General features: G+C 35.3%; 3 protein-coding genes across 20 annotated transcripts; 2 read left to right on the top strand and 1 right to left on the bottom strand.

The window, feature by feature from the left end:
- Positions 1-31,928: 31,928 nt before the first annotated feature.
- Positions 31,929-131,998, bottom strand: Pms1 (PMS1 homolog 1, mismatch repair system component). Of its 10 annotated transcripts, none has more exons than XM_069995647.1 (15): positions 117,685-117,751; positions 116,890-117,025; positions 104,216-104,372; positions 98,058-98,240; positions 87,070-87,172; positions 77,476-77,639; positions 59,943-60,059; positions 53,703-53,825; positions 52,796-52,939; positions 51,774-52,633; positions 40,503-40,988; positions 38,230-38,360; positions 35,038-35,198; positions 33,702-33,808; positions 31,929-33,098 (listed from the first exon to the last, which is right to left on the bottom strand). In XM_069995647.1, exons 3-15 carry the CDS (start codon positions 104,345-104,347, stop codon positions 33,068-33,070), a joined length of 2,742 nt encoding a protein of 913 aa, XP_069851748.1. In that variant the 5' UTR covers positions 104,348-104,372; positions 116,890-117,025; positions 117,685-117,751; the 3' UTR covers positions 31,929-33,067. The 10 variants fall into 10 exon arrangements, with proteins under 10 accessions (XP_069851748.1, XP_069851744.1, XP_069851742.1 ...); XM_069995648.1 differs by lacking the exons at positions 31,929-33,098; positions 33,702-33,808 and adding exons at positions 36,479-36,564; positions 37,929-37,995 and having other exon boundaries at positions 35,111-35,198; XM_069995643.1 differs by lacking the exons at positions 116,890-117,025; positions 117,685-117,751 and adding exons at positions 131,089-131,199; positions 131,979-131,993 and having other exon boundaries at positions 31,929-33,808.
- Positions 117,930-129,918, top strand: Ormdl1 (ORMDL sphingolipid biosynthesis regulator 1). The gene is made up of 4 exons (XM_069995651.1): positions 117,930-118,028; positions 119,819-119,999; positions 124,809-124,960; positions 128,379-129,918. Exons 2-4 carry the CDS (start codon positions 119,826-119,828, stop codon positions 128,512-128,514), a joined length of 462 nt encoding a protein of 153 aa, XP_069851752.1. The 5' UTR covers positions 117,930-118,028; positions 119,819-119,825; the 3' UTR covers positions 128,515-129,918.
- A 239-nt stretch (positions 131,999-132,237) lies between the features above and the next one.
- On the top strand, positions 132,238-142,964 carry Osgepl1 (O-sialoglycoprotein endopeptidase like 1). Of its 9 annotated transcripts, none has more exons than XM_069995634.1 (9): positions 132,245-132,423; positions 134,530-134,773; positions 135,875-136,262; positions 136,921-137,125; positions 137,262-137,410; positions 138,375-138,505; positions 138,625-138,696; positions 140,187-140,292; positions 141,503-142,964. In XM_069995634.1, the coding sequence occupies exons 1-8, from the start codon at positions 132,342-132,344 to the stop codon at positions 140,263-140,265; spliced, it is 1,350 nt and encodes a 449-aa protein (XP_069851735.1). In that variant the 5' UTR covers positions 132,245-132,341; the 3' UTR covers positions 140,266-140,292; positions 141,503-142,964. The 9 variants fall into 9 exon arrangements, with proteins under 9 accessions (XP_069851741.1, XP_069851736.1, XP_069851735.1 ...); XM_069995633.1 differs by having other exon boundaries at positions 141,484-142,964; XM_069995639.1 differs by adding an exon at positions 132,786-132,899 and having other exon boundaries at positions 132,253-132,309; positions 140,187-142,964.
- Positions 142,965-144,179: the final 1,215 nt, after the last annotated feature.

Here is a 144,179-nt window from a genome sequence, read left to right as displayed (position 1 = left end):
AAAAACCTCAAAATAAAAAAATTAAATGAAAAAGAAAATAGAGTTGTTATAAACCTTGTGTTCCCTGACCTGCAGCAGAAATAATATGGTAGATATTTGGATATGAATTTTATTTTCCAAATGACTCAGTAAAAATTATTTTAATAAATCATTTTAATAACTCATTCATGATACCATTTGATAATCCATGTTGAAGTTAAGAGGGTCATAAATGCTAAATATTTCATAATTCAGACCTCCCTCATCCAAGTCAAGCTGGCATAACTCAGCAACAGTAATTTTATAAAATTCTTAGCAAGAGTTTCAGAACTTGTTTTTTCAAATTTTTATATTCATATGCTATTTTCAATAACAAGTAATATTATTGTTAGTCAAACATCAACAAAGTATGGAAAGTGACTTCTTTTCACGCAAGTTTTAAAACTTTGGATGTCATATAAGATATCATCAAGAGGTAGCTAAATTAAGAGCATAGGTGGTTAAATCTATAAATGTCAATTAATGATGACAATAGTGACTCATAGCAAATATTTTTCAATGCTTGTATGTTCCAGATATCATTCTAAATAGTAAATTATCATCATCCTTTCTAACTGTTAAGGAAATTTAGGCTTTATGATTGCACAAATATTCCAAGATCATATGCCTAATATTAGAATGTAAATCTGTCTGTCAACAGGGTACCATATTGTCTCTTCGCTAAATATCTTAATAAATTTTGCTACTAAGTAATGTTATACTAGGTACAAATGACTTAAGAATTGGTAAACTAGACTAAAATTGTATACTTTAAAAATGTTTGGCCAGGCGCCAATGGCTCATGCCTATAATCCTAGGCACTCAGGTGGCTGGGATCTGAGGATTGCGGTTCAAAGCCAATCTTAGTAGGAAAGTCCATGGGACTCTTCTAACTACCAGAAAGCCAGAAGTGAAACTGTGGCTCAGAGTGGTAGAGTGGTAGCCTTGAGCGATAAAGCTCAGGGATAGCATCCAAGACCTGAATTCAAACCCCATACCAACCACCCCCCCAAAAAAAGTTTGACTAATAATCCATCTTTGAAAACCATCTAGAGCCAATACTGTGCAAAAACACAGAAATTAGTCATATATCAAGCCAAATTAATAGGCTACCCCTGTTCTATCAGATGAAGATGGGAAAGAATGGGATTTAGGAAAAAAAATGATTTTTATAGAGTTCCTAGTCCTTTATATGCGTTTAAACACAAACGTAGCTCAAATGACAATGCAAAGTTCATTTGTTATGAACTTATTCAGGAATGAATTTATTAAGGAATGGCTTAGTTGTTGATTCTATTAGCCTTCTTTAAAGTGCTTGTTGAACTCAGAGCCTTGCACTTACTTCATTTTTAAAATATTTTTATATCTGTAAGTTAGTTGTTCAAAGGAGTCGCCATATACAAAGCAGTTTATGAATACAATGTGTCACTCCTTTCAACATTCCCACCCATCCTCTGAACCTACTCCTTCCCTCACTTTCTTTAACTTTTTAAGATATATATTGAATTATTTTTGCTATTTAACAAAGCAGTTTTATGTATATAATGCAGCTTGATTGATATCATTCCTTCAACATTTTACCTGTCTTTGACCCACTACTCCTTCCTTATTTTTCTTAATTTTGTGATATATACAATGAATTCTTGACTGCATTCTTCCTTTTTCCCTCTTCATTCACCTACCCATCTCCCCTTGAGCCACCTCCCTTTTGCAAATACAATATCCATGTTACTTATTTTATGGGCCAAAGGGGAGGTCTATTACATGGTTGGTAGGAATGTAATCTTGTTCAAACAGTCTGGAAAGCAGTATAGAGGGTCCTCAAAAAACTAAACATAGAACTACCCTATGATCCAGCAATTCCATTCCTGGGCATTTATTCAATAGAATGCAAACAAGAATGCAATAAAGTCACCAGCATAACCATGTTGATGACAACATGCCCCTCAATGAATGAATGGATCAAGAAAATGTGATAGATACACACACACACACACACACACACACACACACACACACACACACACACACACACACACACACACAAACAATGCAATTCTACTCATCCGTCAGAAAGAATGATGTACCATTCATAAGGAAATGGAAAAACTTGGAAAAAATTATATTAAGTGAAGAAAGCCAGACACAGAGAAACAGAAATTGCATGCTTTCCCTCATTTGTGGCAGCTAGCATGTGTTTATAAATCTATAAAAGTAAACACAACAGGTGGTAAGCAAGCAGTTATAAATAAATTAACTGAAGCTTAATAGACTCAATGGATACCTTAAATAATATAATTCTTTAGAAAGATTGAGCCAAAGCCCAACAAAATAAGTACCTTGCACTTTCTAAAGGAAGCACTCTACCTCTGAGCTAATCTATCATCCACGATCTAAAGTATTCAAAGTTTAACTGAGACTGGGGATTTGCTTCTAAGAACTGTACTCCCTAGCTTTTAACAGAAGATGTTGTTTCATACTGGCTTTTGACAACAGTTCCCAAGTTCCTAGCCACACCAACTGTTCTGTAGGGATGCCAGCCTCCCCAAACTCAGTACATTAAAAAACAACAAACCATGAAAACCTACATAGCCATTATTAATAAATAAGATACAGAACATCCCCAGCTTACATAGTTTCCCTTCAGGTACTTTTGTCATTACTCTTAGTCCCAGGTAAATACAATCAGCTTTTTGGTATTATTGATGAATTTGCATTTTCTAGAACTTCATATAATTGTAATCACATAGTATATGGCTTTTCTTTTTCATTTCTTTTTTTTTTTTTTTTTTTTTTTGGTCGGTCTTGGGACTTGAATTCTGGGCCTGGACGCTGTCCCTCAGCTCTTCAGCTCAAGGCTAGTGCTCTACCACTTGAGCCACAGTGCCATTTCTGGTTTTCTGGTGGTTTATTGGAGATAAGAGTCTCACAGACTTTCCTGCCTGGACTGGCTTTGAACGATGATCCTTAGATCTCATCCTCCTGAGTAGCTAGGATTACAGGCATGAGCCTATTGTATATGTTATTTGGTCCTTTTGTGGCTAAGTAGTACTTTTTCCTGAATTGATGAACTACAAAAAATGATTTTTAACTGAGCTTCATAAATAAAAAATTTTGGATATTTGTTTTTTTAACCTTGTTAGATAAGTACACAAATCCGCAATTTTTATTCTTAGCTTGCAAAACTAAAATAATATTATGTGACCCTGTATAAAAAACATTTTCTAATCATTATATTCATGAGCGTAGAGTTTGATACAATTGCAGGCTCTCAGACTTATTGACTCAGAATTAGGATTTTTATCAAACTGCAACACAATTGTGTTCAAAGCACAACCTGAAAAACAAGCACTGGCTGACAAGTCTAACACGAAGGTAGCATAAACCATATATAGAAAAGTGTGTAGTATATGTATCATGTGTCTGTGTGTCTACTGACAAGCCTAACAGTCATTTATGTCTAAGACTTTCAAAAAAGTATCATTGGAATAATATGGAAGCATATATATGCTAGAAATTCTAATTTTTATTTTCTCCCTCCTCTTTAAATATAAAATATTTGAAATGTTTTAAATTTTTCTTGTTATCTTTCTTTCTTTTTTCCTTTCTTTCTCTCTCTTCCTTCCTTCCTATCTTCCTTCCATCCCAGCTTCCTTCTTTCCTTCCTTTTTTCTTTTTTGTGGGCCATAGGGCTTGGATTTCTTGATTCATTGTTTATACACACACTAAGTTCTAAATTTATATCCAAAGTCTAAATGACTTCTGTTCATATGAATAATCTAAAACTAGCTATTAAATCTTCCTTACAACAAGAAACAATGGGCTAAACTTTTTGCTCTATATTTTGGTACTTTAAAGAAAAAAACACTTTGAAAGAAATAATTTGAAAAAATCTTTCATTATTATTATATTCTCCATATATAATATAATTAAACAACACTTAGAAATTATCATAGGAGTTGATCAGGGGTCAGAATTTTTCAGGTTTATATCTGAGTTAGTCCTACTTAGTTATGAGAAAGTTAAATGTATTAGAAAATCTTATGGGAAGAAAATAAGTAATATGAAAATATGTCTTTTATTAGTTTGGTATCCCATCACTATTAAGAATTTTAAAGACAGACTTGAATTTGTGAAATTGTATTATATGTTATAATTTTAAAACAAATACTATTTTTTAAATAGAAAAAATAACAAAGAAGAGATGCTACATTTAAAAATCTATGTACTTCTCTGGGAAATATACATGAAAATTATATAGGAATATAAAAACACTTTTAAAATTCTAGGTTCAAATAGAGGTAAATGGTACACAATATACATCATGATGTAGTAAGTTCTGATTTCACAAAGTTCAATCAACAAATGTTTCTCTGAAAGAACTCTTAAAATTTTTAAAGAAAAACTGGAAAAAACTAGAAGACATTAATGATTCATGAGCCAGAAAACTAGACTACAAGCCAATTACAATTATGGAGTCTGCATCTGTTCATTACAACTCTGTCAGTTTTCCAGAATATGAGCCTAGGAAGTTTTTACAAATGACGTAAATGGAAATGTGTTTAGAAACGGCTAAGCAATGTGTACAACATGCAAAAAATTTGATATTACAAGCTAAAAAGGAATTTCCTCTTCTTCTCATTACTATTTATATAGATTCCTTTTGGTTCTATTTCTATGGATATTTTTCTTACTCTGTATAATTTTGTCATTAAGAGACTGACTCAACATTCTTCGCATGTTTGAAATTTCTACTGTTTTTTTGTGTGAAATATCTCCTACCAAGGTGTACAGAAGGGCTTGCAAAGAATTTAAATGTTTTAGAAAAACAGTACTAAATTTGCCTGCTAAATGTGTGACAAATGTTTAGATGAGTATTCTCTCTAAGGCTATTTCTAATTCATGGGCTCAGATTTGTGAGAAACCAATGAACTTCCTGGAACATGTCATATTTAGCTGGGATTGAAGCTGACTACATTAGTAAGAAAGAAAATTCATTTTGAGTGAATCAAATAGACAACAAAAGAAAGAAAGAAGAATAAAGGAAGTGAGGGAGGAACGAAGGAAAAAAAGAAATCAGCTTAAAGAAATATACCCTTTCTTAAAGTATCTACCAAAGTGTGTTCTATGATATAATTCTTAGAAACAGAAAAAAGCTATCACCAAATCCAGTTTTAAAATACTAGGTATTCTCCCATCTCCAAGAGATTCATAGTATACAGTAACACATTAAAGAATTTACAAACAAAGCACCTGAAATAATCCAACCTTATTTACTTACTTTTTGTGCATGTACTGGGGCTTAAACTAGGACCAAGGTCCTGTCCCTAAGCTTATTTGCTCCAGGTTAGTACTCTACCACTTGAGCCATAGCTATACTTCTGGAATTAAGAGTCTCACAGACTCTTCTGTCTGAGCTAGCCTCAGTGATCATCAGGTCTCAGCTTCCTAAGTAGCTAGGATTACAGGCATGAGCCACCAGGGCCCAGGTCAACGTTATTTTTATACATAAAATTTTGATCAAAATTTTGATCATTTCAACCCATATATTTTACCACGGATGACAATTTAGAAATGATTGGATAAATATTCAGGTAGTGAAATGTTAAAGGTAAAAATATTCCAGAGTAAATGAAAGATATCTAAAAGAACTGAATATAAAAGAAATTTAATTTTGTTATTTTGCCTTTTATTTTTGTTTTGATCTTTTTGATCCCCCCTTTTGTTGCTGTTTTTGATTTCCATACATTTTATCTTATATGTAACTTTATCTGTTATGGGGAGGGTAACGGGAAGCACAGAAATGGTGAGACAAAGGGTAAACAAATGCAACAGTGATACTCGACACTATGTTGAAAATGAACTGTACAACTTGTGAAGTAGAGAGGTTAGGAGGGAAAAACTGGGAGAAAATGAGGGAAAAGGTGACCATTACCTGACTTATGTAACTGTAGATCCTGTGTAGATCATCTTTACTATATATATTTTTAAAATAATAACCAGTGCAAAAAACAAAATCAAGTAAGTAAATAGAACACTAAAAAGTGAATATGGAAGTGACATTTTCCTTGACTATTATTTATTAATTCAACAGATAATTTCTACATATTAACCATGACAAGCAGGATTCTAGGCAATGAATAAATAATTTTGTTTTTTGAGTTTTGTTTTTGTGCCAGTTCTGGGGTTTGAAATCAGGGCCTGGGAAATGTCCCTGAGCTTTTGTTCTCAAGGCTAGCACTTTTATCACTTTGAGCCACCGCTCCACTTCAGCTCTTTGGTAGAGATAGGAGGTTAATGGACTTTACTGCTTGGGCTGGCTTCAAGCTATGATCCTCAGATCTCAGACTCATGAGTAGCTAGGATTACAGGTGTGAGCCACCAGTGCCTGGTTAATTTTTATTTTTTTAAGAAATTTTTCTTACCTTTTCTAAGAACCATAAGTTCTTTTTCGTTTAAGATTGAAATATTGGAGTCTTTATTATAGTTAGCAGGCTGCATGCAGTTGGTTGTTACAAAGGCCTGCAGCCCTCAAATACATATAACACAGCTAGGAAACATGCTAGAGAGAAAAGAAAGAACAAAAACAATACCAACAAGATAATTCAGCTCCGAGGGAGAGCTGAATTGGGATGCCATGATGACCAGAGATAAGCCAAGAGACAGGACACAGGAAAGGATCAAGGACACATGTGGCCTAAATAGAGTCAGCACAGGAAATTCCCAGTCCCAGGCACTGAACTTCGAGCTCGCCCATCACCTGGGAGGCAGGTGATGGGAAGGGATGGTTCCTTCCCCCAGCATGAAGACAAGATACCAGACCTCTACCATCCACCATGTGGCCATATGGCACCAGCCAGACCTGACCTCCTTACTTCATTCTCCCTTTTTTTCTTCTATACATGAAATGAAATCATTGATTTCACTGTAGGAGAACTAAATGTTTGCCTGGGATGTTAACTCCTGTAACTTAAGGAGTCTCCAGCAGTTAAAGTTGGCTCCATATGGTTGGTACCTAAATAGTCAGAGGACTTTGAACTTTCTTTCCCAGGTCAGGCAGGGTATGATTTACAAATCTATGTCCCACAGAAAGAATGTCCTGCAATCAAAGTCTTACGTTGGCAGATTCAGAGCAGTCTTTCATCAGGAATCAGCTGCAGGTGATGGAGTCAGGCAAGAGTTCAGCCCATTTTACCAGGGTGGAGGTGGTGCAGATGAAGATGTAGTCTCCTCCAGGTGATATCAGGCTGTTCTATGAACAGCAATACTCATAAGGTACTATGTTGGCAATGAACTTTACAACTTCAGGGGAGGAGAGTCTGCGGGGAGGGAAAGTGGGAGAAAATGAGAGGGGTAACACTGTTCAACAAGAAATGTACTCATCACCTTCTTTATGTAACTGTAACCCCTCTGTACAGCACCTTTGCAATTAAAGTAAATTAAATTTAAAAATTAAAAAGAATAATCACTCTGAAAAAAGTATATACTAAATTATTCTAAACTTTCAGTTAGCAGAGAAAGAAAAACTGGTAGAACTAAGTAGGGTCTGAGTACTGAATATTAAAAATGCAGCACAAGTATTTAAAAGTTGAAGTCTTGAAGTAAACAAAAACATTTCATATCTCACCTTTTTTCTGGAGACACAAGTTCTCATTCCCACTGAAGTCCCTATAAAAATGAGATTTAGTGGTTCATCTTAGGAAACCAATCAAAGAAAAATTCATATATCCTGCTTATATACGATTAGTTTTAAATGTCAATGATAAATAATGTAAAAGCTTGATGAAAAATTTGGTAAACAAGTGGGAGAAGCAGCTTAATGGTTTTCAAATCTGATTTCCATTAATCTACTTATTACTTAATCCAGTATTATCAGATTCATGCCATAACTCCATGAAACTATGCCCAGAAAGAGCTAAAATTGTGTTTTTCACTAAATCTAATTGACATTTTTAGTTCCTAGTTTCTTGATAATGTTTGATAACACAGATAATATCTTTCTTCTTCCAATGTTCTTTTCTCCTAGCTTTAACAATGACTACTTTTCTGACTTCCACATCCATACTCTGCTTTGAGTATCTTTTTCACGACACTTCCCAACACTGCTCTAAATCACTATTTGTTCATTTCACACATTATTCTTCAGTGATTGCATCCAACTATCCTTGTTTAAACAGCCTATGTGGAATAAATGCAAAGATCATTCTATCCTAAGCTATTCCGGAGATCCATACTCACAAATGGAACTATGTTTATGTCCAACTGAATGTCTTTCAGGTATCTCTACCTCAACATGTTAAAAAACTAAACAAATTATCTCTGAACTCTATGGCTATTGCCTCTCGCAAACCGTTCTTCTTTTCCTCTTTATAAGTAACATCATAATTTGCTCAAGAAATCATGAAATTATCATTTTTGTCTTTGTACTTATAATTTAATTAAAACTATTTTTGATGAACTCACCAATAACTTCATGTTATCAAATTCAATGGTCTCTTGTCTGTCGTTGTCTTATTTGACCTGTACACAGCTGATCCCTCTTCAAAAAATAAATTCTAATGTTTTTTTTGCTTGTTTGTTTTTGGGTCCAGTCATGGGGCCTGAACTCTGGGCCTGGGCGCTGTCCCTCAGCTCTTCAGCTCAAGGCTAGTGCTCTACCACTTGAGCCACAGCGCCACTTCTGGCTTTTTTTTCTTTTTATTTATGTGGTGCTAAGGAATTGAACCCAGGGCCTGGAGCATGCAAGGCAAGTGCTCTACCACTGAGCCATCTTCCCAGCCCTCTAATGTTTTTTTAAATGACACTACATTCTTCTCAGTTTTCTTTTCTTGTCAACTATTTAACTATTTGTCACTCTTCTCTGCTTAGTTTCCTCTAATTACCTCTGAAAGACAAAGTCCCAAGGGTAACCTTACCAACAGAAAGTCTGAGGTAGTAAAAACGTTCCACACAAAGTATAAATATGAAGCTTTCAGTTAAACATGTGCCTTTTCTCTTCTCTCAGAAACTCTACCAGAGAGATAAGAGACAATAAAAATATAAATCCTCAAAAAACAATGTGGTGATAAAAGAGATATGAGTAGAAAAGATGTTTCAAATCAAGAAAGATAACTCCAGGTGAGTTTTTGTCCTCTGAGAGAGTCTCACACTGGAACTAATAAAATTTCAGTCATTGAATTGGAACCACTGGAATGAGGGGGTATGGATGACCAATTAACAGTCCTGCAAGGATTGATTGAGAAGCCTGAGCTAGGATCATTTATTAAAAAGGGGTGACATTGTCCAAAAAGAAATGTACTCTTAACCTGACTTATGTAACTGTAACCCTCTGCACATCATCTTTACAATAACAATAAAAAAATTTAAAAGATGTTTCAAATTTCCAGACAATATAAAGTAGATGGGAGGTATAGCAACTGACTGAACAGAACATAGGAAACCAAAATTTAAGACCTAGTGATATGATTTTGATGAGATTTTGTACTCTGAAAATCCAAGAAGTTTCCAAGTCATGTGGTATCAAGTGCAGAAAAGCAGCGATGACCTGGTAAGTTGTGCAGGGGCTATATGTGTCCACAGTCATCCTCTTCCCACCCCATCTGCAGTCCTTCATACATAACATTTTTCTTTTCTTTTCTTTCTAATGTAGTACGTTAGAAATTTACTCTCTGGAAGACTTGCACCACAAAAGTTGCAAACATGGGTGTAAGGGAAGGAAAGGGAGGTAGGGACAGAGGAAGGAAGAAAGAAGGGTAGCAAGAAAGCAGGGAAGAAAAGAAAGAAGAAAGAGAGGGAGGTACATAGGAAGGGAATGAGATAGAGAGGGTGGGAAGAAGGTAAGAAAGGAGGAAGTAAGGAACCAACTATGAGGACCAGCAGAAAACAACATAGTATGTTCAAGCACTACAAGGAGGAAACTGTCAGCCAAGAATCCTATATTCAGTGAAGATTTTCTTCAAGAAATACATGTAAATGAAGAAATTCTCAAATAATGGAAAAATCTAGGAAAGTTTTTTTTTTTTAACTAGCACACTCACCATCTAAGCATAGCTGAAAGAAGTCCTCTGAAGAACTCCTGAAATATTGGAAAGAAATAGGGTAAAAAATGGGTAAATACAATATATTCTTTTTCCTTGAATTTCCGAAATTATGTTTTATTTTGAAGCAAAAATTATTTAATGGGTTTCTAAGTGTATGTATTGAAAACATGTATGAGAATTATAAATGCTAGTGGGCAAAAAAGAACATAGAAGTAAGGTTTGTAGATTTCACTTAAACTGATAAAATGGCAACACTGGTAGATAATAGTTATGCATACTTAATGTAATGCAGCAATGTGTAAAAATGCCATACAACAACTATTCAAAAACCCTACTATAAAATAAAAATGGAACTATGAAAAAATGTTCAAGGTATATAGAGAAAAAATAAAATAGAAAAATTAAGCATAAAAATACTGGAAAAATTGAGATGAAGATTTAAGCTAAATATAATAACAATCACATCAAAAATAAATGTTCTAACTGTATTGACTAAAAGATATTAAAAGATAAGATTTTTTAAGTACAGAAATTGAAGAGAGATTCCCCCAAATAAATCCATACATCTGATAATGGGCTAATATACAGAATATGTGAGGGATTCAAATGACTCAAATGTAAAAGAATAATCTTCATACACCTGTCATCCTAGCAACAAAGGCAAGTACAAATAAGAGGCAGAAACTGAGGAATCGCAGTGGAGGCCAGCCATGTCATAAGCAGGATTCTACTTTGAAAATAATCAAAAGTAAAATAGGAACTGGCAGAGAGGCTCAAGAATTAGAACACTTACTTAGCAAGGCTAGGGTTCAAACCCCACTACCACTGGGAAAAATTATATTTCTGCATACTAGCAATGAACATTTACATTCTGATATGTTAAAAAATACAGTTTAATCTTAATAGAGACCCAGAAACACAACAAATCAAAGTAAGGTTGGACAAATGGGATTGCATGAAGTTGCAGAGCTTCTGCATGGCAAAGGACATAGCTAGCAAGATTAATAGAAAGTCCACGGATTGCGAGAAGATCTTCATTAGCCATACAACGGACAAGGGTCTCATATCTAAAATATACTTGGAACTCAAAAAATTAAATCCCCCACAACAAATCCTCAAAGAAGCAACTGCCCAATAAATAAGTGGGCTAAAGACTTAAAGAGAAAATTCTCTGAAGAAGAAAGAAGGATGGCCAATAGACACATGAAGAAATGCTCAACCTCCCTAGCCATAAAAGAAATGCAAATCAAAACATTGAGATACCACCTCACCCCAGTTAGAATGACAAAAATCAAGAACTCTAATAACAACAGATGCTGGAGGGGATGTGGACAGAAGGGAAACTTACTGCATTGTTCGTGGGAGTGTAAACTTGTTCAACCACTTTGGAAAGTAGTATGGAGGTTCCTCAAAAGACTCCACATAGAGATCCCCTATTGACCCAGCAATCCCACTTTTGGGCATTCACCCAAATGTTTACAAACAAGACCATACTAAAGCTGCCAGCACAACTATGTTTATTGCAGCATTATTTACTATAGCTAAGATATGGAACCAACCCAGATGCCCCTCAGTAGATTAATGAATCAAGAAAATGTGTATAACACAATGGAATTCTATGCTTCCATCAGAAAGAATGACATTGCCCCATTTGTTAGGAAATGGAAAGACTTGGAAAAAATTATATTAAGTGAAGTAAGCCAGGCCCAAAGAAACATAGTTCCCATGGTTTCCCTTATTTGCAATAACTAGTATATGTCTGAGACAAGCAGAAAAAGTCAGATAAGTTGATGTTAGGTGAAATGAATCCTAAGATATGTATTCAAATGTTTTTTTTTCTTTCATGCATTTGTTTCTAGCGCATTTATAAGATTATTTCTTCGTTGCTTTGTATGTCCCTCCCCCACAGTATAACCCCTGCTTTCACTGTATTTGATGTCGGTATAATTTGTGGAGGGGAAGGGGAAAAACAGGTCATTTAAATAAGGATACAGGTGGACCCATTGCAACAATGAGAAGTACAAGTTTTCATGTTGAAAACGAACTTTACAACTTTGGTGGGGGGGGGAGGATTGGGTGGGGGGAGGATGGGAAGGGATGGGAAGGGGAAACAAAGGAGGAGGCTACAATGTTTGTTAAGAAATGTACTCATTATCTTGCCCATGTAATTGTAACCCCTCTGAACAGTATTTTCACAATAAAAAATAAATAAAAATTTAAAAATACAGTTTAAAATGGTTAAAGAAAATCCAAATATTCAAATATTTAAGTATAAATTGAACAAAATTAATGATATGCTGAAAATTACAACATAATGATGAATGAAATCAAAGTTATAAATAAATGGAGAAACACTGTGTGCAGACTGAAAGATTAAACATAACAAATATTTTAGTTCTTCACATGTTGGTACACAAAATATGTCAAATTCTTATCAAAACCTTAGCATAAAAATTTGCAAGGCTGGGAAGATGGCTTGGTGGTAGAGTGCTTGCCTTGCGTTCATGAGGCCCTGGGTTCAATTCCTCAGCACCACACAAGCAGAAAAATCCAGGAGTGGCACTGTGGCTCAAGTGCTAGAGTGAGAGCCTTGAGCTGGAGAGCTGAGGGACAGCGCCCAGGCCCAGAGTTCGGGCCCCACAACTGACCAAAAATAAATGCAGATGAGATTTTTCTAAAATTTACATGAAATATAGAGATGCTAGACTACCTAAAATAATTTTGGGAAAACAAACTTAAGAGAAATCATTTTATCCAATTTCAAGACACTGTGTAGCTATAATCTAGATTTTGTAATACTGCCAGAAACACACATACACATACACACACACACACACACACACACACACACACACACGGTAGAGAACTGAAAAAATTGACCTTTGTATATAAACACAACTAATTTTTTTTACTAAGGTGTAAAAACAATTTAACAGGAAAGATAATCTTTCCAACAAATGGTACTAGACACCAGCCATAGACAAAGTAACAAAGCAGTAAAGGAAGAGACAAAGCGAATGAGGGAGTGGGCGAAACTTCAAAAGGAAATGTACTCATTATCTGACTTATGTAACTGTAACCAATGCACATTTTCAATAAATATGCAAAAATATTCAAAAAAGAGAGAGAGAAAAAGGGAGAAGGGACACAAGGGAAGGATAAGGGTAAGAATCAGTGGCAGGGGAGGGGAGGGCCGGGTAGGAAAGGGGAAGGGAAGGCAGTGTAGGGATATAAAAATTGGGTCTAAGTTGCACATCCTAATATTAACTCAAAACTGGTCACAGACCAAAGATTAAAATGTAAAACTATAAGTCTTTAGTACTACAACTTTTGCTAAATGATGGTATACTATACCCTGAATATTATTCAAGAATAAAAAGGAATGAATTTCAGATATATGTAATAAAATGGGTGACTGTTCAAAGAATTACAGAGTAAAAAACAGTGAATCCCAAAAGTTTACATACTGTTTGACTCCATTTGTATAGCATTCTTGTCATGACAAAATTAAAAAAATAAGGTAAGGGTACGTGATAGTTATATGAATATAATACATGAAGGACTCTTAAAGGGATGAAATTAATATCACCATATTAATATCAATGTTCTGACTGGGATAATTTACTATTTTGTAGCATATAACTGTTGGATATTATTTATACTTTCATATAAATCTATATGGTCTCAAAATAAAAAGCTCACTCTTAAGTGAAAAAAAAACAAAAGCCAAATTATTATATTTGCCTAGAAGAGCTTTGCACTGCAAACTACATAATAATAATTTAATCATTTATTTTAAATTCTTCTTATATCAGTTAAGTAACTGATTTGATGGAGACATTGATAGAAAATAAATTGAATACAATAGCAAAGCTGGGTAACTATGGGATTGCTGATTAAATTTAACTAAACTATGTAAATGTTTTCACTTTAAAATGTGAAAATATAAAAATGGTAGTTCATATTACTGCATGCAGAAAAGGTTCTATTCTATTCTTATGGTACTTCAGTTTGTATGTTTGCATTTGTTTGCATTTTGCCTCTTAGGAAATACCTTAAATGGACTTAAACTACTATATTAAATTTCCTTCAGGAATACCTCATCACATTGCTGATCCTAGTTAATCTTTTAAGCATTCTCATCAATGTCAAGGGAAACTACATTGAAATAACCATCTGTTAGAGACTGAAATCTTAAAGCCCTTTACAAAAACAATTAGCTAGTCACTTTCAGATTTTTAGGCTTTTTTTTTCTTTTTAGGAGGAGGATCAAACGCATACAAACATCATTTTTCTAGGTGTGATTATGGCTAATTTATTTAATATACTTCTGAGTTTCAGTTTTTCTCATGTATAAAATGTAAGTCATTTGAAAAAATGATTAAATAAGAATATAGAATCAGAATATAGTAAAAAATACCTAATAGTCATTTAATAAAAAATAAATTTCAGTAGCTGATATGTTAAAATGAAGGAATAAAATAACCATTTACTACAACCTCATCTTACTCTTTAAATTTCTCAAAGCAAAGAAAGGTAATTTTGAGGAAGAGAACCTATTGTGGAAATTATTTCCATAAAATAGAGCAATTATTATAGCAAGATAAAAAAGAAGAGTTTGGAAATCATTTCTAGGGAAGACTGAATCACAATACCTGTGATATGTGGCAACTGCAGATGGTGCTGAAGCACACTGGTGCAATCGTTCTGAGATGAGAGATCCCAAACTGCAGCTCTTTTATCTTTTCAGCCATGTTTTAATTATGCTTTTTCCTTTTTTAAGGCAACTTTGCTGAGCTGATAGATAATCACACTGGGGTAAACAAAGTTGACTGAAAGTAAGACCGTCACAACATTTACTTTAGGCACAATTTTGCCTCAGCATAATGTTTATATTAGATACTAACCCAGGCAAAATGCAAAGTTAGGGTAAAAATGCTTGGGCCTAAGTCTAGTCACAAAGTTAGAGGTGAAAATGCCTGGGCCTAAGTCTAGGCTTGATTACTTCCTAGTGTAATTTGTTGGTCAATTTATTTCATGTCTCTGTGCTTGAAATGAGTCAATAAAGTACAATAAAAATGAGGTGCTCTACACAGTTTTCATATATTGGAAGTACAGCAAATGTTAGATATTAGTAACTTTCGTTAATACAATTGCTCCTTAAGCATATGTACAAACATGAAAAGTAACAAAGTAACATTTTAAATATCTTCTCTGACAAGGCAAAATCCTACCTGTGCAAACAAACTGCAAGGCATCTATTGTAACTTAATAAGCTGCAGAATGTTATGTCTGAATACAAGTATTCTAAGAAAATGTGTGCTTTGGTTCACAAATATTTGATGAATGTCATAATCTCCTATTAACATATTGGTGGCACCTTTAAAGTATAAAATTAAACAAAGTCGTAATTTTTATTACTCATCTTAATATTCATGAAGAAGCCAAGAAACAAAACACTTAAAAATTGGCTAGCCAATTTATAGAAATATTTAATAAGAATTTTACATATACGTAACTTATCTTCAGGAATCAACTTGTCATAGATAAACTTCACTAAGAAACACTTAGAGATTAGACATGAGATCTTCACATATTAAAACATTTGAGCCAGAGAAGGAGAAATTAAGTAAGAAATTCTATAATTGTAAGTAACAGCTGCACAGTCAATATTTAATCACTATATTATGAGACAGTTCAGTAGTGGAAGACAGGATTAACATATTGCTTTAAAACATTCCATTACTTTCTGCATCTGTTTACTGATAATAAAAGACACAGCTGTTCTAAGCGATACACACTAACAGGTGTAAAGTGCCAATTTGGCATTTTACATAAAAGTTACTCCTCACTTCCTTTTGGCATGCTCTAAAATTACTGTCTAAGCCACAGCTTTCAACAACATAAATGTTCTTTTCCATAATAATTTGGATTACTATAGTCATTAAGGGAAAGATGCTTCTTTCTCCACTAATTCCAGAATTTTAAAAACAAACAATACACATCCTGAACTAATTATAATTACTCCAGATGTTTTCCATAAAAATGGTCACATATTTGAAAAGGGTTTCTTTAGCAACTGTTCTATATCAAATTTACTGCAAAGGGCACCAAAATTATGAAGCAACCCTGTATCAGATTCACTATGCTTAAACCATAAATGATGATGAAATTTTAGCTTACAATTTATTTTGACAAGTACTTTGGTTAATCTGTTCCTATTTGTATTTACAGCCAGAGGGCCATGAGAAAATTCATTACCTTTATTAAATATTCTCAATAATCACTTCCTTAAAGCTTAAAGAGTAACATGTAATTTATATAGATTTGGCCTTCTGTATTTTCTTCTTTTTCACATATATAATATTAAAATAATGTTTTTTAAAAAACCTCCTGGGCAAAAGAACATACTCAATTCTAATAATTTAGCAAACATGTTTTTGGTTTATAATTTATAGCAGTGACATAATAATGTCAAAACAATGTCAATGAAAATAATAAGGAATTAATGATAAGATAGAAGATTGAAAATATTTCACCTTGAAGTGGAATTTGCTCATCTATTAGAAAGAATAAGATTATGTCATTTGCAAGGAAATGGATGGTTCTAGAACAAATAATGCTAAGTGAGGTAAGCCACGCTCAGAGAGACAAATGGCACATGTTTTCTCTCATATGTAGAAGCTAGATCTAAAATATAACTGGCCATGATAAGCTATACAGAACTCTAAGCATTTACATATAGTCAGACTAAAGGAGGATACCCTTATGGGAGGAACGCAATAGTGTAACTTCTCTGAACAGTTAAAATGATACTTACTGAAACAAACTCCAGGAAATGGAAATATTTTAGTTGTTGTTGGTATTGGTGGTGGTGATATTTGGTTTTGATTTGAGGTTTTTTTTTCTTCTGGGGGCAATAAGGAGTGAAGCAGAAAGGGAGAGAGGAAGGGTGAACAAATGCAATTATGCTATTCAGTATACATTATGAGGAAAATTACCTTTGTAGCTTATGGGCAGGGATGGAAGGGGTAAATTAAGGTTAAGTAAAGGAAGGGTGACATTGTCCAAAAAAAGAAATGCACTCATCACCTGACTTAGGAGCTGGTAGCCCCTCTGTACAACACCTTAATAATGATAAAAATTATTTTTAAAGAAGAAATTTACTTTGGAAACTATATTTTTAACATTTAAAACTGGAAAAGTTAGGGGTAAATCAATATCAAGAATCTAAAATGTTTCACTCACTTTATTTTTCTAAAATAAAAAAATCTGTATTGTTAGCTTTAGAAAAGGAGGTCAATATGGACATTTAAAGAATTCTTTGGGAGGGGAAAAATTCTGTATAGCTTTTGCGTATTCAATATTACACAATGCATTCGTATTTTTTAATGAGGTTTTTGTGAAAATACTGTACAAAGGGGTTACAGTTAGATGAGCAAGGTAATGAGTACATTTCTTATCAAGCATTGTTGCCTCCTTTGTTTTTCCCCTACCATCCTTTCCCTCCCACCTCCTCAACTACACTCCCACCCACACATCCCCACCCCCATCTAAATTGTAAAGTTCATTTTTTGACATAGTGTCTTGTACATCTCATTGTTGCAATGTGTCAACTTGTATCCCTATTTAAACAATTTGTTTTTTCCCTTCCCCTCCCCAAATTATCAGCGCTTTCTCCTCTTTAGTTTAGTTACAAATAATCTTAAATTCCAATAAACACAAATTTTGCAGTAAAATGGAGTCTTCATCCCTATCAACACTGAATAATAGGGGCTGGGAACATGGCTAATGGTAGAGTGCTCCCATAGCATGCACAAAGCCCCAGGTTTGATTCCTTAGTTCCACATAAACAGAAAAAGCCAGAAATGGAGCCATGGTCTAAGTGGTAGAACGCTAGCCTTGAGCAAAGGAAGCTCAGGGCCAGTGCCCGGGTCCTGAATTTAAGACTCAAGACTGGTACTTTAGATTATGTTTCTGGTACTTTAGATTATGATCAATGAAAATTTATTACTTTGTTGCTTAAGGAAGGTTTCTTTAGGGCATGGGAATGTTGAACCCAAGGTCTTATGTATGCTATGTATACATAGCTACACACTCAGCCTTTAATGTTTACATTTTATACGACAGAAACAGCAATTTTTTTACATTAAAAATAAAAACACCAGTTTTGTTGTGGTTTAATTGTTTAAAATGTAATAAAGAAATACATGTTTACCTTTGAAATATGACATAAATTATGGAATTGTCTGATTCATAAATTAGCTAAACATGTATAATAATATAAAATTATACAAAAAACTGAGTTTGAGAGACTTCATAAGTCCTTTGGCCTTTATGAACTTAATTATCATATGTAAAGATTTATACAACCTCCTTAGTTTTTATCTTACTCAATTATAACTACAAAAGAAAATGTTTATCAAGATAAAAATGTATTGCTTATAATAAGGGATATGCTGTAATATGTCAATTTATACAAAGTATAGTGTATATTTCAAAATATTTTAAAGAATTTTTTCCAGGTAAGATTACATTTTCCAATTGATGCCACACTATAGATATTATATTAATTACATATTTGTATTTTAATATGTTCATAAGGAATACCATCAGATGTGTATTATTTTAAAAAACAGTTGAGGTATATATAAAAGAAAAAATTGGAATTAAAAGAATAAAGGGGCTTCTTTAGAACACTAAAATCTTTAAGCAGTACTTGTTAAAGCAATTAGTCACTAAATTAATTCAGGGAAATTAAAGCAATATGATAACGAAGAAAGCAAAAGAACTACCAGTTCTTTCAAGACAGACTAAAATTTTAATTTAAAGTATTTAAACTTTTAGTTTAAAAATGGCCATCTCTAATAACCAAAAGTTTCTGGATTAATTGTATATGTAGTCAGTTGTCTATATTAAACTAATGACTAATTTTCTACTATACACAAATATGCCAGAATTGTTAGATATTGAAATAGTATTTTTACACTGAATACCTACTCACCTACTAATCAAATATAGACCTGTAACTGTGGCTTGAACATTTTAGAAAGGTAAAAGATTAACAAATCTTCTAAATCTGATTCAGAATATAATCATCTTGATTCATGTATTTCTTTAATCTTAGTTGATGTATTTCTTCCAAAATATTAACAAAGCATCATCATCATCATCATCATCATCATATTTTCAGATAAGTTTTAATTAACTATTATGATATGAGCAGTAAAGCATAGCCTATAAAATTTGAACAATCCCAAGGTATTATTTGCAATTCTTACAACAAAGATGCAGTTAATCATTCTGCAAAGTCTGATGATATAAGACATTCCTTTTCTCTAAACTTTTTATGACTTTTTTTTCAGATAGGCAGAACTGATCAGGTATATTCCAAAGATTAAATAACTTTTTGCATCAGTAAACTTGTAGTATAATAATACTTAAGAAACCCCTTTTGAAAAGGTTTACTTTTTCTTTAAAGCAAACAATGCTTTAAAAATATTGAGGTAAAACTTATGACAAGTAATGTCTAATCACTAGTGCAAACAGTAAAAAGAGTCTATATACTGTTATAAAGTTACCTCTCTATACCACATATTGTTTTACATTCTAAAATTGTCTTGTGTTCATTGAGAAATTAAGTGCTCTTTTATTGCTATCACATTGGAAATTTACTTTTATTGCAACTAATAATAGAAATCAAAAAATATAAATCTTGTAATTAGGGAAGGAGGGACAGAGCAGGGGAGGAGAGGAAGGTAAGGAGGAGAGTCAGAAAGAAACAGAGAGAATAGACCTTTTATCTATATAAAAAATAGATCTGCATTTCTTTTATGGCTAGGGATGTTGAACATTTCTTCATGTGCCCACTTTTGGGCATTTACCCAAATGTTTACAAACAAGACCACACTAAAGCTACCAGCACAACTATGTTTATTGCAGCATTATTTACCATAGCTAAGATATGGAACCAACCCAGATGCCCCTCAGTAGATGAATGGATCAAGAAAATGTGGTATATATACACAATGGAATTCTATGCCTCCATCAGAAAGAATGACATTGCCCCATTTGTTAGGAAATGGAAAAACTTGGAAAAAATTATATTAAGTGAAGTAAGCCAGGCCCAAAGAAACATGGATCCCATGGTTTCCCTTATTTGTAATATCTAGTATATGTATGAGTCAAGCGGAAAAGGTCAGATAATGTGATGTCAGGAAAATGAACCCTTAGATTTGTATTTTAATGTTTTTTTCTTTCATGCATGTGTTTCTAACGCATTTATAAGATTATCTCCTTGTTGCTTTGTATGTCCCTCCCCCACAGTATAACCCCTGCTTTCACTATATTTGATGTCAGTATAACTTGTGGAGGAGATGGGGAAAAACCAGTTGTTTAAGGATACAGGTGGACCTGTTGCAACAATGAGAAGTACAAGTTGTCATGTCCAAAACGAGCTTTACAACTTTGGTGTGGGGGGGGGGGGTGGGAAAAGGGTGGGAAGGAGAAGGATTGGGATTGGGATTGGGGGGGAGGGGGGAGGCTGGGAAGGGACGTGAAGGGTAAACAAAGGAGGAGGCTGCAATGCTTGGTAAGAAATGTACGCATTATCCTGCCCATGTAATTGTAACTCCTCTGTACAGTATGTTCACAAATAAAATAAAATAAAATTTAAAAAAGAAAAGAAGAAAAAAAAATAGATCTGTTCAAATCCAAATCCTTAAGATAGCGTTGGAAACATCCAACTCCCTGGTGTCAGAAATGAATAGACACAAGTGCTATAAGATATTCCTCAAGGCTTTTGACTTCTGTACTGAAGGATGGTCTGCCAGATCTAGGCAAGCAGAGTGGTTTGCTTCATTTTTATCCTAACCCAAGGGTGACATTGCTTCTCCTTATTGCTAAGGAATCAGAATCACATTTTTTTTACTATTGGTTATCGGGGTGATGAGGTAATACAAGGAAGTTAAAAAGCACTCTGTAAATGAAAGGTTCCCCCTGGGAGGTGGTTTATCCTTTTGGAGGTTAGGGCACATAGTCTTCTCATCATGGCTAGTTGGGAACAAGGCTGGGAACAGTTAGAGTTGGAAGAGTTTGATAAAGTCAGTGGAAAATTCCCACCCACAAAAGGGAGGTCTATTCTTTAACTCCAAAACAACACAGTTGATAGTTACAACTGAAGCCAAGAAACAAATAATTCCAGAAAATATCAGTAAAAAGAAATATCAGTATACAATGGCGACTGGTTACAAGATGGAGACATTTTAGTTTGACAGAAAAGATTGCTTCTTCTTGCAGTAGTATAATTGATTAGGAAAGTATAATTCAGCATTGAAGGTGTCTATATTTATTCAGATCAGCCCAACTAGGCCTGCTCTCAGCAAAGTATTCAGGTAAATGCAACATTTTTGTCTGTGAATTAAGACTTTTGTTTTATTATGAACTCAAACAAATTAAAACACAACAAAGAAATACTTAATTACTAAGCTAGTTTTAAAAACATGCTTTGTGTTCTCCGGGATTTTAAAAATAAAAAACATGTTATAAAGTTGTATTTGCATACTAATTTAGTTAGCTTTTCTTTGTATATAGTACTGTGGATTAAAACCAAGGCACTCTACCACTTCAGCCACCCCACAGTCCTTTTGTGTTTATATATATTTTTTTGGGGGGGGTCCAGTCGTGGGGCCTGAACTCTGGGCCTGGGCGCTGTCCCTCAGCTCTTCAGCTCAAGGCTAGCAACTCTAGCACTTGAGCCACAGCACCACTTCCGGCTTTTTTTTTTCTGCTTATGTGGTGCTGAGGAATCGAACCCAGGGCCTCATGCATGCAGGGCAAGCACTCTATCACTGAGCCACCTTCCCAGCCCTATATTTTTTTCTTTTAAGAAAGGGTATTAATAACTTTACCAAGTTGTCATTGAACTGATCCGCCCACATCCACTTTTTCAACAGGGATTATTGGTATGCTCTACCATGCTCAATTTTATTTAGCAATTTTTAATACACAGGTAACTATCTACTTCATCAATTTAAAGTAACAAATCACGGAAATAACAAAATTTAGGTAATAAAGCTAGGTTTAGAGCATGTCCAATTATATTTTATATTCAGAAATCTAACCCATGTATATAAAACCAAACCAAACATAGATCGTTGACCTATTTAGAAAACAATTTTGGAGGATTATATATTTTATTGTGCTTAGTATATATTAATATGATACTTTTAAAAGAAATAATCCTTGTTAACAGAAATTTTTATACTTGAAGAAGATACTCGACACAATTCTATTAAGGAACTAGTGGCTTAAGCTCTCAGGAGGCAGAGAGCTCAGGATCTGGATTCAAAGTCAGCTCAGGCAGACAAATCCAAGTGACTCTTAGCTTCAATTAACTAGCAAAATGCGGGAAGTGAAGGCACGGCTCAACTGGAAGAATGCCAGCCTTGAGTGAAAAAGTCAAGCAAGAACAGAAGACCCTGAATTCAAGCTACTTATATACACCCATACAAACACACACACACACACACACACACACACACACACACACACACACACACACACACAGATAAAGCTGAAGTATAAATTTAGTATCTTTATTAAAAACAGAAGCTGTTCATCACAGAGGTTGAAATATATAGAAAAGATAATTATTTTTTCCAAATTTTTATTGTGATTAAGTGGTTACATAATTCCCCAAATTTCATAGTATTGTGGGATAGTGATGCTTAGTTAAAGTCATAAACACATTCTAACTTTCATGGGGCAAATTGTCTATCATGGTCTACAACATTTATGAGTTCTGTGAGCTTTGCAATCCAGTTATTTCTTCCACATTGAGTGATATGTACATTTCTTTTGATTTGCATAGCATCAGCTGTTCCCTCTTTCCCACTTGTTCCCTCCCTCCCATGGCTGCCATTGACTTGCTTAGTTCATTTTGGTCAATGTCCAGTGCAGCTGATGGATCCCGCTGGTGTGTTTTTCTTATTCCCTCTAGTTCTGTGTTGTCCTCCTGGAGAAAAGATAATTATTTAAAAATCAAATAAAAACTTTGTTTTTTTCATTTTTAAAATACTGTACAGAGGGGTTACAGTAACATGAGTAAGGTAATAAGTACATTTCCTATCAAGCATTGTTACCCCCTCCTTTGTTTATCCCCTACTATTGCTTCCCTCCCCCCAAAGTTGCAAAGTTCTTTTTCAACATACATCTCATTGTTAGAATGGGTCAACCTGAATCCTTATTTCAGCATTTTGTTATTTCCCTTCCCCTCTCCAAATTAGAAAAATGTACAAGATGCAGGGCACCAACAAAAATACAGTGGAAAAAGCGATTATAACATGGGGGAAGAACATACAAAAGAAAAATCACATAGTACATTTTAAATATGTTAAAAACAATAGCAAAAAAGAAAAAGAAAAACAGTTGTGTCCCTATCTAGGGTTCATTTCACTTATCATCTTATATGGTCATATGTACATAGCTTTTGACCTTTTCTGTTTGTCCTAGACTTATACTAGCTATTGCAAATAAGGGGAACTATGTATCTTTGGGCCTGGCTTACTTAATATTTTTTTCCAAGTCTATTTCCTAACAAATTGGGCGATGTCATTGTTTCTGATGGAGGCATAGAATTCCATATATATCACATATATATCACATTTTCTTGATCCATTCATCTACTGAGGGGCATCTGGGTTGGTTCCATATCTTAGCTATCGTAAATAATACTGCAATAAACATGGTTGTGCTGGTAACTTTGATATGACCTTGTTTGCGATCCTTTGGGTAAATGCCCCAAAGTGGGATTGTTGGGTCATAAGGGAGTTCTATGTGGAGTCTTTTAAGGAACCTCCACACTGCTTTCCAGAGTGGTTGAACAAGTTTACACTCCCACCAACAATGCAGTAGGGTTCCCTTTTGGCCACATCCCCTCCAGCATCTGTTGTTATTAGATTTCTTGATTATAGCCATTCTAGCTGGGGTGAGGTGGAATCTCAGCATTGTCTTGATTTGCATTTCATTTATGGCTAGAGAGGTTGAGCATTTCTTCATGTGTGTATTGGCCATTCTTATTTCCTCTTCAGAGAAGTCTCTCTTTAAGTCTTTAGCCCATTTGTTAATCGGGCAGTTGTTTCTTTGAGGATTTGTTGTTGGGGGATTTCGTTTTTTGAGTTGTAAGTATATTTTAGATATGAGACCTTTATCCATTGTATGGCTAGTGAAGATCTTCTCCCAATCCGTGGGCTTTGTATTGATCTTGCTAGCTATTTCCTTGCTATGCAGAAACTCTGCAGTTCTATGCAATCCCGTTTGTCCAACCTTTCTTTGATTTGTTGTGTTTCTGGGTCTTTATTAAGAAAATTTTGACCTGTGCCAAGGCATCCTGGAGTTTCTCCTATTCCATCCTGTAATGTTTTCAGGGTGTCTGCTTTGACTCCAAGGTCTTTGATCCATTTGGAGTTGATTCTGGTGCAGGGTGATATATAAGGATCTAGCTTTAGTTGTCTACAGGTGTTTAACAAATTTTGCCAGCACCATTTACTGAAGAGGCTGTCTTTCTTCCATTCTATTTTTTTTTTTTAGCTTCCTGATCAAAGATTAGGTGGCTATAGGTCTATGGGTTCATTTCTGGGTCTTCTGTTTTATTCCATTGGTCCTCAGGTCTTCATTGGTAAAAAGCAAAGTGATAAATGTATCACTGATAACCAGAAGAAGATAAAGAGAAAAGAAAGTATGTCATTACAAAAAAAATAAATCAAAAAAGGAAGACAGCAAAGAGAAAGGAACAAAGAATCTTCAAAACACCCAGGAAACAAGATGGAATAAATAAGTCTTTACCTCTACTAATATAATTTAATCCAGTGCAAATGGGTTAAATTCTCCCCTCTTCCCCCCCCAAAAAAAGTGAACAACTAGGCATCAGTGGCTCACACCTGTACTGCTAGTTACTTAAGAGGCTGAGATCTGAGGATTGCAGTTCAAAGTCATCCCAGGCAGGAAAGTCCATGAGATTCTTATGTCCAATTAACATCAAAAAGTCAAAAATGATGCTGAGCCTCAAAGTGGTAGAGAAGTAGCCTTGAACACAAAAGCTTACAGACAGTACCCAATCCCTGAATTCAAGCCTCAGGATTGGCACAAACTGTTGCTGCTGCTGCTGCTGCTACTACTACTACTACTACTACTACTACTACTACTACTACTACTACTACTACTACTACTACTATTCCTAACAACAACAACAAACAGCAGCGGCAACAATGATGTAACTATCTATACAAAAACAAAAAAAAACCACCCAAATTCAACAATATGTTGTCTACATGTCTACAAGACATTTACCTTAGCTTTGAGGACATAAATTGTATGTGACAGTAACCAAAAGAAAGCAAGGATGGTTATTCTTGCATCAGCCAAATTAGACAGTAAGCCACAAATTGTGAAAAGATTAGTCAGTTCATTGTGTAATGGTAAAGAGGTTAATTCACCAAGTGAATATGCTTGTAAACGTGTGAATCCACCATTTGCACAATTAAATATCCAAAAACATCAATAGATTTGAAAATAGACATACAATAAAGTAGAAGGCTTTGGTACCCCACTTTAAACAATGAAAAGATTATACAGACATTTTAAGGAAGTAAACATTGAATTTAAACTGTACTCTAAATCTATGGGACAGAGAACAAATGGACCTACGCAGAACAATTATGTCATAGCAACAGAATGCACATTCTTCACAAATGCACATAGAACTTACTTTAGAATAGATCATATTTTAGGATACAATATTAGTGTTATAAAATCTATACTTTTAAATTTATGTACCTATTATATAATGTAAACAATTTTTCTAGGTCATCCATTTTCCTGCAAATGATATATTATTCTAATCAATGAGTAAAATTCTGCTAGTTTTGAGCAAGAAAGCTCAGGTAGAGTGCCTAGGCCCTGAGTTCAATCCTTAGTACCTGCACCCAAAAAATAAAGTAACAGCAGAGAATGAGGAAAAAAGTGTAGCTCAATGGTAGGGTTCTTACCCAGTTATGTGTACAACCCTCATTTTGATCCCTACAAATAAAATAAAACTACATTCAATTCCACTGTGGCTAGGGAGGCCTTATTAGCCCTAAATTTAAGAAAATACATTTTTATGTATAATATAATATTATGTTTATGGTATATAATAGCTATATAAATTTAAATTTATTAGTTTTATACATACTTATATATACTTAATTAGATAATAATTATGATTCTATAGATATTATATAAACATATCATTTTATATATTGAATATAAGTATTATACCATAATATTCATACATATATATGAATAATAAAGACACCAAGTTCTGTTGACTCTATCTCTGTAAGTCTTTTTTCTTTCAACTTGTGGACCAATACCCTTAACCCATGCATTAGAGTACTAAGTACTAAGCTGAAAAGCTTTCTATCTGGACTTGAGTTTTTTCATCTAAGAAATGTTATTCTTGGCTGCCTTCCTGAAGCCCAGTTCTACTTTCTCTATTCTCTGGTTACTTATATCTAGAAAAATCAGCTATAACTTCTAAGTAAAAACAAAGCAGAAACTTTTTCACACTTCACTGCCCGTTTTAAAGTTTTGTTGTTGTTTTCCAGAAAATTTCTCATGCTCTGTGGATGGTTTTGCTTTTGTTTTCTTTAATGATGAAAATTGAACCTAAAGCCTAGCACATGCACTCTAATACTGAGAAACACCCCAGGTCCTGCCCTTGTTTTGAGTGCTTTGTATTCATTCTGATCTCCTGGGCACTTTTATTTCTCACATTTGGCATTAGATTGAAAATTATTTCTGTTTCTTTTTCTCTTAAACAGACTAAAATCTTCTTGATGGCAGATATATTTTATTTAATTTTCAATCCGTGTCTCAAATCTGTGCTGCTATGTTTTTAAATGACACCAAAATGATTATGAAAGAAATAATTCTCAAGGGATGTCTTAAGAAACTATCATTTCTGCCATGCAATTGTGGCTCATGCCTATAAACCTAGCTACTTAGGAGGTGGAGATCTGAGCATCGCGGTTCATAGCCAACCCGGGCAGGAAAGTCCCTGAGACTCTTACCTCCAATTAACCATCAGAAAACCACAAGTGGCACTGTGGCTCAAAGGAGTGGAGTGTCAGCCTTGAGCAAAAAGACTCAGGGAAACTGCCCTTGCATTGCGCTCAATCCCCACAACTTTCAAAAAGAAGAAGAAAGAAACTATCATCTCTTAGGCATTAATTATCCTTTATCAGAATCTAGACAATCATGAGTCTTTTAAAAAGGATTGTACTTAGTAAAGATATTAATGACTCTTATTTCTAGTTTGAGCACATAGGTAAAAAAAGAAAAATGAGAAATTCTAGTTATTGTATGGCAGATCTATAAATCAAATCAATAAGACTTAAATGTACTATTGTTTTCAATCCAATCTCATAAACATAATTCAAATATAATTATCCACACACCAGTGCTTCATGCCTGTAGTCTTAGCTACTCAGGAAGATGAAACCTTGGAACTGTGATTCAAAGCCAGCCCAGGCAGAAAAGTCTAAGAGATCCCATCTCCAATTAAGCAGCAAAGTCCAGATTGAAGGTGTGACTCAAGTAGTAGAGTACCAGAGGTGAATATACAAGCCAAGTGAGTATGAGGGAGGCTGAGTTAGAGCCATAGTATCAACACAGAAAGCAATATAATTACTTTAAGTTAATAATTTTATAACTCTATAAAATTATTTTATGATTTAAAATTTTACATACTTCTAAATTATTTCATAAGTTTATAAATTATATATAATTATTTATAAAATGTCATATTTCATGAGTAATTTGTATTATAAAAACAAATCCATAATTTGCAACACCATATCTATCATTTTCTGGAAGATTAAAGACATTTCAGTAATAAAACTCCTTACTTTAGCTTTATGTAAGTGTTCTGTCCACCTATCCCTGTATAACAAACGATTCCAAAACTTAGTAGTTTAACAATTCCTCTTTCACAGTTCAGTGGGTTGAAAATTTCAGCTGGGCAGGTTTTCCTTGGGCAATCTTCTATGGTTGCAATCAGATAGTAGTAGATTGTGGAATGATCTGAAGGTGTCTTTACTCAAGGTCTGGCACTTGTACTGGGATAGCTAGAACCAGAAACTAGCCAAGCACCTGTCTTCACACATTTTTTTTAAACCAGGCTAGCTTATTCTTTCTCATACAATGAAGATTCCTGAGCAACAATTCATGATAGAGGGAAAGCTACAAGGTTTCACTAGTTTCATTATGATTTAATGAGTAGTCACATAGTATCCAAAGATTCAAAGGAGGACAGGAACAGATCCTACCCTCTTGAAGAAAATGGCTTGTGTTTACAAAATAATAATTGACAGTAGAGTTACTGCTTTTGTAACATCTATTTTTTGGAGAATATATAAATCCAACTTAATGAAGAGTGATATCACATCAACCTGACTTCCCACAGAAAATGGAGAGCCTGAACAGATTCACAAATCTATTTGATGTATTTTATTTCAAGAACCAAGTATTCAGCCAAGGGATTATGTGCACTCTTGTTGACACAAGCGTTATAGCTTCATTTGGGAACTTGTAGGAATGCAGAATATCAGACTCTATCCCAGACTTATTGAATGAGAACATGCCTAGATACTCATATGCACATTAAAGTTGGAGAGGAACTTAGGCTATAAACTGCTGTATACAAAATACTTTGAAAACTGTAGAAACAGAAATGATACACTCCTTTTTTCAAGTTTGGAGGCAGATGGATATTAAATTTTTTTAAGCCAGTATTGGCTTGAACTCCAGGCCTGGGCACTGTCCCTTGGCTTTTTTGCCCAAATGTGGCAATCTGCCACTTGAGCCACACCTTCAGTTCTACCTTTTATGTGGTTAATTGGAGATAAGAGTCTTACAGATTTTCCTGTCCCAGCTGGCTTCAAACAAAGATTTCAGATCTCAGCTTCCTACATAATTCAGAATGTGGGCCATGAACGCCCAACTCTTCACCCTGTTTTTGAGGATAAAAGTCAGGAGAGAACAGTCAATATGCGATTGCTGCAATAAAATCTTTGATGATTTAAAATTGCATGTGTAGGTTAGATCTTGTGGCACATTCTCACAATTCCAGCATTTGGGATGGTGAGGCAGGAAGATCATAGGGTTCAAGGCCAGTTTGCTCTCTGTTGTGTAATGAGAGAGAAAGAGAAAGTGGTGATGGGGACATTCAGAGAGAAGACAAGGAGTGTGCAAGGAAGAGGAAGAAGGAGAAGAAAGGAGGGGGAGGAATGAAGAAGAAAAGAAGGGAAATAAAGAATGGGAAAGTGGCTCAGTGGTAGAGCGCTTGCCTTGCATGTCTGAGGCCCTGGTTCGATTCCTCAGCACCACATAAGCAAAAAAAAAAGAGAAAAAAAAAGCTGTAAGTGGCGCTGTGGCTCAAGTGGTAGAGCGCTAGCCTTGAGCTGAAGAGCTGAGGGACAGTGCCCAGGCCCAGAGTTCAGGCCCCACGACTGGACCTCCCCCCCCCCCAAAAGAAGGGAAATAAAGAGGAAAAGCTGCACATATGGAAGGACAGCTTTTCTTCTGGAATAAAAGATCATCACTAGCTGTGTGGGAAAATGTTTATTATATATTTATGTAAATGGCCAAGAAAATTAAGTAAAATAACTTCAAATTAGGTAATAAGTACCTTGATATATACTTAATGATTTCCATGGTAAAAAGTCACTCCTGATGTACTTATGGCAGTACAGCATCATGGTTTTTCAAGTACCATTGTCTCAAGATAAAATGAGAACAAATTTAAAACAAAAATGTTCATTAAAGAAAAATTAGTTTTTTTAAAAAAGAATAGATTCATTTGTGAAAATATACGTTTCTTCCAAAAATATGTTCAATTCAGTCATAATTTTTGTTAATTTCATTTTGTCATTCATTTCTATGTTACATGTTAACCTACAATTAAAATGCCTAGAGGAACATTCTTAAAAATACAAAAAAAAAAAAACTGTTACATTAAGTAAACACTAAAAACTAAGTTTGCTTCCTCCAAGGCCCCTGATTTTGAAAATGCATGTTGTTTGGCTCTTTTGTTCAGAACTGAGTAGAAAACCTAGCCTCCATTCTAATAACCACTATCACCACAAATTCAGTCTTTTCTACTTTTATTGTAGGCTCATTCCATAGGATCTAATCTGAAAGCCCTGAAAAGTGATGAAGGCTTCAACAGCTAGCTTCAAGCTTTGTTTCTTTTGGTTTGGATCACTCAAACCACCAATTTTTGTCACCTGATGATTTAAGTCTCCACATATTTTGAACTTTACTTTTATTGTGGAATTCTAAAATCCCTTAAAGACCTATGAGGTCCTTTTTGATCAAGGTATTATCATTGGAATCCAATCTCCATTTACTCTATTCCTGGAACTCAGAATGCACTAGTACAAGCCATTCCTTCTACTCAAAACCCCTTTTAAAACATTTCTTCTGTAATCATCTCCACTGGTTTCTTCCATAGGTTTCCTCCCGACCCCCAATAATCCAAATGGGTCTCCCTCTCTGGGTCTACAGTACACACTACATAACCATTTCATAACATTTACATTGCAATCATTTTGGTCCCTAAAGAGGCAAGTAGTGTTTCCATTTAACTGTAATTCTCAATAAACACCACTGCATAAAGAAATATATAACTTGAGATGGGGAAATCTCTAGTGATTTTAGATACTGTTTGAGAAATCCGTAACTCCTGACCCCAACTAATTTAATTCATGAAAGTGATCTAGTGTGGAGTGATTTAAATATGGGTAATATTAAGGTAGGCTTAGAGGTTGTTGGAAATCCTTTTGATGAGAATTATATAAAATTAGATAATAAAAATATAGAAATGATTGTGTACTTGGAGCTCAGGTTCAGCATTTTAACTTCTAAGATGAAGAAATAGGCATCTAGAAACCTAGTCAGGGTAAAGACTAAATCCTACTTTCATTATTACTAAGATGATTTAGTTAAGTCAATAATAATATCAGCTAAAAGAAATGAATTGGGATTGTTAGAAGAAAATTGAGATATACAGAGGGAACTCTCATCTAAAGAATGGTTCTTTTGGTGTTAGTCTCACCTTTGGTTCTATCCCAGACCCACAAAATAAGGAACTTTGGGCACAGTGCCTAGCAATCTTTTTAAATAAGTTCCAGGGAATTCTGATGCAACCTCAATTTTGATAACTACTAAGATAGGATTTTAGAGAAAAAAAAAAGTATTATACTTACATGTAGTCTCTAAGGAAGAATAAAAATTGTGATCCAAAATCCACTAAATAGAAGAAACAAACTCAAGGCAGCAATGATGACAATCCATTGGCATGTTGCTAGTATTGGTGGAAACATTAAAGTAGGCTTTGAAGTTTAAAAAATTAGGTAAAATTATCTAATTTTTTCAGTTTTAATTTGGTTTTGCCATTTTGTTTAATGACACTATCAACTTTTGAAAGGAAAATGTGTTTACTCCAATAAATCATCTAGACTTCTAGTTTCTTTAAAACTGTTGTTAGTCACTATATCTATGGACACTGGTTTATGTAAAATGGACCAAGTCTAAGAATAAGTCTAGTTCATGTTAAGTATTTTGATCAGTACTGGCACTTTAATTTTCCTGTCAACTCTGGTTGTATTTGTGATGTTACCTTATTTTGAAAGTGTAGACCCTAATCTAAACTTATTTAATGGTTCTTCCCTACCCTTCCATTTTATGAAACTGAAGGAATTTTGCAAAGATATAATGAAAATTAGAGGCCAGTCAGTATTTGGAGAAGGAAATAACATTTTTATTTAAGAAACATAGGCTGTGATGGGAAGGATTTCAAATTCTACAAGTTGAGTCCAACAACTGAATAGAATGAAAACAAAAATAAGTCCATCTAAACTCAGGCCTAACATTTTTTAGTAGGTTAACTATCTAAAACCTCAGACATGGCTTAGTTACTATCCTGACAAAACATTAGTCCAATAGGAGTCTACAGGCCTCATCTCCCCTGTGCTTCGGCATCATCACTGTCTTCACTGTGGATGTTGCCCAGGATAAGATTCCATTATGAGGATTTTAATACCCTTGGCTACCTCCATCCTCAGGGCCAGGGCTTGACTGTCATCATTTACTCTAGTCATTTATCGTATGTGTTGGGACTGCTGCCAGCTTTTGGGGAAGGGGAGGAGAGAGAATGGGGTGAGATAGAGGGGAGAGAATGGGGCAGTTGTAGGTTATGTCAACATGAAGTCCAGGAGCTTGGACCTATGTGGGCTCAAAAAGCCTTCACTTCAACTAGGCCCCTGTTCCAGAAAAAGTGGCCAATTCACTTGCTTGAGCTGTTTCAGACTCCCACCAGAAAGCCCGTATAGCCCGAAGGTGATTTGAACAAGCCTTTATTAAAAAGTAGTGTCAAGGAGTATTATATTCACCTCCCCAGTCCCCAAATACTTTTATTCAGTGCATCCAAATGATTCTTTAGGTCCTACGTCTCATGCTAGGCAGTAGCATAAGAACACTATAAATGCTTAATGTATCTAACTAATAAGTAACAAACTGTTGTCATTACTACCAAACTGATTTGGTAGATTTCAGGACTAGATAGAAAAATATGGGCTTTTCCATTTAAGAGACTTTCAAAGAACAAATACTGACTTTTAATAGTTAAATAGACCTCATTTTGATTACAGTTGGTGCAAATATGTAATACAACTTTTCTTACTCTCTTCTTGATGAGCTGTTGTTTTCTCCATTTAACCAGTTGAAAAGGATTACATCAAGAAAGGTGTCCCATATTTATAAAGATAGTCATAGAAGAAAAAAGAAAATGCAAAATTTGGTTCATGGGAAATAGAAACTTTGGCAAAAGAAAAGGCTGGGCAAAGGAAGAATTCTGAGTATTACATTTTGTACCTTGTTTGGAGACACTGGGTCCACTATAATGCATCTTACACAACAAGTGCATGGTGATGTCCTTTTCTGAAAGGATGCATGTAAAAAAAAAAGTGATGTTACCCCTAATTTTGTTAAAACCTTGTCTTTCCATGTTCCCAACAAAATTCTGACCTCAAAGACCAAACAATGTAAGAAAGATCAACATCTAAACTATTACTCCCAAGATGGTAGGATTTTAGAAGTTATATTCTTTCTTTTCTAAATTTCACCTTACTATTTTCTCCCACTTCCTGTCTCTTTATCTTATTTTAGACAAGATAGACGAGTTCTATTAAGTTCACCAGTTGAGACTGTGTGATGGGAAAGTTCTGAGAACCATCCAAGACAACTACCCAAAGTGCATACTGTTTGTGAGGATAAAATATAAATAGTATATATTGATTTATTGAATTTGTTACAACTTTTGGAGCATTTGCAACATACAAATAAGCCATATACAGAGACATAGGCCAGAGAATAATAATACAAATAAGCCATAATCATTTAACACATGATAATAAAAAGGGTATAAAAACTGACTTATTCTTTCATGTTCTCATTGTTTTAAACATATTCTTAAACATATTTAATTAAGAAGTTTCTGGAAGGTATGTTAAATGATGAAAAAATGGACGACCATGAACACACCCTTTAATTTCATTTGCAAACTGATGCTTCATTCTATAGATTGTATTTTTGATGTCCTCTTTTGGTAAGTACATAGGTAGTTGTCTAGATAGACGTACTGCTTCTCCCTGTCAAAGAAAAGTAATACATTTTATCATAATATCCCCAAAGCAAGAAACATAACAACCTAGGAAGAACTAAGAAAACTAATTATTTTTATATTGTTCACTCAATGAAAATGAAGCACCCGGTTTTTTTTTTGGTGATATAAAATTAACTTGAAAACAAGATGCTTGCTCCTATGAAAATTGTATTCTAGTGGAAAGGAACAGAAAACATGATAAGAAAAAAAATTATAGTGATTAAATTAGGCAACTTGATAAAGTAATTTGTGGTAGGAAAAGCTTACATTAAGATACAGCATTTTAAAGCTATTTAAATTTACTGTTGTGCAAAGACCATGGACAAAATAAAAGCATTTCAGGCTGAGAGAAAAGAAGTTCTGAATGAGTATAGAAGAATTACTAAAGGAAAGAAATGAGCAAGATGAGGAGTCAGGAAAGGGGCACATTACCCTCTAGGACAGTGAACTACTGTCCTCACTTCTAATTTTCAGTGGATGTTGTTTAGAAAAGTATTTACTCAATAGTTTATATCTTTCCCTTTGTCTCCCTTCTGCTATTAAAGAGATTAAGGCTTAGAAGTGTATTACAATTAATTTTAGACAAGGATATGGTATTATAAGTTGAACAACTGGGATCAATTCTAAGAGGCCTACCTACAGAAATTAACTGCAAAAAAAAAAAAAACAAACTCATCCATGAGTTTCACAACATGTGCCCAAGAAATAATGTTATGGCAAGAAACCATTACAAAATTTACCACCCTAAGTTTATGATGGAGGAAAAAAAGGTTTTTGTTTTGTTTTCTACCATTACTGGGGGTTGAACTCAGGGTCTCCAGCTTCTTTGGCTGGCACTCACTTTACCACTCAAGACATGACTCTAATGACTCTAGCCAGTATTTTGCTGGTTACTTTGGAGATGGACTCTCTTAAGACTGGCTATTGGCTAAGATCCTCCAGATCTTAGCCTTCTGAATAACTACAATGACTGACATGAGACAACAGTGTCTGGCTGATATAAAATAATAAACAACTAAACCTTTTTAGAATATATTTTTATTATTTTAAGCCATTTATTAAGGTGAAAGCTGAGACACTATTTGAAAAACAAAGCAAAAAAGGGTTGGGGGTACATATATATAGCCCAGTTGGTACAAGTGAAGCTCTGAGTTCAAAACCTGTAGGGACAAAAATCAAAATAAAACCTGGCTTGCATACTCTAATGATGTGTACCTCTAAATAACTTATCACTTTCCGAGGTCTACATTCATAAATTTCCTTTGCATTTTTGTTTAGTATAGCATTGAGAATTTCTTTTAAATCCGTTACTCCATAGAATGGGAGACAATTAGCCATTCCTTCTATTTCCAAGTGGCTTTCAGTAATGGAAACTCCTAAAAGCAAAAAACACACACAGACATAGTTTAGTTAAAATTATATTCCAGAACATGACCATTAAGAACAAAATCACTGTTAGAACATTCAGTGAACCTTCATGAGGATTTAATAGTCAACACAAAGTTTTGTTTCTTAGTTGGACAACAAAGAATTTCCCATAGGATTTCACATTAAGTCATAAGTGCTCATTGACACCACATGTCCTTTATATAATTTAATTTAATCTCCGTTACAGCTGGTCTGCTCCTTATATTTGCTTACAACATTTCGTACTTTGGAGAGAAAATGAAGTCCCATGATATTTATTAAAATAAAAATGATTTAAGTAGTTTAGCAAACTGCTGCTAAACTATTCTATTATCTATTTTAAAGTCCTAGATATTTTTCTGTATTTTAGCTTAAAATTAATAAAAGTAAAAACATAATTTATTAATATGAATTAAATTGAAGGAAGGAAATATTGATATTTTAACAAATTTTCTAGGACAAGCTAAGTGCTAGTGGCTTACAATTACAGTACTAGTTACTTGGAGGCTAAAATGGGAATTATCACAGTTTTTCAACACAGGCAGAAAAATTTATCTCAACCCATAACTAGGTATAAGTGGCATCCTAAACTACATGGCGTGAGGGGTTATTGGAGGATTTTTATGCCAGGCCATCCCAGACAGAAAATTCAGATTCTTCTTCCATGAAAAAAAAGTTGGACACATAGTGGCAAATGCCTGCAATCTGAGCATGATGGGTAGCATAATCAGATGGATTTAGCCTCAAGTGGGTTACTGGTCAAGAAAAGAGACACCATTCTAAAAGTAGTAGGTGGAAAACAGGGCTGGAGGTGTGGCTCAACAGTATCCCACCTACCTAGCTACACAAGGTCATAGGCCCAAATCTTCAGTACTACCAGAAAACTCTGCTATGATGATGTTTAAAAATGAAATATTACCTAAACTATTTTAGATAATTGTCATTAAAATTAATGCTAACTACATGATTAATTAGGTAGGTAATCTATATAGCACATAATGGAAAGCAATAAATTTGGCTGGAAGATAGCAGAAGTTTGCTTTATTTGTCTGTATTTGGTAATAGCAAGTGTAATACTGAAATCCATATACTATTAACTATAAGGAAAAGGAGTTAAATTTTAGATTAGTATCTATTAATGCATTAGAAAAATAAGAGGTGTGATGTAACTTTGAGAGATTCCGATCCTAAGGCTTCAATGATCCTAAGACTTCAATGATCCTAAGACTTCAAAGATCTAATCTCTCACCTGTTCTTAGTTACAACTAGTTTCTTGATCTGAATGGCAGATGCAATGGTGGCAGAGTATACAGTCCAGGTATTCTAATGTTTTTCCTCAGGAAACAATTGGAAAATAGGTAAGATTATATATCATAGTATTAAAAGGCAAGATAGAGTCAATAAAGAGAGACTAAATAGTTTGAGCAGCAAGAATAGTTCAAATAGGACTTGAACAGTACATAGATAGGCAAATGGTAAGCTGAAGAGTATTGTAGTTCACATCTCATTTACATATTTATATAGATATAAAAATATCCAAGCTGAGAGTGATGGTACAAGACCATAATACTAGCACATGGGAGGCAGAGCCAGGAGTTTAAGGCCAGCCAGAGTTTACAATTCAAGATCAGCCTGGGCTATATAATGAGACTCTGACTCAAAACAAACAAGCAAACAACAAAAGTAGAAGAATAAAAAAGAAATAACAAAATCTTAAACTCTGCATCTAAACATTTTTCATTTTTGCATGAATATAGTATTAATTGACTGGATATATTCTGATAATTATACATATTTCACAGATTTACTTGTTTTTAAGTTCTATGCTTATACAACCACAAATGGAGAAATTAATTTGGAACTATGTAGCATTCAACTTTCTATACATTTCCATAAAATTATGTAAAACACTTGTCAGTATTCAGGAAGAATACATGGTTTAACAAGTTTTCAATTTCCAGAAATATAAAATTATTATTAAAGCAGTATTGGAAGTTATTTTTGTCAATAAGCAAAGCTTTCAGGGTCATACTAAGACTTAAAACCAGATATATTCTTTTTTCAGATATTTTTATCCTCATCTAAAGATACTTTGTTACAACTGAAAAACTGCTGATTCAAGCTTAATATACTACTGGAAAATTCTCACTAAATTAGAAAGAAAATAGTTGCTAAAGAAACAATAAAAATGGGAGTAAAAGATGAATAAAATGAAGAAAATATGAATGTCTCTTAACCTGTTACTGAATAATTTAGTTGGAATTTGGATATACAACTTACATATCAAGTCTAAATAGCTATAACAGAGGTAAGACTTTAAAAGATTAGGCTAGATATCTTTCAAAATGCAAAAATCAATAAATTAAGTTGGAATATCAAAACATATCCTTTATACCTAACTCTTTGCTTTTGTACATTGTCTTTACATATTTTAGTTTTGTGTCTCAGTAAAACATTCCCTTAACAACCTTTTTTTCTATACTTTGGATATAACAAATTTGCCACTGTAATCATTCTTCACAATGCCTATACTCCTTGATACAGATGAAAAGAGAGGTCAGATGGCAGTTTAAGTATGGAATTTATAAAAGAGCAATTGGGGCCAGCAAAGAAAAGTCAATTATCCTAGAGAGCTATGTTTTCTTGTGGATTTCCATATTAAACAAAAGGCCTTCTAGCAAAGTCATGGAATATCATACCATACTCTCTTGAACAGCAGGACTGCTGATAATCCCATGTTTAGTAAGCCAAGCAAGTAAATACTTTCTGAAAAAGGAGTAAACATTTTTATTAAGTCATTCCAGTACCCTATACCTCTGTTTATTACATCATCTAAAGAAGATGTTTTTTTTCAAGCTCAGAGGCAATCTTACTACCTGTTTACAAACAGGTGATGACTTCTAATGAAACAAAGTCACTGATTTCTGAAAATCTGAAAAACAACTCTTAGAACAAGACTTACTTTTTCAAGCCAGAAAATATTAAATCACATGATCATACCTGGTATCAACTTTATCTTAAAACCATTCGCTGTAAGACGAGGATCAGAGAGGTAAGTCGATCCGCTGCATCTTTGGTTATTTGATGCCATTTTACATAAAATCTCTAAATAATGAGATCCGTTGAAAAGACTGAAAAAGAAATTATGGTACCTGAAGTTATTCAATATAATCAATTGAAATAAAGAAAATTTAAAGAAAAAAAAATCTCTCTAGGCTTTTTGAAAGTTTTCTTTTCTCAGTAACCAAATTCAAAGATGTAAGTAGTCCTATGAGAAGTGGTTTAAATTCCTGTTAATAATTTACAGAAGACAAACTACCTACAGTGAACATATAGAAAGGAGAAACAGACAAAAACCCCGATTTCTGCCTTCTAGGAGTGTTAAATGCTCTGTGAAATTTAAAAAATAGTCCCCTAAACATAACACAAAACTACTAACAAATATCCTCTTATGATCTTAATCAGACAGAGATATATTTTTAAAAGATAAAATAATGTCAAGTTACTATAGTGGTATATTTTGTCAAATTTTAAATTGCTTCTCAAGGTTTCTTCAACGTAAAAAATAGTAAACATACAACTTTTTCTCCTCAAAACTTGTATCTTTGGGAGTTGACCATTTCCCCATTCTTTAAATGAATATCTATCTACCATATGGAACATATACAGTGGTACATAAGCACTGGTTTATGTTCATTTTAACACTTTACCTTTTTAAAAAAAGCTAATGGCAAATTATACAGCTTTCTTAATTGATTGCTTTCATTGCATTTTATCTGTAGTTGCAAAAAAAAAAAACCCTTTAGTCATTAGCTAGTTTACATCTGTGATTCTTATCTGATCACTGTATTTAACACAGTGACTATGACAGGATGAAAAGTAATGATTACGTTTTTTAACAACTTGTGTAAAAAAAGAAGAAAATGCAATTATGTCTTTGCTCATCAATTTTGTATGACTTCAAACTCCACTGAATGTGAGGAGTCACATATAAACTGTCACAAAGAGGAAATCTTTAACTATATATTAGATAAACTATGCCTCATCTATCCACATTCTGATAATCAGTCTGAGAGCTGGGAGTAATGAGAAGTAGGTATACACACACACATACACACACATATAAAATTTAAAAGCCTGTGTTTCAGTTTCCTCATCTATGAAATGTAGATGATAAAACCTGACTCACAAAATTGCTGGGGCCTGTAAAAGGTCATTGCAAAGTATCACACTGATGCTCAATAAGCATTAGTTACTACTGTATTTCTAAGCATTTATTTTGTATTTTACTAAGAAGTAAGCTACATAACTAACATTAGAATTCTAGTGAACAGTCTGTACCCTTACTTACTTTGCTAGAATGATGAGATAATCAAAGAAGACTCAGTTTTGAAAAACTTGAAGCAGTAATTTTGAAAGAGGATGCCACATTTCAGGAGGAGAAAACAATTATGTGTTTAAATTATGTTTGTTATATGCATGCTCAATTAAAAGAAAAGTTTACTTTTAGGACAGTAGGGGTCTAAAATGTATTTCTTTTTGAGTAACAAATCTAACAGAAAAAAATTTAAGGTATAATTTGGACATGTACTTGAAAATCTAAATAAAAAATTATAAACACTATTCAGAAAAACAGTGGAGTGTAAAAATTCACATGTGCTTGTTTTTGAGAATACAAAGTAGTACTATTAGGTCAGAAGTATACTGAAAAATATAAAAGAATTGTTATCAAAGACATTAGAAAGAAAAATACATGTGTGTGTGTGAGAAAGAAGGGATAAAGAAAATGTGGCAAAACCTTAATAACTGCTGATAAAAGCATTGTCTGTATAATTTTACTTTAGTGTATGTTTAAAATGTTAAAGCATTACAAAATCAAAGAGGATCATTATAATCTAACTTCAAAATTGCTCCAGTGAAGTCACTAACATAAGGAGATACATATTTGACATTTACTGAATGTAGAAGTGTATTCTGAACTTGGATACTAGATAGTATTCTTGTGTACTAGCAAAAGCAGTCTAAAATTCTTTATAAGTAATTAATTCCAGATATTAATCAATATGCAATAATAAGTTGCCCTGTGGGATTTAAACCCCTTCATACAACTACTTAAAATAAAAAAAAAGAATTTAGCTAAAAAAACATTTAAAAAGATTTCCTTAAATATCACTTGTTCTGAGTGAAAAACAGTTTTTAACTTTTACCTCCAATTTCTAATCTAGTATGCATAAACGTTCTTAAAGTTGGAAAACTATATTCCTTCATCATACCTTTCTGTAAGTATAATTGGCTGGTCCAGTGGCTCTGCAGGAAGTTTATGATTCTCAAGAAGTCTTTTAAATAGCAGGGCTTCTTCTACCCTGTATGGATTCAGTAACATTACCTCTGTTTTGGATGCAACTAGCCATGCATCAGGAAACCTAAGATTGTGGATTAAGCAAAGTTCATCCTTCTCTTCTGAGTCAAACTCCTTTTGTTTCTCAAAGTTTATTTTTAAGTTTTCCATTGAAAAAGGTATCTCTATTATTTTAATATTTTTACTCCGTTTTTTTTCATTTTGGGACTGAAAGAGCTCATCAAGTTTTGGCTGATTAGACAAAGAAGTTTTCAACTTGTGTTTCTGTGCCAAACTCCAGGTGCTGGTGGGTTTTATCTTTTTTCTGTTATCTTTTAATGATATTTGTGACTCTCGTTCCATGGCTTTCTTCATTTGAGTATTGTATCGTTCCAAATCTTTAGTTGCCTTTTCTTCATATCTAAAAATAGAAAAACTGATGTCATATTCTAATATACATTTATCAGATGGATATGAGTTGCTCACTCCTTTAATCCTAACTACTTATGAAGCTGAGATCTGAGAACTGCAGTTCAAAGAGAGCCCAGGCAGGAAAAGTCCATGAGATTCTTTTCTCCAATTAATCGCCAATAAGCCAGGAGTGGAGCTGTGGCTCAAATGGTAGAGTGGTAACCTTCTGTGAAAAAGCTAAGGACAGGGCCCAAACACAGTTCAAGCCCTAGTACTGGCTCAAAAAAAAAATCATCTAAAGAAAATTTTGTAAAAAACAAAGAACTGACAAAGAACTGATACTCAAGGTTGAATAATGACAATGAAATGTCCATGGGGTTACCCCTCCTGTGTATAATTACATAAAATCTGAACAAAATATAAAAGCAAACTATTTAAAACTGGTACAGAAGAACAGTCAAAACCAGACAAATAGATTTATATTTGTATGTTTATCCAACTTGTAACCAGAGGACCAGCCCTAGAGTAAGGAGATAAGGAATGCCAAGAACTAAGTAAAAAAGCTGTTGAGTACTAGACTGAGTCATCAGAACACACAGCTACTTGCTTCTAGAACAACATGAAATTGAGAGAAAATCCCAGAGAATCCCTTGTGTGGGAGCCTAGAGGAAACCAACATTTACAAGGCTAAATGAGCAGACCAGAGATTTCAACCACTGCTCAGTACAGGGAAAATAAGAGTTTGAAATTTGAGTTATACATTGTGTTGTGGATTCACAAATGTTATGAGCTTCTAATTAAAATAGGAATAGTGCCACATTTTAGTTAAAATCTTGTCCTATGGAAGTGGTACTGGTGCTCAAGTGGTAGAGCTGACCTTGAGCAAAAGAGCTCAAGGACAGCCCCCAGGCCCAGAGTTCAAGACCCAAGATTGAAGGAAACAAACAAACAAACAAACAAAAAATCCTGTCCTAGAACTAAGAAAAATAAGACCCAGAACAAAATGCTTAGTCTTCCCAATAAAATGTAAAATAAAGCCCACAGCTTAAAGTGACCTATAACTTAAAAGTATGGAAGAACAAAAGTTAACACTTTTCAGAAAAAATAAACAACTTTGAGTTTTAAGTATAATATATACAATGTCCATTATATATGTAAAAGTTACCACTCATGCAATAATACAGAAAAAGTAACTAGTAGAATTCAATGTCTTTAAAAGACTTATTACAAGTAAGTGCTTAAGAGTTTAAGATGACCCTTACAGAAGAGTTAAAGAGAATGGGGAAATCTCAACAGAGAAGTATTTTAAAAAAGAAAGATGGAAATTCGTGAACAAACACAGTATCTGAAATGTGTTCATTAGGTAGCTTTAGAAGCAGATCAGAGATGGTAAACAATACAACAACAAAATACCTCAAAACAAAAATACCAAAACAAATCAGGGGATGAGGGAAGAAGAAAAGACAAATGAATATCATTAGGAACAATTCAATTATTCAAATATTTCAATTTAAGTATTTGAATTTCAACTCAAATATTTAATGTAGCAAAAAAATAAAAAAATCAACATATACAGAAAAAATATCCTTCAAAAAGATTAGGTATTTTCAGATAAAAGATATTTTTTGTCAGCATATCTAGCCAGGCATTCGTGGCTCAGGCCTGTAATCCTGTAATCAGGAAGCTAAGATCTAAGGATCAGGGTTCGAAGCCAGCCTGTGAGAATCTTATCTCCAATAAACTAGTCAGAAAAAGCCAGAGGTGGTGCTGTGGTTCAAGTGGTAGACTACTGGCCTTGAGTCAAAGAAGCTCAGGGACAGGACCAAGGCCTTGAGTTCAAGCAAAGAAAGAAAGAAAGAAAAAGAAAGAGAGAGAGAGAGAGTGAAGGAAGGAAGGAAGGAAGGAAGGAAGGAAGGAAGGAAGGAAGGAAGGAAGGAAGGAAAGAAGGTTGGTTGGAAGGAAGGAAAGAAAGAAGAGAAAGAGAAAGAAAGAAGGAAGGAAGTATGGAAGAAAGGGAGGGAGGGAGGGAGGGAAGAATGGAAGAAAGGAAAGAGGGAGGAAGAGAGAAAGAGAAAGGAAGAGAGAAGGAGAAAGAGAGGGAAAAAGGGAGAAAGAGACAGACAGGAGGAGAGCAAGAAAGAGAGAGACCAGGAGAGAAAAAGAGAGTATCAAACGTAAGTAGAAATATACTTACTAGGTTTCTACATTTTATGTGAGATGGCACATTACTAACACTAAGTAGACTATGATAAATGTATTTATTAGTGAAGAAAAATAATTTAAAATTAATAGAACAATTAAAATTAGACGCTAAAATATATTCACTGGATCCCTCCCCTCTTTCTCTCAAAAAAGAAAAAACAGAACAAAACATATGGAATAAACATAAAACTAACAGGAAAATGCTACACTTAAATCAATGATAACAATGTTTAGGGTTACATAAATATTCCAATTAAAACAGATTTAGTTAAAAGCCAACTTTTATGTGTCTACAATAGTTACACTTTTATAAGACAAAGTGTAAAAGAATAAATAAAAATACAGAGGCTAGGCTTGGTAGCTCCTACCTATAATCTCAGTTACTAGGGAGGTAGGGATAGGAAGAATAAAGAGGCCAATCGGGGCAAAAAATTAGGAAGACTCCATTTCAAAAACTGAGACTTCATCTCAACCAATCGGTAAGCCAGGTGTGGTGGACACAGGCCACAGGGACACAGGCTTGTGTCCCTGAACCCACCCACTTGGGAGGCTGTAGGTAGATGACTCCTGGCTGTGGTGAAGTCCCTAGGTGATATTCTAGATGCTTGAGTTAGCCCCGTAAGTCAGGTTGCCCTGATCTGGCCCAACCACAATTGTCAATTACCCCTCACAACAGTCTTCAACCTCCTCATTCTTTCGTATTTTCTCATCCTGATGTCTGGATGGAAGCAGCCTATCAGTCTTTCCTGACATTAAACTTTTCCTTCCTTGGACATGTGTGGTATGCTTTATTTGACTGCAGTCTGAGTCCCACTGTAAGCAAAAACACAACCCTATACCTGAAAAATAGTTACTGGGAACAGGGCTGAAGAGGTAGCACATCTACCTAGCAAGCACAAGGCTCTGTGAATTTAAACCCCAGAATACCTCCCCTCCCCGAAACAAAAAGGAAAGAAAAAACAGAAACATATGTTTACTATTAGGGAGGTATGATGACAAAAGGGATTACTAAAATCACAAATGTGTATGTACCTAATATACACAGCTTCAAATGATATTGAACAAAACCTCTAAGATTTAAAGGTAGAAAATTCCAGAATAAGAGTTGGCAATATTAATACTCTCTTCCCTCAGTGATTGAACTAGACCCCCAAAAGCTGTCACTGAATTTACAGATTCTAACAACACTTCAACCATTTCAACTTAATTAAATACTATTTTAGAATACTATTGTGTAGCCATTATGACATTACTGGTTCTCGGCCCACCCTGCCCCCACCCATACTGGGGGTTGAACTGCTTGTTTAGGTAGGCGCTCAAACAAGCCACACGCCAGTCCCTTTTTAACACTGCTTTTTGCCTAGCTGGCCTAGACTATGCCCCTCCTATTTGTGTCCTTGGAAAGGACAGGCCTGTCCTGCTGAGACCATCATTGTGCTTTTCCACAGCTGGGATAGCAGGTATGTGACACCATGCCCAGTTATTTGTTGAAATAGAGTGTTGTGAATGTTTTTGCCTGGGCTGGCTTCAAACATAAGATTCCCAATCTCTGCCTCCCAAGTAGTTAGGATTATAGGCTTGAACCATGTACACTGAAGTGTACATGGAACATCCAATAAATTTCTCTGTTGATGTTAAACTGGAAATCAGAAATTTATTTAGAAAAGCCCTAAATATTTAGTTTGTAAAAAAATAGAATTTTACTAATAGTAGTCACAAACTGAAAATTCAAAGACCCATGAATTGGAAAGTGATTGAAAAAATTTTGGAATGCTTACAAAACTGAATATTCCTCCCTGGTTTAAAAATTAATGATTAATCACAAAATATTTTGTTGAGAAGTCAAATACATAATTATTTATACATGAATTTTAACTACTGGTAAAACGAAGTAGTATAACAGAAAGCAAAACTATAGTTGTAAGCTGGGTGCTGGTGGCTCATGTCAGTAATCCTAGCTCCAACTACGAGGCTGAGATATTAGGATCAGAGTTCAAAGCTGCTTGAGCAGGAAAGTCTGTGAGACTCTTTTTTTTTTTTTTTTTTGGTCGGCCGTGGGGCTTGAACTCTGGGCTTGGGCGCTGTCCCTCAGCTCTTCAGCTCAAGGTGAGGGCTCTACCACTTGAGCTACAGCGCCACTTCCGGTTTTCTGGTGGTTTATTGGAGATAGGAGTCTCACGGTCTCTCCTGCCCGGGCTGGCTTTGAACCGCGATCCTCAGATCTCAGCCTCCTGAGTAGCTAGGATTACAGGTGTGAGCCACCAGCGCCCGGCCTCTGTGAGACTCTTAACTCCAGTTAACCACCAAAAAGCCATAAGCAGAGCTGTGGCTCAGGTGGTAGAGTTCTATCCTTGAGCAAAAAAGAAGCCCATGCATAGTGCCAGGTCCCTGAGATCAAGCCCAGGACTGCAGCAGCAGCAGCAGCAGCAGCAGCAGCAACAACAACAACAACAACAAACTGTGATTATCTGTGGAACCTACCTGAGATGTACCAGGAGAGGCCTTTTTTTTTTAGGAGAGGTTTTTATAGAGTGATGATCTATACCTTATTAGAGATTTTTTTTGAATAAGTTTATATATTTATGTCGGGGAGCAGGCATTCAAAAAGAAAAATATGTAACACTAATATGGAATACATACTACCAAAGGCAAATTTACATAGATTAATACTGTAGTTAGTACATACTAATAAAAATTTCATGGGCTGGGAAGGTGGCTCAGTGGTAGAGCGCTTGCCTTGCATGCATGAGGCCCTGGGTTCTATTCCTCAGCACCACATAAGCAAAAAGAAAAGAGCCGGAAGTGGCGCTGTGGCTCAAGTGGTAGAGCGCTAGCCTTGAGCTGAAGAGCTGAGGGACAGTGCCCAGGCCCAGAGTTCAGGCCCCACGACTGGACCAAAAAAAAAAAAAAAAATTTCAAGCCACTAAACTAGCGCACAGAATAAAAAATTACTATGATTTAATAGCCAAATGTTGATTTTTCCATGATAATTCTCATTTTAGACATTTATGAAAAAATAAACTCTAATAAGCTGAACATAATTAAACCATCTAATTTCATTCAATTTCAAAAGGGATGTTTCAAAATTACAGTAGGGAAATTGTTACAAATTCTTTTCTTTCTTTTCAGTAACAAAAAGAACAAAACAAAACCTCAAGAGCCAAAAAGCCTAGAATGGCAGTTAGATCATTCTTTGTAAAAAATTGAGATACCTGGGCACCAGTCTTAGGCCTAGATTGAGGTTAGGTGGCTATGTTTAAAAATCGGAATTGGAACTATTGATGAATTCAGCTAAGTATAATAATAGTTCGAAACACAAATCTTGGAGAGAGCTTCTCTTACTCTTAAAATATCAACTGGATTTTATTGTAGGTAATATGCACATAGCATTAAAGGAAAACCTTGTATATGTTATGGAAATAAAAGTGATGTATAGGCACCAGAGTTGCCATACTGGTTACAAAATCTAGAAATGTTTGCTTAGGAAATGACTAGTTGTTGAGATGTTTAAGAAAAATGTCAAGATATAGGCCAAAAGAATATTACTCTAGGATTCCCTTCTAGCCACATCCCCTCCAGCATATTAGTTCTTGATTATAGCCATTCTAACTGGGGTGAGGTAGAATCTCAATGTTGTTTTAATTTGCATTTCTTTTATGGCTAGAGAGGTTGAGCATTTCTTCTTCTATTGGACATTCTTATTAGCTCCAGAGAGGTTTCTCTTTAAGTCTTTAGCCCACTTATTTATTGGGCAGATGTTTCTTTGAGGATTTGTTGTGGGGGTACTTAATTTTTTTTGAGTTCCAAGTATATTTTAGATATGAGACCCTTGTCCGTTGTATGGCTAGTGAAGATCTTCTCCCAATCCATGGGATTTCTATTGATCTTGCTAGCTATGTCCTTTGCTATGCAGAAACTCTTCAGTTTCATGCAATCTCATTTGTCCAACCTTTCTTTGAGTTGTTGTGTTTCTGGGTCTCTATTAAGCAAAGTTCAGCCTGTGCCAAGGAGACCTAGGGTTTCTCCTATTCCTTCCTATAATATTTTCAGGGTGTCTGCTTTGACTCCGAGGTTTACCATCCGTTTGGAGTTGATTCTGGTGCAGGGTGTTATGTAAGGACCCAGCTTTAGTTTTCTACAGTGATTAACCAGTTTTGCCAGCACCATTTATTAAAGAAGTTGTCTTTCTTCCATTCTATTATTTTTAGCTCCTTTATTGAGGTTAGGTGGCTATTGGTTTTGGATTCATTTCTGGGTTTTCAGCATTGTTGGTGGGAGTATAAACTTGTTCAACCACTTTGGAAAGCAGTATGGAGTCAAAAGTCTCCACATAGACCTCCCCTATGACCCAGCAATCCCGCTTTTGGGCATTTACCCAAACGATCACAAATAAGGCCATACTAAGGCTACCAGCACAACTATGTTTATTGCAACATTATTTACCATAGCTAAGATATGGAACTATGGAACCAACCCAGATGCCCTCAATGGATGAATGGATCAAGAAAATTTGTTTTATATATATATATATATATATATATATATATATATATATATATATATATAATGGAATTCTATGCCTCCATCAGAAAGAGTGAGATTACCCCATTTGTTAAGAAATGCAGACTTGGAAAAAATTATATTAAGTGAAGTAAGCCAAGCCTGAAGAAACACAGGTCACATGGTTTCCCTTATTTGCAATAACTAGTACAGTGTAGGACAAGGAGAAACGGCCAAAACCTATGTACATATAAGATGATGTTAAGCAAAATGAACCCCAAGATAGGCGCACAAATATTTAACTTTCTTGCTATTGTTTCTAACGTATTTATAATGTACCATGTGATTTTTTTTGTTGCTTTGTAAGTTCCTCCCCCACAGTATAACCCCTGTTTTCACTGTATTTGATGTCGGTGCCCTGCATCTTGTATATACACTTCTCTAATTCGGGGAGGGGAAGGGAAAAAACAAAATACTTAAATAAGGATACAGGCTGACCCATCGTAAGGAGATGTACAAAACACTATGTTGAAAACAAACTTTACAACTTCTGGGGGGTGGGGGTGGTGGTAGTTGTGGAGGTGGAAGGGAAGGGATGGACGGTAGGGGGAAAACAATGGAGGAGGCAACAATGCTCAATAGGAAATGTACTCATTACCTTGCTCATGTAACTGTAACTTCTCTGTACAGCATTTTTACAATAAAAAATGTACAAAAAAAGAATATTGCCCTATTCTCTCAGTTCATAATTCATGAAGATAGTGTTTCAAATTTTAAACAACATTCTTGAAAGAACTGTAATTAATGCTGACAGTGAGACTAAGAGAAACCATAATATAGCAGGTAGTTTGTACTCAGCACATGTTTGTTGAATAAATAAATATTATCTGATTAAGAATGTGAAAGAAACAGTAAAGACCTTGTGGGCATGATCATGCCTACCTAATTCTAGTTACTTGAGGGGCAGAGATTAGGAGAACTATGGTTCAAAGCCAGCCTAAACTTTATCAACATCTGATCCAACATGCTGCATGATGGAGCATGCCTGTAATCCTAGCTATGTGAGAAATATAGGCAGAAGCACTGAAGTCCAAGCTAACCTAGGGAAAACTTTGAGCCCCTACCCAAAAAGCCCTAAATCAAAAGAACCATCCAGAAGCTAAAGGACTGTGGCTCAAAAGTGTGTTGTCTGCTTGCCCAGTAAGCACAAAGATTTAAGTTCAAGCCTCAAAGCCAAACCCATTACTACCCCCACTATCCCTCTCAAAGACTTTATCTCATTGTAAATTATTATTTAATATAATGTATCATGTATAACAAAAATTATTTTGGTTAATTACCATGACACACACCAGTTATACTTAGCATATGAAGTTCTGGATTAGCCATACAAAACACATGATTTTCAAGGATACTTTCAACAGGTACTAGAAATAAGTATTTTTAGCTCTTGACATTCGAAAGTCAAGATTTTTCCAATGTGGTGAAAAATGAGTTCGAGATAAAGGTCACCATTTGTAATTAATTATAATGTGCAAATTTTCACATATGGTATTAATCTTTTGATTTTTTAAAAAGTCAAACTTAATTAGTTCCTTGGGAAATGTAAAAAGTTATGTCCAAAGGAATATTAGGTAAATGTTAAGTAAAAACAGCTGCTACCTTTGTATTTTATGTTAAGAGATCTAAAAACTTGAAAGGAAAATTTGATCAGCAGTCAATTCTAATGTTTTTTGAGATTAAAGATTACATTTAATTATAAAGTTAATTTACCATTTTTAGTTACACTCCCATTGAAGAATTACCCTTGGTTATTTTTAAGTAGGGATACATTTCATAGCTACTGCAAATTAACACAAATTGACAGAGACCACCCCTCACAAAGGCAGGTCACATGGAGAAACACGGTTTCCAGTCCACTAAAAGGAAAGGAGAGAAAGATAAAAGAGCAAAACAAACCCAGAAAAGAACTTAAAAAATGGCTCCTTTTTCTTTACCAGAGTCCCTTATATCCTCTTCCTGTCAGAGCGGAGACATTTCTGTTTCTCTAAACATCCTATTCCTTCTAGGCTCTAAAATCTTTCTGGTTTGTTTCCACACAGGGAAGCAACTTCCTGTCCCATATATGAGATTAAGCCAAACTACTATGTGTTTCCATAACTCACTATATTTTATCTTGAAATTTATTATTGTTTGTGTGCTTTTTCTTTTTCTGTTTTTTAGGGGGCCAAAGAGGGTGCAGGAAAGAAGGAAGAATGAACAAATGCAATCATAGTATTCAGTATACACCATATGAAAAATGAACTATATAAGACATAGAAGGGGAAACCTGGGGAAACCTGGGGAAAAGCGAAGGAGGGGGAGACATTGTCCAAAAGAAAAATGTATATATTACCTAAATTGTGAAATGGTAACACCTTAGTACACTATCTTAATAATAAAAGTTATATTTTTAAAAACTCATCGTATTTTATATTACTGCATGTTTAACTGACTCTTTACCAGAGTGTTCCATTTATAAATAAGGAAAGTGTGTTTTGTTTGTAACTGGTAGTGAGTAGCTGGAAAACATAGGGTCTACAAATACAGATTTTTCAGTAAGTATTTCCTAACTGAAGGAATAGAATGGAAAGGAGAACGGGAGGGAAGGAAAAATAGAAGGGAATTAGGAAAAGGCAAAGGGGGAAGAAAAGGAGAGAAGGATTGAAGACCTACAGGAGGAGTCCACTATTATATTCTTCACTATTCCTTGCAGAATTGGTGATCATGGTAAGAATTTCAAGATAAAGAATGAATGGAAGTGCTCTACCTTTTCACTAATCATGATTTGGGACTCAGCTGATCATGGTCCTATATTTTTTGTTTTCTATCTCTACAATTCAAATTAAAATATTTTGACTCAGATCAAGTGAAAATTGTCATTCACAACAGAGAAATATCCTTTCACAGAACAACTGTCTCTACTTCTACAAGAACTGAAAACATCTATTTGGTTTTCTCTTTCCAGATAACTATCAATTGATGAGATTTCTTAGAAAATGGATTTATTGTACCTAAAAATCTATTATCTTTTTTATTTTTAACTGGTACTATATATATATATATACTATATATATATACTATATATATATATATATATACTACACATACATATATATGTATATATACATATATATACTACACACACATATATATACTACACATATATACTACACATATATATACATATATATATATACTACACACATATATATATGTGTGTGTAGAGAGAGAGGAGGAATATGTGATATTTCTATAAATTCCATTTATCTTTAGACTTGATAATTCTTTAGATAAAATTAAAGACAATTATAGTTATGTGCATGATTCAAAATAAACTTCTCAAGATTTGTTATTTATAAAATTAGAATCTCAAAACATCAAATATTTAATGTATCAAGAACTTTATGCCTTTAAAAAAGTTGTGACAAATTATTTTATGGTGATGATTTCTTTATATTTTAAATACTGAAATATACATGGAATAGGTGATAGTGTGTGTGAAATTTGCTTCAGGTAATAAAAGGAGAGAAGGTAGGGAGAGGTATGCAGGAAGCAGGGCTGATCATGTTATATACAGTGGCCAGTGAAATGAGGTCATGGATTCAACACCCACTATAGTTTGTAAGTTGTTACAAGGAAATTTCAGAAGTTGTGAGTTATACCGAGTAGGGACAGTATTAACACCACTAAATTGATCCTGTAGCAATGGCACAATTCTTTTACTGTGTTACATATTCTGGCAACCAATTTTTAAAATGGGATAGTCAAGGTATTAAAAACATCATTACTTCAAATCGGTGAAGGTTTGTACCAAACAAGCAAGGAAAAGAGTAAGCCTTTCCAAAATAAAACAAAAAAGCACCTCAAACTCTCCAAATAAAAACATCTGAGAAAAAAAGTGACACCAAAAAACACTCTACCTAAGCCAAGAGGAATTTTTCCATTCTGCTTTTCCTTAAACATGAAGTTAAAAAACTTGCTTTCAACCAGTGAGTCATATAGAATGGGAACAGCCGAGCATTTGGGTCACATGCAAGCTCTGGAAACTTACTTCAACTTTTCCTCTTTAGTCAATGTCTTCCACAGTTCTTCAATTTGTACTGCTGCATCCTCCAAACTGGTCTTAGGATTTTCTGTGAGAAACTGAGCACGATGATCTTGAATAAAAATGGCACTTGCTGACATGGGTTTCTTGATCACGTGATTACTAATTAAGTCATAAGCTGTAAGCTGTCCTGACTTGTTATCTATTACATTTGATTTTTTACTATAGGAACCATCACTGAGACTCTTTTGTTCAAGGCCTTGATCATTATCACTTATTCTGCAGGCTAAACTGTTTTGAGGCACTAAAATTTTCACAGGTTCAATATTCTCTCCAACTGAATTAAGTAAATTTCCCTTGCTCCAGTCCTCTGCACAAATATCTAAAGACTTTTCAGGAGACAATGCTTCTTTATGCTTCCCACTATCATCTATATGGCTTTTACTGCTATTTTCTAATTGTATATGCTTAATAGAACCTTTGAAACAAGCTTCACTACCTTCACTTTGGATATCCTCCCAGGATAAGTTATTCCTTATGTTTTTTTCAACTATATTTCTAGTGTTCTTACTGATGTCAGAATTTTCACTATTAAAATGAGCATCACTACTATTTATTTGGTGATTTAAACAATGCTCAGTGGTTTTTTGAGATTCATCATTATGTACACCTTTTTGGGAAGCTATAGTTTCAATATCACCATTTGGACATTTATTTCCAGATGTTTCTATTTTATTAAAAAGCACATCTGCTTCTACTGTTTCAGCTGAGGAAACATCTGTTTTATCATTTTCATGAGAATTTGTACTAGGTACTGGTCCGTAAAAAGTCATCATCAGATTTTCAAGAGCAATTAAAACAGATTCCTAAAAATAGAAATTAACAAATATTAGGGGAATATAATGGAAAGATGCATAAAATTTAAAGGAAAAAATATTAACAATAAGTCTCTTTTACACAAGATAATTAAGAGTACATAAGTATATAAATAGTGTAAATTCATACAGTAATTAACTGAAAATTGTTACCTTATTCTGTAATAATACTTGACTTTTATCTGGTGTTAAATTTACATCCACATCAGCTGTAGGAACATCTATTTTCAGAAAGAAAATTGGATACAAACGAGTGGATTCCTTTAGGCATTTAAGACTGTAATAACGTCGGACTAACTGGAAATACATGCAATGAATAAAAGACAAAAACATCATGTAAACAAAGACAGTATTGCCAACTTTATAATACCAACAAAAGGGGCTGGGAAGGTGGCTCAGTGGTAGAGTGCTTGACTTGTATGCATGAGGCCCTGAGTTCGATTCCTCAGCACCACATAAACATAAAAAGCCAGAAGTGGTACTGTGGCTCAAGTGGTAGAGTGCTAGCCTTGAGCTGAAGAGTTGAGGGACAGAACCCAGGTTCAGAGTTCAGGCTCCATGACCGACAAAAACAAAACAAAACAAAAAACACCAAAAGGAGTCACTTTCATTGGAAATCTGAGCACATAAAACTGTGTATCTAGGAAAGTAATATCTAAGTAGTAGTAACACTCATTTGGAGACCTCAAACCTATATGAATCACAAGTTTTCATAAGAAGTACAAATATCAGGGCAATTGGTCCTATGGGTAGAAACCATAAATGTTTTGAAGACTTGGGGTTCAAATCAAAACTCTGTGACTTTCTGGTCACATTCCTTAAAATAAACATTTAGCATTGCTTCCTCTGTAAATACAGATAACAAGGCATCACTGGCTTGTGGCGAAGAATAAATGAGACAATATATATAAGTACCTCCCATGATACATGAAACTATTTATCATCTTCTTTTACTTATTTTAGAGCTAATTCTTAGAAGTCGCGCTTTGTAACAATCTGACAAATGACAGAGATGTTTTAAAATTTCTGATCCAAGTACATTTTTATTAAAAGTGATTACCTTTAATATGTCTTTTTGATGTACTGGTCGACTATTTATGAAAATGAAACTTCTCTCTGGGGTTGAAAGACTTGTGGAACTGTGGTCAGCATCATGCTTTGGAAAGAATCCACTAAGATAAATCTATAATGATAATAGGTAGAGAATATCAATGTCAACAATGTAGTTCCAAAGGCCAGGCTATACGCAATATATTAAAAGGTATAAAAAGCTAGGAATGAAATTTCCCACTTAAGGTTGAAAAAGGCATATACTTTCTGAAAACCTATGAATTAAACTTGAATAAAATGCTGAAGCATACTAAACTGGTACTCTTTGCTTTTCTTTTTATAATTCCAAGGAAAAATGGACCTGTATAAAACCTTCGTGAATGGTCTTAATTTCAAATACTAAACAAATAGCATACATTCTCAGCTTATACTCACCTTTAAAGAAAAGAAAACTTCTTTCTTCACATTGTGACTTTTCTCTAGCTATTTATCTTTTTCTCTTCAACCATGTTTTCTCATAAACTTCTGCTGTTATCTTTATGGGTATGCTAAAAAAGTCAATCTAATGAATTTCATTTCTGAGTTTAATCTTCACTTTGCTTAGAAAACCTTTCTATGAGAACTTCACCTATTATTTATATGCTATCCTTCTCTATTCTACAAATGACAAGTAAGAAGAAAATCAAAGCTACGAGGAAAAAATGAACAGAGGGGAGATTTAGGGATTGAAGGTAGGAAATGTGTTCTTATTTTTACTGCTAGATAATTAAATCAGCTAAAAACAATATAGAGGATTGTTAAGAATAAGCTGAAGCTAGAATCTACTATGAGCTATGTGATTCTGATCAAGTTCTTTAAAATTCAGTCCCATATATGTAAAAACTAGAAATAAATGTGTTGTTAATCTGTTAATAAACATTAATTGTAAAAATTTAGCTTAGTATAAAGAAAGCTAAATACCAATGGAAGTGAAAGTAGTGTTCTTTTTAACTAAGCAGAAACCATGAGGCTCCTTACCAACATAGCTTGTAGGCTGTCACCTATGTCTAAGGCTTACCCTTGAAAATAAGTGTTTAAAGAGAGGCAGTACTAAATTTAGAACACTAAGTGCATTATTGTCACAGTGCCAAATTGTGCTAATTTGAAAAAATAAATTAATAAGTCTGGATATCCATTATAAAATGATACCACTTAATTTACTGTAAAACTTCACAGCATTTATAACTGGTTGTATAATTTACCAGGTAACATGAAACTTTTCTTGGGTGCACCTGCTGGTCATCTGGGAAGGCCTGTTTAGATTCTGAAAGACTTATGGTGTGTGGATTAAAAAATAAAGAAAAAGAGACAGGGAGAGAGGGAAGGAGGATAAAAAGGAAGAGAAAGAGAAAGAAAGGAGTAATGTAAGGTAAAGAGAGCTAAAAGTTTCGGTTTGTCTTTTTTTCTGCTTTCTTTCTGCTACGTCCTTCTCAGTCTGCTTTGCTGGTTTCTCTCCTGGTACCCCTGAATTCTATTCTCAGGTGCTTCTTTCTTGTTTTCTCATTAAATTTCTCTGAGTAAGCTGGTCACTAGTAGCTCATGCTCGTAATCCTAGCTACTCAGGAGGCTGAGATCTGAGGATTGCAGTTCAAAGCCAGCCCCAGCAGGAAAGTCTTGAGACTCTTATCACTAACTAACCACATATAAAATAGAAATGGAGCTGTGCCTAAAAGTAGTTGAGTGCTATCCTTGAGCACAAAAGCTCAGGGACAGCACCCAGGCCCTGAGTTCAAGACCCATGACGAACAACAAAATTTCTCTGAGTATTTCATTAGCATGGAAAATACTTGGCACTGCTGATATCAATGTTCTATTTTTTTCACTCTCAAATGTCTATTAAGGTTCTTAAACTGTCATAAAAATAATCTTACTGCTGGGTGCCAGTGGCTCACTCCTATAATTCTAGCTACTCAGGAAGCTGAAATCCTGAAGATTTATCTTATATCCAAATAACCAGCAAAAAATAGCCAAAAGTGGAGGTGTGGCTCAAGTGGTACAACACTAGCCTTAAGTGAAAAATAAGGGAAAGTATCCTGGCCCTGAGTTCAAGCCCCAGTACTGGCACAAAAAAATAAAATAAAATCTTATTAAAAACTTTATAAAGTATTTCATCATATTTCTACTCTGTTATTCAGTGAGCAAATCTGTATTCTTTATCATAATAAAGTCCAGAGATTTACAGTCTGTCAAATATATTTTTTTTCTATTGTCACTGTACTGAAAAACCTTGACTAGTCTCCTAATGCTAATCTCTTTAAGCATTCACCATTTTATAAGTTAATAACTTAGACTACATTTCTAAGGTAATAATTTAAATACTCTCATTAGGATACTGAAACAAGTTCATACATAAATTCTCATCTCCCTTCTAACTGAAGCCTATACAATAGTGATAAAATCAATGTGCAAAATAATCTCAAATGGCATAACCATATAGAAATTTTAAAAGGATGTAAAATATATAAGAGGAAGTAATGGCTCCAGGTAACAGAAACAGGATGAATCACTTGTAAATTAAATTGTGGTATAAACAAAAAAGCACTCAATATAAGGAAGTGGTTTGAAATCAGTCTTTCCACTGGAAATAGGGAGTTCAGATAGCAACAACTTAAAAACACTATGACCACTGGAACTGTCTGCCAGAACCAGAGGAAAGAACAGGGACAATTCTCAAACCAAGAACAAGGCTCAGCCAAGATGGCCAGAAAAAGGAGTCAGTAAAATTAGGACTAGCGAGGATAGTCGGTATTTGCCAAACAAAACAAACAACAATCATAACCCTGTACTCAAAATATTTTGCAAAAAAAATTCAAAGCATATAAAATAGGATTTTCTGTCAGGAAAATAGAAATGTCTGAATGATAAGAGCTTTGAAACTAGTCTATAGGTCTAAAAGAAACTGAAAATATTGAATTTTGAAGACAATCAATTTGGGGAATAAAAATCAAGCAGTACTCAAAAGGAATTCACTCAAAAATTAGCATAGAATAATGTATACATATAAAAATATTCAGAATACAAATGTCAAGAAGGAAGCCAGGCACCAGCTCATGCCTGTAGTCTTAGCCACAGAGAGATCAGGAGGATTGTGATACAAGGCTATTCAAGGGAAATAGTTTCAGTAAGAAATAGCTAAGCACAGTACCATGTACCCATCATTTTAGCTTCTTGGGAGGCTAAAGTTGGGAGACTGAAGTTTGAAGCTGGCCAAGCAAAAGACTTGTTAGAACCTTATCTCAATTAATCAAGTTGGATATTGTGGTGCACACTGAAATCCTACTTAAGTGGGAAGCATAAATAAGAAGATTAAAGTCAGACCAGACAAAAAAACAGGCCCTATCTCAAAAATAATCAGACCAATAAATGCTTAAGGCAGGTTCAACTGGTAGGTTGCCTGCCTAGCAAATGTGAAGCCTTGAGTTCTAACCACAGTACCACCACCACCACCAGAAAAATAAAAAAGAAAGAGAAAAGAAAAAGAAAACAAAAAGAAAAAGAAAAGAAAAGAAAAAGGATAACACAAGGGTAAGAGCATGGCTTAAGTGGTAGGAAATAAAAAGTGAGAAAGGTAGCATGAAGAATTGGATAAAGGCAACAAAAGTCATCCTGACAAATGCTTAGCAAAAACTGCTTATAGTAGTTACTCAGTTGAGGCCATTGTAAAGAGATTCTTCCCATGTAATGTCATACAGATAAAATGTAGACCCTTCAAATAAAGGGAAGATACACATACAAGTATCTATGCATGTGTGTGGGTATAAATACATAAAGATTCTCTCTCTATGTCCTAGATTCTGATAGCTCATAGATCCGTCATTTCAGTCCATGAAATGAGCCCCAATAGACCAGTTTCCCAATTCAAAGATATGATGTAAAACAGAAGTAGGGAAAGAGTGGACAGCTACTAACAGTGGGGAAACAAGTTAGGACTGCTCTTAGCAATGGATAGGAAGACAGAAAACTTATCTGGTATCAGGACAAGACAACTATACAATTACACAGAACATGAAGTGAGGATGGGTAGGTGGTGGAACAAAACTGTAACACCTGTTTAGATTAGACACAAAGTATAAAAATGAAAAGAAGATTTTGTTAAATGATAACTTTATCAGAGAAACAGCTAATAGAACTGAAATACTAATTCATGTTTTTCCAATTCCCCCATTCTTCCAATAAAAATAACCATGTGATGATGAAGCAAAAATTCTTGCATGTATGAGTGATTACTAGGAACCTTTAGGGAATTCTAACTGAGGAAAAAATGTCAATGGGCAAGAATATATCTGGAACACATGAACAAAAAAATCCCAGTGTAAGACTAACTCACTGAGTCTCAACCACACATAAAATGATAACTGACCAAAGTTTCCATCAGTGCTTTCTATGAAGTCCCAAAAAGTTACAGAGAATTCAGGGGAATTTATCTGTACCCTTACCATCTCAAGACAATATATAAGAACACTTCTGATAACCTTCAGGTTTAAATCTAGCAGACAAACAGGAACAAATTAGGCATCATTTCTAAAGAAACTGAATGGTGACACAGAATAAGTAAATTACCATCCATCCAAATTTGTTCTAGAAAGGAAAAAAGAAAAGACAAGAAAGAAGAGGACAAAAGAAGAGAGAGGTAATTAATTTCATGAGAAGAACTGGAGTTGTGTGTTAAGAGTATAAAGTGCAAAGTAAGTCTCACCTTATTAGGACACTTGTGCCAGAGTGCCAGAACGGAACCAGGATCTTGATTATGCAACACTTAAGAGCAAACAAGTAAAACAACAGCCTTCCTCCTAAATATAACTTAGGTGGCTATCAGTGGCTTACTCCAATAATTGTTAACTACTCTGGAAGCTAAAATCTGGGAACTGAGGTTCAAAGCCAGTCTGGGCAGATAAATCAAAGGTTTGATAAACCCAAGACATTCTTACGCCAATTGACCAGCAAAAAGACATAATGGAGGTGAGGCACAAGCCTAAGGTGAAAAAAGCAATAGTGTGAGGCCCTAAGTTCAAGTTCTAGTACACACACACACAGAGCCCGCGTGCGTGTACACACACACACACACACACACACACACACACACACACACACACACACACACACACACACACACACACACACACACACACACACACACACACACACGCACACACACACACCCCGGGCAGGTAAGTCCATGAGACTCTTATCTCCAATAAACCACTCAGAAAACTGCAAGTGGCACTGTGGCTCAAGTGGCAGAGTATTCACCTTGAGCTGAAGAGCTGAGGGATAGCCCCCAGGCCCAGAGTTTAAAGCCCCATGACTGACCACCCCCCAAAAAAAAAGACACTCAGGATATTCTATTCATAAAGCAATAAGAAGTGGCAAAACAATAAAGTAATATTCTTGGAAATTAAACATAACTTTCAAAGTAGAAATTCAAAAAAAGTATTTTTTAAATTCTGTCAGATTTCTCAGAATTTATAGAAAAAACATTTGAGAAAAATGAGACTCTAATCAAATAGTAATAAGGGAAAGAGGGAAACTGATAATAGAGAGAAGTGGATAACCCAAGGCTAAAAGAAAGTAAATGAGTTTTAGAGTCTTTCAAAACATTCACAAAAGAGCTCAACACAATAATGAATAATAAAGGACATATACCTAAACAGATAACTGTAAAATTTAACCAAAGATGAGTTCAGGTTGGTGGACATTCCTTTTTTCCCAGCACTCAGGTGGCTGACAAGAATTGTGAATTGTCAGTTTGGGCTTCAAAGGTAGTGAGACAGCTGTCTCAAAACCTTGATAACAAGAAAAGTATTCCTAACAAGATTCAAGAGGGAAAGAACATGTAAGTAAGGGGAAATATCACCCAGTAGTTTAATAGTCAAAAAGTATTATCTATAGCTAACAGATTAGTAAAAAGAAATTTGAGTGTATGTTCAGGATTAAGATAAAGTATGAATAAGCCAGCTTAATTTTTCTTTTCCATAGTATAAAAACACAATTCTAAACTGAAAGCTTTAAAAAAAAATAAATGAAAGCAACAGACAGAGTGAAAAGAAAGGCAGGACTGAGAAAGGAAATCAGCATATAAATTTTCTTTTTTGGATTGAATCCTTCTTAGGTAGAAATATTAAAAAGAAATCCTTCAAATATCCTAGAAGGAAACTATTTTAACAACTTCATTAGTAAATCAGAATTATTAGAAGACATTTTTGTTGCATACCTGAGATTCTTCAGAATGGTACTGTAAGGATTCCATGTTGCCCATAACAGAAGTCCCCAGAACTGACATTAGGGCCATCTTGTGGTCCGCTACTCTACTTTTCTGCCAAATAACTGCCTATGGACAGAAATGATAAAGGTAAGTTTTAACACAATTTAGATTCACTAAACTGAAGAAGTTACAGTATTTGTTTCTATAGTCATCTTCATCTTATATTTTCAATAAAATTTAGAAGAGAAACATGAGATATAGAGTCTGAATAAACTCTGGCTTTGAATTTTAAGTTACTTACATTGCCATGTATAATCTACTTAACTTCCCTTACTTCCATTTTCTGCTTCTCTATTTTTTTTCTTTTTTTTTTTGGGGGGGGGGGGTCCGGTCGTGGGACCTGAACTCTAGGTCTGGGTGCTGTCCCTCAGCTCTTCAGCTCAAGGCTAGTACTCTACCACTTGAGCCACAGCGCCACTTCCAGCTTTTTTTCTTTTTGCTTATGTAGTGCTGAGGAATCGAACCCAGGCCTCGGGCATGCAAGGCAAGCGCTCTACCACTGAGCCACTATCCCAGCCCCATCTGCTTCTCTATCTAACAGATGGCTACTGCTAGCACTATTGGAAAATGAAAATCCTAATGTAGACATAGCTTCATTAAATATTAATTCTCCTTCTCTTTTTGTCCTAATATATATTTCATTGTATACTTGAAATGAACATGTTAACTGAAATTTTGAGGACAAAGAACTATACTACAAAATTCCTATAGTCAAACAGGAACAAAAATTTTAGAAAAGCATGTACTTTAAAATTACCTTTATAATTACCTTCAATACAAAGAACTTACATTTAAATTAACCTTTTATATATGTAAGTACTAAATAATGAGCTTGGCTTTTTTTCAAGACATGCATGTAGCAGGGAAGATTAAGAGAATCACGGTCTAGAGAGACTGGACTTTGGCTGTGAATTACATGATTAGGTTTGAAATACTGCAATTTTTTCAATTAATAAGGTCCAACCAAACCCCTTGAGAAATCATCAGTGTAGAAACAATTCATTTAAGAAATGTTTACTTAACATGTTCTAATTCCTCATAAGAATGGGTAAAAGGCCTATGGAGGAAGTATTAGTATCGGGCTGGGAAGGTAACTCAGTGGTAGAGCGCTTGCCTTGCATGCATGAGGTCCTGGGTTCAATTCCTCAGCACCACATAAGAAAAAAGAAAAAAGCCGGAAGTGGCATTGTGGCTCAAGTGGTAGAGCGCTAGCCTTGAGCTGAAGAGCTGAGGGACAGCACCCAGGCCCAGAGTTCAGGCCCCACGACCGGACCCCCCAAAAAAAGAAAGTATTAGTATCAACACTGGAGGGTCAGGCAAAGGAAGGGTGCCAGAAAGAATGGCCACAGGGGTAGTAAGAACAGTAGGATAATGTGTGTAAAAGATAAATTAAAGAAAATATTTTTATTTGCATCATATCTAGAGAGAGTAAGGTAGGGTAAAATACTTATCAATAAGAAGGGTGACAAAGGTTTAAAGAAGTGGTAACCTAAATTTGAGTATTGATGTTAGTATGCTTCACATCGCTTTTAGGAAGCTGGCTAGGAAGTGCAACCAGAGTGCAGAGCTAGGAGGTAGAGATACAACACACCTACCTAGGAAGCAGGAAGGAAAGAATGGTGAACAGGTTTGTAGACTCAAAGGCTGAAGGTTGAGAAAATTCTATTTTTGGGGGGGGGGGGCGGGGGGGAGGTCCAGTTGTGGGGCCTGAACTCTGGGTTTGGTTGCTGTCCCTCAGCTCTTCAGCTCAAGGCTAGCCCTCTACCACTTGAGCCACAGCGCCACTTCTGGCTTTTTTCTTTTTGCTTATGTAGTGCTGAGGAATCGAACCCAGGGCCTCATGCATGCAAGGCAAGCACTTTACCACTGAGCCACCTTCCCAGCCAATTCTCCTGGTTTTATTTACTTAGTTTTTAACGAAAGAGTTCAAAGAAAGGTGAACAGGCAATAATTGCAATACTTGATATTTTAGAAAAGATGTAAAATAACCCTTGTAGGAAACAGAAAAAAATAGAAGAATTTCCAGTTAATATCTGATTGAGTTGGTCTTTCACAATCTGTTGCTCTGAAAAAAAAAATTACAGGACAGAATCTATTTACAAAATAAAATAAGTCATCAATAAATCAAGATGACAAACTAATAAAAACTGCTTTCAATTCTACATGAAGTTTTTTAGTGATTGTGATAACCAACCAAATTGACACATTCTTGGAAAATTCTTCCATTATCTTTGTAAAGTCTAAAAAGGCAGACACAAAAAGTCTCTCTCTGTCTCTCACTCTCTCTCTCTCAGAATCAAAGGAGTCCAGCCAAAGGAAATCCTTAACACCAGTAATAAATATATATATATATATATATATATATATATACACACACACACACATACACACACACACACACAAGAAGTTCTACTGATATTATGAATGACAAAATGAATGATGACATAAATTGGCTTCTGTTGGTATGTTGACTTAATTGGAATGTTAGAAATAAGAAAGAAGATGGGCAAAGTAACATCAATTATTGACTGCGTCTGGGTCATAGCCATTTGTAAATCATGTCTGAATTTTGAGAATCTCAAATGGCAACCTACTCAAACAGTCACTTAGTAAGATAAACCATTCAATATTCAGTAAAATAGGAAGACTTTACATAAATTCCCAGAGTTCTACTGATAATAGAAGCTATGATTTATGAAGAATTTAATGCTTATTAGACCTTACTATTCTAGAAATTGTTTTCACAATTTCAGTATTAACTCATGTCACAAATGAATAAATTGGAGAAAAAAGAATTTAATTTAATCAAAGAAAAACAAAAATTAATGCTTCAATTTTTCTGCCTCTAAACTTCTCATTCTTTGCAAATTTCCTTCTCCGTTACTCAGAGATATCAATAGAGAGCCATTTCTAAACTTTAAGTAGGAATTTCCCCAAAGTAAAATATCTGATTTAAAAAAAAAGTTCTATGGCTATGAGATTTGCTATATTATCTCTCTTTATCTTGAGGTTATTAATCACAAAACAAAATAGCTTTAACATAGTCCTTTAAAGAAATAACTGTCCCTAGAAGAAGGGCAAGGAGTAAAATCGAAGTCCTCAAATCAAAGAATAAAGTCTAAAAGATAGAGCTACTATCCTAGTATCATTTTACAATCAAATGATTCTGAAATATAGTTACCAATTTTTATTATTTATTATTTACCAACTTTTATTATGTAGGCTATATCTAAGGATTTCTAAGTTTCTAATAACTTACATTCACTAATATTTATATAACTATAGATACTAAGTAATTAGTCTAAAAATACACCACAAAATGTAGAGCTAGGAAAACAATTCAGGTATCATCCTGTCCTAAGATTCAGTTTTCCACTATCGTTTTGGAAGTGATCTATATAGAAAAAAACAAAGTATATGAAATCAAAGCATAAAAATAGATTACGTATAATTTGAAAACTAGACTTTAGGTTCAATGTGTATATTTCTAAACAAACCAAGGTAAATAAACTAGGTTATTTAAAATGGGAACTGCTGGAAACACGAACTCAGGGCCTGAATGTTGTCCTTAAGCTTTTTTGCTCAATGTTGGTGTTCTACTTCATGAACCTCAGTTCTACCTCAAGCTTTTTAGTAATTGGAGATATGACTCTCCTGGAATTTCCTGTTTTACTATCAGTTGTATTTAAATCATGTGTGCTTTCCTGTCTTTAATTCTGTGAAAGTATGCCTCCTTCAAAGCAAATATGATATACAAAAAACAAGGTAAAGGCTGTGATAATCTTCCCAAGCCAAAAAGGACACATAACATGCTTAATTTAAGTGATAAAGGAAAAACTGGAAATATATTAACAGTAGCATATCTTCAGTGGAAGTTTGTGTTTATACAGAGTAAGAAAATGAATCAAGCATCCATAGTATTCAAGATAAAGAATATGAAATATGATGTACTTTTTGGTGAGAAGTACTAATACTTGCAACAGCAATTTTTGTAAAAGTAATACAACCTGCCAAGACCTATCATACAGTATGGTAAGGAGATTTAGTCATTTTGAATACTGAACTCTATACATTTTGAACAGTCACAGACTCTTTCTCAATGGGGTGTCTACAGAATCATATACTTATGGATAACCATGGTCTACAGTATGTAGAATTCACTCATTTTAAAGTTATAATTTAAAGGGTTTTAGTATTTACAGAGTAAGAAAACGATCACCACATTTTAGAGAAAAGTTTATCATTGTATGATAAAATCTCATATTCATTACGAGTAACTCCATAGTCATCCCCCTAAATTACTAATCTACTTTGTCATCACGTATTTGATGGATTTTTGTATTTAATATAAATGGAATCATACAGCATGTAGGCTTCTGTGATCACTTTTCATGTTTTCAAGGTTTACTCATACTATATTACAGCAGTACTTTAATCCCTTTCAAATGATTGAATAATATTCCATTGTATGCATAATCAATTGAATCATGATTCTGCCAGCTGATTAGTATTTGAGTGGTTTCCATGTTTTGGCCATTACAAACGGTGCTGCTATAAGCATTTATGTACAAATTTTTGTGTGAAGATATGTTTCCATTTCTCTTAGGCATATGCTAAGGGGTAGAATTCCTAGGTCACATGGCAACTATGTTTTTTAAAGAAAGTGTCTCATTCATTTCTCTAAAAAGATAGAAGCAGAATGAATTCTGCTCGTATGTTTTAAGTCAATTACAAACTTGTGATTTAGGAACAATATTCAAAGTAACAAGTCACAGATTCAATGTTCTGAATAATCTATAGCTACATGGCAATAAAATTCTTACATAAGAAGTCCTCATAATAAGGAATCATTTCAAAATATAAACTTTCAGAACTTGTACTTCTGTAAAGCTACTTAGCTCTGATAATCTTGTGTGCACGCGCGCATGCACACACACTCACACGCACACACACAAACATACACACGCTCATTATCTTTTTGTTGGCAGTGCTAAAGATCAAACCTAGGGCCTCACACTAGGCAAGCATTGTGCAAATGAGCCATATCCTCAATGGCATATATATTAAAGAGTCAAGAAACATTTTAAAAACTTTAAAAAATCTACCACTAGACATAGCTATAAAAGCTGAGAGACAAATACAAACTTTGTAAGATTTATTAAAGTGATGCTTTAAAACCAGATATAAATCTTAGTTGCTGGCTAAGATGGCTATTTCACTTCCCCATTTGCAGAAGACAGTATACAGAATTATAAAAATATTACTTCAGGGAATGGGTTCTAAAAAAAACTGTAAAATATAACTTTTTAAAATTTGAAAGTGAATATTACTAGTAGGATGGGAGCATGACTTAACACTAGGTAATTATTGCATCAGATCAAATGGCTCATTTAGGACTTCTAAACTAGCTGCACTTGCATTATTTACCATAGCTAAGATATGGAACCAACCCAGATGCCCCTCAGTAGATGAATGGATCAAGAAAATGTGGTATATATACACAATGGAATTCTATGCCTCCATCAGAAAGAATGACATTGCCCCATTTGTTAGGAAATGGAAAAACTTGGAAAAAATTATATTAAGTGAAGTAAGCCAGGCCCAAAGAAACATAGGTCCCATGGTTTCCCTTATTTGTAATATCTAGTATATGTATGAGTCAAGCGGAAAAGGTCAGATAATGTGATGTCAGGAAAATGAACCCTTAAATATGTACTTTAATGTTTTTTTCTTTCATGCATGTGTTTCTAATGCATTTATAAGATTATCTCCTTGTTGCTTTGTATGTCCCTCCCCCACAGTATAACCCCTGCTTTCACTATATTTGATGTCAGTATAACTTGTGGAGGAGATGGGGAAAAACCAGTTGTTTAAGGATACAGGTGGACCTGTTGCAACAATGAGAAGTACAAGATGTCATGTCCAAAACGAGCTTTACAATGTAGGTGGGGGGGGGGGAAGGGGAGGGAAGGAGAAGGATTGGGATTGGGGGGGGAGGGGGGAGGCTGGGAAGGGTAAACAAAGGAGGAGGCTGCAATGCTTGGTAAGAAATGTACGCATTATCCTGCCCATGTAATTGTAACTCCTCTGTACAGTATGTTCACAAATAAAATAAAATAAACCAAGAAATGCATACAAAAAGCAGATGAAAAAAAAAAACTAGCTGCACTTAAGCTATAACAAATGACAGAGGTCTGCTAATAAGTAAAATTTTTCTTATTATGCAATATTTATTTTAAAAACAGGAACTATTATAAAAGTGTTAAACAATTAACTGTAATAAGTAAAAACAATTTTTAATTACATTTTCTACATAAAATAATTTTTAGTTTGTCTTTTTTATCATTCCATCTACATTATTTTCTAAAACAGAGATTATCTCTTTACTTCCTGAAGTTTTTTGGTGTATCTTACCCTTAGGTTGAAAGCTTAACAAGAGCTAAAAATACACACAAGCCTCCATATGTTTTCTATCTAGGTCACACAAAGTTGAGCATCTGGATGTGCCAAGTAAGAATCTGACTCTGGTCAGTATGATGACAGTGCAAAAGCACATCAAAAATATATCATTACATGCACACCAAACTGGGCTTGATTGGAGCTAGCCAAATATATCTTGTCCAATTCCTATTTCATTGACATAGACTACTGGAAGATAATAAGGTTAGATAAGATTATTTACTATTTAATTAGTAAACCTCAATTGTAAGGGCAATCTGTGACCCACAGGGAAAAGAAAGTTGCATATAGATGATGCGCAATTAAGTAAAAAATTGCAATGATAAAACTGCCTAAAAAGACAACACCTACTATGAAAAAAAAGTATATATTATTGGCCTAAAGTACAACTGCAATAGTTGAATGTCTCCCTAAAATTCATCTTAAAATTTCATTGTCATTTAAGAGGGTGTAGGGGTAGAATCTTCAAGAACTGATTAGGTCAGGGAACATCCTCTTATGAATGGTCTGATGTGTATCTCTGTAGAACAGGCTTATTATCTTACAAATGATCTCCTGATGAAAAAGAAAAGTTTGATTCAATTTTCATTCTGCATCATATGCTTGTTTGCCGTCTTATGATGCAGAAAGATGACTCTCATCACCAGATATAGACCTTCAATCTTGAATTCTCTAGTCTCTGTATTTATGAGCCAAACAAACCTGTTATTTATAACTTACTGGCAAAAAATGGATGGAGAAAGTAACCAAATTTTTCTTACAAATTATATGCAAAAAAATGTACTATACTTACTTAAATTTCTTAAAGTCAGGAATTTTAACCACTTTCATGGTCTAACAAATTAACATAAGTGAATCTGTATCTATTGTGATCTACCCCTGAATATATATTTATACCAGTTCTGGTTTGGAAAAGAGCAAATACAAGTATAAAAGTACAATTTTTTTAAACTGCCAATATAGTAACAATTTTAATAATAACAGTCAATTACTAAAGGAATAGTAAATTTGCAATAGTATAAATAATTCATGATATGAAACTGAGTGATATAGTTATAGATTATTCAATTTATTAAAAATTATAGAGTTTTCAAAATTATGGATTATTCAATTTTATTAAATTATAGAAAGATTGTTCTGGTACTTTCAGAAAAACAATACCATTTTCTACTAAATAGTAAGTATTAACATGGTTTGATTATTACTAAACAAACTCAGACTTTCAAAACTGAGTCTATCTTGGTAAAATTTAGTGAGCACAATTAATTGAATTTGAAAATCTCTTATTTTTACTTTTACTTAAATATTTGTAATTTTACTTTATTTGAATAGCACATTTATTTTTTTTCCTGAGGGTTACAAATAAATTAGTAACATACATTTCATGTAGGGAGTTATACAAGTGAGAGACTAAGAAAGGATTAATTTTTACAATCTACTTTTCTATACATTTTGACTTTTGAGCTATATTAAAGTAGAATTTAAAAACTAAATTAAACAATAAGAGTTGATTTCTTCTAAAATCAAAATCAAAATAAAGATGTCCACTTTCCCTACTCCTCTTCAATATAGTATTGGAATTCCTAGCAAGAGCAATAAAGCAAGAGAAAAACATAAAAGGGATCCACATAGGGAAAGAAGTAAAGCTATCCCTCTTTACAGCTGAAATGATTCTGTATTTAAAAACCCTATAGTTGGGGCTGGGAAGGTGGCTCAGTGGTAGAGTGCTTGCCTTGCATGCATGAGGCCCTGGATTGGATTCCTCAGCACCACATAAGCAAAAAAAAAAAAAAGCTGGAAGTGGCACTGTGGCTCAAGTGGTAGAGCGCTAGCCTTGAGCTGAAGAGCTGAGGGACAGCGCCCAGGCCCAGAGTCAGGCCCCACGACCGGACCCAAAAACAACAACAACAACAAAAACCCTATAACTTCTTGAGCTGATCCAAAACTTTGACAAAGTAGAAGAATATAAAATTAACCCACAAAAATCAGTTGCTTTTCTGTATGCCAACTATGAGATGAGTGAGACTGAAATCAGGAATGAAACTCCATTGTAACAGCCTCACAAAATAAAATACCTATGTATTAACTTAACCAAAGAGGTGAAGGACCACTATGATGAAAACTTTTAAAACCTGAAAAAGGAAATTAAAGCAGATTTAAGGAAATGTAAAATCCTTCCATGATAGTGGATTGGAAGGATTAACACTGTAAAAATGGCAATACTGCCCAAAGCTATCTACAAATTCAATGCAATACCCATCAAAATCCCAACAAATTCTTCAACATTATAGAGGAAGCAGTCCAAAAATTCATATGGAATAAAAGAAGACCCCAAAAAGTAAAAACAGTCCTAAGCAGGAAGAACAATGCTGGAGAGATATCAATACCAAACTTCAAAGTATATTACAAAGCTGTAATAATAAAAAAATCTTGGTACTGACACAAGAATAGGCCTGAGGACCAAGGGAATATAAGACCCAGAAAAGAATCCACAGGCCTATAAACATCTAATATTTAATAAGGGAGCCAAAAACACAGGATGGAAGAGACAGCCTCCTTAACAGAATTTGGCAGAATTGGCTATACATGTGTAAAAAACTAAAACTAGATCCTTATATATCACCCTGCACCAGAATTAATTCAAATGAATCAAAGACCTCATGTAAGACCAGATTCCCTGAAAATATTACAAGAAGAAACAGGGAAAACACCAAGTCTCCCTGACATGGGTAGCAACTTCCTCAGTAAAGATCCACAATCACAACCAAAGAAATGGGATTGCATCAAATCGAAAAGCTTCTGCATGGCAAAGAACATAGCTAGCAATATAAATAGAGAGCCCACAGAATGGGAGAAGCTCTTTACTAGTTATGCATCAGACAAGAGCCTCATATCTAAAATATACTTAGAACTCAAAAATTAAGCCCCTAAAACCAAATAAATCTTTAAGGAAACAACATCCCAATTAATAAATGGGCTAACGACTTAAAGAGAGACTTCTTAGAAGAAGAATGGTCAATAAATAGATGAAGAAGTGTTCAACATTTCTAGCCATAAAAGAAATGCAAATCAAAACACCACTGAGATTCCACCTCACTCCAGTTAGAATAGCCATTATCAAGAAAACTAACAATAACAGATGCTAGCAAGGATAAGGCCAAAAGGGAAAGTTACTACACTGTTGGTGGGAATGTAAACTTGTTCAACCACTCTGGAAAGCAGTATGGAGGTTCCTCCAAAGACTTAAACATAGCTTCTCTCTGACCCAGCAATCCCACTCCTGGGAATTTATCTAATTGACCACAAACCCAGTCATACTAAAGCCACCAGCACAACCTTGTTTGTTGCAGCATGTGTACCATAGATAAGATAAGGAATCAATCAGATGCCTCTCCATGGACAAATGGATCAAGAAAAATGTGGTATATATACACAATAGAATTCTATGCTTCCATCAGGAAGATCAAATAAGCAATTCACAGAATGGGTTTTTTTGTTTTGTTTTGTTTGCAAATCACATATTATTGATTTATAAATAGACTTGATTTTAGATTTTATTTTCTAATATTGAATAGAACTTTTTGTTCTTTAAGAGACTTTCCTTCTCTAGAATTGCTTTCTTTGTTATTATTGTCCGTTGTGGGGCCTGAACTCAGGGCCTAGACACTGTCTCTGAGCTCTTTTGCTCAAGGCTAGCGCTCTGCAACTTTGAGCCATAGCTCCCCTTGCGATTTTTGTGTCGTTAATTGGAGATAAAAGTCTCATGGAAACTTTTCTGCCCTGGATGGGTTCAAACCACAAACCTCAGATCTCAGCCTCCTGAATAGCTAGGATTACAGGCATGAGTCTCACTGGTACCCAGCTTAAATTGCTTTTACATCTCCAGAGCTCATCATAAATGATGCTATCCCTAGCATCTCTTTTGCAACATACAATAGGTAAGCATCTCAACAAAATTGTTCTCTAATGTCCTAATTTTTTGTATACAAACAATATCTTATAATACCTGACCTATAGTTGATTAGATTTTCTCTCTAAGCTAGCATAACAAACAAAATCTCTACTATTGTGGTAGAAATTTTACTTCAAAAAATTTGTATCAAGAAGCTACTTTACAATGCTATCAAAATTATGGCACCGTAATTAATGAAGATAACTACCTATTAAAGATTCAAGACAGGTATGCTGAGGAATTTTTAAAAGGTGAGCAAATACAGTCATTATATTCAATGTAAATTATACAAAAAAAAAGAACTACATAACTTTAAGGTAGGTATGGGAGGAAGGAATAATGGAGAAGAATGATAAAAGGGTTGATATTAATCAAGATGCATTGTACTCAAAAAATGACTTATGGAATTGTGACCTCTTTGTACAACTACTTAGTAATAAATTTTTTTAAGAATACAATAAGCCGGATGCTGGTGGATTATGCCTGTAATCCTAGGAGGCTGAGGTCTGAGATCATGGTTTGAAGCCAGCCCACGCAGAAAAGTCCCCATGAGACTTTTAGCTCCAATTAACTACTACAAAAAACTTGGAAGTGGTGCTGTGGCTCAGTCACTAGACTTGTGCACAAAGAGGCTTAGGGACAGCACCTAGGCCATGAGTTCAAGCCCCACAATGGGGAAAAAGGAATATAATATCATTTTCTTGGCCATACAAGTTAAATAAGTTGAAAATTCTCAAATCTTATGTTCTTCATTTTCCACCTGAAGTTAGTCAACTCATCTCACAGATTCTTCCTTTTAATAGCTACCATAGCAGACACTTCTTGGTTTATATATCTAATTTATTTATCAGAACTCAGTCCTCATGTCCTAAAATCTAGCTTTTTGCTCATTACTGGTGCTCTACTCCTTGAGCCTTGCCTCCAGTCCGTCTTTTCTGATGGGTAATTAGAGAGTCTTTTGAACTTAACTGCCCCAAGTGACTTTAAATACTGATTATAGATGTGAACTACTGGTGCCAGTCAGCCTAAAATTTAACTCTTTTAAATCTGGCCTCTAGACCTCTGGATTTTCTTATATAAAATACCTATTCATCAAATTTAATTTATTTGCTGCTTCTAAATGTGTTGTTCCTTCAAAAGATATAGACCTTTCTGTTTATATCTTTTATGATGGTACTATTTCTTCTTTTTGTAAAATTAAGGTTTGAACTCAAGGCCATAGGCTTGGCAGACAAGTTCTCTACCACTTGACTCAAGACCTCTACTCTTCTTGTTTTAGTTTGGTTTTAGGTAAAGTCTCTTGCTCTTCTCCTGGTTGTTGCTAAAATTGAATTCTCTTATCTTCCCTTCCCATGTATCTGGGATTAAAGATGTGAACCACCATACATGGATTGCTTGTTGGGGGTCTTGTGAAAATTTTGTCCAGGCTAGACTGGTACCATAATCCTCCCAATGTCTGCCTCCTGAGTAACTGGGATTATATGTGTAAACCAACAGTGTCTGGCTAACACAGGGTTTCAAGCAAAGGTTTGGAGAGGTCTTGCCAGTATTATGGCGTTTGGAATCACATTTGACACCTGTAAATGGAGACATGGAGAAAAAGGAGTGGTCTTGTTCTGAGAACAAAGATCCACTAAATTAGATCTGTGTTAGAAAGGAGATTTTACACTCCATGGCTCTGGACTTTTATCTGACCCCTAACAATGAAAGCCTATGAGGAAGTCTTGCTTTCTGTCTATATTAATGTCTGCTACTCACAGATTTTTTTTTCCCCAGAGATTCCTTGTGTCTATCCCACCTCAATATCAGAATTAAATTCTGATTGTGAACAAGATTTTCATAATTTCTTATGCTATAATCAAATCAGAGGCGTGACTAAATTCTAAATATTTTATAATATTTTATTGTAACATATCTGAGTATCAGCTTAAACCTAGCCAACATTTATGATTCAGATCAAAACTCATCCATCAAGAAGTCTTCCCTAAAAATTTTGGCCTGAAGTAATCTTTACTTCCTTTCCTTTTTCACTGACAATGAAGGAAAAATCAAACAGTAGACAAATTTGGAAAATTCTATGGAATCAGTCAAAACATACCTATATTCTCATGGGAAATAACAGGAAGGTTTTTTAAGACTCTAATAATATAAACACCAAAATGTTTAAAAAAGAACAACACTTAAGAATTTGATATATTTGTTTCATCTTTTCTATATAGCATTTTATAGAAATTAGATTAGAAGCAAAGAAAGTAATGTAACAAAGGAAAAAAATAAGAATCATTTAATAAATTTAGTTATCATTAAACCAACAACTCATGATTGATAATTAGTGCAGCTAGCCCTAAAATATATCTGAAGGAACATCTACTTCATCAAGTAAAAGGAAACAAGCTGAGCGCCATTTCACATCTGTAATCCTAGGTACTGGGAAGGCTGAGACTGGACAGATTCTAGTTCAAGGCATCCTGGGCATATTTAACAACCCTTCTCAACCCATGGCTGGACATTAGTTATTGTAGCTTCACAGAAGGCAGAGATTGAGAGAACTGCAGGCTAAGACTGAGAGAACAAGCCAGCCTAGGCCGAAAATTTCATGAGATTCCATCTCAATGTTGAGCTCAGCCACATAAACCTGTTAATCACAGCTACAAGTAGAAAGCCAAATTTGATGGATTGAGATATAGGCACATGCTCAGGTGGGAAGAAAACCCTGGCTTAAAATAATCAGCTAGAAAGGGACAAAAGCCTTGGCATATGCCAAGTGGGAGACACGAGTTCAAGCCTAAGTACTGCACATCCCCTCAAAATGGGGCAATAAACACAAACTTTACCCCAAATCATCCAAACTGGCAGAGGAAGAAAAAAATTCCTTAAAAGAAAGGGACATTTGAGCCACAATTCTGAATTCAAATCTAGGTTTGATTATACTGCTTGTTAAAACTCTGACTGGGATTGGAGGGCAAAAGGAAGAGGTGGCCTTTAACATTAGTCCAATTACAGTGAAAGACCTTTCCTATATTTCCCACAGTACACCTGAAACAAAGAATATCATGAACATTATGAACATAGCAGATGTAGATTAAAAGACACTACTTAATTTTCCATTTATAATTCAAATCTTTAGTGACTATGACAAGAAAGTATTCCTCAAGACTTAGGGAAAACTATGTCAAGTAATGGAGCTGCCACCACATACATATCAAATCTCCATGGCCAGATTCCTGGTTTACTATATCTGGTTAAGGCCCTACCAGACTGAATACTTTCAGAATGGATGAAATCAGAAATGAACTGTGTCATCATTCTCCCTGACCTTAGTGTATGTACGTGGGTGTGACAGACACCAACACAACAATCACTGATTCTAGTAAGTCTTAACACTTTTATGACATAAAGGTAGAAACAGGAGGGAAGCCTTCTTTAAATTATGAGTTTGGTAACAGTTCAAACCTTATGTCAATGGCATCCAATTTAGTTTTTGTAATACCAGTAAGCTTCTAATTATTAAAACAGAACTCAGGGTTGAGGAATAATTCAGTGGTAGGAAGCACACTCCACACATGCAAGGTTCTAAGTTTGACCCACAACATTGCAAAACAAAATAAAACAACAACAACAAAAAAACTAAACTTCTAAACAATTTTTAAATATAAGTAATTTTTAAAGGAAAGCAAGCATCCTTTATTGGAAATCACAAATTAAGTATGCTCTAAACTAGTGTTCTACAAAATTATTTGTTCTTATAAAATCAATTTCAGATATCATGTTAAGAAAAACTTTCAATTCTACAAAATAATTACTTTGAAAGGAAAGACATATACAGCAGGAACTTACAGTCCTTAGGTAACTACAACTAAACCTGAAAACTGTAATATTCATCTAAGCAATGGCTCTAGCAATTCTCCAAATAATATCTACTTTAAATAAACTCACTGAATCCACTTGTAAATTACTTTCCTTTGGCTGTCTCATTATTCAATATGCTTTCAAGGAACATGGTGATGAAAGAAGAAAAATACCTCTTTCTAACATAACCATACTGGCAAGAACATCAACATTATCAGTATTCAGAGAATGTCTTGGCAGGTTAAACCTTCATAAAAAGAAGGAACACTATCTAATCCAAGTTATCAAAATAGCAATAGTACTTCTCATATTATATTCAATATGATGGTAATGCAGGAAAAAATAAAGACATCAATATTGTCACATTTAAATTTAAAGACAATTTCTTTTTCATAAAAGCATATGAATTATGATGAAAGTAGACACTGAGTAGAAAAAGCTAAAGGGCAATATTCAAAGAGAGTTATGATACCAGGTAAATATTATTTGGAAGGTTTTTTTGGATAAAGTATTTTTAACAGTTTTTTGAAGCACAAAAGGATTACTGAAAAACAAAAAAGTAGAATAGCAATCTGTGTTAACAGAAATGTCTAAAGGTAGGAAACATTCTATTTCAGTCCTTGATCTTGTATAGTAATAGCTGATAATTTTTTTATTAAACTTTTGACATCTTCTATTGCTTTCATGGCATAACATTCTTAAAACTGCATCTTAAATTACTCAAGGCCACAGACTTGCATTTGTTTAATCAAAGTTAAAATATTATGTCCTCTAAAAATAATATATAGTAAATTACAAAATATTGGTTTTCATTCTCAAAAGAATGTATCTATATAATTTTATATTGAATGGGAAAATGATGTAAGGTTAAAATTATTATATATATTTCACTTTGATTAAAGAATTTATATAGCATCTCACAAATATACTTACTTTAATCAGAAAGGCAATAACTATGTTTTGCCTATTGTACTTTCTTAGTAAACTATTCTACTTAGTTGTAATAATTTTTCTTTCAGAAGTATATCTCTCATCAAATGTAACATTTTCATCAGTTTTCCCTTCCTGATGACTATGTTTCTTCTAACCTTGCTCTTTTCTTAGCTTGGGGATATTTAACTTTTAATTACTAAATGCCCTCTGGATCAAGAGGTCATAGGTTATTTATATTAGCAGGATGAGTCTCCATCCATCAACATCGTGAGCAATCATAGCATGGTAGAACTGAAAGAGATCTCAAGGTATCATTTGGTTGAGCTATATGCCAGCAAGAACAGGTGGCTAGCTATTCTTAATTTTCTTTTCTTTTTTATTTTTTTAAGGATGACCCAATATTTTGATTATAAACATTTACCATGGCCTGAAGACCGAGGATAAAGACTTCTGGATAAATGAGTAAAAAGGATGAAGTAGAAAGAAAACTGAATCAAAATGTGTTCTGACTTCAGCACTATTACTAAAAAATATGAAAAAAAATTAACTGATCACTTTGACCTTCAAGTTCTTCACATAAATACTGTTTACCTTACAAAGTCATTGTAAGTATTCTGATATCTGAAAAAGTATTCTATAACTGTCATATAGTACTGATTAACACCGGAAAGGAAGGCAAGTTATAAAGAACAAGGCCTGCCAAGTTTCAACCTACATTGACAATTAACTAGCTGTATAACACTGAGCAAAGAAATTTTTTTTATTTCTGTTTAGAGGACAACTGTAAAATAGATAAAATGTTCATCTCACTTGCTTGTTTCTATAAGTATTAAGGGACACTGATGCACCTGGAATGATCCTGATACTACGCAGGTACTCATTTGAAATTACTATTTCCCATCAGATTTCTACATTGCTGTATGGCTCTGTTCTCCATTAAATATTTCAAAGGCACATGCAAAATTTCAGGAAAAACATTCATCAGAAAAATACATCAGCTTTATTTCCTCTTAATTTATTACACAATAAAATGAATTTTTCCTTCTTAGCCTTATTGAAAACTGTGAATAAGCTGGATTCCTTTAAAAAACAAACAATACTCCAACCCTTTCAAATATAAAAAGGTTAATAGTTGAAAAATGTTACTGAATTGTGAGTTTTCTAAAGGACTAAAGTAAGCCTTACTAATTTTCATATTATTAAAATCTATCAAATTTGACAAGAGAAGGCACGTAAGTATTTCTTGAAATTTTGTTTCAGGGGATCACTAGTGTAAGGTTCAATTAGATTTCATATAGATACTGTCAAATTAAAGATGTTCTTTCTTTCTTTTTTGTTGGTCATGGGGCTTGAACTCTGGGCCTGGGTGCTATCCCTCAGCCCTTCAGCTCAAGGCAAACACTCTACCACTTGAGCCACAGCACCACTTCTGATTTTCTGGTGTTTTATTGGAGATAAGAGTCTCACAGACTTTTCCTGCCTGGGCTGGCTTTGAACTGTGATCCGATCCTCAGATCTCAGCCTCCTGAGAGCTAGGATTAAAGATGTGAGCCACCAGCACCCAGCTAAAGATGTTCTTTATATAATAAAAATAAATTAAAAGAATGACTAATTTTTTTATAAAGGACTTTTTTTTCAAAGCAGCCTTTGAAATGCTACAATATAATAGCATAAACTGGGTACATTATATTTCTCACACATTCTGAAGGTTTGGAATTCCAAGATGAAGCCTGTATACGGTCTTTGGTGAGAACCAACTATCTAGTTGAAAGGGAACACCTTCTTACAGTGTCCTCAGATGACCGGAGATGAAAGGCAGCTATTTATTCTATAAGGGCACTAATTCCATCTATCTTTGCTCTTCCTTCATGACCAAATCACCTCCAAAGGCCAATTTACTAGTACTATCACATTGGTGATTAGGTTTCTACAAATGAATTTAGATGGTATGGTGTAACAAAGCATTCAGTCTATGTTACAGATCTAATTGATTTACTCAAAACATACTAAACATACTATTATTATATTATATACCAAAAATAATTTTTTTTTTGGTGCCAGTACTGGGGCTTAACTTCAGGGATTCATGGTATTACTTGGCTTTTTGGTTCAAGGATGATGTTCAACCACCTGAGCCACAACCCCATTTACAACATTCTGCTGGCTAATTGGAGAGTCTTCAATATTTCTGTCTATGTTGGCTTCGAAGTGTGATCCTCAGCCTCCTGAAGAGCTAGGAATAACACTGGCCACAAAAGAAAAAAAATTATTAAATGTAATAGTGCTTACCTTATTATGTACAAAAACAAGCCTTAAACCAGGCTTTATGATACCATAGCTTATCAGGAGATCCTGGATCTTTTTTATTTCATCTTTGCACTTTTTAGTGGTTGAATAAAATTGCTTTCTTACAGGAAGATTCTTAAATAACCTTAAAGCAGTTACAGTTGTACCTGTTGGCAGATAAGATGAAAGCATATTTAGATTTGGATGAAACTTCAGATTTTCAAATCCATATTCAGTCAATATTTAGCCCTTTGAATCATTGAAGTTAATCTTTATCCAAGACTAGGAAATTTTAAAAAGTTTACTTTTGCAAACTACTCAGATCCACTACTAGATTCTCCCATTTTTAACTTCCTAAATATGATATCCTTTTCTATATGACCTAAACAAGAAAAAATAAATTTCTACTACTGCAGAGCAACACAGAATCTTCAATATCTGAAGAAATGTGCTGATATGAGAACTACCCGTGGATGTGATTATTTGCACTTTAAAACACAATGTAAGGAGCTGGGGTAAGGTGGCTCAGTGGTAGAGTGCTTGCCTTGCATGCATGAGGCCCTGAGTTCAATTCCTCAGCACTTCATAAGAAAAAGCCAGAAGTGGCGCTGTGGCTCAAGTGGTAGAGTGCTAGTCTTGAGCTGAAGAGCTGTGGAATAGTGCCCAGGCCCAGAGTTCAGGCTCCAGGACTGGCAAAAACACAATGTAAGCTAAAGCACTCCTGTAATTCCAGCCCTTCAGGAGTCTGAGGCAAATTCAAGACAAGTCTGTGTAATGTAATGAGACCTTGTTCCAAAACAAATAATACAGGTGATTTCAGACTATAAAGCATGTGATAATTTTAATCATTTCCTTAAAAATTCTTAACTAAAGTAATATCTAATAACCTGGTTTAATTTACTATATCTTCAACAACAAAGGATAACCAATCAAAAGCACTATTTTTAACTTACAAATAAACTGAAAATCTGAATAAAGGTATAATATGTTATTTACTCAGTAAAGTTTTCTTAGTAGCATATATTAATTGTACAAAACCATGAGACTCATTATGACATGTTCATACTATATATAAGGTACATTGATGACATTTGCAACTACTATAACCCATATTTCCTGTCTACTGCTAGTCTTTGTCTTTCATTTATCTTCCTGAAAACTGTATGATTTTGTTGTTCTTAATGGCTGAATAATATTCCATCACATACATATACCAAATTTACTTTATTCATGTATCCGCTGATGGGCACTTAGGGGAACTCCCATGACTTAGCTATTTTGAGTAATACCATATTATACATTAAGTACGTTGGTATCTCTAGTGAATTCTGTCTTTAATTATTTGGGGTATATACTAGTAGTAAAGTTAGATTACATGGCAGTTCTACTTTTTTGTGAGGAACCTCTATAATGATTTCCATAATGGCTGTGTACTGGGAAGAGTCCTACATATAATCATAACCTAGCCACTGATTCCCCCAAGCAGGACACTCAAGAATATCTTTACAGCTCCAGGCAAGGAAATTTTGCCCCTCTCCTTATCTCATTGGCCAGGAGTAAAGAAATAAGAATAGTGATGAACAGCAAGGGATATAACTCTAGAGGCTCATCTCATCAGGCCAATAATCCTGGGTTTTCCTTTCCTATGTGGACTGTACTTTTGTTTTCTTTGCAATAGTAACATGTGTGGCCTCATACTAAAGGGCAAATTAATAAACATTGAGCTTCTTTTCTCTCAAATCTCACTCTCATTATTTGTAAACTAGCAGTGAGTTCAGGAGACTGAATTTCCAGTATCAGCTGAACTAATTTACATTCCTAGGGATAATGTATGAAGGGGTCCACCTCATTCTGTTTCTCCTATGTTTTCCCAGTTTCAAACTTTCAGATTTTACATTAAGGTCTTTGGTCCATATTGACTTTTTTTTTTTGTCAATCATGGGGCCTGAACTTGGTCTGGTGGGCGCTGTCCCTGAGCTCTATAGCTCAAGGCAAGCACTCTACCACTTGAGCCACAGCGCCACTTCCGGTTCTCTGGTGGTTAATTGGAGAAAAGTCTCATGGACTTTTCTGCCTGGGCTAGCTTTGAACCACGAAACTCAGATCTCAGCCTCCTAAGTAGGTAGGATTATAAACCTGAGCCACCTGTGCCCAGCTTCACATAATTTTTTAATAGAAATGAGGCAGATCTATTTTCTTCTATATGTGGATATTGTTTTCTTAGTACAACTTGATTTGTGTTTTCTCCCATGTATGATTTGGCATTTTCGTAGAAAATCAGATGGCTAGCTGGGTTCAATCAGATCAGATGGCTAGCTAGTTCAAGCCCCACGACTGACAAAAAAAAACAAAAAAAAAAAAAAAACAAAAAAGAAAATCAGGAATACAGTTGTAGCTGTCTGGGTCTGTTTTTGTGCTAGTACCATGGTGTATTTGTCACTATGGCTCTGTAGCATAATTTGAGTTAAGGTTCTGTGATGCCTCTAGGGTTGTTTTTGTTGTTGTTGTTCAACTGCCTTGACTATTCAGCATCTTTTGTGGTTTTATATGAATTTTAGGATTATTTTTTATAATTCTGTAAATAACGTCACTGGAATTTTTAGAGACTGCACTGGATCTGTAGATGGTTTTGGGTAATAGGCATTTTCACAATATAAAATCAACAATGTATGGAATTAGGATTAATATTTGTAATGGCAACATATAATAGGTATATGTTTTTTAAAACTACTAGTCATAGCTATTTCAGACCTATTAAAACAATCTCCCAATATTATGTTAAGGCACACACAGCTGGAGTTGAAAATCACTACTGTGTTTTTGTTTTTGTTGGTAATGGGGTTTGAACTCAAGACCTGGGTGCTGTCCCTGAGCTCTTTTGCTCAAAGTTGGTCTGCCAGTTTGAGTCACAGCTCCACTTCCAGAAAAATGACTACTATAAGGAGTAAAAAAGTTTATGGATTAATTTATTTTAAAAAATCAATGTAGGTTTCTGCCTTCCTGTTTTGTCATATGAAATCTCCTTCCTTCATGTGTTCCCACCACTGTCATGTCATCCACCATGAGATCCTCATCAGAGCTGAGCCAATGCCAGCACCATGGCTTTAACCTTCCAAACTGTAAGCCAAATTCATGACTTTTCTCTGTGTGTATGTGTGTGTGTGTGTGTGTGTGTACGTGTTTGTGTGTGTGTGTGTGTGTGTGTATACAAAAAATAGGCTAATGAAAAATACTGGTATTAAGGAAAAGGTCTTTGCTATAACTATAGCTTAAAATGTGAAAGCAGTTTAGGAACTTGGTAATGGACAGAGGTTGTAAGAGTTTCGAGGTATGAACTAGACAAAGCCTAAAATACTATAAGCAGAGCATTACAAACGATTTTGTGACAGAACTATGTTACAATGTCCAGAAGATCCCCTATTCCCTCTGTTAGTAGAAGCCACCTTTGTTAAACCATTGTAAAGAACATAGTGGCCATAAGTTACAGCTTTATAAAAGGCCAAGTTTAAGAAAAATGGATTCATTTATCTGGCAAAAGAATTTTTAATCAGTATATGGAAGGAGACTTATGTCTGCTTTCAATGTGATTCCAGTGCAAAGGAAAACAAAGAAGAAAGATAATAAATTTCTCACCTGTAACACTAGAAGACAAGGTATCTACAAACTACTGAGGATTGAGAAACCTACACCTGTTAGTATAGGGCAAAAATGAAGGCATATTATACCTGTAAAAATTTATAAGCATATGCCCAGGTATTTGATGAAAATGGAAGATGAAAAAAAAACAGATTACCTTGAAATATAAATTTCACAGTAAGAGAAAATGAGAAGATAAATTTGGCAGACAAAGAATCTCAAAAGGTATATGTAAACTCAAGATGGTAATGTGGGTGAAATTTGCAATGCAACTGCTAAAAAATAACTCATGACACAAAAGAAATATAAAGTGGGGGAAAAATAACTTGGGTTTTTTGAGGTCAGTTGTGGGGCTTGAACTCTGGGCCAGGATGCTGTCCCTCAGATCTTCAGCTCAAGGCTAGCACTCCACCACTTGAGCCACAGTGCCACTTCTGTATTCTGGTGGTTAATTGGACATAAGAGTCTCACGGGCTTTCCTGTGTGAGCTGGCTGTGAATCGCTACCCTCAGATCTCAGCCTCTTGAATAGCTAGGATTACAGGCGTAAGCCAGCAGTGCCCAGCTGGATTCCAATGTTTCAAAACACATTTTATTAATAACACTGGTGGGGGCTGGGAAGGTGGCTCAGTGGTAGAGTGCTTGTCTTGCATGCATGACGCCCTGGGTTCGATTCCTCAGCAACACATAAGCAAAAAGAAAAAGCCGGAAGTTGCGCTATGGCTCAAGTGGCAGAGCGCTAGCCTTGAGCTGAAGAGCTGAGGGACAGTGCCCAGGCCCAGAGTTCAGGCCCCACGACCAGACCCCCCCCTCCAAAAAAAAAAAAAAAAAAACACTGGTTACCTGGAGAAAATAAGTAGGACAGGAAAGGGATAGAGCATACATCTTTCTATTCTCTACTTTGCTACTGATTGCTACTAGTAATACTCATGCCACTGCCTGAACATGCTGCGTAGAAATTTCTTGCCAAAAAAATAAATCCTTCACCTTCAGTTTAGAGTCACACTTATTTCACTCAAAATCTCTCTCTCTCTCTTTTTTTTTTTTTTTGGTCGATCATGTGTCTTGAACTCTGGGCCTGCGCACTGTCCCTCAGCTCTTCAGCTCAAGGCTAGCACTCTACCACTTGAGCTACAGCACCACTTCTGGTTTTGTAGTGGTTTATTGGAGATGACAGTCTCATGGATTTTTCCTGCCCAGGCTGGCTTTGAACCACGAACCTCAGATCTCAGCCTCCTGAGTAGCTAGGATTACAGGCGTGAGCCACTGGCACCTGGCTACTCAAAACTTCTTTAGCCTAATATTTTCTCTCTGCATTTTTATGAGCAATTCGTTCTAATTCCTCATCAGAAACATTTGTTAAACTCCATTTACAACATTCTAGTCTTTCTCTATCCTTTATACTTTTCAAGATTTCCAGAAACCAAGTCCAAGATTTCTTTTTTTATATTGTGAAAATACTGTACAGAGGAGTTACAATTACATGGGCAAGATAATGAGTACATTTTTTATCAAGCATTGTAGCCTCCTCCTTTGTTTCCCCTTCCCATCCCTTCCCATCCTCCTCCCGCCCCCCCACCCCACGAAAGTTGTAAAGTTCGTTTTTGACATAAGGACTTCTACATCTCATTGTTGCAATGGGTCCACCTGTATCCCTATTTGAACGATTTGTTTTTCCCCTTCCCCTCCACAAATTATACCAACATCAAATACAGTGAAAGCAGAGGTTATGCTGTGGGGGAGGGACATACAAAGCAACATAGAAATCATCTTATAAATGTGTTAGAAACAATCTCATGAAAGAAAAAAAAAACATTTGAATACATATCTTAGGGTTCATTTCCCTAACATCACCTTATGTGACCTTTTCTGCTTGACTCAGACATATACTAGATATTGCAAATAAAGGAAACCATGTGAACTATGTTTCTTTAGGCCTGGCTTACTTCACTTAATATAATTTTTTCCAAGTCTTTCCATTTCCTAACAAATGGGACAATCTCATTCTTTCTGATGGAGGCATAGAATTCCATTGTGTATATATACTACATTTTCTTGATCCATTCATCTACTGAGGGGCATCTGGGTTGGTTCCATATCTTACCTATAGTAAATAATGCTGCAATAAACATAGTTGTGCTGATAGCTTTAGTGTGGTCTTGTTTGTGATCATTTGGGTAAATGCCCAAAAGTGGGATTGCTGGGTCATAGGGGAGCTTTATGTGGAGTCTTTTGAGGAATCTCCATACTACTTTCCAAAGTGGTTGAACAAGTCCAAGATTTCTTTATCCTGTCAGGTATTCTCACAGCAATGACTTCACCTCTGAGTCTCAATTTTCTATGCTGCCCAGCTTACAAAATATATAGAAGAAAGGTTTATGGGCTGGGCACTGGTGGCTCACACCTGTAATCCTGTTCATCTGTCTAAATTTAGCACATTCTTCAGACAACAAAATTGTAACTGTGGTCTTATAATGTGCTCCTTGTTATATTTTTACATGATCCTATCATTATGTCATTTATAAAGTCAGCTATTTATATTCCTAGTATAAAGATATAAATGCTTGAACATATCAGAACGTATTCTTTAACTATTAATGAATAAAGTTCCATCCTTCAATTACAATGAAAATATCACTAGGTGGAGGCTCATGCATGTAACCCTGGCTACTCAGGAGGCTAAGATCTGAGGATTGCAATTTGAAGCCAGCCCAGGCAGCCTATGAGACTCTTCAACAAACATTCAGAAAAAAAAAAAAAAAAGCCGAAAGTGGTGCTGTGGCTCAAGTGGTAGAATGCTTGCCTGGAGCAAAAGAAGCTCAGGGACAGTGCATAGGCCTAGAGTTCAAAGCCCTAGGACTAGCAAAAACAAAAAACAAAACCAAAAAAGATGAAACTTTTACAACACACATAATCTCACATAGTAGGAATTTACAAATAATATGATTCTCCACTATAACAGCAGGGTAGGAAAAGGAAATACACTGATGAGAGTACTTACCTCATTCTGCAATCTGAATAATTCATAAGGCAGAAATAGTAGGGGGCATTAGAAGAATTTGTACAGGAAGATAAGTTAATTTAGATGTATAATGTTGATTATTTAAGGTAAAGAAAACAGGGGCTGGGAAAGTGGCTCAGTGGTAGAGTGCTTGCCTTGCATGCATGAGGCCCTGGGTTCGATTCCTCAGTACCACATAAGCAAAAAGAAAAAAAAAAAGCCGGAAGTGGCACTGTGGCTCAAGTGGTAGAGAGCTAGCCTTGAGCTGAAGAGCTGAGAGACAGTGCCCAGGCCCAGAGTTCAGGCCCCACGACCACACACACACACACACACACACACACACACACACACACACACACACACACACACACACACACACACACACACACACACACACACACACACACACACACACACACACACACACACACACACACACACACACACACACACACACACACACACAGACACACACACACACACACACACACACACACACACACACACAGTAAAGAACAGGAGTAATGGCAGAAAATAATATGACTAAAATTATTAAGCCAGTGTTATTAGAAGAATTTATAAGCTGCAGATTTATTCTACACTTTTTGCTGGTTTAAAAGTATCAGGTATACTTGTTTTTTTTAATGAATGTAAATAAAAGATGAGTAATTAAAGTGAGTGCTAAACAAACAAATCATTTTAATGGCTAAATTAACTCATAAGACAAATATAGCTAGAAAAACCTGAAAAGAATTTCTAGTAAACAATTTTTAAACATTTTAAAGTAAGATTCTTAAAGTAACAATTTTCCAATGCCAAAATAAAATTTTGTAAGTTGTTTCTGTCCCTGCCCTTGGGCTATCTACAGATATCATCCTACCAGATGATATGAAGAGTAACTGCTAAGCAAGGATGTTCACACCACAGCAGTAATTAATCTACAAGAACCTTAAATGCACAGGTATAAATTAGGATGGTTGAATTGCAGTTTTATCTTACACAGAAAATATTTAAATGGAAGCTAATGACAGCTGGTGAAATGTGAGTCTGTGATTTAATCACTCAAAAACTATCAGCACTAAGCAATATAAATGTAGAAGGCTTTTGAAAGAGTGTACGGATTTTAATAATATGTTCACCTAGAGCAATTTGAAATTAAGACGCTGTTTTTGTTGATGTTGTTTCCTAACCAATCGACTATAATTAGGTGGGGGAAAAAAAAGAGCTATGAAAGACAAATACTGGTTTTGGAACTATTGACCTTTCAAGTATGCTGTTTCTTAAGAAAAAGGAACAAATATAGTATTCACTTGACTGCAAAACTCCCTTAGAAGAAGAAGCCTATTCCCTTAGGTAGAAGACTGAAGTCAGCAGAAAATGAAAATTCAACAAGCAAAAGGGCAAAGATCAGATCGAGTCCATATTTAAGGATTGTTATTTCATAGTTCCCATGGAGATGAATACAGAAAAGCATGAGAAGTATGAGTGATGCAGAGCCACTTGCCATCCACATTAGACCTGTTACTAAGATAAAAATAAATACTTTTAAGTTTTATAAGATGACTAGATGACTCAAAGTACTCTACTGGATAGCCACTCAAGTAATTCCCAATGGTTTCCTAATTTGAACTCCTAAGATCTCAAGTCAGAATATTTCTGAAGAGGAACCACATTCTAAAAAATTAGTCTTCTCTTTGTCCTAAACTTTAACATAAATTAAAAGAATTACAATAAATTATATTTAATTAAAATATAAAATACTATTACATATCAAACTAGCAACTTGAGCTCACTTTCATTATCAGAATAAATGGGAAAAATATTAAGTATTTTCTGAGGCATTTCTATTGACTTTTTTCTATGTGAATACAAAACAGATTACTGGTGGACAAAAAATAATCTGTAACTATGCTGATGATTTAGAATGAGTGAAAAATTTGGTATCAGAATTAAGATATAAAGGAAACAAATTTCAACAAATACGTTACTTAGCAAAAGAAAACCCAATAATATGACATTACAACCAGTGGGAAGAAGGGAGGGAAGGAAAGAGGAAGGAAAGAAGGAACAAAGGAAGAAAGGAAAGAAAGATGGAAGGAACGAAAACACTAGTTTGATAAGTTATAATGAGGAATTATAAAATTAAACATGAATTTATAATATTCCAAGAACCTCTTTAGATCTAAGAATTATTTTGAATATGACTCTAAAAAGGACTACCTATAATACTCTTTTAACTTTAATCATCCTGTTACCAGAAATTAAGAGTAAGAAAAAGATTAAACAAAATATATGAACTGAAACTTAAAGAGATCTCTTCCCTTTACAAGTAAGTAAACTTTAGAGAAACTTTAAAAAAGTATCAATAAAATTACACAGTATATAAAATATGAAAAAATTCAGTTAAAATATAACTAAAAACAATAATCAAAGATTTATTTGCCTCAAAATAACATGGCAAGTGAATAAAGGTATTAAGACTTCATCAGTAAGTTGGTAATTGTTGAAACTGAGCACTCTATTTGCGCATATATTTGAAGTTCTTCATAAATAAATCATAGTATCTGAATGTCATAATATTTAGTTATAAATATTGGTTAAAACTTAATTATATGTTGATCATATTAACTATTGATGAATATTTAACAACATATTAATGCTATGGCTTATTTTCAGTAGTACAAATCATTGATGTTTGAGACAATAAGATAATAAAAGCTCATAATTTTTTTTCCATATGAGTAAGTGATCCACAGTTATCCAGTCTCTCCTTTAGTTTTTCTTGAGAAAAACTCAAAGTATTTGAGAAGTTTATAGGTAAAGGTTGAATATTTATGTTGCAGTTAATTAGATTTAATTAGGGCCAAGCTTCAAACAATACATTTAAATTTAAGAAGTAACTTTTTTCCTTTTAGTAAACAAAACAGAAAAAGTAAAAACACTATAAAGCTATTCTCTTACCTTGACCAAGATGTGAAGGTTTTTGAGAAAGTATGTGACCACTGCCATCTAAAACATATTGAGTGCTAAAATTATCAGCAGCTGTTCGTGTTGTAATTAAAACCTGGTAATAAAAAAAAGACAATATAGTTAAGTATTATTTTATATATTACAATAGATTCACTACCAAATTAATTTGAAATAATTATCATACATTGAATATTGAAAAAAATTTGCCTGATAGTCTATGACTACTTTTCCTATAGATTATTTCTAGTAAACAATAGTGTTATTAATTTTTACATTTTTAAATCACTGATTTTGAGTATTTTAATTCAAGACACTTGAAGCATAAACTGCTATACCTGAAATGACTATTTGTGTTAGATGTATTATATGATTTTCATTTGTAAAAGCAAGTACTCCAACTGAATCAGGGGAATCTGCTTTTAATAAATTACTTTGAGGGGGAGCGGGGAGGATTGGGTGGGGGAGCGGAGGGAGGATGGGAAAGGATGGGAAGGGGAAACAAAGGAGGAGGCTACAACGCTTGATAAGAAATGTACTCATTATCTTGCCCATGTAATTGTAACCCCTCTGTACAGTATTTTCACAATAAAATAAATAAATAAAAATAAATTACTTTGATAAATGTGTGAACAAGAGTAATCCTTGAAGTAACTACTGTCTCATATATTTTGTGCAAAAGTACACTTCTTTATTTCAAGTTTTGGGTTTCAAAGAATTCAAAATGTTTAATCTATGCTCATATACATTTATAAACAATTTTTCTAAAAACCAAGGTTAGAGTTAATTGGTTACATATAAATTTCATTAATTTAAAATTATATAAGTAAGCATGACAAAGATTTCATTCAGCAGGAAAACATTTCCTCAGGATATTTGCCACAGAATATAAATTTAAGCTGTCTTTACTCTTGTGAAATCAGCAGGAGAGTATAACAATAGTAAAACAGCCTTGTCACCAAAAAACAAATAAACAAAAACACAAACACTAAAGGTAAAGAATTAGGAATGTTGCCAAAGAAAGCCCAAAGACGGACAAGTGGAGTAACCACAAATGGTGAGCAATGATGACCCCAAAATGAGAGCAATCTTTCTTAGCCACACCTAGACTCAGCAAAGGAGAAATATATCCTCAGATATTAGTCACAGACATATAAATTGAATAATGTCTGTATTCTTCTGAACTCCCCTAAATCTATTTATCTATTCAATGATATTAGTAGAATATGACAATAGCAAAACATAGCTATTATTATATATACAGAGATATGTTTTGCAAAGATCTAGCACTACTGCTAGAACTCACCAGGTCCAAAGCAGACTATATTGATTGGGTCTATCATTCTGCCAATCAGATTTATACACACACACTTATAGATATATCAGTAAATACATATGTGTATGTAAATATATATAATATACAAATCTATAATATATAATACATGGGATACACACAAATATATGAATGTATTATATACATATGAATATATTAACATAACACATATACATGAATAGATATTAGATTACTACATCATGTAAATGTCATATAAAATAAGTAGATAGATGGATCTAATAATAAGTGGCTCTTCTAATCAATTCTGTTAGGTTCTCCCTGAAAATTAATTCCATAAAAGATTTTAGGGGTGCCGGACACTGGTGGCTCACGCCTGTAATCCTACTCAGGAGGCTGAGATCTGAAGATCTCGGTTCAAAGCCAGGCCAGGCAGGAAAGTCATGTGAGACTCTTATCTCCAAATAATCAGAAAACTGGAAGTGGAACAGTGGCTCAAAAGGTACAGAGCTTGCCTTGAGCTGAAGAGCTGATGGACAGCGTGCAGGCCCAGAGTTCAAGCCCCACGACTGACAAAAAAAAAAAAAAAAGATTTAGTGGTACTATAGTGTTCCTTCTGGGATAACCATCCCAGTTGAAGTATATCTAAAAGAGATAAAGTTATGAGTTTTTGTGTACTACTAAGTGATTGTTCTACTCTGTGCAAAATACATTTAATGTTTCAAAAACTATAATTTTAAGATATCCTGTTAAGTAATCTTCCCTGCTATATACCAACTCTAAGGTACCCAATAGTGGAATTGTGAATAAATATTCAGGTAAAGTTTATTTCCAAAGAAAGAGGACAAAATTTGCTAGTGATTCTCTTTGATTTGATGTTTTAATTATACCACAATTGTCCCTTTAAAAAATATTCTACATTTGGGCTGGGAAGTTGGCTCAGTGGTAGAGCGCTTGCCTTGCATGCCTGAGGCCCTGGGTTCGATTCCTCAGCACCACATAAGCAAAAAGAAAAAAGCCGGAAGTGGCGCTGTGGCTCAAGTGGTAGAGCACTAGCCTTGAGCTGAAGAGCTGAGGGACAGTGCTCAGGCCCAGAGTTCAGGCCCCACAACCGGACCAAAAAAAAAAAAAAAATTCTACATTTAACCAACCATTTCTCCAAATACCAAGGTCAATTTAATTCTATTTCTAATTCTCCAAAGAGCCAGCCATCTGACCTAAAGTTGCTGTCACTGAGCAAAAGGCAGCTCTGGAACTCTGAGTTCCAGTACTAACTCTGCCAATAGCCTCTAGATGGTCCTGAAATGATTACACTATCATCTTTAAGGAGAGGGTGATGATAAGAAGGAGATGATGCTAATACTTCATAAGGTTACATGGGATTTTGCTTTAACCACTTCAAAGCATTTTATATGATATTAATTTCTTCATGCTTTAAACATGTTAATGAATAGTAAATATTCTCAAGCCTAGATGAATAAACAAAAGCTCTACATGTGGAAGAAGACTTTGGTGCTCATAATGTAACATTTATGTTAAAATAAAAATAGAACGCAATATATTTCCCACAATAAAATTTCTTAAATTCCAATTTCTCGGATACTATGAAAAGTTATTTAGATGGGAGACACTTTGTAATTCACTAATTATAGACTAAAGCAGAGAAAGCAAACACATACAAACTTGTTTCACAAATTCATGAAATATAGTGTGTTCCTCAGAGGAAGGAATTGAATTTCAAGAGTTTGTTTCATCATATGACCCTGTGTCCTGGGCAGGAAACATTTTCTTGGACTAGGTACAGGTTCAGAATGTGTTAGCTGTGCAACAGCTAGCATCTGAACCTGTCATAACTCCATCACCAGGATTATTTCGAATATTATAAACTATTGCTGGTGATTCTTACTAGAGACATTGAGGAGTTGTAGAAGTAAGCAAATGCATCCAGAGAAAAATAAAGAAAACCAGTATTTTAAACACAATGTTTTAGAATCCTTTGTAGAAGACTATGTTAGAGGTTATGTTAGCTATCAGTTAAAAATTGACCTAATTTCAAGGAATTATAGAATTATTGTAAAATTAAAATTACAAAAAAGCACTTATACTTTAGGCATGTACATTTGTTCTTTGATGTTTAGGTAACAAATGAATATAAAACTTATAATATCCTGGCAATCCAAGCAAAAGTTCTTTTGATAAAAAGGTAATTATGATAAAGCTAGGTCGATTTTTGGTGCAGGAGAGAAGAGGAGGACAACCAAGTTGTTTTATGTAGTGTGAGGAATTAAAACCTGATCTCTCTTATCCTAGGTAAGACTTTTAGATGAACAATTTGACACTGAAATACAAGTTGAAATCTAAGATAATTAAGATAACTAAGATAATTAAGGTATTTGAAATATGGACTTCACATGAATGACTTAAATGTTTTTTATCTTTGTGCATATCCAGTGTGACTGCCTGCACATGATCTATACACAAATATAACTACCTTGACTTCAGAACTTATTCCAGTATGGGGAGACCAGTAAAAACAGTCCAATTTTATTCCTTTCAGCAAAGTCCTTCCTGTGAGGAAGCTACATGTAGGAAGCAAAGTATTCTAACTGCTTCAAAAATTTCCATTCTTCCTCTGACTAAACTTCTATTACCTCTATAAGATATAAAAGGTCACAAGAAATGGAAACAAGAGGTTTGGTAGTTAATTCTTTTTTCTCTCTTCCTTTTTTTCCTTTGGTTTATTCCCTGTTGTCACTGTTTTTCATTTCTTACCCTCTGTCTTGTATATAAGTTTGTCTGATTTGGTACAGTGAAGGAGAATCACAGAATTGGTGGGACAAAGGATAAACCAATTCAACACTGATACTCACTACATACTATGTTGGAAACGAACTTTACAACTTTACCTCGCTTTTATGTAAATGTAACCCCTTTGTACATCACCTTTACAATAAAATTTAAATTACAAAATATAAAAGGTACTTTTCAATGTGGAAAGAGTTAAGATCATTTTCTTAGCCTAAAATAATAAAATGACACTGAAGACTTCTTATTCATACATCTGTCTCATTCTCAAAACAGAATGACTTAGTTGCTCATTCTGTAGCTCTAACGTATGATAGAAAACAAGGACAAATGTTCAGATTCTGTGTTATCACAAAATTATATATAATGAACTCAAAAGATTAGAGTAATACCAAGTACAATATTAACAACTTAAAAATTGTTGGGCCATACACAGGTTACTCATGTCTATAATCCTAGCTACTGAGACTGAGATCTGAGGGTCTGGGCAGGAAAGTCCACGAAACTCTTACCTTCAATTAAACACCAAAAAGCCAGAAATGGAGCTGTGGCCCAGGTTAGAGCATTAGTCTCAGCAAAACACTCAGGAACAGTGTCTAGGCCCTGAGCTAAAACCCATGCCCTGAGCTAAAACCCATGATGAAAACACACACACACACACACACACACACACACACACACACACACTCACACACACACACACACACACACACACACACACACACACACACACACACACACACACACACACACACACACACACACACACACACACACACAGATAAAGTTAGGTGCCAGTGATTCATGCCTGTAATCCTACTTCTTGGGGAGCTGACATAGAAAAGATCACAGTTCGAGGCTGGGAAGGTGGCTCAGTGGTAGAGTGCTTGCCTTGCATGCATGAGGCCCTGGGTTCGATTCCTCAGCACCACATAAGCAAAAAGAAAAAAGCCGGAAGTGGCGCTGTGGCTCAAGTGGTAGAGCGCTAGCCTTGAGCTAAAGAGCTGAGGGACAGCACCCAGGCCCAGAATTCAGGCCCAACAACCGGACCCAAAAAAAAAAAGATCACAGTTCAAGGCCAAACCAAACAGAAAGAAGCAGGCAAGGTGGTGCATACCTGTCATCCTAGCTATAATGGGAAAGCTAGAATAGGCAGCTTGTGATCCAGATGTACTTGGCACTAGAATTCCTGCCTAGCAAATGAGAGGCCATGTGTTCAAATTCCAATGGAGCAAAAAAAATTAATTTTTTTAAAAGGCTAGAAGGATGAAATAACAGATGAGTGCTATATAGAGGATTTCCCATTTGGAGGAGTCTGCATAAACTTTGAACACTGCTGAAAAATATGGCTTTAAAAAGAGTGTTCGAGTTTGATGATTTCATTACCTGTATGATACAGTTGTGTACTGTTGTTCACATTTAATTCCACAGCTGAAATAACTCATCTTGTATGGTATGACAATACTTTTAATGTATACTATTTCATTTGACCCTCAAGTCACTATCCTCACTTTGTAAACAGAAAAAAGTGACTCTCCTAAAAGTTACAATTTTTTATGAACTTGGCCACATCCTTCACTCAGTACTGGGGATTTCGAATTTAGCTCAAGTTCTACACTTAGATTTTGTTCTGGTCTATTCTACCTTCCTCCAAAAAACAAGGTATATTTTAGCCATCAGTCAAGTTTCAGTTCAAAAACTTTAAGTGAGTTGCTTAATAGTTAAGTTCTTAATATTTCTTTAGAGGGGAAATAGCATATATAATATATTATCACCTAAAAGAGCAATATTTTGTTATATGCACTTTATTATGTGTAACTATATACAGTCTTTATAAAAAAAATTAAGAACATGTCAAAACTAAATTTTCAGTATCTAAAGTTCATTCCAGTTATTATGCTTAGCAATTAGTACCACACAGGTTGAGGGTTTGGCTCAGGGGTAGGGCACTTGTCTAATATGGATAAGACCCTGGGTCTGATCCTTAGCATTGGGGAAAAAAAATAGTTCCAAGAATTTAACACTGAAAGTGATAAGTACATTAAAATTACTTTCTAAACACAGGGAAATTCAAGAGAAGTTACCATTGCTGATGATTTTTTTCATTAAAAAATTTTTTTTTCGGTAGTGGAATCTGAATCCACTTACTAGGCAAGTGCCCTACCATTTAAGTTATACCCCTAACAACCTTTTTCATTTTGTTTTTGAGATAGGCCTCACTAATTTTGCCCAAGTTGGCTTCCAACTCTAGATCCTCCTGCCCTTGCCTCCCAAGTAGCTTAGTGTGGCACACTTTAAGCTTTTTTAAAAGTAGTACAATAAATAGTAAATTCATAACCTTATTATAATTCTTAAGTATAATGTACTGTGCATAACTGGACATGCTATTCATTTATGACTGGAAATGCAGGTTTGTTTATACCAGTACCATCACAAACACCTGAGTAATGTGCCGTGCTATGACAACTTTGATAACACTAGGTTTCCATCTCCCTTACAATCTTACAGGATCACAGTTAAATATTCTGTCCATTGTTAACTAAAATGTCATTGTGTAACACATGCATTTTTAAATGTAACTGATGTTAATGCCTCACACTAGCTCTATTTGCTTTCTTGGGTGATGCTCTACCATGTAAGCTGTAACTCCAGTCTGGATTTTTGCTGGTTATTTTGGAGATAAAGAGTCTCATGAAATTGAGCTACCTTAGATTCACAATCTTTTGGATTTTAGCTAGGATTAAAGGAGTGAGCTAAAATCTCCTGGCCTACCATAGAAACTTTAACTCAATTCTGTAACTTATCTATTGTGCTTACCACTGAAGACCTAGATGTGCTTATTATTGCAATATGAGTGTGTTTAGTATTTTTAAACTTATAAATACCTTTCTAAACATGCCAGTAGGAAACACACAATATTAAGAGTTATGAAAATAGAACTGAATATATATTCCCAAGTAGGCCACAATTTTTCCTATTTCAGTGCAGTTTTTCTACAATAAAACATCCAGCATGTCCTCCACAATAAAACACAAAATGAATGATTATTATAAATCATTTTGAAGATTGAGTAAAAAGATGTGGAATTTGTCTCCATAAGACACCAGTTTCTTCATTAGTGATATAAAGAGACTGAGTGCAGGCTTAATCAGGAAGCATAATTTGAGGGAGAAATCAGGAAGTAGAGAGTGCTTGAGGTTTATCACTTGTGAAGACATGCAATGATGTCCTGATCTGGGTCTAGACCTTAACAACACTTCATTAAGCAGTCACTGGATCCATATTTCTCTCTATGAACCTGGATGACATAGCTCTCTTCAGCTAAGGTTAAGAGCAAAAATATCGGGAAGATTCAGCTGTGAGTATTAAAAGTCACCAATACTCCTGGCAACACCCAGTCCTAAAGTAGAGGATCTGGTAAGTATACCAAGGCCCATTACTGCTTCTTTGATCACTTTCAGTCCCGTTTCTTTTAACTTTAAAGAAGAATCATCTAAATCATCATATAAAACTATGGCAAGCCAGGTACTGGTGGCTCATGCCTGTAATCCTAGGTATCCAGGAGGTTGAGATTTGAGAATCTCAGTTTGAAGTCAGCCAGGGCAGAAATGTATGTCAAACTCTTATCTCCAATTAATCACCCCCAAACAGGAAGTGTGGGTGTGACTCAAAGTGTTAGGGCAATAGCAATCCCTGAGCTTAAGCACTATGACCTAAACAAAGACACAAACAAAAAAAAAAACCTATGGTAAAATAATACAAACTCTTTGTTTCCATTTATGTCAAACTAATCTGTATTGATATAGGACAAAGAGCAGTACCTTAGAGAAGTTAATTAGGAGGAGGATGACAGAATCTTCCAGGATAGAGATAGTGGTCTTTACCTTGATCTGAAGTATATATGTAAACATTTATTATGCTGTTTGTATGTAATATTCAGAAGAATTTTAAGAAAGGGGATTCTGTAAAATGATGTCATTATTTTTAAGATAACTAATGCTTAATGCTTGACATTGCAAGCTTTGCTTAAAAAGCTAAGTTTGACAGTGCTTTTGTAATTTTGGAGAACAAAATTATTTTAACTATACTGATGGCCATTTGAATGTCTAAGAGACAAAATTATAAGCAAGATATATAACCAATGGACAAATACTTGCAGATATATAACCAATGGACAAATACTTGCAAAACTACCATCTAAAATAAAAAATGGAGATTTAGATAAATCAAGGGCTCGTGTAAAGCATATTTATAAAGACTTAGTATAGTGCTGCCACCTAGTAGGCAAAGCTGATTATGACCAATTTTAGCTTTGAAAGATCATAAATATACTGTACAAAGTATAGATAAGGCAAAATATATCTTTTCTGCCAATATTCTACCAAAATAAAGCTTAAATACTACCTGTCAGTTTGGACAACAGCTAAAAATTCAAACATTTATATTCTAAAATAGTGACCGAGAGCTCCAACAATAGTAATAATCTTGAGAAGTTCTGAGGTTCCTTTACATCAATCCCATCTCATTTTAAGTAAAACTTTTGTACATGATCCATGACTGTAGACTTATATACATATCATATATGTATGTATAAATATATTCTCTAAGAGAAAGATGGAAATTTTCCAGTTGTACCTCTAGTTGCTTTTCTCCAAAATCTATTTGTAGGCTCGGTGAACTCTAAATATAGCAAGTGCTGAATAAAATAGAGAAGTACATGGTGTGCTAGATTTTGGGTAGAGGTTTTAAGTGTACTTAAGAATTTCTCTCCTTAATGAGGTCTGAGTATCTAGAAGCCAATAGGTGAGGGGTGGTCCTATGTTTTCTAACCTCTAACAGAAGAAGTTTTTGCTTAAACTTCACTCTTTCAATTCTTTTGATATAGTTAGGACAATACCTTATAGAGCCTCAGTCAAAAAAGGAACAAATTGGCTAGGGATGTGGCTTAGTGGTAGAGTGCTTACCTAGCATGCATGAAACCCTGGGTTTGATTCCTCAGTACCAGATACACAGAAAAAGCTGGAAGCAGTGCTGCTGTGGCTCAAGTGGTAGAGTGCTAGCCTTGAGTAAAAAGAAGCTCAGGAACAGTACCCAGGCCCTAAGTTCAAGCCCCAGGACTGGCAAAACAAAAAACAAAGAAGAACAAAAAAAGAAAAAACCCTTACACCATTAACAAATACTTTAAGGGCAAAGAGACAAAGTAAAGACCAGAGAATATATCACCACTGAGAAATGCAGACCACTAATATTCAATAAGAGGAGATAGTGACAGTATCTCATGTTCATACCACTTTCCCCAGCAGTAAGTATAAAACACTGTCATTTAACTGCATTGACCACTCTCAACTAGAGACTTCAAATCTAAGCACAAATGGAAGTATTATCAGACCATTGGGCATAATTCAGTAATTAAAGAGATGCTTATTATCTCTTTGTCATTCCTGCCTGGTACACAGATGCTGAGACACATTAAAACAGTGCCCAATACTTACAAAATAACAGTAGAATAAAAGAAGCTAGTAAGATCATGCAGTCAAAAACAACTGAGATATATGAAAATAATATATAGTCTTCTCTATAAACGAATTATAAAATCTGGAGCAGAGACAGTGTAGTACAACTGGTATGATGAAACAGTGTCAGGCACTGAACCAAGGAATTTATAGACATTGAAAACACCTACCCAGCAGGTAGAAGTAGTTCCTAAATCCAATTTGTTTTTAATTATCTATTGTGTAGAACAATCATACTTCTAGAATTCAACCTCATTATCCATATTGACCAGAGTGTACTAACAAAGTATATCCCATACAATAAACCAAAACCAGTGATGTGTTTCTCAATAGGTTTTATGATCAAGTTGGTGGGAGGAAATAAACCTACTGTATACTGTCCTTAGAGATTGACCATGAACTTTAGTACATAAAGGCTCTGAGAAGTGCTGAAATAAAACATTTTTGTTTTTTAAATATATCTCTTGCAAACCAATGGACTACTAAACTACCTTCTCCTCTAGTAAATACCAATATTGCAAAACACACATTGTAGTTCCTCAAAAACTTAAAGACAAAATTATTACATGGCATACCAAGTCCATTTCTGGACATATACTCAAAGGCAACAATTATGAACAGATACTTGTACATTCATGTTCATAACAACATCAATCAAAATTGTTAAAAGGAGCAATCCAACTATCTACCAGCAAATAAATGGATTAAAAAATACAGCATGCACATATAATTATTATTAAAAATCAGTCTTCCAAAGGAAACAAATTCTTACAATTTTTGCAACATATATAACTCTTGAAAACAATGCCAAGTGAAACATGCTGGAGGCAAAAGGACAAATATAGCATGATTCCACTTAAATGAGGTACTTAGTCAATTGAAAAAGATAATTGTAGGAGAAGGGAGAGAAGAGAAGGTACTGAGCTTCAGTTTGGGATAAAAATGTTCTCAAGGGCTGGGAAGGTAGCTCAGTGGTAGAGCGCTTGCCTTGCATGCATGAGGCCCTGGGTTCGATTCCTCAGCACCACATAAGCAAAAAGAAAAAAGCTGGAAGTGGCGCTGTGGCTCAAGTGGTAGAGTGCTAGCCTTGAGCTGAAGAGCTGAGGGACAGCATCCAGGCCCAGAGTTCAGGCCCCACAACTGGACCCCCCCCCCCAAAAAAAAAATGTTCTCAAGATAAATAGTTACTGGATAAACAATAAAGTGAACCTACTAAATTGGTTAAAATGACAACTTTCATGTCATTTTAAGTATATTTTAAGATAAATTTAAAAAATTTTATTTACTTTGTGAAATACTAGGTTCATTTTCTCTTCATTCTAAGAGTTGGTTTTTTTTATTATGAAATCACTAGCCAATAAAAATGATCTTACCTCTGCCACACAACAAATTGAACCTAAGGCTTCCCCACGAAAACCATAAGTTGTCAGGTTTTCCAGATCTTCATGACTGTTTATCTTTGAAGTGTAGTACTTCACTGCCATTACAGGTGTATCAACAGCCTTGATACCCTCACCATTGTCTCTCACCTCTATCTTATCAAATCCATAGTTCTCCTATAAAAAAGTTAAAAAACATTTTTAATACATAAAAATATTAAACAATCACATTTAGAAACAAACACAACTGAAACAACTTTATCATTCACTATCTTTTCTAGAAGGGTAACACTATATCATACTGTGGTACAATGAACAAGTCTCTTACTTGTTCACTCAAATACAACTATAAAATACAAAGGTCTGAGTGAACACCAAAAACCTGCCTGCTCAGGAAGCTGAGATCTGAGAATTATGGTTTAAAGTTAGTGGTGGCAGAAAAGTCTATGACTTTTTCCAATTAACCAGTAAATGTTAGAAGTGAAGGTGTGACTAAAATGGTAGAATGCCAGCCTTGAGCAAAAAAGCCAAACCCTAATACCAGCACACACACAAAAAAAGGGTCTGATCTATGATGGGCCTTTTAATTGTTTCATTGTCATGAATGTATGTATTTTTGCTGGTACCAGGGTTTTAAATCAGTGCCTTGAGCTCTTCAGCTTTGCTTCATCAGAGCTTTCACTCTAGTTGAGACAAATCTCTTATTTGCCATTTTGCTGGCTGACTGGAGATGGAAGCCTCTCAAGACTTTTCTGCTGGGGCTGGCTTCAAACCATGATCCTTCAAGTCGCATTTTCCTGAGTAAGAACACGGGCATGAGCCACTAGTGCCCAAATATCATGAGTATTTATGATAATTAATGTTAAAACATAATACACATAAAACTTAATATATAATAAATATTATATATTGTATAAATAGCCCCCCCATAAGAAATAAGACAAAATACAATCCCACCGAGCTCTGGTGGCTCATCCTAGCTACTCAAGAGACTAAGATTTGAGGATTGAGTTTCAAAGCAACCCCAGGTAAGAAAATCTAAGGAAACTCCTAACATCCAACTTACCAGCAATAAGCTCAAAGTGGAGGTATAATTCAAGTGGTAGAGCACCACCTGAATGCCCAGCCCTGAGTTTGAGCTCAAAACCCAGCACAAAAACATTAAATAAAAACACCATAACCAGCAACATACCATGTTCTCTATACCAGAAGTGTAGCAATTATCTATATACAACTATAATCTTAAGACTTTCTCCTCTGTTGCTCTCATAAAATTTTAAAAAAATATTCCTCAACTTTTTTCTGAAAAAAATCACCAAACAGGACTCTGATGAGTAAACACATTTCATTTGGCAATCTAAGTTTTTTAATTGAAAATTAAGAAAATAAACTAAGTTCATACCTTAGCCCTATACTACTAAATTGTACAGACATAATAAAAACAATTTAAATTCCTAAAACGATCTTCTTTTCTATCAATGTCATATTCACCATATCTATACTTGGTAGTTGATGTTACCTTAAGCTTGACTCTAAAAAGATTAATGTGTATGGCCATATTAAAAAGAGGGGAAAAATTCTTTCTACAATTACAGTGACTCCATATATTACAAAATAATATCACATCTTAATAGCCTAAAATTATACAATACCTCATATCAACATCTTGTATAAAGCTTTATACATGTAAGATTTGGTTCCTCAGATTTCTCTCAACCCCAAATTAAGTTCATATTCTGGAACCATCATGTTTGTTGTATTTTATAGAGAAAAAAATTAACTAAAATAGGCCAATCTTACACTAGAAATAAAAACTTCAAAAATGTAAGGTAAGAAAACAAAGATTCATTTAAATGTTTCAAATAGTAAGTTTAATTCATTCAGTAAAAAAAAAAAAAAATCAGAGCCAGGTAGGTCTTATGTAGAGCAGTCTAGTTGTCTAAAATTCTACATAGTCAATACTTCCAAATACTTCCCAAGATCAAGACATGAAAATAATTAAGTTATGCTAATATATGTGTGTACACGTACACACGCACACGCGCACACACACACACACACACACACACACACACACACACACACACACACACACACACACATGCGTGAGCCCCAATCTTGTGGCTTGAAATAGCCTGGGCACTGTACCTGAGCACTTTTGCTCAAGGCTAGTGCTCTATCACTTGAGCCACAACTGCAAATAAGAGTCTATGGTCTTTCTTGCCATCCTCAATTCTCAGATTTCAGACTCCCAGGATTATAGGTGTAGGCCACCAGTATACAGCTGCTAACTTAAATTCTGTTTATTTTTTGTCAGGCTTGAATTCAGGGCCTGGGCCTGGTCCTGGGGCTCTTCTGCTCAAGGCTATTGCTCTACCACTAGGAGCCTGACCTGACAGTTAACAGTGTCTTTTATGTATGTTTATCTGATTTGGGAAGGGGAAAAACAAAATGATGAGACAAAGGACAAAGGGTGAACCAATTTAACAGTGATATTTACAAGACAATATGTTAGAAATAAACTTTACAATTTTGGGCTGGGGGTTAGATGTTGGGGGAAAGTGGGGAAAAAACGAGGAAAGGGGAAACAATGATCAACAAGAAATGTACTCACTACCTTACGTATGTACTGTAATCCCTCTGTATATCACCTTGACAATAAAATTAAACTTTTAAAAAAGGACTCATGGACTTTCTTGCTCAGGGTGGCTTTGAACTGCAATCCTCAGGATTGCCAGAATTACAAACATGAGCCACCAGTGCCCAGATCTTAGTTTTATAGGTCAACTGTCTTAGTAACATCATTCTTAAAAAAACAAATATTTTTCTTCTGGACATTTAAGAACAAGATATACATTTTAAGAAATAAGCCAAGAAATAAGAAATATAGGTCTCATGTTTTCCCTTTATTTATAATAAATAGTATATATCTAGAATAATCTAGCAAATTGAGTAGAATAGCTCAATAACTATATAGGTATAACCATATAAGATTATGATAAGCAAAATTAACTCTAAGACACAGACACAAGAGGTTTTTCTTTGTTGTTGTTCTTAATGTACTATGTGATTTCTTTTTTCTTTTGTGATTTTTTTCCCCCTGTGGATTATCCCCTGTTGTCACTGCATTTGATTCTGGCTGGGTATTGTATATATGCTTATCTGAATTAGGAAAGGGAAGGGAAACAAAAAAATGGTGAGACAGAGGACAAAAGGGGAATCAAAGCAACAGTGATACTCACAAGAGAATATGTTGGAAATGATCTGTACAACTTGGGAAGGGATTGGGGAGAAGGGAAAGTGGGAGAAAAATGAGAGTGGGGGTACAAAGTTCGACAAGAAATGTATTTTTACCTTGCTTATGTAACTGTAACTCCTATGTACATCACCTTACAATAAAATTTAAATAAAAAAAAAACACATGATAAAATGCTCAACAACATCCTTAGCCATTAGTGAAATACATAGAAAAACACTGATATTCAATCTTACTCAAGTCAGAGTGGCCATCAATAAAAATTTAAAAAACAGCAAAAAATATACACCAAATAAATAAGTAAATGAATAAGTGATAACAATGTTTTCTATAGAATTCTTACAATATAATAATATATAACAATATATGTGTAATCTTAGTTATTTATTTTCTGGTTAACCCTTTCTTGTTTAAGATTTCTTTATAAGGATATGTAGGAAGTACGAAGTGAGATTTCATTGTAATACATACATACATACATATATCTTGAGATTAACTCACTCCTTTATCTCTTTACATGCTCTTCTTCTTAAAACCATTTCCATAGGCTTTATTGTTTTATCTTCACATATGTATGTGTATATATATATATGTATATATATATATATACCCTGTCTCCATTCTCCCACTGATACCTGTCCCCCAACATAGCTTTCCTATTAGAACCCTATTTAATTATTATTAATTATACTCTAATCAGACTGATATTATATGACATGCCTAAGAAAAATAAGGTGTCTTTCTTTGGGTTAGCTTAATAAAATTTACATTTATTAAAGTGTATTTAATTTAAAAGTACAAAACAGATTTTAACTAGTGCAGAAGTATAGTTGTAAGTGTGTTCCTTGGTATGGCAACATCGGCATTAACTAACAAGTTGGTAGAAATGCAAATTCTCAAGCCCTACTTTATAATTGGAAGCTTTAGGAGTGGAGCCTGGTAACTATCCAACAAACCTCCTAAATTAATTTGATGTACTGAAATATGGTAAGAACTACTGGCATAAAGAAAAGATTTTAAATGGGTTTTAGAGTCAGAAAGACCAGATTAAAATTTCACCTCTACATTTACTAATTAAGGAAATTCAAATACATTTTCTCAGATTACTACAAAATAGGTAAAGTAATAGTTAGTATACAATTTTCCTAACAAATGTCTAGTCAGATGCCTAGGACTCATGTCTATGATACTAGGTACTAAGGAGGCTGAGATTCAGAGGGCCAAGATTCAAGGCCACCCCTGGCAGAAAAGTTTGCTAGACTTCATTTCCAAAATAATCAGGAAAAAAGGCTAGAGGTGGCTCATGTGGAAGAGCATCAGCAAAACAAGCAAACTGAGTGGGCATGAGGCCCTGACTTCAAATTCCAGTACCACAAGAAAAATAAAAGTTGCTGGGATTTTTTTTAACAGCCATCTCACAAAAGATAAGAACAGATCAGTTCCTCTTCCTATATTCTATCAGTATTCTTTGTAGTGGCCAGTACTTAAAATATCACAAACATTTGATAATTAGGAGAATGTTTTTAAATATCTCTTTAAGCTGGATGCCTGTGGCTCATGACTGTAATCCTACCTACTCAGGAGGCTGAGATCTGAGGATCAGGGTTCAAAGCCAGCCTGGGCAAAAACATCCCCATGAGACTCTTATCCCCAATTAACCACTCAAAAACCATGAGTGGTGCTGTGGTCAAGTGGAAGAGCACTCACTAGCCTTGAGCACAAAAAGGCTCAGTAACAGTGCCCAGGCCCTGAGTTCAAGCCCCACAACCTATTAAATAAATAAATAAATAAATAAATAAATAAAATGTATCTTTACATAATCAATCAAACTTTTTAAATCTGTTAGTTTGTACTAGGGATTGGACATGTAAGGGACACATGAAAATAATAGTATTTGCTTCTATAAGACTGCAATTTCTGAGGGATATGAATATTCCAATCAGCTGCAATAAATCATGAATACTGTATAAGCCATACAAATTCATTGATTTAATATCTATCACTTATATGAAAACTTGATCAGGGCATCAGTGGCTTATATCTGAAATTCTAGCTACTCAGGGAGCACTGAAGTTCAATGAGATTTCCATGTCAATTAATAGGTGGGTATGGTGATACACATCTATCATCTTAGTTATGAGAAAAGCTGAAATCGGGAGGATCAAGGTTCCAGGCCTTTCTAGGTAAAGAAGTTTACCTCATCAACAGAAAAAGTTGGATGTATTGGTATGTTCCAGTTATCCGACTTGTGGCAGGAAGCTTAAGTAGGAATTCATAGTCCAGGCTGCTCTGAACAAAAAACAAGACCCTAGCTCAAAAATAACAAGAACAAAAAGGCTCAAGTGGTAGAGGGCCTGCCTAGCAGGTGCAAAGCCTAAGTTCAAAGTCCTGTACTGTCAAGAAAAGAAAAACAAAACTATACAGTAACAAGGTAATTTGCTTTAAAATAAGATTAGATGGAAAATAAAAGATAAATATGAAATACAATACCACTAAATATGAATAAACAAAGGCAATTAATAGTAGAAAATCTGAACATTAGATTGATGTGCTGGGTGACAGTCTTAAAAGTATATGTGTCCTTTCAAAATTGTTTACTCTAACCACATTGTTGATTTAAATTAAATTTGACTACATTCCTACGGGCCAAGTAACATGGTGCCAGCACTGGAGAGCAGAGGTACGAGGATGGGAGTTTTGAGGACAGTTTGGTCTATACAGCAGATCTTGTCTCAAAAAACAAAAAGGAAAAATGAAGAATGTACTCATAAGCCAAAATGTTAATATCCTCGGAAGAAGGCAGCAAGTACATAAAAAGAAGGTAATAATTTGGAAATGAAACCTCTTATCAAGTCCTTTTGGCTTTGAAGGCATTCAATTCCTGGAGGATACTCACCAGCTTAACCTCTATGCTTGTGGCACCAGCATCCAAAGAGTTCTCAATGAGTTCTTTCACAACACTGAGCACAGAAGTGATTATCTGAGAACTTGAAAGGAGGCGAACTGTTGCGGCAGGCAACTGTTTCATTCTGGCTTTTAGTAGAGTACTAGAACTGTAAACATGAGAAGTTAAACCTTCCTGACTAATAAAAAAGATAGCAATAATGATACAACAGCTCACATTTATTTAGCCTTACTATATGCCAGCCTGTATTTTAAGGACATTCATTCAGTGTTAATCAACACCCTCTGAAACAGGTTCCCCATTATCTCCATTTTTATAGATAGATGAGGCAGAGAAGAAACATGGAAATATATTCAATGTCATTTAGTTATTGAAAGGCAGAGACTTAAATCCAAGCAAGCACTCTGTTGACATGTAATCTAATTACCTAGGAGGTAAAAAAATTATGAAGTAAGAAGGAAAATAGTTTTAAAACAATATTAGATGGAAAAATAAACATAAAGATAAAATATACCAGTGAATATAAAGGCAATGATTAGTAGAAAATATGGACATTAAATTGATGTGTTTGACAACGGAATCTTAAAGGTATAAAAAGTAGGTAAATAGATTGGGTCTAATGACCAAAGTGGATTAAAAAATAATACACAATAACATTAGAGGGGGAAAACTATTTACCTAATTTCTCTCCCAAGGTTTATATGTAATTGTCATTGGAATCTGCAATCCTAGTTTTTCTCCAAGTAAAATTCAATCAAGTGTTCCATCTGCCTGCCATAATCCCTCACTCAAACTCTAGATATTCCTATCAGAATAATCCATTCCTAAATAATACTGTTAAGATCTTTTCCCTCTTTTCCCTTTTTTTTTTCTTTTGGTGATGCTGAGTACTAAGCCCAGGACCCAATACTTGTGTTACCATTCTAAAACCAAGACCTCCAGCCCTAGATCATCCTTTATAGCTTCTCTTTGTGTAGTGTAACTCCCAGCATTACACAAGAGAATTTCCTTGCCTCCATGACTCTTGACCATTGTACACCTAGTCCACACTAATTAATATAATATAGTCCACACTAATTAAAATAATAAAGACATCATCAACAAGATCATCATTTATTACATGTGTACTATAGTAAGTTAGACACTATGCTAATTACTTTAAATATGGGAGTGAATTTAATCCTCTAAACATGAAATGGAAGTACTTTGTAAACATTATTACTATTAAAATTCAAGATATAAAAGAAATGTAAAAGTTGTATCACACACACAAAAGTAAGGACAGGAGGCTATAAGAAAAGGTTTTTAGATGATTGCCTGACTATAATTATCATTGTATATTATATAGCTATCTTGCAAGCTTGATAGCCTGCATAACTCATACCTACAATCCTAATGACTCAAAAGGCTGACATCCAAGAATCCCAGTTTTGAAGGTAGCTCAGGCAGAAAAATCTGTGAGATTCTTATCTGTAATTAACAAGCAAAGAGTTGGTAGTGGAGGTGTGGCTCAAGTGGTAGAGTGTCAGACTTCAGTGAAAAAAGCTGAGCAGGACCTCAAGGCCTTGAGTTCAAGCCTTATGTAGCAGCACACACACACACACAAATGAAACTCGTGTAGAGTCAGTAAAATGTATTTCAGCAAGGATATCTGCCTTACTCCTCATACTAACACCACTTATGATTAATCATTGTCACCAATGCAGCATGCAGCTTAAATACTCCCACTACACTGTCATTCCATTATAATGTTATTCCAAATGAATATAGTCACTGTTCTTGGTGGTTTTTTTGTTTTTTAATTTAAGTTGACAAAAGTTAACTAAATGATTAAGTAACTGAATCTAGGTACCAATCACAAGTTAGGAATTTTTCTTTTGGCCAGTAATAGGGTTTGAACTCAGGACCTTCAACTTGTAGGCAAGTGTTCTACCACCTGTGCCATACCTTCAGCCCTTTTATACTAGTTATTTTTGAGGTAAGAGCTCGTTTTTGTCCAGGTTGGCCTTCTTACTTATTCTTTCCTTTGTTTTAATATGTCCAGATTTTTTTTTGTTAAGATGTAGTCTCCCTACCTTTTTGCTCATACTGGCCTTGAACCACCACCATCATCCTGACCCTGGCTTCACAACAGCTGGGATTACAGACACGAATCAGGTTAGAGATTTTTACCTCAAATGTATTCCCTTAATGTCTATATCAAGTATGCCTTGTCACAAATCACTAAAGACAAGTAAACTTTTGGAATTCTAGAAAATAGTGTATCCTAAAAAGATTTCTTCTTTGGTGGACTTGAAGCTGTTCTGTGGTTATTTTATCAACTAAAGACTTAAACTATGCAGTACTTTGTGTATTCTCAGCTTTAAAAGGTCTTTTTTTTTTATTATGGGTATATAAAATCTACCATTGTATAAGTGAAAATCAAGACTTTATGTAGTAATAGTTAAGTAAATTTATCACACACACACAGATTCCTCACAAACACATAGTTGGTGAATCATACTATGGTAATAATTTAAGAATAATAACAGCAATTGTACCACCATGAATGTAATCTAAGATCTACAGTTGAGGATAACCACACTGCCATCACCTTGTGATGTAGATGACAGTCATGTGACCTACACTAAGTTAACAGCTTCATCTACACAATATTAGACATCTATGCTTTGAAGAGTTATTAAGTCTGTTTAAACCATTGAGCTCTTTTGGAGTAAGACTATGTAGATCACTCTTAATCTTTACCAGTCAAATCTTAGATATGTCAGATAACTAATTATCCACTATATTAATCTGCTTAAAACACCAGTCTATGTATTTTCCCAAAGAAAAGATGGTCGAATCTCTGTGCTGGCATCTGAGGTTCCTAGTTGTTGATACACCAAACGAAATCACTCCGCTGACAACTGCTTTCACTACAAAACTTTTAAGTCCAAACAAACAAGTTAAAAGCCCCACAAAATCTAGTATGGAGATTTCATCTGAAAGCTTACAGGGAAGGGCCATCTGCCTTAATGACTAAAAGGGTTTTGGAAAACAAATACTAGCTTGACAACATGTAACTCTTCTTTTTCTGGACTCCTTCGCCCTCCTAAAAATAGGAAGAAAACACTCTAGACACATTCTTAGTTTAACATGACTAGTTATATGCTCATGTGATGATCTGACCTTATGGAATCCAGTTCTAAACAAATCACTACCAAAAAAAAGTAACTTTTAGCTGGTGGCTCATGCCTGTAATCCTAGCTACTCAGGAAGCTAAGATCTGAGGATCTTAGTTCAAAGCCAGCCTGGGCAGGAAAAGTCCATGAGACTTTCATCTCCAATAAACCACCAGAAAACTGGAAGTGGCGCTGTGGCTCAAGTGGTAGAGCACTTGCCTTGAGCAGAAGAGCTGAGGGACAGCACGCAGGCCCAGAGTTCAAGCCCCACAACAGACCAAAAAAAAAAAAAAAGTGACTTTTCTATTTTTTTTTTCACAGACAACCTTAGAAAGACTCACATAAAATAAAAGTGAGTAACGAAGCAGACTATGGAGTAAAGGCAATGTAACGATCAGAAGGTTTTAAGGCATGTAGTTCTAGAAAGAAGCCAATTTACTATGTTCTATAGGTGTTAACTGATCACAATTTATAAATATAACTATGTATTGCTATACACAAAACAAATTGAAAAACCTAACAGAGCAGAGGATAAAACAATGGGCTAAGGGTCAACTTTATTACTGAAGCAAATCATATAAATCCTTTTATTAAAAAAAAAAAAGTCCTTCTGAACACAGTGGAATCAAGCTACTTCTCAATAACAAAGCATACCAGAAATTACTCAAATACCTGGAAATTGAACAACACACTTCTAAGTACACCTGGGTAACAGAAGAAATTAGAGAAGAAATTAAAAAGTTCCTACAATTTAAGGAAAATGAAGACACATCACAAAGAAACTTGTGGGACACAGCAAAAGCAGTCCTGGGGGGGGGGGCAAATTTATCACCCTCAGTGCTTATATCAAGAGATAGACCAAGTAAATAATTTCATGTTGCAATAAAAACAGCTAGAAAAACATGAAAAAAAACTGGAACCTAAAGTTACTAGACAGAGCCAGATAATCAAATTAGGAACAGAAATTAATGAGATAGAGAATAGGAAAATTATAAATTAAAATAAAACAAAAAGCTGTTTCTTTGAAAAAATAAAATTGATAGACCTTTGGCAAGATTAATTAAGAAAAGAAGAGAGAAAACCCAAATTAACAAGATCAGGGATGCCACAGGAAAAATCATAAGCACCCACGATATCCAAACAATTATAAAGAACTACTTTCAAAAGTTGTACTCTATAAAGAAAGAAAACCTAGCAGAAATGGATGCATTTTTAGAGAAATACAAGTTGCCAACACTGAGCAACGAAGAAGTAAATCAATTAAATAAGGCAATATTTTACAACAAGATACAGGAAGCAATCAGAAGTCTTCCTACAAGGCAAAGCCCAGGACCAGATGGATTCACAACAGAATTCTATAAGACCTTTAAAGAAGAGTGTAGCGACCGTCTACTCGACCAGCGAGAAAGAACGACCACCACACCAGGAGTCTTCTCAGATCACGCTTTATTGGAGAGCCTTTTAGTTGTAGGAGAGCTTGGGCGCGAGAGAGCGTGCACCCGAAACATAGCCGCTTATATAGGGAAATAGGAACGCGGGTCGGTCTATTGTTGGTCGCCTGCCTTTCACCGTCACCAGGTGTCATGGGATTGGCTGGGGACTCTACCTGGCTCGCGCACGCGCACAGCCCAGGCGTCCCGCCAAGCACTGTCTAATATGGGGTGGTTACCTCAAAGCTGCAAGGGAGTGGGCGGAGTCTCGCCCCGGCTCCCTACAGAAGAGCTAATACCCATACTCCTCAAGCTCTTCAGAGAAGTAGAGAAGGAGGAAGCTATCCCAAACTCATTCTATGATGCCACTATCACCCTCATCCCCAAACCAGGCAAAGACCCAACAAAAAAAGAGAACTACAGACCAATCTCCTTGATGAACACAGATGCAAAGATTCTTAACAAAATTCTATCCAACAGAATCCAGAAACACATAAAAAAAAAAAAATACAGGGGCTGGGAAGGTGGCTCAGTGGTAGAGCGCTTGCCTTGCATGCAGGAGGCCCTGGGTTCAATTCCTCAGCACCACATAAGCAAAAAGAAAAAAAAGCCAGAAGTGGTGCTGTGGCTCAAGTGGTAGAGTGCTAGCCTTGAGCTGAAGAGCTGAGGGACAGCACCCAGGCCCAGAGGTCAGGCCCCACGACTGGACCCCCCCCCCAAAAAAAATACACTACGACCAGGTAGGCTTCATACCAGCAATGCAGGGATGGTTTAACATATGTAAATCAATAAATACAATCCAACACATCAACAAGAGCCAAGGTCAAGAATCACATGATTATTTCATCTGATGCAGAAAAGGCTTTTGATAAAATACAACATTCATTCATGTTAAAAGCTCTGGAGAAAATAGGAATAGAAGGAACAATCCTTAAAACAATAAAAGCCATATACAGCAGACCAATAGCCAATATTATACTTAGTGGGGAAAAACTACAACCAATTCTCCTAAAATCAGGAACAAGGCAAGGATACCCATTGTCCCCACTCCTCTTCAATATAGTCCTGGAACCCTTAGCCCGGGCAATAAGGCAGGAAAAAGACATTAAAGGGATCCGCATAGGGAAAGAAGAAGTTAAACTATCCCTTTTTGCAGATGACATGATACTGTATCTTCATGATCCCAAAAACTCCATCCCCAAACTCTTAGAAATTATAAATCACTTCGGCAAAGTAGCAGGATACAAAATCAACCCACAAAAATCAGTTGCCTTCCTGTACACTGACAATGTACAAGCAGAGAGAGAAATAAAGGAAGCAACCCCATTCACAATAACCTCCCAAAAATAAAATATTTAGGAATTAACCTAACCAAAGATGTAAAAGAACTATATAATGAAAACTATAAAAACTTAAAGAAACTACAGAAGACACGAGGAAATGGAAAGACTTTCCATGCTCTTGGATAGGCAGACGTAATATAATGAAAATGGCCATATTCCAAAATTAATATACAAATTCAATGCAATTCTTATGAAAATCCCAATGACATACATTTCTGAAATATGGAAAACAGTCCAAAAATTCATATGGAACAACAAAAGACCTAGAATAGCCAAAACAATTCTAGGCAAAAAAGACAACATGGGAGGGATCTCGTTGCCAGACTTCAAACTCTACTCTAGAGCCATAATAACAAAGACAGCATGGTACTGGCACAAAAACAGACCTGAAGACCAATGGAATAGAAGATCCAGAAATAAAACCACATGCCTACAATCAGCTGATATTTGACAAAGGAGCCAAAGACATACAGTGGAAGAAACAACCTCTTCAACTACTGGTGCTGGGAAAACTGGGCAGCCACATGCAGGAAACTAAACGTGGACCCCAGCCTATCACCATGCACCAACATCAACTCAAAATGGATTAAAGACCTTAACATCAAACCTGAAACTGAAACTACTGCAGGACTGGGTAGGAAAGACCCTTGAACTTATAGGCACAGGCAGGAACTTCCTGAACAGAGTCCCAGCGTCACAACAAATTGGAGAGACACTTGACAAATGGGATACCTTAAAATAAAAAGTTTCTGCACAGCTAAAGCTATAGCAACCAAGCTAGAAAGACAACCAACTAACTGGGAAAAAATATTTACCAGCAATATATGAGACAAGGGGTTAATATCCAGTATATACAGGAAACTCAAGAAACTAATCCCTCCCAAACCTAACAAACCAATTACTAAATGGGCAAGGGAACAAAGTAGACTTCTCAAAAGAGATAAAAATGGCAAAGAAACGCATGAGGAAATGTTCACCATCCCTGGTTGTAAAGGAAATGCAAATAAAGACAACCCTGAGATACCACCTTAACTGTCAGGTAGCCCACATCCTAAAGTCAGCCAAGGACAAATGCTAGAGGGGATGCGGAGAAAGAGGACCCCTATTACACTGCTGGTGGGAATGTACACTTATACAACCACTTTGGAAAGCAGTCTGGAGGGTCCTCAGAAAGCTAAAAATTGACCTCCCTTATGACCCAGTCATACCACTTCTAGGCATCTATCCTGAACAACAGGAACCAGTATACAAGGACACATGCACCTCCATGTTTATTGCAGCACTGTTCACAATAGCCAGGATATGGAAACAACCCAGATGTCCCACCACAGATGAATGGATCCAAAAATTGTGGTACCTACACAATGGAATATTATTCAGCCATTAGAAAGGACAAAATAATGGCATTTGCAGGGAAACGGATGGAGCTAGAAGAAATCATGTTGAGCAAGGTAAGCCAAGAGCAAAGAGACAAACGCACATGGTCTCCCTGATAAGTGGGTGTTAAATCCAAAATGTAAAGTGATACGACAAAATTAACAAGACTTAAGAAACAAAGGACTTCCACTCATCTGGTCGAATCACTACCAAATAACCCCATATATTAATATATTAACCCATATATGGTATATATGTGCATGCCGGAGGGAAACCAGGATGACACAGAACTAGAGGGAATCGCGGAAAAACATACAACAGCGGGACCCATCAGCTGCACTGGACATTGATCAAAATGAACTAAGCAACTCAATGGCAGCGATGGCAGGGAGGGAACAAGTGGGAAAGAGTGAACAGCTGATGCTATGCAAAACAAAAGAAATGTACACCCAATGTGGAAGAAATAACTGTATTGCAAAGCTCATAAAATTCATGTTATAGACCACCATAGATAATTCGCCCCATGAAAATTAGAATGTGTTTGTGACTTTAAGCATCACTATCCCACAATACTGTGAAATTTGGGAAATTATGTAATCACTTAATCACAATAAAGAATTTGAAAAAAAAATCCTTAAACCTGGCATTAATGGCTCACAACTATAAGTCCTAACTACTCAGGAGGCTGAGATTAGAAGACTATGGTTTGAAGCCAGCCCAAGCAGAAGAGTCCAAGACTCTATCTGCCAATTAACCAATGAAATGCAGATTGGGGATCTGATTCAAGTAGTATAATGCTAGCAAGATGATCAAAAGTATGAGGCTGAGTTCAAGCCCTTTTACTGGCACACACGCACATGTGCACACACAAAATCACTATCTGAAAAAAATGGAACTAATACTTCACTGATTTATTGTAAGAATAAAATTAAATAGCATTTAAGTAAGAGCTAAGTGTGGTAGAACATACCTGTAAACACCACAAGCAGGAGTTCAAAGCCAGCCTTGAACAGTGAGACCTTGTTGTAAAACAAGGAAATAATATATGAAATACTGTTTCTATAAAAGGGCTTAAAATTGTGCCATTCAATAGTAAGAAATTATATAAACTGCAGAAGTAAGGAACCTATTGTTCCCTTGAATAGCTAGAATAACTGGTATGTTCTACCATGTCCAATGTTTTTGTAGTTGAGATGGGCTCTCCCTAACCTTTTGTCTGTGCTTGCCTTAAATCACTACCTTTTTGATCCTGGCCTCAAAATTATAGGAATTATAGTTGTGAACCACTATGTCCAACTTAACATGTTTTTTAAGAAAGAATCTTTTTGTAACCCAGGTGGGCCTCAAACTTGTGATCCTCTGCCTCCTCCTGCTCTCAATTACTTGGATTACAAGCCTACACCATCACATTCAGCCTCTTTTTAATCTTCTTTAAATTTGACTATTACATTTAAACTGCTATATGTGGCTTACATTATACTTTTATTAGAATATTAAACATAGTAGTGATAAAAAGGCATGCTCTAAAATCACATTCCTTGGGTTTTAATTGAGCTCTCAAACTATTACTAACATAATACTGTGAAAATTAAGCTCTCTAAAACTCAATCACCCAATCTATAAAGTAGTGAAAATATTATATGGTTGTAGCACGAAACAGGACAATTCTATAGAATGTAGTATAGTACTTGGCAGGAAAATGCTAAAAGAATCTGGGATACTTGGAACTAACTGCACATCACTCAAACTCCTAAATGAACAATTCTCTACTTTCTAGTTCTAAAGTGGATAACTCTTTAAACTTGTATTCAAAAGGTCTTTTACCTTAGTTTGAGAATCTTAAGAAAATGTCTTATGGAAAAGTTTGGGATAAACCCAGTCTTAATTCACCTTTTATTTATTTGGTCATTTCTTCTTAATTTCATCATTTTTGTTTATTTTTCTACAATGTCTTTAAAAATCTTTTTTTCCCGTCATTTCATTCTAAACTTCATTCTTGTTAATGACTCTGAGATCATGATAATTAATAGAATGAAGTGCATCACGTCTTACCTAAGCCATCTTACTGTGCCCTCTGGTTTCATAAAATGTCTTTTTCTCTACCCAAACTCTTCTTTCAATGTCATGTCAATGTCTCTTTTCTCTTTATCAACTGCTATGAAAAGTTGTGTCCTTCCAAAATTTATGTTGAAATCCTAACTCTACAAGTGAACTTATTGGGAGATACAGACCTAGGCCTTCTGGGAAATAATTAGGTTCATTAAATCATAAACTCCCTTATCTATATCCTTACACGAGGAACCTGAGGCTATTTTGCTCCTTTTGAGAACACATAAAGAAGGTGCCCTTCACAAGCTATCCCTGGTGCCATCTGCAGAATCTGTCTGGATGTCAGACTTCATATCCTCCATTACCATGAGAAGTTTCTGTTGTTTCTAAGTTTTACAGTACACAGTAGCCTGAACCAAGAAAGGCATCAATGCTTTCACCCTCCTGTTTTTGGCACAATTCCTCCACAAGCACTTTGACCATAAATCAAAAAGCAAACAAAAAATCCTTGACCCTTTTCTGTGAATCAGAAATTCACATCTTTCTTATGAGGCCAAACTTAGTAAGTATACAGTATCTACTGTCACCACCTCATTTCTAAAATCCTTGAAAAATAGCTTGTAACTACTGCTAAGATTAAGAGTCCATTCTTTTTAGTTTACCCAGTATCTCGTAAGTCACTGAATTCTTCTCTCAAGATCCATACTTTTTGGCCTCCCCAAAACCTGTGAATACTGATGACACCAGTTAATTCCATCTGTATGTTCTCTGATCTCACTGTGTTTTCTTAGATCTCGTCCCAGAAAATGTTACCATTTTGTAACCCCTCTTCCCTTTTTAGTTATGCTACAACCCAAACCTCGTATCCCCAAAAGTGATGTCTCTACCCATCACTATCATCACTATCACCTCAAATAAGTATCTGTAAAACAGACCTTATCATACTGCCTTGCCCCATTCATTCTACTTCATTTAACTTGGCTATTTCTCCTCAATAATGCACCATTATTTATCCCAAGATTTAAAAAAACCTACACCTTCCTTTATTAGAAATACCTATTTGTGCCCCCATTTCTTCTTAGTGCAATGCCATTCCAGATCTAGTTCAAATTTCAACTGCAAAACAATCCTTTCTGATTACTCAAAATGGAAGATCTTTCTCCCTATCCTTCTAAAGTACTTGGCTTACATCACTCTGGGGCGACTTATCACACCCTTCTATTGAACTATACAACTTCTGGAACCCACCTTCTATTGAACTATACAACTTCTGGAACCCAGAACTTACAGATGTACTGAGCCATTCAAAATAATTTTATCAGTATTTTTTCGTGTATATTAAAAAGATCATTCTCTTGGGCTGGGAAGGTGGCTCAGTGGTAGAGTGCTTGCCTTGCATGCCTGAGGCCCTGGGTTCGATTCCTCGGCACCAGATAAGCAAAAAGAAAAAAGCCGGAAGTGGTGCTGTGGCTCAAGTGGTAGAGTGCTAGCCTTGAGCTGAAGAGCTGAGGGACAGCACCCAGGCCCAGAGTTCAGGCCCCACGACCGGACCCCAAAAAAAAAAAAAAAGAGCATTCTCCTTCCCAGTTAACATTGCCTCAACTTCTTTCCTTTGTATGCTTAATTTCAAACTAGTTTATCATCCCTTTAACCAATTATGCCCTCTACAACTTTTTTTCTAGATTATAATCTCTTACTGATCTTCTGAATAGGTATTTCTAAATTTAGATGATCTGCAGGCAACCTATATTTTTACTGTTCCAAACTGACCTCAAAGTCTTTCTCTAACTCTTTTTTCATGTATTTGTTTGATAAAATAGCTTAAGGTGTCAGGGGCATACACCTTTGATCCTAGCTACTCAGGAAACAGAGCAGAAGGACTGAAGCTTGGGTCAGCCCTGGGAGATATGTCCAAGAGATCCAATCTCAGAAATAACCAGAAAAAAGCAGGCTGGTGACATGGCTCAAGTGGTACAATGCCACCCTTGAAGTCTGAGGCTGGGGGTAATGTCAAAAAGTAAATTTAAGGGGCTGGGAAGGTGGCTCAGTGGTAGAATGCTTGCCTTGCATGCATGAGGCCCTGGGTTCGATTACTCAGCACCACATAAGCAGAAAAAGCCAGAAGAGGGGCTGAAGCTCAAGTGGTTGAGCGCTAGTCTACAGCTGAGGGAAAGTGCCCAGGCCCAGAGTTCAGCCCCCACAACTGACAAAAAAAAATAAAAAGTAAATTTAAAAAGGAATAGATAAGAGGCTGGGAATGTAGCTTAGTAGTAGAGTGCCTAGTATCCATGAAGCCCTGGGTTCAATTCCTTAGTTCCACATGACCAAAAAAAGCTGGAGGTTGTAGAGTGCTAACCTTGAGCAAAAAAAGCTCAGGGACTGTGCCTAGGCCCTGAGTTCAAGCCCCAGGACTAGCAAAAAAAAAAAAAAAAAAAAAATGAAAACAGGTAAGAACTGTATCTACATAATCTTTCTTTTTTTTTTTTTTTTTTTGGCGGTTGTGGGGCTTGAACTAAGGGCCTGGGCACTTGTCCCTCAGCTCTTCAGCTCAAGGCGAGCGCTCTACCACTTGAGCTACAGCGCCACTTCCGGTTTTCTAGTGGTTTATTGGAGATCAGAGTCTCACGGTTTCTCCTGCCCGGGCTGGCTTTGAACCTCGATCCTCAGATCTCAGCCTCCTGAGTAGCTAGGATTACTGGCTCTACATAATCTTTCTAACCCCTCTCAACACTTCCATGTATACTCTCATTCCTCTACCACAAAGCTTTAAAGACTTGATAAACTTGCTCCAGATCATATAAAACTATTAGGTGGCAGATGCACTTGTTGACATGTTTGACACCAAATGTTCTACCCTTGAATACTTTCTATCCAGACACCCAAAACAAATTTAGAAACCTTGAATACATTATAGACATTCTCATGCTCTATATCTATCTATCCTACTTCCTAAATATTTATTAAATTAGTAATTTCTTCTGAGTACTGCCTTCCCTTCCCCATTTAACATTTCTCTTAACATGGTGGTACTCTTTCCTTAAGAATGTAACTCCTATTTTCCCAGATTTAGTGCAGTATCAGTTCTCAAGGAAACTTTTCTTCCTTGTTCTAATAGTGCGGCCTTCCCCCACCTTTAATCCCCAATAATTAGGTTTTGTACTGTCACTGTATACTGCATCTCCTTATTTTGAATCCAAAGTCATTACATGCTTTTCTATTTTGTCTTCTTCCTCCTGACTTGTATTAATCACATATTCCTGAAATGTATACAGTACTCCTTGAAAAGTAGAAGATGACAGGCTTACATAAGTCACAGCATCGACTGACTGAGAATATCCGGATAGTCAGTGTTCCATATTTGCTGAGAAGGAAATGGCACACTCTGCAAATGTGGTGATAATCAGGCTGGGGAGGTCAGGTAAAGACAACAAACAGGCATACCTAAAACAGAAGTAGTGATGATAATAGCAGAGATACAAAGGAACAATTTGAAGGACAGAATAAATCTAACCTAAATGTTTTCACAGGACAGAAATGTATTTACACACATCCAGAATTTTCTTCAATCAACTGAAATGTTTTTGGAAGTTATTTCAGAAAAAAAAAAAGGAAAAAAAAGGTCACAAACGTGATACACGGACAGGGTAAAGAAAATTTGATTTAAAACATGATTCAAATCTAACCGAGTCCTTTCCTCTCCACCCTCGGTGCTGGCTATCCACAGTTCCCAAGGATGCAATACAGGTAAACTGCCTTTGAATAGGGATTAATGCAAAAACGTGCCGGCGAAAGCAGTCCTGAACGTCTGTCCGATCACGGGGGGTACAGGCCACCCCCTCTCTCAAGACAAACTGCGGCTGCTGTGGGCTGAGTTTTCTACTGGAAAAGCCCTTTAATCCAGCACCGCAGGCCAAGCCTAGACCAGCTGGGAAAACGCCCTCCACACGTGCGTGTCCGGCTCCATCCGCCTCCCGCCCCCGAGAAGGGGCCCGCCGAGGCGCGCGGACGCCCGCGCTAGAGCCCACCAGAGGTCGAGGGGCGGGGGAGCGCCAAGCCTCCCCGAAGAGAAGGCTGAAAACCCGTTAGTCACAAGACACTACCTTCTTGCTCGCGCGAGGTAGATAGTTATCACCCGCCGGAGGTGAACAGCCGTCCCGGAGCCCACAGCAAGCCTCGCGGGACGCCCCTTTCATTTCAAACGCGCACGCGCGCCCGCGCCCGCGGGAGGGGGCGCGCACCTGGCACCTCCCTTAGTCCCGCCTTACCCGGGAGAAGTAGAATTGACGCCGGTGCCAGCCAATCGCTGGACAGCGAGTCCTGCTAGGAAGACTTCCGCCGGCGGCGCAGCACTGGCGCTGCTCGCAGGCATTCGGTACGTGAGGAGACGCAGCTGTCGCCGCCGGGCTGGTCCTGCGCTGTGCGGGCTGCCGGGAGTGGGAAGCGGGTAAGTTAGCACAAAACAGCCTTGGTGGTGCTACTGCCGTGGTGTGAGGGGGTGCTGCAGGAGAGGCAAGGCTGGCCTTTTGGAGAGTCGGGGGACAGAGCAGGCTCACGCTGCATCCGCGGCGCTCTGTCTAGCCCGGCGGGCCAAGTGGCCAGAGATGCTCCGCTCGCTCTCCCAGCCCCCGTAGTCGCGCCGCGGCCCTGAGGGGACGCGCGGCTGCGACGTCCTAGAGGCGGGCGGGGGTCGGGGGGGGCGCTTCACTGGAGGCCGCCCGAGGCTGCCCGGCCTCCGGGGGGAGTCTGCTGGGGAGCCCGCTAGTCCCCGTCTTCAAAGGCCCGGCGAGCCTGGGCCGAGCCCAGAAAGCAGTCGTTATTTGTGGTCCCCAGAAGGCGCGGCGCACCTGCTGGGTTTTCCGAATTGGGGTGGCTCGGCCTTGCCAGAGATGTGATTTTTAGGCCTCTTTCCATTATTGCCCCGGGAAGTGGACAACCTGTCATTACGTGGGGGCATGTTCTAAGTGTCGTGTGTAACGCCGAAACGATGACGGCTGATAACGATGGATGGTTACGGTACCAATATCGACATGCGTGATTTACACCGACGACTTTTATTACTTGAAGCCTTCATCCTATTTGTGAGGTCTTGAAAGAGTAAAAAGTACCGTAAGCTCCAGAAATTTGCTGGCTAGGTTTATGGGAAATTCCTCTCCGTGCTAACCGTAACGTCAAGTTTATTTTTAATGGGATCTGTAACAAATGTAATCTCAACTCGTTTTCTCCCTCCCTGGGCGACAGGTATTCTTCAGGGCTAGTTAAAGAGTTCTTAGACCTAAATAAATAGCTTTAAAATGACTGAAAAATATCAGTTCTTCTTTTGATATTTTATCTTAAACAGAAAAGGGGTATGGGAAAACTTAAAAAAAAAGAACAACTAAAGTTTTAGAGCAATTGACTAGAGAAAGATTCAGAAGATTCATTGTTTTAATCTACTTTGTCACAGACTGAGAAATAAACATTATCCCCATAACTGGTTTTTATGCATGTCAACAGCTTGTCTCTTACCACGTTCATTGAAAAAACATGTTTTTGAATCCTGACCAGGGAGAATGTTCTATTAGGTTTAAGAGAATATGACTACTAGAACCTACTGGCTGGGTCAGTTTTGGTTTTGTTCTTTGTTTATATTAATTTATCATGTTGGAGATTATCATGTTAGGTAAAATTAAACGTCAGTATCCCATATTTTCTCATATGTGTGAAAACTAATAATTAAAAAACCTGAAAATAAAAAATGGGCTAGGCTACCAGAAGGGAGAACCATCGAAGCATAATATAGCAATATTACCATGAAACCCATTAATTTTGCGTAATTTTAAAAGGTTTATTCTTTTGTAAGTTTACCTAAAGTACTTTGGTAAATTTATTGGCTCTTTACTTTCTTTGTTCATATATTTTTTAAATGTAGATTTTCTCTTCCAGTTTGCATTTTCCATGATTGCTTTAGTAAAACTAATATGCTTGAAGACAACATTAGAAAAGGAAACCATAAAATAAGTGTATTTTATGATAATCAGATGTTGAGGATTTTTTTTATATTGCCTATGACAGCATCTGTAAGAAGCATATTTTGGAGGTTGTGTGTGTGTGTGCACATGTGCGTTTGTGTGTTTTCCATTTCAGAACAGCAAAGAAAATACATCCTGATAACATTTTGTCATATCAGATTTAGAGGTCTTTTGGCTTAGGTTCCAGCTGTATTAGTGTTAATTCATTTCATTATATTCCTTACAGAGCAAACATGAATGTTGGAGTTGCCCACAGTGAAGTGAATCCAAATACTCGTGTAATGAACAGCCGAGGGATGTGGCTGACCTATGCATTGGGAGTTGGTTTGCTTCATATTGTCTTACTCAGCATTCCCTTCTTCAGTGTTCCTGTTGCTTGGACCTTAACAAATATTATACATAACTTGGTAAGTATTTCGTCTTATTTTAAACACTGAAAACCTTATGGTCTACTAGTTGCCAAGTTAAGGGGAAGAAAGAATGGAATTGATAGGTAAAATTTGTTGTGCAAAATGAAAAAAGTTCTGGAGATAAATGTTAGTGGGGGTGGTTATGTAACAATATAAACACACTTAGTACATTATAAACAAAAAAAGTGACTTAGTGATGTTTCTTGGGGCTTCATTTTGTGGTGCCAGGGTCAAAACCAGGGAATAAGCACTCTACCACCAAGCTGCAGCTAGCCAAACAGCTTATTAATTTTAACAGCTTCATTTTAGGTATAATTGTATACTATAAAATTCAACTACTTACTTACAGCCAGACTGCCTCCAAAACCTTGGGCTCAAAACCTTGGTAGCTGGGAGTGGAAGAAACAAGTCATCTTCTCACATTATTAATTCTTACTTCCTGTGGGATCACATTTTAATAGATATATTTCTGATTTCTTGGTCTTTTTCCATCTACAGGTTCTGCGTCCCCCCCCCCTTTTTTTTAATCTCTTAAATACTGCTAGCAGTTCCAGTGCTCATTTTCTTCCTCTCTTTTTATGCTGTATTTTTGACCCAGGTTATTTCATCTGTCCAAATTTTCAGTGTCTTCTGTAGAATAGTGAAGTTTTTGTTTCTGTTTGTGTGTGTGCACGCACGCACATGTGCTTGTGCTCATGATGGTCCTGGACTTGAACTCACAGCCTGGGTGCTGTCCCTGAGCTTCTTTTGCTCCAGGCTAGTGTTCTACCACTTGACCCACAGCACCACTTCCAGCTTTTTCTGAGTAGTTTATTGAGATAAGAATATCATGGATTTTGCTGCCCAGACTGGCTTTGAACTGCAATCCTCAGATTTCAGCCTCCTGAGTAGCTGGGATTACAGGCATGAGCCATCAATGCCCTTGAAGGCTTATGTTTATATCAGTAGATTGCCTTACATCTTAAACCAAACAAGAATAAACTAAACTTACTATAATTTCTTATAACCAACAGTCTGCTCCTCTGACGTTGTTCCTAATTTTATCTAAAGGCACTACTATCTGCCCTGTAAGGCAGCCAAACAACTGAATCATTGAAACCGATATTGTTTTGAGAGTAAAAGAAAGGGAGCAGTAGTAATTCACCAAGCTAATAGATAAGCCAGAAACATCCTGTACAAACTAGGACAGATGATTAGTGTAATGTTAGAATAAATATATAAACTATTTTATGTTCCTTAACCATTTAGACCTGTTTGTTACTCTGCTCCACTAAGAGCTTGCCCACACCCTCATTTTGTATTTTTTTAAAGTACATTATTCCAAGTCAAATGTTCTTTTTTGATATTTCTCTACCCACCTCTATTCCAACTTGACAGAGAAATATTTTGTTATTATATGATCACTCAAGTTATGCTGTAAATCCTTCAACGACTCACCATGGCATTTATGGTAAAATCCCAAGTTCTTTGTGTGACATGCAAGACCAGCTTATAACAGTGTAGAAGTAGAAAGGAAGTTCCTTACATCACTCATTTCCAAACACAGGCTCTGCCCTAGCAATAAGGAAAATCATGTTTGATTTGCCTTAAACTCTTTTACTATTTTAATACCACTACCTGATTCCTACCTGTTTAGGAAAAGTATCAAGCAAACCTCCTCAAGAGGCTATACATCTCTGCATTCTACCATTACATATTTGCTATAGTTTTATAATTAGCCATTTATCTTTTTTTTCTTTTCTGTATTTCTTATACTGTGTGTATGTTTTGGCTAAAGCAATTAGTCTTTCTCCTTTCTCCAGTGGCATATCTTTAAATGTGTTTTGGCAGCCATCTCCAACTCAAGTTTTCAAATTGATTTGTTGAGATTGAGGCACAGTAGATGACCATGACCAGATACAGACAATAGGTAATTGACACAATGTAAAAGGAAACTTCTGACTTACTTCTTATTAGTTCATCACAGTAGAATTCTAAACTTAACCAACCATAGATGTAGTAATTACATGACTCCCAAATTTAGGTTTCCTTTGAAGGTAGCTTACATTAAACCAATTAAAAATGTTAGATACATTGTGAATGCTTTAAAATATAGGGAAATAAAAAGTAATTATTGTACCTGTGTAGAAAACAATACTGTATTTGCCTTTCAGAATCATGGAGTAGAAAGCTAAATGATTATTTTTTGTTTGTTTTTTGCCAGTCCAAAGCCTGGGAACTATCCCTAAGCTTTTTTGCTTGAGGCTACTGCTCTACCATTTGAGCCACAGCTTCATTTCTATACCTTTTGATGGTAAGATTCTTACAGACTTTCCTGACCATCCTGGCTTTAAACCACAATCCTCACATGTCAGCCTCCTGAGTAGCTAGGAGTACAGGCATGAGTCAATGGCATCTAGCTTATGTAATCATTTTTATTCAGTGCTCCAATTCACTCTGCATAAGATAATGTTAATAATCTATAGGATTATTAACCCAGCTTTAAAATGAAAGAGACTTTTTTTTTTTTTTGGTCCGGTCATGGAGCCTGAACTCTGGGTCTGGGCGCTGTCCCTCAGCTCTTCAGCTCAAGGCTAGCGCTCTACCACTTGAGCCATAGCGCCACTTCCAGCTTTTTCTGCTTATGTGATGCTGAGGAATCGAACCCAGGGCCTCAGGCATGCAAGGCAAGCACTCTACCACTGAGCCACCTTCCCAGCCCAAAAGAGACTTTTCTTTATATTACTTTACTAAACATTCACTAAATTTTAGCCATGAGATACATACTTTTCTAATTCTTTTAATAAATGGATGTTCATCACTAGCAATATTTAAAAAGCTAAAGTATTTAAAAAGCTATTGAACAATATGGGATAGTGGGACAGAGAAAGTGATAGAGGAAGTTAATCTGAGTATAAGCGTATATGAATTATGGTCAAACCCCTTTGTACAATTAATGTGCTAAAATGAATACAAGGTAAAGAACAAATTTAGAAAATGCTCCAGAAACATACTAGGGCAGAAGATACATGGTCAAAAAAAGATTTTAATTTTCTTTCTTTCTTCTTGTGCTGAGACTAACTCAGAACTTTTTAAATGATAGGAAAGCAGTAACCTGTTCAAATATTATATTCAGAACACTTCTAAATGCATGTGGTCTTCAGAAAATAGTGAGAAATTGTTCTTCTTTTAGACAAATTCTAACACATATATGATCTAGAATTGAGGTTCTTCAATTTTAGAGGTATTAAACTCCTGAGATTTAAAGGCACACATCCTTTCTGCTTCATTGTTCACTTTAAAGTTTTATAAAAGTGTTTCCCTAGTGTTTATAGCATAAACACTTCTTGCCTTAAAGTCATTTTTCAACACATTAAATACTTGCTGTATATGTATTAGGCCTGGCTTCAGAGGGATTCATAACAATGAGAAAATAAACATGCCAATAACTCAGCCCCATTTTTTGCTCTGCAAGTAAAGGATTTTCGGTGAAATTCTAGACAACCACTTAAACAGGAGGTTAGTTAAGCGATGAGGGCTCACTAAGGAGATATCATCTGAACTGAACCTTCAAGAATGAGGCACTTGACATGGTAGGACCAAACAGTTTACATCAGCAACAGGGAACCTTTTCCTCCTGCATTTCTTTAGTACTCTGATTATACCTTTGATAGTAATATCTTTCTGACCTGCCTTCCAGTTGGTTTTCTCTTTTTGTTTTCTTTTTACTATCCTTTATAAGACTAGACTTTCTTTTAAAGCTAGGTCAAATGTTATTCAGTTTCATATGCATACATGTATCCTATAACATAAAGCCTCTTCATTAAATAGTTACTTACTTCACCCTTTTCTGCCATAGCTTAGGTATTACAGCAGCTAAACAATTTTTGAATTGTGTAGTAGATTGACCGTAAAACACACTGAAAAATAAAGAGATTTCTTAACCTAGTAAGACATAAAATAGAAAGTCCCTAATTTTTCTATATATTTATTTAAAGCTGAAGCAGAAAAATATGACATCACATCATGGATTCTAAACGGAATATTATTTCATGATAATATTTTAGGTTTATACTTTGACATCACTGCCTCCAACAGTAATCCTGAAATTAAATATTATTTGCCACTCTAAATTGGCATAATACTCTCAAGGAAAAACAAAAGGCAACACATGTCACAGATAGAATGGCTTTTAATGATTTTTTTTAACTTTAGATTTTAAATAGCATTGAAACACAATAGTGACTAAATTACACCCATTAGATTAAGAAGTAGCCATTTTTACTTAGAGAAGTATTTGGGGAAAGGCATCCCTAGTATTAAATATTTAAAAATTTCCTCCACAAAGGCACCTAACACTAAAATTTTTCTGCAAAAATTTCCCCAACAGAGAGATTTTATTATTTTTATTCTTTATGTCTTTGTTGTACAAAAGTCACCAGATTTACTAATAAAATACTCTGGAGAAAATTTTCCCATACATTTGGGAAATGGTAAACCTACTTACTTATTTTATCTTTCATAAGAAAGATACTTGGGAAAAATTTTCTGAAGCTACCTAAGTAATACTTTTTAAATGAAAACAAGTTACTTCTACTTGTTCTTCCATTGATTTTCATAAAAAAATAATTACAAATCCCAGAAAACTTTATTGTATAGAACTGGCTATAACCTTTCACTCTTAAAAGAAATCTAAGTACTTAAGCTACTGAAATAAATTGTACAGTGTCACAAACAGCTTGGAAATTAAAGCTAACTGTCAAGAACTAATGTTCTCTTTGGTATTGATTGTATTTCCTACTCCCAACCCCATTGCTTTTTTTCCAGGGGATGTATGTATTTTTGCATGCAGTAAAAGGAACACCTTTTGAAACCCCTGACCAGGGTAAAGCAAGGCTCCTAACTCATTGGGAACAACTTGACTATGGAGTACAGTTTACATCTTCACGGAAGTTTTTCACAATTTCTCCAATAATTCTGTAAGTCACTGAAATACTTAGACTTAAAGATGGCTGGATAACATAACAAGGGAGTGTCCAGTTTACCATATTAAATTAGAGTATTTTGTTGAAAAATGTTAGTAGTTATGCCAGATGTATATAAAGTTCAATCAAAAATGATTTCTCCATTTGTTTTATTTTTATCATAATAAACTTAAAGTGTTTTGTTTCATTGATTGAAATTTGGCTGGTTGGTGGGCCCTGAAGATTGCTCTTGTATCCTTTTGACAAACAAGATTGCCTATGTTCAGATGTGCTTTCCTTGCTTTAAGCCTGAAATCAATCATTTCTCTGAAGAACTCTTGTTCCTTGAGTAGAAATAGTATTCAGAGAAATCAGAAACAGATATAATTCTTAGCAAGTTAATAAACTACTTTGACTTTAATAAGTACAATTAGAGACAAAATTACATGATTCTCAGTGTACCAAGAAATTTTAGGGTGTTAAATTTCTTGTAAGAAAATTAAATATTTAATTCTCTGTATGTCCTGTCAGATTAACCGCCTTAAACAGTGATTTAGATGGTCATAAGAATTTTATTGGCCACACAGCCTATTTGATAGCCTATTTCAAGCTTCTTAGAAGAAAATAAGGTTTATTTAAAAGAATTTAGGCTTTCAGTGTAGGACAGACCTAGGTTGAATTCTGTATCTATGGTTTAGTCAGCTTGGTTTATTCATATTTAAGAACTAGCTAATGATTCCTAACTTAATCTTGTAAAACATTAAATCTTGCATCTGGCTTTTAACTTCTTATTTAGAGGCCTCCACGAAATTGTTCCTACGTCAATTTTCCTTTATGTAAATATTTTATCTTCACTCAATTTCCCACTTGATCAAACATATGAACTCTGCTTGAACTCAGGGAGGGCCTTGCACACTCAGCTTGCTTGCTCATGGCTGGCTTTCTACCACTTCGACAACTCCTCTGGCCTGGCTTTTTGCTGGTTAAAGATGGAGTCTGTCAGACTTGTGTAACTTTTGTGACTGAGCTGGTTTGAAACAATGATGTTCCTCTTGAGTAGCTTAGGATTGCAGGTATAGGTCACTGACACCCAGCAGGTGTGAAGACTCTTCTAAGTAGCTTTCAGTAATACTTTTGTGCCTTTGTTCAAATTGATTCTAACAAAATGGCATTTCTCTTAGTTTTTATGCATAATATAGCAATTTTTTTTCTTCCTACGAGTTTATGAAAGCATCACTTTGAATCACACATGTAGTTTGCATATGATAGCTGTATTTTGCATATTTTTGTGTGTTTGGATAGTTTTTTGACATGGGCTTAATAATTTTAAATTTTGAATCTCAGTCACTTAATGCACCTGATACATATGTTTTACATATTTTTTGGTGGTGACATAGTGGTTGAGACAAGGTCTTATAATCGTGACTGACCAACTCATTTTGTTGGCCTTAAGCTTGTACTCTTCCTTTGCTTGCTGGGATTGTAGGTATGTACCACATAGATTATACATAATAATGTGTCTGTTGATAGAATCCGTGCATTCTGGAAAAGTTGAAACACTTGCTGTGGAGGTGTTGCAATTCTTAAATCTGGGACTTAAGAATGGGTAGATATTTTTTTTAAAGGCATTTTCAAGTGAACAGAATAAACTAATGGTAAAGCAATATGAATGAAAACATATGGTATAGCAAAAATAAATGCAATAAGAAGAATAATAGTTATTTGGGCAGTCATAAATTAGGATTTTAAGCTCTGCTCCATTTGCCTATCTTTTTAAAAGCTTCAGTTATTTCAACTGTAATTATGTAGAGGATTGTATTATAGGATAAAAAAAAAGCTTGACATATACTGACATCTTAATAAGAGCACATTTTTTGTAATTTTGTAATTCTGACCCACAGTTATGATTTCAGTTATTTTAACTAAATTCCTTACATCACTGAACAAAGAGAATTTAAACCCATTTATATAGAGAGATATTTTTCATAGTGCTGTGTATTGAACCCAGCCAGGCATGCATTCTGTTATCCCTATTATTTTTCAAAATGCTTTCTCATTTTCATATTTGCTCATAATTTGTGTTTAACAAACAAAGTCAAGAAGTAAAGATATTTCAACTATTTAGAGTCAAGTCAAAATAAAACCATATTATCTTAGGTCTTATTCTAATAAACACCTTGAAGACCTGTGAAAGTAAATAAATGTGTTGTCACTGATTCCCACTTGGGTTTTTATTCCCTCAATCCATCATCTAAGTTCTGTTGTTTTTTTTTTTAACAGTGGGATTACATTCATGTAATTGACAGAGTTTCCATTAAAATGAAAAAAAGTGAACACTGCCAAATCTAGAGCTAGTGGAGAATCCAAACCAAGATTGTTTCCAATCTGTCAGATTCTCCATTAAGCTCATAATAAAGATGAGAAATCACATAAGTTTACTTAATGTAAATATTCTTTTATTCAGTGAAGTAAATATCAAAACAGTCTTCAAGCATATTAAAGCAGCAAGAAATAATTTAAAGAACGATTTGAGGAACATGATTTCTATTTGTAAAATAAAACAAATTACTCAATCTACATAGTTATGAAAATAATTCTCTGAAAAACTTCTCTCAGGTGTTCTTTCTAAGCATAGTACACATTTTTCTCCACTTAGAAGAAACTAATGACAGCAGCTAGAAGAAAAGCAACTAAAAATTTCCCTGTGTACTCTAAAAGTAATTGGACAAACATTTATTCAGAAACTAACTTGTTAGTTATGAAGTAAAACACCATATTTTATTTTTTTGTATCTGATGTTAAGGCACTCAATAATACATCTGGACTTAGTAATTTATGGTCTTAATGATAACTGATACTTGTCAAAACAGATTGCTCTAAGGTGGGTGTCTAAATGCAACTTTGTATCAAAACAGCTAGAATTTTACAAATGTGTCCTTCAGATTTCTAGGGAAGATAATTTAACACTTCTTCATTTATAGTATGGAAATGAGAATAGCCAAAAATTTATGTTTTTCAAAGATGAAATAGTACCAGTGTACCTAATCCTAACTTTTCAAATGTTTACATCAGTGGTTCTTAACCTTTGGGTGAATCTAAAGTTCTTGGAGAACACAATCAACACTTGAATCCAGATTTTATAAATACAAAACTAACCTGAAACATCAGGTTAGTGTGAAACCACCTTTGATAGCCTTCTTTAAAGGATGCTGATGACAGTACATTCTTAAATGCATTTAGTACAATTGCAGAAATACAAAATATACACCTCAAACAAAATTTTAAATCCCAAATCAAACCTGTTTCCTTTCATTTCAGTGCTCAATAATAACTTTGCTTTTAAGAATTTGTGTTTTGTGGCCTTAACTCTACCTTTTATTAATTCTAAATGATTTGATTTTTATATATTGTATGTATTCTTTTATCTCTACAGATATTTTCTGGCAAGTTTCTATACGAAGTATGATCCAACTCACTTCGTCCTAAACACAGCTTCTCTCCTGAGTGTGCTTATTCCCAAAATGCCACAACTACATGGTGTTCGGATCTTTGGAATTAATAAGTATTGAAATGGTTTATAACAACCATCTGCTTGCAGCTACTGAGGTTCCTGTAAGGAAGGAGTAGTTAGTAAACTGCACTCTCTTTCTGTGATAATGTAAATGAGAGATGTTTACATTGGAGGACCAATTGCTGGTTCTTCATACACTGTCTTGAAGTGCAGAATTCTGAAAGATGCCTCTATTTAATGCATCTGGTTATTTCTGAAGAGGCTTTATAGTCAGGCTGGGCAGGCCCAGCTTTTAAGTTAATTGCAGTACAGTGAGGGTACAATAGATAAATCCAAGGAATAACAGATTTGTAAGAAATTAGGACCAGTTTATTACCAATAGGCATTATGTAAGGAAAAGGAAAAGAAAATTTCCAGTCATTTGGGCACAGTCAGTTTGAATAGACTTACATAAAAACCAGAATAATCTCTGTAAAAGTTTATTATAGATCATTTTTATTTCAATGCATTTTTATTTTATATGAGGATATATATACCCTCTTGTTTTGTACAAGCCAGTCTCTCCCTGAAGAGTGCCCTTTTGATTCTGCTGGCTTATTATTGTGTGTTGATGGCTGAGGTCATTATTGCATTTATTACATTACAGAGCTCTTGACAGTCTCTCTTCATGACTGATTAGGGGTAGAAGATAGCCACATATCTTATCAAGCAGTCTTTGACTCAGCATTCTAATTTTGGAACAAAGAGAGGTTTACTACTTTTATAGGCAGGGCTGTTAAATTAAGAGAACAATTTATTTCAAGCAGTTTAAGTATGATAGTTGAAAGGTCAATTTATTTGGATGAGTAACATAATTGGTAAAGTCTGTTACTTTAGAAAAGGATATATAAAATGGGCAACTATAAAGTCATCTGTGGTCTAGCAGAATCTAATAGCAATAGTACTAAAGTCATTTTAGCAAGTATAAGGTAAAAGATAACATTGTCTTTTCTTAGTAATCCTGCTTTCAGCCCTCATAGTTTGCCCATTTATATATTGCCTTTTAAATATGTGGGTCTTTTTGTAGATAACCCCAAATGGCAATTATTTCCAGAGAGCAACTATATTTGAATTCCTATGATTTAGTGAACCTCCCTGAGATTAATTCCGAAAAGCAACTATATACTACTTTTAGAAGTAAACATATCAAAAAAGTACTACATATCAAAAAATTCCAATATAGGTTAAAACTGAAAAATTCAATAGCATAAGTAAAATTGAGTGAATAGTTGTAGACCAACTTAAAAATCAATTTGTGTCAATAAACTGACTTGTAGGGTAGTGATCATTGTTTTATATCTCAAAAGTATTGAATTTAGAAATGAGTTGTATGATACTGCCTTTGTATGTTTGTGTTTTCCCATGTATTTTTAAATAATTGGTAATTCATACTTTAATAAAAGGTTTCCTTGGTGTAAGATTATTTCAAAAGCTTTCCAATTCAGTCATCAAAACTACACTGCCACTTTTCAAGTTTATTTTTAAGATTAAGATAACTAAAAATGTTCCTTTGTTTTACTTAATTTTAAAGTTAATTTTAAAGTTAATCTGAAAGGCTTCCATTTTTACACATATTTCAAAAATGGAAGCCTTTTCCCTTTTCAATGGGATATTTGGTGGCCCACTCTGTTCCAAGTACTATAGACAGTATTACTGATTTTATGAGCAAGACAATCCAGTTCCCTTCCCTGCAGTTCTTAATCTCATTGAAGACCAGATAAGGTAATACTTATTTCATAAAGTGTGATAAATTGTATGGGAAAAAAAAACAGGTGATAGAAGTACCTCTGAAAGTTCTTTCCTGAGGATCTTATTTGAGTAACGTTTGAGCAACTCTAGTACAAAGATTGAAGATGATTTCCACTAAGGGTATTGACAGTTATTGAAGAATTGTTGAAAGCAGGGAGAATGAGACATCTAAAGGAATTGTAAAGACACAGCAAGGAGTAGAATGTTACAAAATTAGGTCTAAGAAGTAGGTAGAGAGGCCTGATAATTTATTCTATGTATGACAGAACCAATGTAGAATTATAGGAAAAATTAAAGGGTCCTAATTTTTTTCATCAACACCACTAACATTGAGAATCACGGGAATGGAAAACAGGAAGAATAAATTGAGACACTCTTGTAAGAAATAGCTTATAACTGAGGAAGTTACAGATGAAGTAAGACAGTATCTCCAAGCAGCTCACAAGAGATTGATGAATTTGGGATGGCAAGAGGGAATTTAAGTGACTCCAAAGTCTTGGCCTTAACAGGTAGATGAATGGTTGTACTCAATTTGAAAACTTCCAATTTCACTATATACTATTTTTTTAGAGCTGAAATTTACTGGTGATAAGATATACAGTAACACTTCTTTTATGGGTGCTTTTTTTCCTTAATACACTCTACTAGCATTTTAACTTTTTAGTATAATTTATTTTTTACTATTTTAAGGTCATTGTACAAAAGGATTTCAAATTAACAATTTCAATTTATGAGTACATGCACTTTAGCTCTTTTGATAGCCATATGTCACTGAATTACTTGTGGTGACTAAAATCTGACATCTTCAACATGCAATGCTGTAAAACAGAAGGAATTATCTTACCTAATCGAACAGGATGACTAGGTTTTCATAATCTTTAGCTCTTGAGTTTTCTTTTTCCTTTTATTCTAGCAGTCAACAATTGGCCACCAGAAAAGTGAGTTATTCTGTCTCCTGGAAGTTAAAAAAGAGTTCAGAGCCAGATGGCCAGTCTGAACCATTTTAGGAGATGTGAGACTTGTAAATCACCCAACCCCTGTGGCCCCGTTGGTTATGAAGTGAGGACAGAAACCAACCACTCATCATGGGGATTTCATTTAATGTTCTACCAGTGTTTAGCAGATAAATGCCACTTCAGTCATATTGTTACATATAAATGAAAAACGTTGAAAAGCAATCATTCCAACTGAGGTAATTGTGCATCTAGTTGTTTTTATCTGTCTTGAGCTCTATTTTTAAGTTACATACCCTGAGCTTCATACTCTGCAAGGCACAGATGAGCTAGTCCTATCCAACCTTGCTTGTGAAGTCTTTGCTTACTAAAACCCTAAAGTTTAGCAAGGGAGAAGACTGAGGAGAAATCCATTCAGAGAAATGGTAAGAAGCTCATAATCCAAGCCAGAAAAAGACTGAAAAAGGTGCAAGAAAGTGAGTCCATAACTACATGTGGTTGCATGCATATGTAGTAAGCGGGAGCTATATATAATCCAATACAAAAATATACCCTGTTAAAAATTACCACTCCCACTTGCTTGCCTATTTTTAGATTAAAAAATTAAGTCAGCCGCAGACGTTTCACTCAACATGAATTGGGAGAACAGTAATGATTTTCCACTGTTGGCCTAGAAGTACCAACATCCTACTCTCCACGTCCAGCTGAAAGTACTGCATTAGGTATGTCCGCGCCACCATCTCTATTGAGCGTTAGTTCCCCCAAAACGAAATGACTGTACCTCACCCTCTTCTCAGAGTGAAGAATCCAAAGGCAGAAAAACTTAGAATGCGGCAGAGCCCGGAAAATGGTGTTAGTGAGACCGAGTGACATCGGAGCCTGGCTTCCTGCGGGTCCGGGAGTAGTGAGAGCACACGCACAAAGTGCGAGACGAAAGTTAGCTCTGCCTACCGAGCGCCGCCTAGCGGAGCAGGAGCGGCCAGCGCGACGAAGGCAGGCACGCTGGCCCGGGCTGTGGCGTCACTTCCGGGCGCCGTCCCGGCTCGCGCGCTGCGGGGGCTCCTATGGCGGTGCTGGGAGAGGGCACGGGGGTCACTTGGTTCTCCAGGACGGTGGGTGAGGTTGCTCATCGCTGACTCCGCGAATGCTTACCCACATCTGGGGATACGGGTCCAGCCCGAGTCCCTCCCCTCGGGTCAGACAGAAACCCCTGCTCTGGTCACCCGGTTCGTTTGGAAGCAGCCTTGCCCTTGCCAGGTCTAATTCCCGGCCGTCTCAGCTTCTCCAGACGGCTTCTCATCCCTGCATGGCTTCTTTCCCATTACAATAGTCTTCACTGCCTTGCTTCATTTTTCCGATGCTGGGCATCGAATCCCAGGCTTTTCACTTCCTAAGCAAGCGTTCTAACGCGGAGCCACATCTTCCATCCTTATTTTGATCTGAACCCCCGATTTTCCTTTGGTAAGGAAGGGACTTGCTTTACATTGTAAAAATACTAGTGTTTTAGCTGTAGGCTAAAGAGGATTGGGGACGGAAATTATGGTTACCTGGCAAAAGTGTAAATTTAACTCAGAATAAAATGTGTTAGCCCTCCCTAGGAAGTTCCTCTGAGACCTGAGGACTTCAGAACACATTTCATTAATGAGGTTGAAAGGCAAAGACTGAGAGCGCGAGAGAGAACTAATTCCTGCATATGTAGCAGGTTTGTCTTCTTTTGATTTTAAATAAAAGTGACTTCTTCCAGGCAGAAATTTAAAAATGTCATTCTGTAGTGAAAAAAAAAGTGTTAGTCATTTTAGTCAAGATGTGTTCCTTTAGGTTAATTTTATGCGATGATTGTTTCTAAACTAGAAAACCATATACTGACTGGTGTGCATGTATGTTCTAAATAATTGTTATTTAAAGGATGTTAACATTTTATTAGGAATTGCCTTTATAAAAAAAATACCACAGTTTGTCTTCATTTTGGTTTCCAAAGATTTTTTTTAAAAAAGCATTGGCATGGGGCTGGGAAGGTGGCTCAGTGGTAGAGCGCTTGCCTTGCATGCCTGAGGCCCTGGGTTTGATTCCTCAGCCCTACATAAGCAAAAAGAAAAAAGCCGGAAATGGTGCTGTGCCTAAAGTGGTAGAGCGATAGCCTTGAGCTGAAGAGCTGAGGGACAGCGCCTAGGCCCAGAGTTCAGGCCCCACGAGCAGACCCCCCCCCCCCCCAAAAAAGAAAAAAAGCATTGGCATATGTGAAATAGCTTTGGGATGGGATCCACATCTAAACATGAAACTCATATATGTTTCATATGCTCCTTAACATATAGCCAGGAAATAATTTTATATTTTTATAAAATTATATTTTTATAAAATTATATATTTTGTATTTGCTTAAGTTAACACAGACATAGTTGTTCAGGTGTGGAGTTTTACTGTGCCAGTGTCAATGCTCAAAAAGATTTTTTGAAATTGGGAATCAGCAGCTCATACCTGTAATATCTCAGGAAGCTGAGATCTGAGGATCAAGGTTGAAAGCCAGCCTGATCAGGAAAATCCCTGAGATTCTCATTTCCAAACAACAACGGAAAAGCAAGAAATAGATAAAGTGGCTCAAGTGGTAGAGCACTAGCTTTGAAGAAAAAGCCAAGCAAGAATGCAATTCCTGAGTTCAAGCTGTGTACTGGAACAAAATTGGAGTGTTTTAGAGTTTTGGTTTGGGGTTACTTAAAAATACAAACAAAAAAACCTTGGAAGTGATGCTGTGGCACCCAGGCCTTGGGTTCAGGTCCCACAACTGACTAAATAAATAAACAAATAACCATGCTAGTGGAATATACCCGTAATCCTATTTACTCTGGAGACAGAGAATGAGAGGAGTGCTATTCTAATCTTGCCAGGGCAGGGCAAAATGTTTCAAGACACCATTTCAACCAATAAAAGTTCCAGTGGTGGTACACATATGTCATCCAACTACCTAAGATAAACAGGAGACCTTATTTGAAAAACAAAGCAAAAAGGATTGGGGGCCTGGCTTAAAGTTGTAGATTACCTTTCTAGCAATCATAGGCTCTGAGTTTAAACACCAGAACTGCCATTTTTTTTTTCTATCACACTTCTTTTTTCTATCTTTAAAAGCCTTACATTCGTTAATACTTCTATTATATACAGATTAATACTCATATACACAGACTGCTAGGGCATTATGAACTTTATCATCATCTTTACAAACTGTACTAAATTCTATAGGACAATATAGTAAAAAAAAAAGCATTATTTTGCTTAATTAATGGATTAATTGCTAATATCAGTTCCAAATAATAGCTTTTCTCTCTGTCACTATTTTCTAGAAATTATCTATACAGTAGGAAGCATGCTCATACTGAATAAGACAGCTGGAGTTTTTTCCAAACCATCAAAAAGGAAAGTTTATGGATTTTTAAGAACTTTTAATTTTCATCCTGGACCACAATTTCTTCATAAACTGGTACTGGGAATTGAAACTAGCTGTGATGATACAGCAGCTGCTGTGGTAGATGAAAGTGGAAAAGTCTTAGGAGAAGCAATACATTCCCAGACTGAAGTTCATTTAAAGTAAGTAGACATTATTATATAATTCCTACCTTATTTTGAAAGAGTTAGATGAAACCATTCCTTCTGAAATCATTTGTCACATATACAAGTTAAATTTTAGGAACTTTATTATCTCTTTGTGTAAAAGCAGCTAGCAGCTGATATAGAAAGCCACAACACCTCATCCTGGATTTTAAGGCTTCTCATTGTATGATACTAGCCTTTGCTGATGTCTTTACCAAAACTGAACATAAGCTCACTCCAATTGTAATTCAGTGATTTTTGTTTGCTTGTCTTATCATGCTGCCTTAGATTGTATATCAGTCAGATATTTTTCTTGCTAACAAATTTCCCTCTGAACTTTTTACTTTTTGTTATTGGGAGTAACTCTTTTATTTTACATGGACCAAAACTATCATCCCAACACTGAATATTCAAACTTTATTTTAGGATTGTGAGCTATCCATTATCCTGGTAATACCTTAAGTGCAATGTGTTTAAAAATCAATTCTTCAGAAACTTTTTTTCATGTTTCTGTTTCTATTTCTTATCTGTTCCATCTTATCTGAATATCTGAATCATCTTTGATGCCTTGGTCCCTCATGATTCTGTGTCCAATTAACTTATTACTATTTTCAAAGCTTTGTCCTCTTTCCATTTCATATCACACAGTTTGAGTCAGTTTGCACAAATAATTTTGAAATATTTTAAATTTCTCAGTGTGTAAAGCACATAATTTTCCTAAAATATTATATCCTGTCCTTCCCATGCAGACTTCTTTATTGTGTTTAATATGATTGTGTTTAACTTCTTCAGTATGTTTAAACATAATTTTATCCTGTCTTTCCTTTCCTCATGATTTCTTTAGAATGGTTAAAAGGTTGTTTTAGTGACAAGTCTGGGAATTTTGTTGAACAGTTGAGTCAGAAACATTTTTCTCTAATCACTATGTAGTAAGTTCCTACTATAGTGTGTTGCTTTATAAAGCACATGAATTGAACATGTGTGTTACTAATATTTTCTGCTATATGATGATTGATGTAGAACCATATCAGCTATAACTGCATCATTTTTCTTTCTTTTCCAACATTATTATGAAAGCTGTCTTTTTGTTCCTTTCAGAACAGGTGGGATTATTCCTCCAGTAGCTCAACAGCTTCACAGAGAAAATATTGAACGGATAGTACAAGAAGCTCTTTCTGCCAGTAGAATCTCTCCAAGGGAACTCTCAGCGATTGCAACAACCATAAAACCAGGACTTGCTTTAAGCTTAGGAGTAGGCTTATCATTTAGTGTACAGCTGGTAAAACAGTTCAAAAAACCGTTCATTCCCATTCATCATATGGAGGCTCATGCACTTACAATTAGATTGACTAACAAAGTAGAGTTTCCTTTTCTAGTTCTTTTGATTTCTGGAGGTCACTGTCTGTTGGCATTAGTCCGTGGAGTTTCAGATTTTCTGCTTCTTGGAAAGTCTCTGGACATAGCACCTGGTGACATGCTTGACAAGGTAATTAATTTCATTCTTTTCTATTATAATGCATCAATTAAATAATAGATGTGTTCATCAAAGTATTTTAGTGATATTATATACTGAAAAACACAAAAAGGGTATGGTGATGCCTATCTATAGTCCAAGCATTCTGGAGTCTGAGGTAGGAAGATCTATTTTTAAGGTCTCCCCATACTATATAGGAAGACCTTGTCCCAAAAATAGTAATAATAAAATATTTTAAAGCTAGTACATAATTTTTTAACTCTTAGCCATACTAATAGCAAGTTTTATATCTACATGTAAAGGCAAAAAGAGCTTGCAGCTGCAGTCATTATTGTAGTTTAATGTTTGTGAAAAATGCTTTGTAAGCTATAGCATACTGAAAAAATTAAAATGAAAGGATATGTAAAAATTAACATACCAATTCTGTGATTAAGTTGTACCATACACATTGGGGATTTTTTGGGTTAGAGTGCTACTGACAACCCACAGTGCTTGTGATCTCTGCCTCTTAAGTAACTGAGATTACAGGTATGTATTACCATGTCCAGTCCTAGTATATTTTACTCATTCCGTATTTTTAGAGTAGTTTTCTTTTGTCTTTTGCATATTACTATTTCAAAATGTGTAATTTTAACTAATTAAGTAATACATATGTTTTTGTTTTTGGTAGGTAGCAAGGAGACTTTCTTTAATCAGACATCCAGAATGTTCCATCATGAGTGGTGGGAAGGCTATAGAACATTTGGCTAAACAAGGAAATAGATTTCATTTTGATATCAATCCACCTATGCAACATGCTAAAAACTGTGATTTTTCTTTCTCGGGGCTTCAACATATTATTGATAAAATAATAATGCAAAAGGAAAAAGAAGAAGGTACATACATAAATATACATTTTTTTAACCTTAATATACTGGGATGTTTTCCTTTAAGAAGAAGGTATATATCTAATTGGTAAAGTTGGGCAGATAATCCTGGATTTTGCCTAAAAATACCTAATCATTTCTGTAGGTATTGAGAAGGGACAAATCCTGTCTTCGGCTGCAGACATTGCTGCTGCAGTCCAGCACACAACAGCATGCCACGTTGCAAAAAGAACACATCGTGCTATTCTCTTTTGCAAGCAAAGAGACTTGTTACCTCACAGTAATGCAGTAGTAGTAAGTTTTGTCATCTAATATACTGACAGTACACTTTACAGTTCCTTACTTTTTCCCAAGAATTTTATCTTATGTTTAAGTAAATATAGTAGAAAAGACAACCATTTGTAGTACAGATATGGTAGCCTGGGTAACAAAACCACCAGGGTCACTCCTCTTTCAACTAAAAATATTTATATAAGTAATCAAGTACAGTAATTCCGTTCTATATTTCTAGAAAACTGGTATCTTTGAACCTTTATTAAAATCCCTTTAAATATTCTTAAAATTCTTGATATAATCATTTTATTTAATATAACCTAGCTTTATTATTTTGATGAAGTAAAAAATGTTTAAATGGCTGGGCACTGGTGGCTCATACCTGTAATCCTAGCTACTCAGCTACTGAGATCTAAGGATCATGGTTCAAAGCTAGCCCAGGCAGAAAAATCCATAGAACTCTTATCTCCAATTAACCACCAGAAAATGGAAGTGGAGCTTGGCTCAAAGTGGTAGAGCACTAGTCTTAAGTGCAAAAGCTCAGGGACAGTGCCTTGGCCCTGAGTTCAAGCCCCATGACCAACCACAAGAAAAGTTTAAATGATTGTGAAAGAAAATAATGAATTTTAACTTTTTGAAGAATCTAGTAGAATGAAAAAAGTGGTCAGGGTCTAAAATATCATTAACATACTTGCAATTAAGTAAATATTCTAATAAAAATTGTTTATATGTTGATATCAAAATTGCTAGTGGTTTTTTTTGTCAATCTCCACATTTTTATTACGTAGACATATCACTTTATCATTCCCAACCCCAAAGTGTGATAGTTTATTGTTTAAAGCTGACATTTTCTCCAGTCATAGTTAATAGCTTGGGTTTATGTATACATATATATAATATATTACACTATATATTATATATAATATATATTACATATCTATATATATGTAATAGTTGTGAATTTTGGTCTTCTCGATTGCTTCAGGTTGTATCTGGAGGTGTTGCAAGTAACTTATATATCCGAAGAGCTTTGGAAATTGTAGCAAATGCAACACAATGTACATTGTTGTGCCCTCCTCCCAGACTGTGCACTGATAATGGAATTATGATTGCATGGTAAGCCACAGGACATATGTATTCTTTGCTCTAATGATGTAAATAGTACTTACATTTCACCATACTAAGTCATTTTCCTATCAATCTTTAGGATATTGATTTTAACAATTTTTGTTTAGGAATGGTATTGAAAGATTACGTGTTGGCTTGGGCATTTTACATGACACAGATGGCATCCGCTATGAACCAAAGTAAGTGCTACTATTTCTATACAAGTTACATTTCAGAAGCAAAGCCTGGATTTTGCTTTCACATGAGGATTTCTTTGATATTCTGATGGTAGTTGAAGGAGAGTTACATTTTTTTCATGAAGCCAGTTAAATATTTTTGAGAAAAAGTTAAGAATTAAGAAATGACTTAGAGGTGTAATTTTGACATAATCACCATGGCCTGAACTTTTGCAGTATCAAATAGGTTTCAAAACCAGCTGAAAACTCACAGAAAGCATTCGGATGTAATATTGGCAACTCACAGAAAGCATTCAGATGTAATATTGGCCTGTGATTATGCTCTTACAAGAGTAGCTGAGCACTGGCCAGAAGATAGCTGTTTACTACAAGCCTTATTTCCTCTCTCAAATCAAAGTTTCAATAGTATCATTTTAAAATTTGCTATGAAGGTCTGCTCTCAGTTAATTCTGTAATAGTAAAGGGCTTACCTTTTATAATCTGACATAATTCTATTTAAACATTGTTTTATCTGATATTGATATGTTTTAGTCCATAATGAGGCAGTTGTGCTATGTTAATCACAAACTTTAATATGATTGTGAAAGAACAGAGTTAAGTTAGTGTTTGAAAGAATCTCCTGTGTGTTGAAGAAGATCATAAAAAGGAGGGTAGGAGCTAGACCATTCCAGAACAATAATACACAAAGGAAGGTTGGAAAGGAAAGAAGACTTCACAGAAACCTGGAGAATTTCTAAAATGTAAATGGATGAAAGTTTGACCTAAACTGTGTGACAAAATGGTTTTTCCCCTTTAGTTTTATTTATTTATTTATTTTTTTTTTTTTTTTTTTTTTGGGTCCGGTCGTGGGGCCTGAACTCTGGGCCTGGGCGCTGTCCCTCAGCTCTTCAGCTCAAGGCTAGCGTTCTACCACTTGAGCCATAGCGCCACTTCCGGCTTTTTTCATTTTGCTTATGTGGTGCTGAGGAATCGAACCCAGGGCCTCAGGCATGCAAGGCAAGCGCTCTACCACTGAGCCACCTTCCCAGCCCCCCTTTAGTTTTATTTAAAAAAAAAAAAAAGACATCCTTCATCATTTTTGTTTCACTTATGGACTTATGGTTGTGTGTGTGTGTGTGTGTGTGTGTGTGTGTGTGTGTGTGTGTGTGTTTTTCACTAGAGACTGAATACGTGGTTCAGTGCTTAGGCAAGTGCTCTACCACTGACTGAACTACATTTAAGTTTTTAATTTACTAATTTACAGACTTGAGAATAGAATTCTTTCAAAAAATCTCAAAATTTAGATTTCTTATTAATAAGATGATTTTTATTATCTTAATTTGAAAATCAATATAACTGTATATATGTAGGAACTAATAGGAACTATTAACACAGGATGAATTATATATTAGATTCATACATTATCAAAACTAAGCAAATAGTGTACAGAACATGTGGTAGATGGATATGAAGCAAGTATTGAAATAATGTCACTTTTTAAATTTATGATACAGATGTCCTCTTGGAGTAGATATATCAAAAGAAGTTGAAGAAGCTGCTATAAAAGTACCATCATTAAAAATGAAGATTTGATTTTTACTTTCTGAAATTTTTCTACAGGTAGTATTTCAACATTAAAGTTATTTTAATATTTTATGTATCAGATTGTAGTTATATATTAATTAGCCATCTAGACTTTATTTTATGGGAAATACTGAAGGAAGTTGGTGGAAAGGGGAAAAGGAGCAGTAGAAGAGAATATGATGGCAGTATATTGTATGTACATGTTGTTATCTCAAATAAAATAACTAGACTGCCAGAGAACCATGCAGATATCCTGGTACAGAGAACAAAGAAAGGTTTATTGCTGGGAAAGGGGACCAGCAAGACTACTTCTCACAAGGGAGAAATGAGAAGCATCATCAGCTATAGTCTGGGGTGACCTTATATAACCTAGGTGGTTTTAAGAGGGGCTAGAAGAAGGGAGGCAGAGACCCTGGTGTGGACATGTGGGTCAAGGGCTTCATCATGTCAGACTAGGATTTATGGCTGTTATCCAAATGGTAGATAAGGGTCCTGCCATTTGTTCAGACAAAAGGTCACTCTAAGCAGCTCTTGTTGCCTCTTGTTGTACCTGCCCCAGAGAAGTGCCATCCCAAGGTAAATGGGATTGGAAGTTGATTATTTACTGCCTTTACTACATAGGCTGGTGTCACCTATGAAGGGAGCATGCTAAGCTGTAGAGAAGGGAAGGAGTGGACTAAGCTATGGGAAGGGACTCATTTCAGTAACACATGTAAAAACAATGAATCCTATTTTTAAAAACTGCAAGAAAAATTTTAAAGGAAGACCTGGAGAGATGAATGATAAAAAAAGACAGAGGAAGTGAATATGATCAAAGCACATTATATGCATTAATATATACTAATAAAAATAACTTTTTAAGACTCTTGCTATTTCTTATCTTATGGCTGCTCTTCTGAGAGGCTAGTATGATAGTCTTAGCTGGAAGTTAGACTACACAGAAAAATTCAGGACACTATCTTCAATTAACAAAAGTCAGAATAGAGGCATAGCTTAAATAATAAAGTGCCATCCAGGAATGGAAAAAAGAAGAGAAGCCCTGAGTTTAAGTCCTGATACTGGCATAAAATAAAATACATAGAAGAAACTTTTTCAATCACATTTTACATTTGTATTTGTGTTCTATATCTGAATTCATTGCTAGAATAATACAAATTATGAAGTGAAGTTCACCAAAATTTTTCTGTCACATAAACTATAAGAATAACTATAATCTGAAATTTTCAGAGTCTAAAAATTGTTCCAGGTGCTCTCCCAAGAGGGATAAAAGGAAGTAACAGAGAAAAAAGGAAAAGGGAGAATTATCAAGCTTTTATTGGCAAACACATGTGCCAAAATTATAGTACAGCTAAAAGGTAGGCAACTGGTTGAAACCATGCATGTCTTGAGTCTTCTCTCAGCCATTATTTTTGTTTTATGGAAAAGAAAACATGGTATAATAAAAATAATCCTGAGGATGTCATATATTGTAGGAATGGTAGGATGGTCTGATTTAGTCAAAACACAGGAAATACCTGTGACTAAACACAAAGATTCCCCTTATTCTCAACCTAATAATCATCTTCAAGTAGTCTAGAGCCAGGTCACATGCCAATGGCTCATGCCTGTAAGCCTAGCAGCACAGAAGGCTGAGATCTGAGGTTCAAAGCCATCCAGGGCAGAAAAGTCCAAGAGACTCTTATCTCCAGTAAACCACCAGAAAACTGGAAGTGGCACTGTGGCTCAAGTGGTAGAGCACTTGCTTTGAGCTGAAGAGCTGAAGGACAGCATCCAGGCCCGGAGTTCAAGCCCCATGACCAACAAGAAGAAGAAAAAAAAAACTAACAAAAAAATAGAGCCTGCGTGAAGCCAGTTTCAAAGTACAAAAAGGTTTTTTTAAAAAAATATATTTAGAGGCTTACAATGTCCATTGATATGAATGGAAATGCAAATAAAGACAACCCTGAGATACCACCTTAACTGTCAGGTGGCCCACATCCTAAAGTCAGCCAAGGACAAATGCTAGAGGGGATGCGGAGAAAGAGGACCCCTATTACACTGCTGGTGGGAATGTACACTTATACAACCACTTTGGAAAGCAGTCTGGAGGGTCCTCAGAAAGCTAAAGATTGACCTCCCTTACGACCCAGTCATACCACTCCTAGGCATCTACCCTGAACAACAGGAACCAATATACAAGGACACGTGCACCTCCATGTTTATTGCAGCACTGTTCGCAATAGCAAGGATATGGAAACAACCTAGATGCCCCACCACAGATGAATGGATCCAAAAATTGTGGTATCTATACACAATGGAATATTATGCAGCCATTAGAAATGACAAAATAATGGCATTTGCAGGGAAATGGATGGAGCTAGAAGGAATCATGTTGAGCGAGGTAAGCCAAGAACGAAGAGACAGTACATGGTCTCCCTGATAAGTGGATGATAAATCCAAAATGTTAGGTGATATGACAAAACTAACAGGACTTAAGAAACAAAGAACTCCCACTCATCTGGTTGAACCACTACCAAATATCCCCATGCTGCTGATCACATATATGGTATATAACATCACCATTATATATTACAGACTGTGATAGACAATTTGCTCCAGGAAAGCTAGAATGAACTTGTGACTTTAAACGAGCATCATTATTCCACAATACTGTGAATTACCGGAAATTAAGTAATCACTTAATCACAATCAAAAAAAAAAAAAAGAACCTTGGGGAAGGGAGGGAGGGAGGGGATGGTAGGGGGAAAACAATGGAGGGGGTAACAATGTTCAAGAGGAAGTGTACTCATTACCTCACTCATGTAACTGTAACCCTCTGTATAGTATCTTTACAATAAAAAAATTTAAAAAAATATATTTAGAGGCTTACAATGTCCATTGATATGAATTTTGGTACTAAATAAAAGGCACAGTTCCGTATCATTTGATTTAATTATCCTTGAGTATAAAACATTCCATTCTCCCCTCCACCCCCGTGTTTTCTATATTTTAGTCCATTAATCAGAAAGTTGTAACTCAGACATAGAAGACAAAGGAAAAAAGAGGCAGTTTGACTAGAGGTATGATTGGAGTGAGGTGGAATAAGCCAAAGAACATCTTGATCCACCAGAAGCTGGAAAAGACAAGAAACAGATTCCCTTCTAGAGTCTTCTGAGGAAATTATGCCCAGCTTATAACCTGATTTTAAACTTCTATTCTCCAGAATCATAAGAGGATAAATGTTGTTTAGAGCCACCAAATTATAAATAAATAAATAAATAAATAGTTGTGACTTAAAACACTTAATTTAATTTGACTTGAATTAGAAGATTTAAGGTCTTTTAAGTTGAAGTCTTGCTGTGGTTAAGAACACAGGCTTTGGGCTGGGAAGGTGGCTCAGTGGTTAAGGCGCTTGCCTTGCATGCCTGAGGCCCTGGGTTCAATTCCTCAGCACCACATAAGCAAAAAGAAAAAAGCCGGAAGTGGTGCTGTGGCTCAAGTGGTAGAGTGCTAGCCTTGAGCTGAGGAGCTGAGGGACAGTGCCCAGGCCCAGAGCTCAGGCCCCATGACCAGACCCCCCCCCCCAAAAAAAAAGAACACAGGCTTTGGACTCTAAGAAAGACCAAAATACATGTAGCTACTATCATTCCCACCATTATTGTAGCATTAAAGCATGTGAATACTAGTTACTGTATGTATTTGATGCTTACTGGAGCCCAAGTAAGAAATGGATATAACAAAACCCTCTGGCAATTGAGCAAAGCAGATAGAGAAAAGGGATGGGGGGGGGGTGGTTTAAGAACCCACTGAAGTTCAGTTGTACTTGTATCACATTCATGTGATGTTGTAAAAGTAGAAGCAGAAATACACCAAACCATGTACCCATTTAAAATGTCTTTCAAACAAAGACATTACATGGTTTTAAGCCACAAAGAATATTGTCC

This window comes from Dipodomys merriami, unplaced genomic scaffold (assembly GCF_024711535.1).
Source record: "Dipodomys merriami isolate MVZ:Mamm:240054 unplaced genomic scaffold, mDipMer1.0.p SCAF_49, whole genome shotgun sequence".
NCBI lineage: Eukaryota > Metazoa > Chordata > Mammalia > Rodentia > Heteromyidae > Dipodomys > Dipodomys merriami.
This window is presented reverse-complemented; position numbering and strand designations above follow the sequence as displayed.

What these genes read in the sequence shown, in the direction of transcription:
- Pms1 (XM_069995645.1), bottom strand. Translation starts at nt 104,347, where the DNA reads ATGAAACAGTTGCCTGCCGCAACAGTTCGCCTCCTTTCAAGTTCTCAG. An exon ending in CAATTTGTTGTGTGGCAGAG is followed by an intron (nt 87,173 to 98,057) that starts GTAAGATCATTT and finishes TTTTATTACCAG; the next exon opens with GTTTTAATTACAACACGAAC. An exon ending in AAGTGATAAGTTATTTAGAG is followed by an intron (nt 33,809 to 35,037) that starts GTACACATCATT and finishes TTTCTTTGACAG; the next exon opens with GGAGAAGCAGTACGTCTATC.
- Ormdl1 (XM_069995651.1), top strand. Translation starts at nt 119,826, where the DNA reads ATGAATGTTGGAGTTGCCCACAGTGAAGTGAATCCAAATACTCGTGTA. An exon ending in CAAATATTATACATAACTTG is followed by an intron (nt 120,000 to 124,808) that starts GTAAGTATTTCG and finishes CTTTTTTTCCAG; the next exon opens with GGGATGTATGTATTTTTGCA. An exon ending in ACAATTTCTCCAATAATTCT is followed by an intron (nt 124,961 to 128,378) that starts GTAAGTCACTGA and finishes TTATCTCTACAG; the next exon opens with ATATTTTCTGGCAAGTTTCT.
- Osgepl1 (XM_069995634.1), top strand. Translation starts at nt 132,342, where the DNA reads ATGCTTACCCACATCTGGGGATACGGGTCCAGCCCGAGTCCCTCCCCT. An exon ending in GCAAAAGGAAAAAGAAGAAG is followed by an intron (nt 137,126 to 137,261) that starts GTACATACATAA and finishes TCATTTCTGTAG; the next exon opens with GTATTGAGAAGGGACAAATC. An exon ending in CTCACAGTAATGCAGTAGTA is followed by an intron (nt 137,411 to 138,374) that starts GTAAGTTTTGTC and finishes CGATTGCTTCAG; the next exon opens with GTTGTATCTGGAGGTGTTGC.